The sequence below is a fragment of the Ictidomys tridecemlineatus genome, chromosome 4, assembly GCF_052094955.1.
Source record: "Ictidomys tridecemlineatus isolate mIctTri1 chromosome 4, mIctTri1.hap1, whole genome shotgun sequence".
NCBI classification, from domain to species: Eukaryota; Metazoa; Chordata; class Mammalia; order Rodentia; family Sciuridae; genus Ictidomys; species Ictidomys tridecemlineatus.
This window is the reverse complement of record NC_135480.1, coordinates 13,150,719-13,275,362: the sequence shown is the minus strand read 5'-3', so window position 1 is coordinate 13,275,362 and position 124,644 is coordinate 13,150,719. Positions and strand designations below refer to the sequence as shown.

Here is a 124,644-nt window from a genome sequence, read left to right as displayed (position 1 = left end):
ATCAGATTTAATATCATTTTTGCATATTGTTAGATTCAGTTTCCTTAAATTTTGTTTGGAATTATTGCATCTATGCAAAGAATGATCAACTCAATTCAATTCCAATAAAAACCATAGCAAGCGTTTATTGTAAGTTGATCCTAAAATTCATTTGGCTATGCAAAAGTTGCCAAAAAAAAATTTGAAAAAGAACAAATCTGAAGGATTAATATGTAATTTTAGAACCTGTTATAAAGCTCCAATAATCAAGATGTGATTGATGGTAAGACCCACAAATCAGTAGCACAGGATAGAGTTTGGTAATAGAACTGCATATACATTAAAAACTGATTTTTATTTTTATGATCATTAACATGTATTAATTATGCAAATTAATGAGTTTCACTGACATTTGCATATGTGTTTATGTGATGCCTTGATCATGTCCTCCTATGCCCTCTCTTGTCCTCCCCCTTCTACCCTCTCCTCCAGTTCCCTTTCCCTTCTCTAAAAGTCCCTACTACTTTCAGCTCTTTTTTCTTTTTTAAGTTTCCACATAGGAGAGAAAACATGCATATTTGTATGCATATGTTGTATTTTTGTGTCTGGTTTATTTCACATAATATGATGCCCTACAGTTCTATCTGTTTTCTTGAAAATGACAGGATTTCATTCTTCTTTATGGATAAATAATACACTGTGTGTGCGTGTGTGTGTGTGTGTGTGTGTGTGTGTGTGTGTGTGTGTGTGTGTTCCTTGCCATTCACCTGTTCATGGCACCCAGGCTGATTCAATATGTTAGCCAGTGTGAATAGTGCTGCAATAAACATGAGTATACAGGTATGTCTTTATTTGACTTTATTTCCTTCAGATACACACCCAGGAATGGAACAGCTGGAACATATGGTAGTTCTAGTTTTATTTTTTTGAAAAATCACACACCAGGCTCCATAGTGCACACCAGTAATCCCAGCAGCTTGAGAGGGTGAGGCAAGAAGATTGCAAATTGAAAGCCAGCCTCAACAATTTAACTAGACCTGTCTCAAAATAAAAAATAAAAAGGGCTCGGGATGTGGATTAGTAGTTAAGCAGCCCTGGGTTTAATCACCAGGAAAAAAAAAAAAAAAAGAAAGAAAGAAAGAAAGAAGGGCTAGGTTGTGGCTCAGTGGTAGAGCGCTTGCTTAGCACATGTAAGGCACTGGATTTGATTCTCAGTAGCATATATAAATAAATGAATAATATAAAGTTTCATCAACATCTAAAAAAATATTTAAAAAAGAAAGAAAGAAAGAAATCACATTACTGTTTTCCATAGTGTTTGTACTAATTTGTATTCCCACCAATAGTAAATAAATAACTGATTTTTGACAAAGGCACAAAATCAATTTATCATTTTCAACAATAATTCTGGAAAAGTTAAATATCTATATGCAATAAAATGAACTTTTACTCCCTCCATGCCTTAAATCATATACAAAAATTATATAAAATTATAAAAAAATAGGAATAGAGCTAAATGTAAAATCTAAAAATATAAAATTTTTAGAAGACTGGACTGAAATCTGTGACAATAGTTAAAGTTTTCTTGGATTAAAAAACCAGAAGTATGATCCATAGAAGAAATATTTATAAATTGGACTTGGTCAAAATGAAGAACTTCTGCTTTTCAAAAGACTGTTAAGAATGGCAGTCATCATCCCGGTGTGGCAGCTGGCCTGTATCCCAGCGGCTTGAGACACAGGAGTAGGAAAGGTGTTCAGGGAGGGGTGGGAGGTACAACTCATAATTATGTAAGAGGAGATGCTTGAGGATGACGGGCATTGTTAATAGGAGTTGAAGTAAAATTGATGAACTATAATTAACATTCTTCCTATATGAATTTTGGTGAAATATACAAAAATGTGTGGAGCCAAAGGATCAACACTCTATGAAGCAGGTGGATTAGGACATTGTTTTTTTCCTAGTAGGATGGCAAATTCAAGTCCCATATATAATAAAGGAAGCCACCAATAAACACCCCTTCCCTAACACATTTATCCTCCTTTCTCAGGGTCTTGTGTTTTTTTGGTGGGGGGAGGCTTACCAGGGATTTAACCCAGAGGTGCTTAACCACTGAGCCACATCCCCAGCCCTATTTTGTGTTCTATTTAGAGACAGGGTCTCAGTGAGTTGCTTAGCACTTCACTTTTGCTGAGGCTGGCTTTGAATCTAAGATCCTCCTGCCTCAGCCTCCTGAGTCGCTGAGATTATAGGCACGCGCCCCAGCTCCTGGCTCTTTCTGAGGTTCTTACCACTCAACCAGTTGTGAGTTTGAGGTGAATGCTTAGAATAGCATTTACTCCTTTTTACCAGACAGATTCTTACTCTTCCAATTGCTTCATGCAGTGAGGTGTTCATGCAAATCCTCAGGCATTAGGTCTGGGTTTCCTTTGTAAATAACTCCACTGGAACACTCTTAATTCTTCATTGAATTAGCTCTTTATATGGCTAGACTCCCCCTGAGTCTGCTGGGATCCCAAAGAGTATCATATCACTTTTGTGTCTTCTAGGTCAAACACTCTCTGGGCATAAGTTAAGAATCAAGACTTAATTTGTTGAATGAATAGAAATATGGATGGATAAATTCACTATGCTTCTGAAGACTGATGTGGTCAAGAGTCCATCACCCATCATGGCCACTAAGAAAGAATTCTAGCAATGATGGGGATAGGGAAATTTGCTTATTGAAATACCTATTTTAAGCTGGGCATGGTGGTACATGCCTGTAATCCCAGCAGCTCAGGAAGTTGAGACAGGAGGATCTCAAGTTCAAAGCCAGTCTCAGCAAAAGTGAGGCACCAAGCAATCCAGTAAGATCCTGTCTCTTAAAAAAAATACAAAATATGGCTGGGGATGTGGCTCAGTGATCAAGTGCCCCTTAGTTCAATCCCTGCCCCTCCAATACCTATTATAACAACAATATCCTCAATGGCTTTTGAACGTCTTCTTTCTATATGCTAGAAACTCTGCATATCATATCTCATTTGATCATGGCATTCTTATAAATTGGCATCATTATTCCATTCTACAGATGAGGAGACTCAGCTGAAGTATCCTATCACAAGTCACGTAGCTTGCAAGAGCAAGAACTGAGACTTGAACCTAGTCTCTGAGTTCTGAGTCTTCATCTCTTTATCATTAACATGTCACATCCTGAGAGTGAAATATAACATGGTCTCTCTTGAAAGGCCTCTGTTCAGGCCTTTACTATGTCTATCTTGTCTATCCCTTGTGGAAATTGCAGGTAGGTTAGGAAAGTTTCCGTGCAAAGTGATGATTGTATAAACCCCCTATCAAAGCTCTTCCCCTGGACCTCACCCAACCACCCACAGCCCAAGGCTTTCTAGATCCTCCCACGTGGGCTGCTTCAAAACTCTCCCCACCTTAGAGGAAAATTCTAAACGATTAAGAAAAAGAAGCATCAAATGTTGCAAACGACAAAGGTGAGGAGATTCTGCATCTTCTTTTCCCTCTAAGAGCAAAGTACCCAAAGTAGAAAGGCTGAGGCCTAAACGTTCAGTTAGTGCCCAGCCATCAGAAAACCAACCATGAAGCAAGTGCAGCTGACCTGCTGCTTTCTGGGTAAGAGGCATTCCACTTCTCCTGATGACAGTTTGCAGAATTTTACCGAATGTTGCATAGTTGTTGTGTTTAGGGGTTTCATTCCCATCCAAGTAGAAAATAAAGAAAAATTTTACTATTTTTTTTTTTTGGCATTTCTACATCAAAATACTTCTCTAACTTCTTTCCTGTACTCCTTTCTCTGCTCTGACAGAGACCCCAGACGGGAATGATGTGGTATCATCTTCCAGGTCTACAAATTGCCGTAACTGACCGGTTCATAAGTAGGCACCACAGCTGGCCATTTAGAAACTACCCTGACGGATTTGGACTTGTGACCAGGAGATTTCGGTTCTCCCCACTGGTCTCTTGAGTAATAAAAATGTAAAAATTTAAAGCCATTTTTCAAAATGAGCAATGAGTTGGGGGCAGGTGGCACATGCCTGTAATCCGAGCAGCTCAGGAGACTCAGGCTGGAGGATTTCAGGTTCCAAGCCAGCCTCAGTAACTTAGTGAGTCTGTAAGCAACCTAGAGAGATCGTGTCTCTAAATACATAAATAAATAAAAACAAAAAGGACATGAAAAGGTTCTCAATACCATCCTTAATTAGGGAAATACAAATCAAAACCACAATTAAATACTATTCCGCACAAATACACACACACACACACACACACACACACACACACACACACACACACACACACATATATATATATATATTTAAAGGAATAAAATAAGAACTGTCTATAAGGATATGAAGAAATGGAACACTTGTTCTTTGCTAATGGAAATGTAGAATTGTACAATCACTATGGAAAAATAGTTTGGCAGTTTCAAGAATTCAAACATAAAAGTACCACGTGGCTCAGAATTTTTGCTGTTAAGAGATAAAAACCAAAGAACCAAACACGAAAACTCAAACAGATATTTATATACCCCTATTCATAGCAGCATCATTCACAACTGCCAAAAGGTGCAAAACCCCGATAGGTCCATCAACAGGTGACTGGATAAACAGAAAGTACTAAGTACATTTCATGGAATGTTATTTAACCATGAAGGATGGAAACTTTTATAAATGCTACAACATGGGTGAACCTTGACAACAGTATGTTAAATGAAATAAACCAGACATGTGGAAGGACGTTATGGGTATTATATGATTCCACTTATTTGAGATACCTAGAGTAGGTAAATTCATACAGACAGAAAATAGAATAGAGGTTCCCAAGAGCTGGATAGGGGGGTGAGGAGTGAAAGTTTAATCTGTACAGAATTTGTGTCCAGGAAGGTGTAAAAGTTTGGGATGTAGATACTGGGAACAGTGACCCAATATGGTGAATATATGTAATATCACTGAATTGTATACTTATGGTAGTTAAAATGACAAATATATCATATATATATTTTACCACTGCATACATTTGTTTCTATTTTTTTGTTTTGAAGCTTGTCTGTACGGGGAAAACAAAGTCATAGAAAGAGCAGCCTTCCATTTCCGGGGCCCGTCCTTTTATTGGGGACTCAATCTACATTCCTATCTGAAAATCTTTAATTTTTTATTGATTCTTATGTAAATAAAACATTTTGCTTTTTTTCTCAAAGTGGCACAAGTTAAACTCTGTCACTTGAACCTAAATACTGTTAACTATAACCAACTTAGGTAGCTTTTTAGCAAGTTTGTGGTTTGGGAGACGGCTCATCTTCTCTTGGTAAGTGTTAGCAAGGGGCCCCAAACCAAGGGCACCTCAGAGCAGTTCCACACTTCACTTAACCTGGGTTCCTAGAGGAGTGAAGTTGGAATCATTTGCTAGTTTTGTTTTTGCAGAGGACTAAGGACACTCTCAGAATCCCACTGAAGCACAAACACTGAATCATCAATATCTCTGGGTACAACATTTGTGGTATTTGATACCCTTTAGGGGAAGCCACCCAATTAATGATAATCTAGCAAGTTACTTGAGAAATTGCTTGAGTGTCTGAGATTTGTGCAAGAGTTTCTAGAGCTAATTTTATCTCTGGGATTATATGGAATTGACTGGCTAAAGGGGTATGATCCAACTTCGCTGACTATCTGGCGTTTTTCTAAAGAATGGGGAGAATTCTTGTACAGAATTACATAATGGATCATAGTCAGTAAGAGAACATCAGGCAGAGTCTGATAACATTGTAAGGTGATTATTACCAATCCAAACATAAAATATGTTTAAGAGATAATCTTCCAAACTATACAATAAACACCTTAGTTAGGATATTTCCTTTAATCCTGACATAATCATGCAAAATAGAATAATGTTATTGCTATGATTTATATCTGAAAATGTCTCTCCAAAAGTCTGTGTGTTAGGCAACGTGGCAATGTTCAGAGTTAAAAATAGAGGATAATGAGAGCTGTATCCTCATCAGTAGGTTAATCTAGTTGATAGATAAATGATCTGAATGGACTACATTGGTAATGGTAACAGAAAACAGATGGGGAGGAAGTGAATGTGTGGCCTCAGATTATATCTGTCCCTGGTCCCTAACCTCTTCCTGCTTCCCGAACACCACAGCCTTCTGTCATGCTCTGCATCATCTCAGGCCCAGAGAACTGGACTCAGTCAACCATGGAATGAACCTCGGAAACTCTGAGCCCAAAATAAACATTTCCTCATCTCAGTTGTTCTTATCATGTATTTTGGTTACAGTAATGAAAAGCTGACTAACACAATTATTATTCTTTCCAATTACAGAAGAGGAAACTGAGCCAGTAGTCAGAAACTCATGCTGTAGCTCATTAGTTAATATTTGTTAATCTGTCATCTATTCGCAGATCAACAGTGACTTGGGAGCTATTTTGAGTTCAGTTCCTGGACTGGCTTTTGCTGGTTGAATAGCCTGGGTATATGGGCATAAATGGTTTTCTCCTCTATAATAACTATTCCTACCTGGAAAGGGTGTGGAGAAAAGGGAACTTTTGTACACAGTTGATAGGAAATTAGGTGAATTCAGCCTTCATGGAGAACAATATGGAGCTTCTTAAAGAAATTAAAAATAGAAACACCATAAGACTGTAGGCATTCTGAACATGGAAATATACAGGGTCGTGCTGGGATTCTGATCATGAAAATACACAGGGCAACGTTCCTCTAGTGAGCAAACTCCCTGCGGGTAACAGGCAATCTGTTTCCCATGCTTGGAATGCTCGACAGTTTCTCCTAGAGGCTATTAAGATAACTAATACAGGTGCAGTCTTTAGTTGCTATGGTAATATTCTTCATGAAGAGGCTCTGTGCTAGAGCCTTATCAGCCTGGACCTTGATTTCACACATTCGGCTCCTGGGAAAAAAGGAATACTAAATAATAATGTAGTTATGGCCCTAATGACCTATGTAGCCTATTGATACAGCAGTTGGGCCTCTCTGCCACTCTGCCATCTTTCTTTCCTGCCTCTGCATCTTGTCTCTGTGTCTCTTTTTATTTTCCTTACATAAGACCTAAAAACCTTCCTTTGGATCTGAAATGTAAAAGAACCAAAGTAACGCCATTTTGTTCTGACCTGACTCCATATTGCGCTTGCTTAAAATGTTCTCTTTTCAGCATCCTGAAAAGCTTTATCTACGTTGACGGTGCATTTGGACCTTCCTGTGGCCCTGATGAAGGCCCCGATGTATAACAAAATGACTCTGAAGTGTCTCATTAAAGCCATTCTCTCATGGAATCAAAATATGTCTCAACAAGGTCTTTCTGAAGTGCATCCTTGTGTTTTTTTGTGAGTTTTGCCTTAATAAACTCTGTACTTCCAAAATTCAAGCGCTGGGAGTTCTTTGAGTCACTAGCCTGCTCCCAGTCGCTTGCCTGGCTTGCTCATTAAGGACCTTTTACCCCTTTCAATTTGACTCAATAAGCGTGGTGGTCCGTGACACTTGTGCACTCCGTAACAAAGCATATGGCCAAAAGAAATGAGGTCACCACCTCATGAAGACATCTGCATTCCCATATTCATTGAAGCAATGGTCAAGAGATAAACAACTTAAGTGATTACTGATGAACAAATGGAGTAAGTGATACAGATAGAGAGATGATAAATGATAGATAAATGTCACTCCCTGTAGAGAGAGATATATCTACAGATTTGTATACACATATATGTACATATATGCAACTGAATATTATCGAACCCTAAAAAAGAACAAGATCCTGCCACATGTAGTTGAACCTAGAAGACTTGATGCTGAGTAAAATAAGACACAGAAAAAAATATTGTATGATGTCACTCATATGTGGAATCTTTAAGATGATAAATATGCAAAGATAGAGAACAAAACTGAGGGGGAAATAGGAGATATAAATCAAAGGACAGAAACTAATACATATGTAGTATGAACAGTCTAGAGATGTAACGTAAAACCTGAGGACAGCATGTTTTTTAAACATGAGTAATAAAATTTTACTAGATTTGGAATCATGCTCAATGAGTAGATTTTAACTATTTTGCCGTAGAACAAAGAGTGGTCAACTTTGTAACACGGTGGATCTGTTCTTTCCTTGCTATAATACATATACATATATATGTATACATATATTCCACAATATGTATACATATATTCCACAAAATCAAGTTGTGTAGGTTAAATACAAATAATTAAATTTATTTTAAAAAATAAGTCTCTCAGGTATAGTAGCCACTTACCGCCATATATTTGCACAGGGAGTATAGCAACACGGTTACTAAAAAGACCTGACAGCATCAGTGAAAGGATCACTAAAAGCTATGTATGTCAAAGACAGGTCATAACTGACCACTAAATAGAGGGGTCCTAGGAAAAGAGAGGGAAAAATACCATCTACCAGGTAAAGCCACATCTTGACATAACTATTGGTATCTGCTATTGGTAATAATCAGTGTGTGAGGCCAGAGTTCCAGGAGAAGCAGTAGGGAATCACACAGGTAAACAGAAAAAGTGTCACTGGAATCCAGAAGGGTAGGAAATTGAACGAGGCCAGGGACCACTACAGAGAGGTCTGGCCATGCCAGGTCTGCTGGATCCGTAGGGTAATTTGAGTGCAGGGACCACGGTGGTCTCATTAACCATTCACACTGCTTCCTCAGAGCCCAAGGATGCCCATTCCTGTAGCGCTGGTTATGATTTGTTCTCTCCTGTCTACTCATCCACGCTTCCAGCCACGTCACAGCCCATCCAATGCTAACTTGCGTTCAGGGCCAGCTTCACAGAGGCACACAGTGCCACTGGTTCCAGTCACAGGGCATGGGGACATGATGTAGATTGTGACTCATTTTCTGGATGATTTTGTTGGCTCTGTCCGTATGGTTATACACAGGGAAGCCAAGCTTCTCCTGAGCCTGGACGTGGACGTGAGTGACGTAGGAGATGAGGCCTTGGCCCCGGTACTCAGGCACAGTGCCTCCCATTCGCATCTCCCCCGTCTGGTCCATCAGGCCCCATGACACAGGCGTCCCTTCAGGACCCAAAAGACAGGTGCTGGGAAAGGTCCAGATACAGCGCTCAATGAATCTCTGGCTTCTTTCATTGCCACCAAAATGCCAGAATTTATTCACCACGCCAGCGTGGGTCACATCCAGTGATGAGAGTTTAAACATCTCTTGGTTACTGTTGAGAAAAGGGGGAAGAGAACAGTCCATAATATTGCACACTGTGAGGCATTAAATTTGTTTCCCAAAAATTATATTGAGAGGCATACAGGAACAGAGTGAAGGCACAGTCTCAGCAGCCAGACTGGGTTAGTAATCTGACTAGCTATGCAATCTCATGCAGGGAACAATGTCTCTCTGTCTTCATTTCTTCTAACATAAAATGAAGATATTAATAACATGCTGTCAAAAAGCAAAATACACATTACAAGAGCTATTGCATGGCAAGTACCTAGGATAGGGCCACACACAATAAAAATTCCACAAAAGTTTATTATTATTCCTCTCAACATTGCTGTGACTCTCCACATAGGATGGAGTGGATGATATCATCCCTATTTTACAGATCAGAAAAGTGGATAAAAGAAAATAAATGAGAGCCCCAAAGCACCTGCTAGCAAAAGTAAAGACAGAGCCATGAAATCTTAGCCATCAGGGTCCTTGGCCACCATGTCGAATACATGGAAAAATTGACGTCCAGAGAGGGGCAAAAATATGAGGTCCAGATAGATCCTGTTGGGGAATACTGAAGTCTGAAGACTCCTACAATGGTTTAAAGAGGCTTCAGGAGACATCCTGGAAACAGCCTGGTGAGGCTAGAAGATCTAGAAGATCCAAGCTTCAGTTACACCCAAACATGTGGTGAGTAAGGCACTTAAACATCGGAGTCCGCTCTCTCAGGAAGTAGGAATAACATCTCCTACTCTTACTACGTTGCGAGGTAGACAGAAGGACCCAATGCAGTGCTAGTTTCTACACTTTACCATGTGAATAAGGCTCTTCCAGGCATATAGACACACACAGAGCCATGGGATGGGTGATCTTCAGATTAAATTCTCATCATCAGTTACCTTTGCAACGGATGGAAGAACATATGTAATGTGTTTAGTTTCTCGTTATCTGGAAACACTTTCTGCTTGAAAGTGGATTCATTAAATAAATATTTAATAAGAATCCAGTATGTGCCATATGATATTCTGGCTATTGAGAATCCATCAGTGAACAATATAGAGAAGATCCCTGTTCTAAATACCATGAGGAAGCAACAAACAGGGAGCTAGATACACCAGTAAGCTGCTTTCAGGTAATAGCAAGTCCAATAATGAAAATGAACATTGGGTTTTATCCTAAAGAATTACCATGGGGCAAGAGTTTTATATGAGGTGCTCATAAGAAACTGTCAAAGGAAATAAAATTTGAGAGTTTGAGCAGCAAAAATAAAAAAACATGGAGATCTGAAGGAAGGATGTTTGAGGCAGGCAAAGAGCAAGTTCAGTGATGCAGAGGCAGGAGCAAGAGCATGAGGTCAAGTGGCAGAAGGAAGGCCAGGACTGCTGAGTAAGCAGCAGGGTCAAGGTCACATCCAGGGGGTGAGGGTGCAGGTCTTATGGGGTCTATAAAGTGTTTGCATTTTGTTCAAGGTGAGGTGAGAAATGGTGGCTTTTAAGCAGGTGATCATCCAAGAGAGGGACTCTGGGAGGTGAGAGCGAACACAGGAAGGGAGGTTGGGAAGATCTCTAGCGACATGTGAGCAGTGCAGAGAGAGCATCTTTAACCACACTCACATGGCCTTGGGTTCCCCAGATTCAGGACATAAGTTCTTTGTATCCACCAGGAAAGGCACCAGTTTCCTTGCTGTCTGAGGCATCATGTACAGAATGCACTGTGTTCTCTTGACCTGGACGGAGTTAGCAGCAGCAAGACTTTGTATCACCTCATCCAAGCTGGACTGTGAACCTAGGAGGGACAAAGGAAGGAGAGAAGTAACTGTGTGCAAGGTACAAGAAGGGGCCCAGAGGAACTATGCAGGATTTAGAGTGAGTCACTCTTGCTTCTGGTAATGACACCAACAGTGTGACGTGACCAAGTCACTCCCTGGAGCAGATTTTCTCTTATATAAATAAAAATAGAACACCAGAAATACTGGCTGTTACTCTGAAATCAAAGGAAAAGGGGTACATAATTCATAGTAGACTATTTTGACTGTGCATTTGCTATATGCCCAGGAATTGGTCTTCTAGTTCATTTAATCCTTACACCGACCCCATGTTTTAGGTTCTTCATTTTCACTTATGAGGAAACTGAGCAATAGTTACATTGTATCACTTTAAAGATCACAAAGCAGGAGGCAGAGCAAGGATGCACCCTTTGGAGTCTGACTCTAGAGGGCATGATCATAACCACAGCCAGTGTCCTTTGTGACCTGGGTGCTTCTCTATGGCACTAGGAGCTTCATTTTTATTCCAGGAGTGGAAGACCAGAGGGCAACCTCTGCTCTCACACCCAACTCCTGAGGGCTGCTGAATATGTTGCAAAATGTATCTTGAATCTTCAGCTTACAAAAAATTACCTTACTCAGAGTTACTAGTAACAACCACATAGTGCACAATATGTGAATTCTGCTCCCCTACAGAGGTGGTGACAGTCAATACAAGCAGCGGACACTAGGCATGGGGGAAGGAAGGACGGGCTATATGGGAATGTTCTCAGGGTGGAAAGTGGCCCAGAGGTAGACACGGGGGTCTAGCCGCCAGCACACACCCCAGCCCCCTTACTTTGGATTTGTAAATGTTGTTTCCAGTTAATGACATTTGATGAGACAAGCGATTCTTGACAGCTCTTGAGCTCCTTAGAATAGATTTGGTAGGTGTTGGTGTAGTGATCAAGGTCATCTGTCATGTCCTGTTTGGTTGGGCAACAGAGAATAAACCAGATTGCTTATACCAAGAGATCTCAATATTTGTGTCTAAAATTCCCCCATATTGTTATATTATAAATTTAATACAGACATTGTTTTGCACATATTATCACTACTTTTCTCAATCATGTACATCACAATACCAAGTCAAGGATTCTATTCAAATTCATGTTTAAAAATTTCTGCTAAGCCAAAAATGTTCCATTACAATTTCAACCAACCAAAGCTGCCCTAGTTCAAGAAACATTTTTTTCCTATAATTTTGCATTCTTCGAGGAGAAAGACAAAAGTGATTATTGTCAAAGGCAAGTTTCATTTACAAGAGTAAATCTTACTCTATTTTAAACAGCCTCAGAACAGACATTTTGAATTCGATAGTATTTAAATTGCACAGGTAACCTTGTATTAGAATTTTAACTCTATGTTATAAAACTATACAAAATGAACACGCATTGTTCCCAAAAATATAAATCACAAAGCACCATTGTTATAAACAGTTTACCTTCCTAACAAAATGAAAACATAACATTTATCTAAAAAGACCTTCTCAAAGTTAGCAAAGGAGAATTGGGATTATCTGAAGGTGAAGGAAGGACCAGAGAACAAATCCCTGGTGCATGCAGAGCAGGTAGAAAACTTTAAGCAGAAGCGACCATTTGATAAAAAAAAAAAAAAAAAAAAAAAACAACTATTGACGTTCACAGTTTCTAACACAAAATTTAAAAAGCAAATATTATTCCATTGTTAGGTATTAATAATTTAAATTTCTTGGTTTTTGTTTGTTTGTTTTCTGTGTCATTTGGTGGTGTTTTTATAAAAATTCTGTGTTTCTAAGGTTTACAACATGATCTGATAGATAATATAGTTAGCAAAATGCTTATTATGTTGAAACAAGTTAGCAGATCCATCATCCCACAGAGTTACCATTTTTCTTTGTTTCTGAGGGCATAGCAGCTCAAATTTACTAAGTTAACAGAAAGTACAGTAAATTTTATTGCCTTCATTCTTCTAGTTGCACATGAGGTTATCTAGTTGACATTCTACATGCCAGCTACATTGAATCTTTTGGCCTGTTTCCTCCCACCCCCATCACCACTTAGGACCTGGCTAACCACTGTTGTCTTCTCTGGGTCTGAATTTTTTAAAAGATTCACATATAAGTGAGATTATGCATTTTTATTCTTTTGATTGGTGTATTTAACTTAGTATAATGTCCCCCAGAGTCACCCACATTATGGAAAATGCAAGGATCTCTTTTTAAGAGATCTGAATAACATTTTTTATAAATATTATAGTTATAATGATGGGACTATATACATAAGAGGAAATTTTATTTAATAGAAATATATATATATATGCACATATAGACATATAGGTGTCCACAGATTCCTGATTTTTCCATGTCTTGTCTATTTTGAATGGTTCTATGATAAATATTAAAGTGCAGACATATTTACAAGGTAGTGATTCTTTTTCTTGTAATACATGCCCAGAAGAAGGATTGCTGGGTTAAATTTTTATATTGAGGTGCTTTTCTTGTATGCCTGAGTTGTTGAGAGTTTTTGTCAAAAAAAGGATGCTGGAATTTGTCAAAATTTTTTCCTGATCAATTGCAATAGTCACATGGTATTTAACTTTTTATCTTTTTATTATAGAATATCATATTGATTGTATGTATTAAAGCGGCCTTGCATATCAGGGATCAAACTGACTGTCACAGTGTATAATCTCTTGGATATATTATTGAATTTCATTTACTAATATTTCACTGAGAATTTTTGCATCAGTATTCAGCAGAGAAAATGGCCTTTCATTTTCTTGGGATGTATTTTTCCAGCTTAGGTATCAAAGTGATGGCGGCTTCATCTAAGTATACTCCTGAAAAAATTGTTGCAGTTTTAGTTACATTTTATTGTTTTGAATTTTTAACCTTCATATTAGAGATCAGTAAGATTCAGTATTTCAGTATCGGAATATTGATGTTTTCACTCTGTATTTATCTTTAAGAGTGAGTTTTAATTTCCATATGTGCTCTTTTTAGTAGTTATTGTCTACTCATGTGTGCTTAAAAACTACTACAATTTACATTTTATATGTTATAATTTATATAAAAATAATACTATATGATTAACCTTTATATTTTTGAATGCAGGGTCTTTATAAAGGTACTTAAATCCGCATCCTTCTTTTTTAATTTTTTACATATTTTTGTTGGTGCATCATAATTGTACATATGGATGGGATTTGTTGTTACATATTCATACATGCACAAAATATAGCAATATAAGTCAGTCAGTATCACTCCCCAGTCCTTCCCCCTCCCTCCCTGTTTTCCACTCCTGGGTCCCTTTCCTCTACTGATCTCCCTTTAGTTTTTAGAAGATCCACCGTCACCTTTGTTTTCCTTTTTCCTCTCTATCTTCCACATATGAGAGAAACACAGGACCCTTACCTTCTGTGTTTGACTTGTTTCACTTAACACAATGATCTCTATCTAGTTCCATCCATTTTCCTGCAAATGCCATAATTTCATTTATCTTTATAGATGAATAAAGCTCCATTATGTGTATATAGCACATTTTCTTTATCTGTTCATTAATTGATGGACATCTAGGTTGGTTTCATAGTTGGCTATTAAATGTGCTGCTATAAACATGGGTCTGCATGTATTACTGCAGTAACATGACTTTAATTCTTCAGGGTAAATGCCAAGGAGTGGTATAGCTGGTCATATGGTGGTTCTATGCCTAGTCTTTTGAGGAGCCTCCATACTGATTTCCATAGAGGTTGTACTAACTTACAGTTTCACCAACAGTGTAAAACATTCCCTTTTCTCCACATCATCTCCATCATTTTTATTGTTTGCATTCCTGATGACTGCCATTCTCACTGGTGTAAGATGAAATCTTAGTGTAGTAAAACCTAATCCTTCTTAATGTGCTTAAAATATATTTGCATTTGAAGTATGTTCATCATTGGGGTAATTTTGAAAGATCTGGTATTGATGATTTAATACCCATGTATAGATATTGTAAACTTATATTCCCATATCATTCTTCATAGTTAACCTCACATATTTTCATCAGATTAGAATGTGCTCTTAAAACCTATTGAACATCAAAATCCAGTTTTGGTAAAATAGCTACCTGGAAGCCTCCCCACCTCCCAGGACTGAGGATTAAACCCAGGGCCTTGCACATACTAAGCAAGTGCTATGAGTCAAATCCCCAGATTTTCTGGAAGTCTTTTTGACCCTCTCCTTACTACCTCTGAAATCACTGGTTTTAATCAAATTTCACTCAGTGCTACTTCTGTTATCTAAAGTATAATTTTAACACAAAAACAACTCCCTACAACATAAGTGCTCTTGCGTGCTCTTGCACATTTTCACACCACGTTGCAATTCTTCTGCTTTTCTGTTTTCTCCAGGCTGTGAGCTCCTTGAGGATAAGACTGTTTCCTGGGGTCCACCATACTTCCTTCCAGGTTCATGTCACACACACAGCAAATACAAACACAGAGTCATTTTCTTTCCACCCCAGACAACTTACCTGCTCCTGAGGGCGCACAACTACTGTGTTAAAATCTGGCCATTTGTCCACCAAGGCCTTTAGCTTGAATGGGTTCCCCTGGTTTATGTGGAAGACAGTTCCATAGACCTACAACATTTCAACAAAGCGAGAGTCAGCACATTACAAAGGAACAGCCAAGTGCCTTGTTTAACCACAACAAGCCTTATTCCTAGGAATCAGTGTTTGTAACTAACAGAGCATGGACTTCAGTCTTCAAGTTGTGTTTTATTTCTAAAGAGAACCAAATATGTTTTTGCATGAAATGCTGAGAATATTGTACTTCAGTGTGTGTATATATGTACATATAGCCAAATATACAGATAAAATAAATTAACAATCACTCATTCATTGCAGAACTTATTCTTATATTCTTTCTATTTTCATCCAAACATTTAAATATGTTTATAATTTTATGTGATGAAATCACTTAAAATATATTAATTTAACATATATTTTCCCCACATACACTATATATAGTGTATATATTTCCATGTCAATATGCAGAAATCTCCATGATCATGCTTCATGAGTACATGTTTATTACACGGAAGGACCGTAATTCAATTTTCTTACCTCTTATGACTGGTCATTTCAGTTTTCTCTGACAATTTAGGTTAGTTCTTTGAGGAAGATTTTTGCTTAAATCTTTGAAAATATGCCTATTGTTACACATTTCAGATGAGGAAATTTCTATGTCAAAGGTCACATGCCACTTAAAGATTTAAGAGAGGTTAACTGGGCTTCTATCTATTTAATCCTGTGACAGCATGGTGCTCAAATCATGAGCTTTGGTGACTAATAACGTCCAGGAACATCACACATTGGACAATCGGTTTAACCTTTTCTAGAATCATCTGTTTAAGCATCAGTGCCCTCAATAAAAGAAATTGAGAAAGACATCCCCAAAATGGAAGAAGTTACAGCAGAGAGGTCCTCAGGACTTAAGTTCAGCTGGGACATGGTACCTCAGAAGGTGAGGTGGAAAGTCACCAAGATCAAAGACCATGGAATGATGAACCTTTCAATATCCAAACCTAATCCTGAGATTCCCTAACCTTCCCTTAAAATGTTTATATGTTCTCAGTTCATACCAGATTATGAAATTCCCTGTCAACGGTAGAAGCTCAATATAAATTTAGATATAGTTTGGGGGAAAATAAAGAGGTTATCTTTTTTTTTTAACATTGGAATTTGGAATGATTGATGTTCATATACACCACAAATTACAGATATAAGGGCAATTACTTCTCCTTTCTTTCCCTATAGCAACCCCCAAATTGAATAACTTAGAGTTGGCAAGTTAGATAAACCTATTCGGTGTCCACCATTTAGGAAATAGGCCACAATATTAGTTTTCCTTTTACCAGAGGATTTAGTGGATGTAGAGTGGGAATATCTACCAAAAATATTGATTTTCTGGTTTTAATTATTTTACATGCAAGAACGCAGAGACTCAGAGAGGTTTAACTTTTCCAATGTTGCCCAGCAAATAGTGAATTTGCTGGATCAAAGGAGTCTGACTCTGGACCTTGCCCTCTTGTCAGCTGCTCTATAGTACCTCCCTCAGATCAGTGACTTGGGGTTACCCGAAGCTCCTGTGGCATAATCCATAAGTGACGCCTATACAGGGTATCAGAGCACCAGGAAAAGGTAACAAAGAACATTATATTGTTCCTACCAGGTTTCCCATCAGGAAGATCAGTATGTAACTAACTAAACACATCATCCTTATTTTATCCAGAAGATTCCAGATATGTGAGTCACTAACAAAATAAATTTAAGCTAACAAGGATCTATACTCAATTCTCTTAGATCTTAGGGTTGGTTTTTTGTGTGTGTGTGTGTGTGTGTGTTATACATATAGTAGTGAATATGCTATTATAAATTGTAATTGTTTTTAATTCCAGTTGTTCATTGCTAGAATATATAACTGATATCTGTTGTTTTGTTTACTTGAATTCTGTTAAACTAAACTGAATTATAGCTAGAAAATTGTATTGCATATTTCTTAATATTTTGTACATTAGCCAATCATGACCTCTGTGAATAGACTATTTTATTGGCAAGGACAATAGTGTCACACTGAATAGAAGAATGAGGGTGGACATTTGTGCCTTGCTAACACCTTAAGGGAAATACTCAGTCTTGACTACTTAGTAGGATATCAGTGGTGACTTTTGCCCAAATGCTTTTTAATCAGCCTGAAGGAATTCCCTTTTATTCCTAGTTCACTGAGAATTCTGTGTTTATCAGAAATATTACATATTATCAAACACCTTTTTTGTACCTTTAAAAAAAGATCCTATGTTTTTTCTTCTTTAGTATATTGATATGTTGATATAGTAGCCTACATTGATTGATGATGGATTTTCTTTAATGGTACTGTGGATGAAAGCTAGGGGTGCTTTACCACTGAATTACACCCCCAGTCCTTTTTTGAGACAAGCTTATTAATTTGGCAAGGCGGGTTTCCAACTTGCCCTCTGCCCACCTCAGCCTCCTGAGCCACTTTTATAACAGGCATGAGTGAACACACCTGACTTCATTGATTGATTTTTGAAGGTTGAACTAGTCTTGAATTTTTAAAAATAAATTCCTTTGGGTTACAATGTTACTTTTTTAGCCCTGCTGTATTTGACTTAGTAGTATCTTGTTGAGAATTTCTGCATCTGTATTAATGATGGATGTAGTTCTGTGATTTTCTTATAATATCTATTTCCATAGACATAAAATGAACTTGGAGGTGTTCTCCCTACTCTGCTTTATCCTGAAGGGTTTAGTGTAGAATTAGCATTATTTCTTCCTTGTATGTGTGGTAGAGTTTGCCAGTGAAGTCACCTTGATGAGGAAATTTCATTGTTATAATGTTCTCATTTATAGATATGAAGCAATTTAGGTTGGTGATTTATGCTTTTTACAGAATAAATTGCAAAATGTCTGAGTACAGTGTTCATAATAGTACATCTTTATCATGATGATAATATCTATTCAGTTTGTAGTAATGTCCCCTATTTTCTTCCTGACATTGATAACTATGTCTTCTCTATTTCTTGGTCAGTTTGATCTTAATATTATCAACTATATGAAACTTTCCTAAGAACAAGATTTTGGATGTACTGATTTTTTTTCCTGTTTTTCTCCTCCATTCACAATCATTAACTTTTGAATTTTTTCAATTTCCTTCATCCTGCTTTCTAAGGGGTTAATTTCCACCTACTTGTTTCAAATTTCTAAGGTGGAAACTTGAACCATTGAGATGAGAGGATTAATTTTTTATTTAAGTAGGTAATGCTACATATTTCCCACTTGTCCATGCTTTAGTTGCACTCACAAATTGTTATATCTTGCATTTTCATTTTCATTCAGTTATTACACTCTAATTTTCTTTGTGAGTTTGAAGCATGGCTTTGTTAGAGGTGTGTTTGAATCATTTGAAGAAAATTAAAGAATTTCCAGAAATATTTACTTTTTAAAGTTTCTTATTGTAATTATTCCATTATTATATTGGGAGATACTTCATGTGATTTTAATTATTTAAAAAATGTGATCTATCTTAGTAAATATTCCATGAGCACTTGACCAGAATATGTATCCTGCTGTTGTTGAAGAAAATATTCTTTCAGTGTCAATTAGTTCAGTATTACTCATGTCTTCAATACACTTACGGTTTTCCACCTGTTTTGTAACTTACTGAGAGAAGAGTTGTAGGTTTATCTGTATTTTCTTACATGTCTATCAGTGATTATCTCATGCATCTAGAGTCTCTGTTAGTAGGTGTATAGATTTCACTCATTTTCCTGTCTTTGTGGTGAATTAACATCCTTATCATAATATAAAGGCACTTTTTAACCCTGATAATATTCCAGTCCCTTGGCAATATATGTTACTGCAGAAAAACTTCTATGTGCAAGATCACTGATTCGTTTTTCTTGCTCACTGCATATAATCATCAGGGATTTGACAAAACAGGAATTAATTTCTTATTAACATTAAAGAAGAATCATGGGGTTGATGTCTTACCAGACACATGATTTTTTAGGGAAACAAATTAAACATTAATGTGTTCATTTCAGTCAACTTTGCAACTCTGGAAAACTTCCAGTGTTATATAACACAATTCTTGCAAGAGTACACAGAAATGACTTTGAGTCATCACATAGCAAAGATCATACGAGATTCATGTCACAATATTGCCACTCAGTATTGGTGGGGTCTCCGTCAAGACATATGCCTGAGTCTCATTTCCTCTTCAGCTCCATGGATTTAATAGTCCTGCCTTGCTTCAGGGTGATGGGAACTAAATCAGTGGCCACAGAGCAAGTGGCTGGCACATCACAGATGCTCAGTGAAGGCCCCTTTTTTCCCCACCTCATTCTTAGGCTGTAGATGGTCTTACATTCCCCCCCCCAGACAATGTTCCACCCTCACCTTTAAGGACTCAGGGAGACTCTTCCTTAAGGACTTCTCTAGCATCTGCAGCATCTGTGGACTTTGCAAAGGAAACATCTCGGCAGGTGCTTTAGGCTAAAGAGAAGATTGAGAAACATCAAGGAATGAGAAGAGCTGGAAGACCCGGACACAACAGGCAGTTCTAGTTAATGTCATGAGCTACATTCCTGCTGTCCCGATGATGCCTATTCACTAACTCCAAGAAAGAATAGGGCTGGTAGAAAGTATAGATGCCACTTTCTGAATTACTGTGACCGTCTAAGCTTATAAAAGTATTTATGAACATTGTTTTCATTTTTATACCACCTCAATTCCAACAATTAAGAATGTACTGAGATAAACAGATCTATTCTCTAAGCACACATGAGCATCCTTTGAGATTTACCATCCACCAGTGATAAGCCTGACTCTGCCATTTAGAAACATATGATACTGAAAGTTGCTTTACTCTTCACTGGCTTCTTGATTTATGCATCTATAAACAAATGGTCATGACTATAGAATTTATTTCACAGAGCAGGTGAGACAATTAAATAATTCAATATACATAAGGAGTTTGGAACTACATCTGGAACACAATAGATGTTCAATAATTACAATTATTAATACACTTTTTATTAATTATTATTTCAATTTCATGAATCAATGTGGTACAGTGTACACAGCTGATATGCAAGTATGGTGTATAACGATCAAATCAGGGGGTGAACATCTCCATCTGTCTTCAGCAGAAGCCACAGTCAATCCACAGTGCATCCAAATACACTCTACAGAGTAACATTTCTTCTGTATAACTACTTGCTGCAGATTTGAATCAAATCAGAAAGGATGGAATGAGATTAAATCCATGTAAAATGGCACACAGTAAATGGGATGATGTCTTAGTGTAAAGTGACTGGCTTGAGGGTGACTCAATATGTATCAGTTATTTTAATTAATACTAGCATTATTCCCTAAATAAAGCATGTCTTTTTTGATATTAGAAACAAAAATAAAAGAAAGACAAAAAGGCTTCTCCTCTGAGACCCTACACAGGGGACCCAGTGGAGCTGCCCTCTGGTGGGTTGCCAGAGCAGCAATGAGCAAAGTCCTATCGGAGGCACTTGGAACCTTTGACACGGTCACTCCAGTGCTTGGAACTCATCCAAAGAAAACAATGCCAATGAGCAAAAATACTTTGGGGAAAACTGAATGAAGATACAAATATCACTTTTGTGTATGTTTAGACATAACATCTACAAAGATAAGAGCTTAGAAGGAAAAATTAAATAACACTGTAGGTGAAGGGTTTTTTCATTACATTTATTTTTTATGGTTTTAAATTAACAACTCATCTCCTCTGTATTCCAGTCCCCATGTGAGAATCCACCTAGTCTCTTTACGACTAAACAGGGCACTTAAATTCCCTATACATCGATAACCACCCTAGGTAAAGCCAACTGCCTTAGAATGCTACAGAGGATTATATAAGATAATGTTTGCATGGCATGTATACACTTTGTGGCAAATAAATGTCACCTGAGCCAGCAAGCTCCTTTCAGGTGCCATTATAGTCTCTGGCTCCCACCCACTGATAGCAAGCTCCCAAATCTCTTCATATTTATTCATTAATACAGACTCAGACCTGGCTTCATCCAGTCAAGAATTTCTGATCTAACATACTACCCTTCAAATAGCAGTTATCTGAAAGTGTATGTTCCAATAAAGAATTTCTTTTACCCCTGGAAAAATCCTCAACCCAAATGAGCCCAGAAATTCTTATCCACATCCAACAGGAGTATTTTGTTCATCCTGCCTCAATAAGGAGATAAAAGGAGATGAGGGGTCTCAGATCATCAATTCTCCTTTGTTCTCACCTGAAAGCTGTCTTCTCATTCAGGCTCTGCAAAGGTCTGTAGGGAAAGACAAGAGTCAGAGGACTGTTCCAGATCACGAAATATATCCTCTGAAGATGCCGGTTTAGAAAGGTACTTTGGTCTTTTTCTCCAGAAATGCAGTGCTGAGGTTCCTGATAGAAACTGGCACCAAGCTGTGCACACATCTGAGATCTGAGCGTGAGGTCAAGCCCATCCCTCCAGGTCCCAGGCTCAGGGAGGTGGTTCTGTACTTGGCTGGTTAGCATTGTGCATTCTGAAAACTCTATTCCAGGAATTGAACTGTGCCCTGCTCCCGAAGTTCCAGCCACTACTTAGCAACTCAGCAGTTAAACCATCTGACCAACAGCTGGGAGCTGGGTGGGTCTCCGTTTGCACCTCTCACAGACACCTGCAGCAGAAGCAAAAGCTGGATACTATTTATAGCTAATGTTTAGAATTACAGTTCTTTTCCCAACCATCTGTAAAGAAAATTATCTATTTTATTTATTTTTAATTATTTTTTATTTATATATGACAATGGAATGCATTACAATTCTTATTATACATATAGAGCACAATTTTTCATATCTCTGGCTGTATATGAAGTATAAGAAAATTACCTATTTTAGAGAGACAAGGGGGTAAAGATTCTTTACTTCTTTAATGGGTTCAATGAATTCCAGGCAGGATAAACGCAAAGAAAAACCCCAGACATATAATTAAACTACTGAAAATTGAATATAAAGAGAAAATTTAAAAAATAAATGAGTCATTACACAGTGGACTAATTGTACAAATAATGACCAACATTCAGCAGATATACAATAAGGTCCAGAAGACAATAGAATGATGTTTTTTTTAAACACTGAAGAATATAATGCTTTACCTAAAATTCCATGTCAAGAAAATATCTGTTTATATTTTGGAGGCAAAAACGTAAACATTTTCAGATAAATGAAGCAGTCTGTCCTGCAAAGAAGAAAAACTGCAGGCCAAAGAGAAATGTCACTTGATGGAATTTTAAAACTACATCTGGGAAGGGAGAGCATTGAAATATGTGTTTAAATGTTTTCCTTTTGTTTCTTAAAGTTCTTTTAAAAATTGATTGTTTAATTCAAGCATAATAACTGTATTCTTTAGAGTTCTGGCATCTGTAAAGAAAACTTGTTTAAGAATAGCACAAGAGGGGAAATGAAATTATTTTTATATGACTTAACATTAATTCAAGGTAAAGTGAGGTAAGGGTAACCTTGGATATTGTAATTATTAGACTGACTATTAAAAACAGATAAGAGAAATAACCTTCAAGACTCTAAAAGTGATATAAAGCACTAACTGCTCCAAAAGGTGACAGGAAAAGAGGAACAGAGAACAAATGGAAAACCGAGAAATCATTTGCTAAAACCCAACCATAATAATAATTTTATTGAATTTAAAAGGGTGTAATCTGAGTATCACATAAGCTAGATATTTGAACGATGTATTCGTTTCCCCACATTGTAGGGCCATAGAGTGAATGATCTCACAATTCTGTGCCCAGAATGTAGAGTTAGCAAATTCACCATTCTTTTCATAATTTTGTAAGATGGGGAACATCCTTAGGGAAATTTTGATGAGGTGGCTAAAGCAAAATTTGGCCCATGGCCTCTTCAAGGGTTGGTTACTAATTTAACTAGATTATAATTGCTAGTCCTCAGTCCCGATGACAGATGTATTGGTTCTCAGTTTCCCTGAGGAATTCTCCTGCCACCAGGCACAAGACAATCAGGCACATCACACTAACAAACACATAATGAAAACTAATATTTTGTACTGTAGACAAAAAGGAAAAATAAGAATAAAGGTCAAAGAATAAGCAGATTAATATTTGCCAAAAACACCATCCCTCAAACAATGGGCCTAATTATATTGTGTGAGTACCTATTTGCTTATAATACCTAACATAAAAAATAATTCGGCAATGAAAATTCAAGGGAACGAGTCATTTTTTTAAAAATTAATTACCTATAGTTACAATTGTAATGTCACAATAAAAAGGAAAAATAAATAAATTTAAAAAAATAAAATACCTAGTAATAAGTATAACCAAACTATGAAAGACCTCTACAATGAAAAGTTAAAAAAAAAACTGAAGAAAGAAATTGAAGAAGACATTAGAAGATGGAAAGACCTCCTGTGTTGGATAGAAAATAATATTGTCAAAATGGCCATTTTTCCAAAAATGATCTACCGATTTAATGGGATCCTCATCAAAATATCAATGGCATTTCTGAAAGAATTAGGAAAAAATCACAAGGAAGAATTAAAGATCCAGAACAGCACAGCAATTCTGAACAGTAAGAATAAGGCTGAAGGCATCACAGTCCCCATTTTCAAATTATGCCATAGAATTATAGTAACAAGACACCACGGTGGTCCTCATTTCTAGTACAATCTGAAGAAGTTTCTTAGTCTCTCTGAGCTTTGGTGTCTTCACAATGAGGATGATTCTAACAGTGTCTGCCTCAGGAGTACTGCTTAAATATATATGTATAAAATGCATTTTAAGTTCCTTTGCTCCCTTAAAACTCTCCCTTGACTTATCTTTTCAGAGTTTCTTTTTGAAGGGCACAAGGACCGAAGCACCCCACGAAATGTTGCTGCTTCAGTGTTCCCAGGAGCTGCTGCCCCTCTGCAAATCCTTGGCTGGGAGCATCCCTGAATCCCTGAAGGTGAGTGAGCAGCAGCAGGTCAAGGACATGGGTGTAGGGTGTTGAGGGTGAGAAAACAGTAGACTCATAATTCTTTTCCTCCCTCCCTGACTTTCTGCAGAAGGTTTTCTGCAAATCAGGATGGAGTTGGGGTGAAGGAGGGCGATCTAGAGCAGCTGCTCTAGAGAATGGAGTTAACGGCATAGGTTTGGGAGCCAAGCTACATGGGTATGCATGCCAAGTCTGCCACTTTCTAGTTGGGCAACTTTAAGAAGATTTCTTTACTTTGTGTGCCTTGGTTTCTTCATCTGTGAACCAGGAATATATTTACTGTGTGTATGTATGTATGTGACTGTCTGACCAATGTGATTCTACAGTATGTATACCCAGAAAAATGAGAAATTATATCCCATCTACGTATATCAAAGTATGTAAGTGCATTCTACTGTTATGTATAACTAACTAAAACAAATAACTTTTTTAAACATCAGAAATGTATTAGTTGCTCAAAACATTACATTGATCTTGACATATCATATATCATACATTTGTTTCAAATGGGGTATGAATTCTTATTATTCCCCCGTGTACAGATTGCAGAATCACGTTCATCATACAGCCACATTTATACATACTGCCAAACTAGTGTCTGTTGTATTCTGCTGCCCTTCGTATCCCCTTCCTCTACCTCTCCCCTCCCTTTTCCTCCCTCCCCTCCCCTCCCCTCCCCTCCCCTCCCCTCCCTCTACCCCATCTACCATAACTCATTTCTCTCACTCTCTCTTATTTTTTTTTCCTCCCCTTCGCCTCACATCCTCTTATATGTATTTTGGTATAACAATTCGGGTCTGCTTCCCTCTTCCGTGCAATTCCCCCTCTCTCTCCCATTCCCTCCCATCTCTCATCCCTGTTTGATGGTAATCTTCTTCTCATGCTCTTCCTCCCTGCTCTGTTTTGAGTCCCCCCCCCTTATATCAAAGAAGACATTCAGCATTTGTTTTTAAGGGATTGGCTGACTTCACTTAGCATAATCTACTCTACTGCCATCCATTTCCCTGAAAATGCCATGATTTTGTTGTTTTTCAGTGCTGAGTAATACTCCATTGTGTATAAATGCCACATTTTTTTAATCCATTCATCTATTGAAGGCCATCTAGATTGGTTCCACAGTCTAGCTATTGTGAATTGTGCTGCTATGAACATTGATGTGGCTGTGTCCCTGTAGTATGCTCTTTTTAGGTCTTTTGGGAATAGTCCGAGAAGGGGAATAGCTGGGTCAAATGGTGATTCCATTCCCAGCTTTCCCAGGAATCTCCATACTGCTTTCCAAATTGGTCACACCAGTTTGCAGTTCCACCAGCAATGTATGAGTGTACACTTTTCCCCACATCCTCGCCAGCACTTGTTGTTTGACTTCATACTTGCTGCCTTTCTTACTGGGGTGAGATGGTACCTTAGAGTGGTTTTGATTTGCATTTCTCTGACTGCTAGAGATGGTGAGCATTTTTTCATGTATTTGTTGATTGATTGTATGTCCTCCTCTGAGAAGTTTCTGTTCAGATCCTTGGCCCATTTGTTGATTGGGTTATTTGTTTTCTTCTTGTTTAATTTTTTTAGTTCTTTGTATATTCTGAATATTAGGGCTCTATCTGAAGTGTGAGGGGTAAAAATTTGTTCCCAGAATGTAGGCTCCCTATTTACCTCTCTTATTGTTTCTCTTGCTGAGAAAAAAATCTTTTTAGTTTGAGTAAGTCCCATTTGGTGATTCTTGATTTTAACTCTTGTGCTATGGGTGTCCTATTAAGGAATTTGGAGCCCGACCCCATGAGGTGGAGATTAGGGCCAAATTTTTCTTCTATTAGATGCAGAGTTTCTGGTTTGATTCCTAGCTCCTTAATCCATTTTGAGTTAACTTTTGTGCATGGTGAGAGACAGGGATTCAATTTCGTTTTGTTGCTATGGCTTTCCAGTTCTCCCAGCACCATTTGTTGAAAATGCTATCCTTTCTCCATTGCATGCTTTTATCACCTTTGTCTAGTTGTAATTTTGTGGATTGGTTTCTGTGTCCTCCATTCTGTAACATTGGTCTACTCACCTGTTTTGGTACCAGTACCATACTGTTTTGTTACTATTGCTCTGTAGTATAGTTTAAAATCTAGTATTGCTATACCGCCTGTTTACTCTTCCTGCTTAGGATTTTTTTTCCTAAATTTTTCCTAAATTGCTTTTGCTATTCTGGGTCTCCTATTTTTCCAGATGAATTTCATGATTGCTTTTTCTATTTCTGTGAAAAATACCATTGGGATTTTGATTGGCATTTTATTAAACCTGTAGAGTACTTTTGGTAATATTGCCATTTTAATGATGTTAGTTCTGCCTATCCATGAACAAGGTATATCTTTCCATATTCTAAGGTCTTCTTCTATTTCTCTCTTTCAGGTTCTGTAGTTTTCATTGTATAGGTCCTTCACCTCTTTTGTTAGGTTGATTCCTAAGTATTTCATTTTTTTTTGATGATATTGTGAATGGGGTGGTTGTCCTCATTTCCATTTCAGTGGATTTGTCGCTGATATACAGGAATGCCTTTGATTTATGTGTGTTGATTTTATATCCTGCCACCTTGCTGAATTCATTTACTAGCTCTAGAAGTTTCTGGGTAGAACCTTTTGGGTCTTCTAGGTATAGGATCATGTTATCTGCAAACAGTGCTAATTTAAGTTCCTCTTTTCCTATCTTTATGCCTTTAATTTCTTTTGTCTGTCTAATTTCTCCAGCAAGTGTTTTGAGAACTATGTTGAATAGAAGTGGTGATAGAGGGCATCCCTGTATTGTTCCAGATTTTAGAGGGAATGCCTTCAGTTTTTCTCCATTTCGAATGATGTTTGCCTGAGGCTTAGCATAGATAGCTTTTACAATGTTGAGGTAAGTTCCTGTTTTCCCTAATTTTTCTAGTGTTTTGAACATAAAGGGATGCTGTACTTTGTCGAATGCTTCTCTGCGTCTATGGAGATGATCATATGGTTCTTATCTTTAAGTCTATTGATGTGGTGAATTACATTTATTGATTTCCATATATTGAACCAGCCTTGCATCCCAGGGATGAATCCTACTTGATCATGGTGCACAATCTTTTTGACATGTTTTTGTATCTGATTTGTCAGAATTTTATTGAGGATTTTTGCATCTAGGTTCATTAGAGATATTGGTCTGAAGTTTTCTTTCTTTGAAGTGTCTTTGTCTGATTTTGGAATCAGGGTGATGTTGGCCTCATAGAATGAATTCAGAAGAGCTCCCTCTTTTTCTATTTTCTGAAATAGTTTGAAAAGTATTGGTATTCATTCTTCCTTAAAGGTTTTGTAAAACTCTGCTGTGTACCCATCCGGACCTGGGCTTTTCTTGGTTGGTAGTCTTTTGATGGCTTCTTCTATTTCTTCCTTTGATATTGGTCTGTTTAAGTTGTGTGTATCCTCTTGACTCAATCTGGGTAAATCATATGACTTAAGAAATTTATCGATGTCTTCACTATCCTCTATTTTATTGGAATATAGGTTTTCAAAATAATTTCTGATTATCTTCTGTATTTCTGTGGTGTCTGTTGTGATATTGCCTTTTACATCCCGTATGCTGGTAATTTGATTTCTCTCTCTTGTTCTCTTCATTAGCCTGGCTAACGGTCTGTCTATCTTATTTATTTTTTCAAAGAACCAACTTTTAGTTTTGTCAATTTTTTCAATTGTTTCTTTTGTTTCAATTTCATTGATTTCAGCTCTGATTTTAATTATTTCTTATCTTCTACTATATTTGCTGTTGTTTTGCTCTTCTTTTTCCAGGGTTTTGATATGAAGTGTGAGATCATTTATTTGTTGGTTTTTTCTTTTTTTTATGGAACGAACTCCAAGCAATAAATTTTCCTCTTAAAACTGCTTTCATTGTGTCCCATAGATTCTGATATGCTGTGTCTGTGTTTTCATTTATCTCTGAGAATTTTTTGATTTCTTCTTTTATGTCTTCTGTAACCCATTGATCATTCAGTAACATATTGTTAATTCTCCAAGTGATGCAGGATTTTTACTTCCTTCTTTTATTGTTGATTTCGAGTTTCATTCCATTATGATCAGATAGGCTGCATGATATTATCTCCATTCCTTTATAATTTCTAAGAGTTGCCCTATGGCATAATATATGGTCTATTTTTGAGAAGGATCCATGTGCTACTGAGAAAAAAGTATATTCGCTTGATGATGGTTGATATATTCTATATATGTCGGTTAAGTCTAGGTTATTGATTGTGTTATTGAGTTCTATGGTTTCTTTATTCAACTTTTGTTTGGAAGATCTGTCCAATGGAGAGAGAGGTGTGTTGAAGTCCCCATAATTATTGTGTTGTGGTCTATTTGTCTCTTGAACTTGAGGAGAGTTTGTTTTATGAACATAGCTGCCCCATTGTTTGGTGCATAAATATTGATAATTGTTATGTCTTGTTGGTGAATGGTTCCCTTTAACAGTATATAGTGTCCTTCTTTATCCCTTTTGATTAACTTAGGTTTGAAGTTAATTTTATTCGATGAGAGTATGGCCACTCCTGCTTGCTTCTGATGACCATGTGAGTGGTATGATTTTTCCCAACCTTTTACCTTCAGCCTGTGTATGTATTTTTCTATCATATGAGTCTCCTGAAGACAGCATATTGTTGGATCTGTTTTTTTTTTAATCCAGGTTACTAGCCTATGTTGCTTAATTGGTGAGTTTAAGCCATTAACGTTTAGGGTTACTACTGATATATGATTTGAACTTCCAGATATGTTTATTTATTTATTTATTTGAATTTGGCTTGTTTTTCCTCTTTGATTATTTTTCCCCCTTTACTGAGGTACTTCCCACTGTTGGCTTTGGATGTTGTTTTTCATTTCCTCTTCTTGTAGTGTTTTGCCCAAAATGCTTTGCAGTGCTAGTTTTCTGGCTGCAAATTCTTTTAACTTTTGTTTATCATGAAATATTTTAATCTCATTGTCAAACCTAAAGCTTAATTTTGCTGGATACCATATTCTTGGTTGGAATCCATTATTTTTCAGTGTTTGACATACATTGTTCCAGGATCTTCTCCCTTTCAGCGTTTGTGATAAAAAATTCAGCCGTTAACCTAATTGGTTAACCCCTGAATGTAATCTGCCTCCTTTCTCTTGTAGCTTTTAATATTCTCTTCTTGTTCTGTATGTTGGATATCTTCATAATAATGTGTCTTGGAAATGGTCTATTTCGGTTTTGTATGTTTGGGTCTTGTAGGCTTCCAGGATTTGGCAATCCATTCCATTTTTCATGTCTGGAAAGTTTTCTAAAATTATTTCATTCAACAGATTGCTCACTCCTTTGGATTGGACCTCCATACCTTCCTCTATCCCAATGACGCTTAAGTTTGGTTTTTTTATGATATTCCATATCTCTTGGATGTTTTGCTTGTGGTTTCTTTCCAGTCTTTCTGTGTTGACTAGACTTTTTTCAAGTTGATATAATTTTTCTTCATTATCTGATGTTCTGACTTCTATTTGATCTAGCCTACTTGTAATACTCTCATTTGAGTTTTTGATTTGGTTTATGGTTTACTGCATTTCTAGAATTATTGTTTGATTTTTTTTAAATCTCTATCTCCTGCTAGAGTTGATTTTTTGCTTATTGAATCTGTTTATGTAATTCATTTTCAAAGTATTCTTTCATTGTTTGGATTTGCTGTCTGATGACTTCTTTAAGATTCCATTCCATCTGAGTCAGGTATGCCTTGAGTTCTTTATCTGACCATTTTTCTGATGCCTCTAGGTTCTCCTGTAAATTGAAGCTGTTCTGCATTGTTTGTAATCCTTTTTTCCCTTGTTTTTTCATGGTACTCATGTTACTTTCCAGCTCTGTTTGACTGCTGTGTTTCTGTTTGCTCCTATAAATTTGTTTTGGTTTTGTATATCATTGGGATCTCTCCTTGTGATGGGAGACCATATCTAGAGATGTTGGGCTTTATTGTAATTTAAAGCAAATTCATTCATTTCATAAAAGGCATATGGATTCTGAAGGCATATATCGATCTGCAGTTTGGTCTTAAGACTTTATGTTTAGGTCGGGTGCTGAGATGGTATGGAGGTTGGTATGTCTTAGCTACCTTGGAAGATTGCTCTACTGAAGGGATATTAACGGGCAAATGGACCAGGGTATTTGGTGGTGGCTAGGGACTTAGGAGCACTATATACAGCACTATATACAGCCTCACCTATTTGCATTTAGAAAATTACAAGTAATGAAAGTCGTAATGCTTGGGATGAAAGGTAGGGGAAGGGGAAGGGGAAGGAAGAAGTCCTTAAGGAGAAAGAGGGAGGAAAAAAATAGGTAGAATAAAAATGGTAAGAAAAATAAAAATTGAAAAGAGAAAATAAGAAAAGTTAAAAAAATTTTTTTTTAAAAAAAGGATAAATGCAGTCTTAGAGTTCTATTTTCTTCTCTTCCAGTAGGTGGAGCTGTGCCTTCCCAGCCGAGCTTCTGCCTTCAATATGCAGGAAACAATCCCTGTGCGGTGGCTCTTCTTCCCCTACTAGGCGCTCTCCAATCTTGGTGGCCCAGGGCTGTTTCCGGTCTCCAGCCCCTTCCCCCCCTTCTCCTGCCAGCCAGGCCCCACTCACCCGTGGGGTTCTCCACAGATCTAGTTACACTTGCAGCCCCCTGGGAACGGCTGAGCACTCTCTCTGTTTGCCATTCACCCAGACCCCAAGGTGGTGAAGCCGCTGGTGGTAGGGGCCCAGCTGTATGTATCTGGTGGGGTGGGAGTCACACACCTGTTGAAGCTGATATCGCTGTGAAGGGATCCCGACTGCTGAACTCTGGTGACGTCCACTCTCTGCTATGGTGGACTCCCTTGCCAGAGTATCCGATGGGAGGGGTGGGTCTGCTCTGTCTCTGGTCTGTCCTGGCCTCAGTTCTCGGTCCACAGTCTCATGGAGGCTTGGTTATCAACCTCTTCCAAGGGTCCAACTCTTTGTTTCTCTGCCACTTGGGGTCTTGGCAGTGCCAAGCACCTCCATCTGTCTCTTGGCCACTCTCCATCTCCGGCAATGCTGAAACACCTCGGTCTGCGTCCAGCTGCCAGACAGTCAGCAAGCACCACCAAGCGGCTTGGGGTGGCCAAGGAGCCCAAACTCCCTGCCTAGGTCTCACTTCAGCCGAATTTTGCTGGGAGTTTCTCAGCAGGCAGAATCCAAATGTTCTGAGGTCTCTCTCTGTCCCCTCGGCTGAGGAGGTGAAGAGAGCCCTGCCTCCCCAACCGCCGCCATGTTTTCACAAATAAATTTTTTAAAAAATAGGATTATATTAGCACCTACCTCTTGAAGTCTGTGTGAGCACTAAATAAATCCATGCACTGTCAATGATAAGAGCAGAGTAAGTGCCCAGAGAGGTTAGTGCACAGAGGTATTCATGCCACAAGGACACCTGCAAGTCCTTCCTGTTTGCTGGTAGCTTCACTCTCATCCATATGGTCCTGAAGAGACCACTCATCTAATGACCACCTGAACTCTTCCTGCTACCCTCTCTGGGCCTTCGTTTCTCTCTTCTTTATCACATTCACGGCCCCATCTCTGGGGATGCCAGGGCAACCTTCCCAACCTCTCCTAGTCCCTTCTGCTCCTCCTTCAGGTGTCTGGCTCCTTGTATTACATCAACCACGGAAATCCCTTCAACATGGAGGTACTGGTAGAGTCCTGGCCAGAGAGTATCAGACAGTCATTATCAGACCTCAGACACAGATGGGCACACAGACCAGGTGGGTGGAACCAATCAGCTCCAAATGGCATGAGGAGCTTCCTCCGTCCAGACTCACAAGGCATGCATGTATAGCCAAAGAAAACTCAGGCTACTTGGAAGACACTCCTTCAGAACTTGGTACCTCAGATGGGCTCTGCATCCCCTAAGCAAGAATGAAAGAGGAGGAGAAGGAGGAGAAGGCTGGCACTGGCAGATTAAAGGGCACATTGAGAGGGCAGGGGAGCTGTGAAGGTTAAAAGGAGGCTATTCTAGGGTGATAACAGAACAGTGACTTAGAACCAAAAACCAGGGCTGATATCTATTAATAAAAATTGCCTCTCAGGAGAGAAGGGGCTAATGATAACTTTTCATCAACTTTGTGGAAGCATTTTCCTTGTTAGTGAATGTCATCCTCAGAGAAACTTCAGGAGGTGAGCATTAAGACCTCAAATTTAGAAAGGATAAAACTGCACTGATGCAGTCTGCAGCTTTGGAAGACCACACTTTAAAGTACTGTCTGACCTGAATTCAAATTAGGTGGACTCTGCCCGTTTTATTAGCTATGTGGCCATAGACACTTCTCTGAGCCTAAGTTATCACCTGTAAAGTGGGAATAATTCTCACTCTCTTTCTATGGGATTATTTAAGTGTTCAATTAGATACTTTATATCAAAGATTTAGAACATGGCATATAATTGTAAATATTACTTGCCATCGTTATTGGCTGAAGTCACACGAAGGTGTGACTAAGCTAAAATGCAAACTGACATCTCTTTTGGCCCTAAAGTCTATGAACTTCCCTAAATCCATGGACATCTAATGGTGAGCTAAAGCTTCAGGGCCAGCCCTGCTTCATTGCAGGTGCAGAAGCCAAGTCCCCAAATAGGAATAACCTACTCCAGGTCAAGACTATTTGCAAGGGTGAAGACTGTGGTGCAGAAAGTAATAAAGTGGTCCTAACTTGAGGAATTCAGGGGTGTAGAGGTCAGCAACCAGGCCAGCCCAGACCCGTCATGTCTTCCTTCTAGACATTTGCCCTAAAGACGTTCATTTGATCCTGGCTTCCTGACAATTTAAGTTTGATTAACACATAGTTCATTAAGTTCCAGGTCTAATTTCTTCAAAGTTTGGTATATTAAATAATTATAGATGATCAAATATTTTTCTACTTCTGTAATTTTATAATTATTATGTGTATTTAAGCAATGTAATTATAGTATCAAACTCATGAATTCATATTCTAATTGCATTAAACAAGACTAGATTATTAAATCAATAAATAAAAATATAAAGAGGCCATTGTGTGTGTGTGTATATATATATGTATATATATATACACACATATATATATACATACACATATATGACAAGAATATGGAAAGATTCTGAAATAATGCAACTTACTATGAAATTCATTTACCTCACCTATTTCCATAGTATATCATGACCCTTGTAGTATTAAAAGTCAATTCTTTTTTTATTTTGATGTTTTATTTTTCATTGGAGCATATTCATCACGCATGATGTTGAGTTTCATTGTGGTATATTTGCACATAGATAAAAACATAATTTAATCACTTTCACTCCCTCAATACCTCCTGCATACTCTTTTCCTCTGCCCTGGATCAACTTCCTCTAGTCTACTGATCTCCCTTCTAATTTCATGAAGTCCTTCTATTTTTTCCTCATTTTTCCTTGTAGCTACTACATATGAGAAAAAAAATCTGTTATTGTTCTAAGTCTGATTTATTTCACTGAAAATTATGACTTATTTTATTTGACATTATGTTCCCCAGTTCCACTCCATTTTCCTGTAAATGACATAATTTCATTCTTCTTAATGGCTGAATAAAATTCCACCATGTACATATGCCACATTTTCTTTATGCATTCATCCATTGATGGTCAACTAGGTTGATTCCCAAACTTGGCTGTTGTGCATCGTGCTGCAATAAGTATGGGTATACATGTATCTCTAAAATATGCTGACTTTAATTCTTTTGGATAAATACTTAGGAGTGGTATAGCTAGATCGTATGATAGTTCTAGTTACAGCTTTGTAGGAACTTCCACACTGATTTTCCTAGTGGCTGTACTAATTTACATTCCATACATGCATGTATAACATGGTGTGAGAGTTCCTTCCCCCCCCAACATCCTCACCAACATTTCTTGTTATTTATATTATTGATGCTTGCCATTCTGATTAAATGAAAATAGAAATAAATAAATAAATAAACAAATATCCATTCAATTTTGAATAAAAACTTTTAAGAGTGCAATGCAGGAAAATTTAACTAGAAAATGTTTAATTTTTTCTTTATGAAGTTTTAGTCTCAAAAGTAATATGCACTAATAATGCAACTGAAAAATCCAGCTTTGTTCTAAAAGTTAATAACCTTTTGTCTCCTTTCCCACATCCTTGAAGTGTTTTTGCTCATAATAATGCACATGAGGGTATTTGCTACTTCTTCTTTTATAACTTATTTTGCCTTTTACCCACTATAGACATAACTACTGGCCCATCAATGAAGCACTAATGGATTCTTTTTAAAACTATATAGTATTGCAGTAAATGCACTGTAATGATGGGAACCAGTCTCCCATGGTTGGTTTCGAAACACTCACAGCTCTTGCCTCTACAAGCAATGTTTCAATGAACACCCTATATACAAGTCTTCACACCTGGAAAATTTTCTCACCTGATTGATTTCCTTAAGGGGCATTATCAAAATAAAGAACACTTTTTTTCCAAAGTTCTAGTAATCACTGTCAGATTAATTTCCCAAAATACTGCTGTACATTTTATTTCCATTAGAAGTAAATGGAAGAACCTTCCCCCCAATCCCCATCATCCTCAGCACTGAATGTTAACTTACACTAAACTCATGGATGACAAATGGTGTCTTATTGTACAACTCTTTATTTATATCCTTTGACAATTTTTATACTGGGTTTTTGTGCCATTCTGTTGTGGTGGTGGTTCTTTCAGATATACATGACAGTTATATAGAGAAGGTATTTTGACATATTATACATACATACATGGAGTATAGCTTATGCTAATTAGGATCCCATTCTTGTGTTCTACATGATTTGTGTCAACTTAAAATTATGTAACAGTGTTTTAGCTATTAGGGATACTAGCATGAATGAGACACAGTACAATTTTTTCCCAATTTATCATTATTTTATTTTATTAATGGAGATTTTGACATGCATAATTTTTATATTTTCTTTTCTTTTTCATGCTAGAGATTGAACCCAGGGGTGTTTTACCACTGAACTTCATCCCCAGCCCTTTTTATTTTTTTACTTTAATACAGGGTCCTGCTAAGTTGCTGAATCTAGCCCCAGACTTGTGATCCTCCTGCCTCAGTCTCCTGAATCATTAAGGAGACTTAATTTTCATACAATTTAATTTTTCCAGCTACCCACCAACTACCTGTGGCAATTGGATTTGAATTGGATTAGCTTTCTTAAACAGTTGTGGAAGGACTGATATTTGTGGGGTACTAAATCTTTTCATGTAGAAACATGGTATGTATCTAAATTTTCTCAGTTCCTGTTATATGCTGTTTAGTAAAATTTTAGTGTTCTCCTTGGGCCATCCACGTGGCTCTCCATTCAATTACCCATAGGTATTTTATGCTATTTGCTAATACTATTAAATTAGCTTTCTCTTTCAGAGTATTATTATTTTGCTCTTGACTTCTATTTGTAGTTTTTGTTTCCAAATATGCCACCCGACTCTTTCAAATCCTGCTTGTGTGGGTTGCTTTTGTTTGTTGGGACCTCCTGGATTTTCTGAACACATAATACTATAATTTATAAACAAAGATAATTTGTTACTTTTTTCCTAATATCTGTTTCATCTGTTCAGTTTCTTGCCGTATTGCACAATGTACAATCAAAAAAATAAGAATACCAAGTAACAATAGTAATGGCTTTATCGTCCTCTCATTCTTGATTTGAATGAAATAGACATAATAACTTATATTTGAAAATATGCTTATTTCTTCCAAATGTTTCTTTTCTCACTACCCCCATTTTCTTGGGGCTCACATTTAAAATAAATACTGAATTTTACATTATTTGATTTTTTTTCTTTTTGGCAATGTGTAGACTTATGTAACTTTTCCCTCTTGAATTTATTATACTGAGAGATCTTTTAATCTAAAGCATTCTTGCCTTCCTAAAATAAACTTTAGGTGTTCACAGTTATTATTCTTTTAACACACTATTAGACATTTTATTCATAATTTGTACATTGAAAATGATCAATAAATATTTTTGTTGTTTCTTTACCAGATTTGGGGTTAGGGATTTTTCCATCTGTTACCATGGTCTAGAACAAAAATTATGTGTTTATTTTTGGTATAGGTATAATTTAAAGAAGAATTAGTTTGATTCTGGCCACATTTTAAATGATAAGACTTTTAATTTCATTTCTAATCTTTTCTGCTGGGGTTTTCTATTTCTTTGAAAGTCAAAGCAAAGGGTAGCATCTTTCCTAACAATCACGTAACCTCTCTTATAATTCTTGTATTCCTTCCTCTGTCTCCTGTCTTATGGGCTGTACCATATGCTTTTCATGGCTGATGTTGTTTTTAATTTTCCTCCTGTTTTGTTCTTTTTAAATTATCTTTTAAAATATCTATTATATTGAATATGAACTTTTGGTTGGGCCACCTTCAGGAAACTGTATTTACACAAGAATTCTCATTTTCTTGACGGTTTCTTCGATATTAGTTACACAATTTTTTTTTTTTGGTACCAGGGATTGAACCCAGGGGTGCTTAACTACCAAGCCACATCCCCAGCCCTCAGCCTTTAGCCTTTTTAAAATATTTTATTAGAGACAGGGTCTCACTGAGTTTCCCAGGACCTCACTAAGTTGCTGAGGCTGGGTTTGAACTCACGATCCTCCTGCCTCAGCCTGGTTAGTCTCTGGGATTTCAGGCCTGAGCCACCACGCCCAGCCTAGTTACAGTTTTATGTCTCACTCTTTAACAATGTAATTTACAATAGAATATGTTCACTGCTAAAACTCATACCTATGGTTATTTCTCCTTAGGAACAGATACTCATCTTTCCATGAAATTTTGGGTTACTGGAATGAGATTACAAGTGTTTTTTTTCCCCCAGTCCATAAAAATAACACCACACCAAACTTCTCAGAGTGCTACAAAATAGTTCCAATTATTTTATTCCATTTTGCAGGCTTTGGGCTCTGAATTAACTAGTACTATTCTAACAGGCTGATGTTCTGTAGCTTTGGGGAAGTGCAGTGTCTCATTAATGCTTGTGTCCATTAAAGCATCTTGCTTAAGCTCTGTGCTGATTCTGGGCATCTAGATTTCAATAAGAGAGAGAAGAAGAAAAAGCACAAGGAATGATATGCTGTAACCTACTGCCATCCCATGCAGGAGATGACTGAGATGACACAGATCCATATACCAATGTGTACAGTATATTCTCCAAAGAGCCTCAAGAATTACAGGAAGTCCTGAAACATTGTGGGGTCATTAAGTGGAAACAGATGCCCCAGATCCAAGGTACCAAGTCAGAGGCAGTGACAGTGGTTCTCAAAGTTGGTCCCCAATCAGCCACTGCCAGCTTTCCCTGGGAGCTTATTAGAAATGCAAATTCTCAGAAACCCTGAGGGCTGGGCAGCGAAAAGCAATTTGTGGTGTAGTAAGGGTTCCAGCTAAACTCAGCCCAAGCCCAAGAAGAACCAAAAATTGCACTGAGTTGTGAGTCAGGCAGGAGCAGCAGAAACGGAGAGCAGCGACCATCAATGGCCATGCTGCTCTTTCATCTTTCTTCCCAGGACGACAAGAAAGCTTGGGGGAGGGGATAAAAGCCATTGCATTTTCAAAGTCAGTGAAAGGTGAGCTACTCTAACTTACTCCTTCTATTTTAAGACATCTGGAGCTCAATGCCTCCACCAAGAGCAAGCCTGGAGGCTGCTGTGAGGGCAGCCACCCAGAGGATGAGTCAGAGAGGCACAAAAACATGTTTTCTTTAGTGACTTTTAAAAAATTGATCCTTTTAGTTACAGGTAACAGTAGGATTTATTTTGACGTAGTTATAAAAGCACCGACTCTACTTAGGTCTGATTCAGTACCCAGCATTTCCTTTCTCTCCCCTCTTCCCTCCCCACCACTCCATTCCTTTTTCTCTACTTTCTGCTATTGTTTTCCAATTTGCCTGTTTGTTTGTTTGTTTTAGTGCCTTGTGGATGTACCTGATGGTGAGATTCATTGTGGTAAATGCATTTCTTTCTTTTTGGTCCTAGGGATTGAACCTAGGAACGCTTAACCATTGAGCCGCATCCCCAGCCCTTTTTTTATATTTATTTAGAGACAGGGTCTCACTTAGTTGCTTAGGGCCTCACTAAGTGCCTGAGGCTGTCTTTGAACTCATAATCCTCTTGCCTCAGCCTCTTGAGCTGTTGGGTTTATAGGCAGGTGCCATGGCACCCCACTTCCCTTTACTTTAGACTAGCTTCCACATATTCGAGCATTTGACCTTTGACCTTTGGTTTTCTGAGTTGAGATTTTTTCACTTAGCATAATAGTTCTCCAATTCCATCCATTTACTGGCAAATGTCATTATGTCATTCTTCTCTATGGCTTAGTAATACTCCATTTGTGTGTGTGTGTGTGTGTGTGTGTGTGTGTGTGTATGTGTGACATTTTCTTAACCCATTCATCATTTGAAGGGCATCTTTGATGGCTGTTGTGAATGTGCTATTATAAACACTGATATGACTGTGTCCCTGTAGTATGCTAATTTTAGATCCATATTTTGAATATATTCTGAGGAGTGAGATAGCTAGATAACATGGTGGTTCCGGTCCTAGTTTTTAAAGAAATCTCTTTACTACTTTCCTGAGTGGTTGCATTTGTTTCCAGTCCCAACAACAATGTGTGAGTGTACCTTTTCCCTCAAATTCTTGCCAATGCTTATCTTGCCAATTCTTGATCATTACCATTCTGATGGGAGTGAGATGCAACCTCAATGTAGTTTTAATTTGCATTTCCCTGAATACTAGAGATGTTGAATATTTTTTTCACATATTTGTTGTCCTTTTGTGTTTCTTCTTTTGAGAAGGTCTTAGTTCTTTTGCCCATTTATTAATTGGGTTATTTGGAGGGCTTTGTGCCTTTTTTTAGTTCTTTATTAAGATCGTTCTTCCTTGTATATTTTTGTAATTCATGTGAATCCCTTTTGGAGTGAGAAGAGGTCTGGGAGTTCTGGAACATGTTGGTATCCGTAAATTATAGGAATGGAAATGAAAGTCAGGGTTTTGGTTTTGTTTCCACTGACAGGATCCCGACTTTAAGTTTTCCCAACTGGATGTCTCTTATTCTACACTGGTAAATGACAGCTGGGACATCGGACAGAATGAGAAGAGCCTACGTTGCATCCAGCCCTGCATACAGACCTTGATAGCATGCTGTCTGCAAGGCCCAGAAGGGGGCCCAGTCACATGGGTCACCATGGACCACAGTTGTGAAGTGGGAATGGCCTACACCCTGGATAAATAGAGAAGCAAGGGCAAACTGAGACCGCTGTTGGGATATTTCACAAAATATCTATGTCAGAGATCAGACCGGAGGAGGAAGCCCAGCACCAAGCTAGACCAGACCTGAGGCACCCAGCCAGACTGGAGAAGGAAGCCCAGCCCCGCCCCTCGAGCTAGTCCTGAGGAAGCCCATCAACCCTTAAATCCCATCAAAGGGGGCGTGGCTACCAGCACAGTTCTGCAGCTGATCCAGCTACCCGGTTTCTAACTCCCCCACCCTTAGCTTCGATAACTCAAAATATTTCCCACAAGCTTTTGGGGGGTGTAGCTATCACCACAAAACAACAACTGTTCAGGCACCTGGTTTCCACCTCAGAGACTAGAGTAGGGAGGATACAGGTGGAAGCTCAAGTCCTTTCACACTTGCTACATCCACCACCCTGAACACAGAGGCTCAAGCTAGGAATAGACAACGCCACCTACTGGAAGGAAGGAAAACAGAGTTCTGAGAGCCATATTTTTCTCTCTTTTCTTCTCTCTCTTTCACAACCTCCACATATGTGAAGCCAAGAACTGTGCATGAACAACCGAATCACCAAAATAATATAATATAGAGGAATTGCATATGCCCCGCCTTCCCCCCATTTTTTTTCCTTATTTCTTTCTTACTTTCTTTTTCCTTCTCTCTTTTTTCTCTTTTCTTCCTTGTTATTTTTTTCTTCATTCTTACTCCCTCTATCCCACTTTCAACCCCCTAAATTTTACTATCTATACATAGGGTAACTATCTAAATACAGATAGGAGGTTGAGTCTATACAGTCTTCCATAAATTACTAGTCTATTGGTTAGAGTTCTCCAAAGTTGCTAAGTTAGTTTAACCTCATACCCTCACTCCTTTCCCTCTAAGTATAACATCCTTCGTCTGAAATTCAGTTTTCTATATGCCACCAGATATGGTATGCCTTTTATGAAACTAATGACTATATTTTTAAATAATAATTGAAACCAATATCTGTAGACTTAGATTCTAACTATAAATGTATTAATAATGAAAACTTGTGCTTAGATGACATACTGTTGATATTGGGAACTGTAACACTGTGTTTCTCCGCAAAAGAGGGATTTTGGAGCTATACAAGCAAAATATAAATATATAAGGGGAAAACCATTAACACAACAGTTTCACAGAGTTAGAAAGAAAGATGAGCAATATGAAAACACAAGGAAATAAAGGACCACAAACAATGCAGGTCAATTCAACATTAGAAGAAGTAATATCTGCAGCAGATGGAATGTCAGATAAAGAGTTCAGGATATACATGCTTCAGATGATCTGGAGTCTCAAGGAAGACATTAGACAGCAAATTCAGACAATAAAAGATCACTTTGACAATGAATTACATAAACAAATCCAAGAAGCAAAAGATCAACTATACAGGGAGACAGAGGATATAAAAAAAACAGAAATCCTAGAAATGCAGGGAGCAATAAATCAAATTAAAAACTCAAATGAGAGTACTACCAGCAGAGTAGAACACTTAGAAGATAGATCATCAGACAACAAAGACAAAGTTTTTTGACTTGAAAAGAACATAGACAGCTCAGCAAGAATGTTAAGAAACCATGAGCAGAACATCCAAGAGATATGGGATAACATAAAGAGACCAAACTTAAGAGTTATTGGGATACAAGAGGGTATAGAGGTTCGAACCAAAGGAATGAGCAATCTGTTCAATGAAATAATACTAGAAAACTTCCCAGACTTAAAGATTGAAAAAGAAACCCAAATACTAGAAGCTTACAGGATGCCAAATGTACAAAATCATAAGAGATCCACACCAAGACACATAATAATGATGATGCCCAACATACAAAATAAGAAGAGAATCCTAAAAGCCACAAGAGAGAGGAAGCAGATTACATTTAGGGGTAAACCAATCAGGATAATGGCTGATCTTTCAACACAGACTCTGAAAGCTAGAAGATCCTGGAACAACATATTTCAAATGCTGAAAGAAAATGGGTTCCAACCAAAAATCGTGTATCCAGTGAAATTAAGCTTCAGGATTGAAGATGAAATAAAAATCTTCCACGATAAACAAAAGTTAAAAGAATTTGCAGCTAGAAAACCAGCTCTTCAAAACATCCTTGGCAAAACATTACAGGAAGAGGAAATGAAAAATAACAATGAAAACCAAGAGTGGGAGGTAGTACAGTAAAGGAAAAACTAATCAAAGAGGAAAAATAAATCATGTTAAGTAACATAAATAACCAAATATGGCTGGAAGAACAAACCATATTTCAATAGTAACCCTAAATGTTAATGGCTTAAATGCACCAATCAAAAGACATAGGCTAGTAGACTGGATTTAAAAAACAAAGATCCATCAATATGCTGCCTACAGGAGACTCATCTGATAGGAAAAGACATACACAGACTGAAGGTGAAAGGTTGGGAAAAATCATACCACTCATATGGACCTCAGAAGCAAGCAGGGGTGTCCATACTTGTATCAAATAAAATAGACTTCAAGCCAAAGTTAATCAAAAGGAATAAAGAGGGACACTACATACTGCTCAAGGGAACCATACACCAACAAGACTTAACGATCATTAATATATATGCCCCAAACAATGGTGCAGCTACGTTCATCAAACAAACTCTTCTCAAGTTCAAGAGTCAAATAGACCACAACACAATAATCATGGGAGATTTTAACACACCTCTCTCACCACTGGACAGATCTTCCAAACAAAAGTTGAATAAAGAAACCATAGAGCTCAATAATACAATTAAAACTTAGACTTAATTGACATATACAGAATATACCACCCAACATCAAGCGGATACACTTTCTTCTCACGGATCCTTCTCAAAAATAGACCATATATTATGTCACAGGGCAAATCTTAGCAAATACAAAGGAGTAGAGATACTACCCTGCATTTTATCTGATCATAATGGAATGAAATAGGAACTCAATAATAAAATAAGAAAGAAAAAAATCCTACATCACATAGTGAATAAACAATATGCTACTGAATGAACAAAGGGTTACAGAAGACATCAAAGAGGAAATTTAAAAATTCTTAGAGGAAAAAGTTTTTTTTCTCAGCAAGAGAAATAATATGTGAGGTGAATAGGGAGCCTACATCCTGGGAACAAATTTTTACCCCTCAAACATAAGATAGAGCTCTAATCTCTAGAGTATACAAAGAACTCAAAAAGTTAAACAACAAAAAAGCAAATAACCCAATCAACAAATGGGCCAAGGACCTGAGCAGAAACTTCTCAGAGGAGGATATACAATCAATCAACAAATACATGGGAAAATGCTCACCATCTCTTGCAGTCAGAGAAATGCAAATTTAAACTACTCTAAGATACCATGTTATTCCAATAAGTTTGGCAGCCATTATGAAGTCAAACAACAATAAGTGCTGGCGAGGATTTGGGGAAAAAGGTACACTCATACATTGCTGGTGGGACTGCAAATTGGTGCAGCCAATTTGGAAAGCAGTATGGAGATTCCTTGGAAAGCTGGGAATGGAACCACCATTTGACCCAGCTATTCCCCTTCCCGGACTATACCCAAAAGACCTAAAAAGAGCATAGTACAGGGACAGAGCCACATCAATGTTTATAGCAGCACAATTCACAATAGCTAGACTGTGGAGCCAACCTAGATGCCCTTCAATAGATGAATGGATTTTTTTAAATGTGGCATTTATACACAATGGAATATTACTCAGCACTAAAAAATAACAAGATCATGGCATTTGCAGGCAAAGGGATGGCATTAGAGCAGATTATGCTAAGTGATGTTAGCCAATCCCTAAAAAACAAACGCTGAATGTCTTCTCTGATATAAGAGGGGTGACACAAAATGGGATAGGGAGGAAGAGCATGAGAAGAAGACTACCACTAAATAGGGAAAGAGAGGTGGGAGGGAATAAGAGGGAGAAGGGGAGTTGCACAGAAGATGGAAGGAGACCCTCATTGTTATACAGAATACATGTATGATGTTGTGAGGAGAAAAAGAAAAAAAGAAGTGTGTCACATTCGATTGGATAGAGAGAAAGGATGGGAGAGGAGGGGAGGAGTAGGGGGGATAGGAAGGGCAGTGGAATAGAATAGACAATATGATTGATGTATGTGCATTCCATGTATGTATTATATGTCACCAATGGATCTGCTCCCCAGGGAAATAAGTTCCGTTTGTTTAGACAATGATGCTGCTTAGCCATCACGGCCAAACTCTCCCTTCTAGCTGAAGCACCTAACAGCTTTCTTCCCTCACAAGTGTTCACTGAACACTGAAGATGCGGTAGGAGCCCTCTAACATGGAGGCAATGTTGAAAGACATAACCGTGCTCTTGGAGTACTTAGAGTCTGAGGCGGGGGTCAGTCTTTCACAGTTCTTGATAAGCGTGTTCCGAGAATAAAGGGGGTCACCAGTAAAACACGTAGCCAGAAATCCAGGCCAGGTCTCACCTCTGGGAACCAGAATGGTTTGTGAAACCTGACTGAACCTGTGACCTGGAAGGTGAATGGAGGAATTCAATAAAAACATCCGTAGAACACACCTCCTCTGTGCGGCCTGTCTGCCCTAAGTACACCTTGTGTCTATGGATGTAGGACTCACAGGTACACCAGAGAAGGGAGTCAGTCGGGTAGTTCAGGGACTAGCCGTGTGCGAAAGGTGAAACCCCACGCTGTCCTAGGCCAGCTTCCATCAGTGCAGGGCAGAAAGGGGATCCAAGGGACTGAGTCCCAGGGACCAGGGGCCACCGCTGTGGAAATGGCGTTTGCTGGGCTGCTTGTCTCACGCTCCCTGGTGTTGGGGAAGGTGTTTCCTGGGAGTCTGCTCATGAGTCCAGGCCTGTGAGTTTGTACCACTGCTGTCTTAGGGTCAGACCACGAATCAGGAGGGTTCCTGGGAGAAGGAGCCATGGCAGAGAGGACTGGAGAGTGAGCAGGGGTGACCCTGACAAAGAAGCCACAGGGAGTCTCAGATGAAGGAAAGGACACACGCCACGCACTGTTTATTATAAGAACTTCATAATCAGAAATTGCATCACCGTATCAGAATCCCTGGTCTAAAAAAAAAATACACCTCAGTGTGAAGAGCAGATGAGCCCTGGGTGGTAGGCTGCTCCTGCAGTGTCAGCCTGGTCATTCCTGTACAATGGGCTTCCTGGGCGCAGCAGGATAGTTGAAAACCTGTTTCTAGCTCTGTTAACGTTTTAGTTCACAAAGAAACCTCTTGATAGCGCACAAGCCTTGAACAATTTACAGTCCCCCCAGTCTAACTCCCTGATAATGAGACCCTGTGTAATAAACTTGCAGAGCTAGTTCTGGGTCACTGTTTCCCCATCACTGTGCAGCGTCCCACCTCATCCCAGCTTTGCTTTAAAATGTCTCTGTGTTTTCTTTGTCTCTGGTGTTTTTCTCCATCTTTCGTTGCCCCTACTCAAGATCCTTTGTTGAAGCTGCACGGGTCACAGCGTCTCAGGAACAGCTCAGACCTAATAATGGACTCTTTTGGCCCTGCCCTGCCCCTCTGCCCTCTATGTAGCTGGACTGCTGTGGATACTACAGTTTAAAGAAAAAAATTTTTTCAAAATTTACATTATTTCTAAAAGTCCAGACAGATGTGGATAAAATTTTTTAAAATAAAAAAATGCTGTCAGAATTTGACCAGTGGTTAACCAACACCCACCCTCATCTCTCCATTAAAAAAAAAAAAACTCCACAACATTTAATGTTTATATTGGATATGATTTTAAAATAAATAATTTCAGCAACTGGATAATTATGTAAGTTAGTGAGTTTGTTTTTAATACAAATGCATCATAGAAGGCTGAAGTAGATCTGTGACTCATACCTTGCTATGGCTTAGTCCAGTCAGATTGTTAAACTCCCCAAACCTGGCAGATTGACTTATAATTGAAAGCCAGGTCTGAGGCAGAGAGGAAACATCACTTTGGTTTCTGAAGGGTGAGTAAGACTTAGGGGTGAAATGTGGAATGGTGTTATGTGAAAATAGCTTAAATGCTGTATTTCAACTTTTTTAATGCAAGAGCAAACACAGATTTTGAAAAGAGAACACAAATAAAATTTGCCTATTTCAAAATGGGTCTTCAAGCAGGTCCAGTACCAGAAGAGGACGGTCATCCAGGGTTTGGGGCTCCGCACAGTCCAGCTGGCAGCTCCCCCCTGGTCTATTGCCTAAGTACAGGATGGATTCCCCTGTCTAACCCTGGGCAGCCCCATCAAGACATGATTCTCAAACCTAATAATGTACCTGGACTGAAAAAACAATAGCAATACTTGGAGAAAAGTGGGGATATTTTTTTAAAATACAGTAAAAATAAATCAAAATTGTCAAGAATTACAATAAAAATGAATACAATGATTTTTCTATTAAAATGTCTACCTTTTATTTTTTATTAAAAACAAAGTCCAAATAGCTAGATAGGAGAATAGAACTAAGAATAATTTTCCTTCTCTACATTTCAAGTTTTCTGTAATAAGGTCATAATTACATTAACAACCAAGGAAAAATGTTTAAAGAAGAAATCACTGTAAAACTGATGAAATCCAAATAATGTCTGTGAATTGGGAAAAACAAAAAATCTAAGAAGCATGTATTAGCCTGCTCTGGCCTCCATGGAAAACCATCTTAGACTGAATAACTTAAACAACAGAAATTTATTTCTCATTTTTCTGGAGCCTAGCAGGTCCAATGTCAAGGTGGTAGGCAGCAAGGTAAGTTTCTTTTTTTAATATTTTTTATTTCTTCTTTTTAGTTATTCATGACTGCATACTGATGGAGAAACATAGCATACGTACATGGAATATGACTTCCCATTATTGTGGTTGTACATGATGTGGAGTCACACTGGTCATGTAGTCCTATGTGAACATAGGAAATTCATGTCCAACTTATTCTACTGTCTTTCCCATGTCCATCCTCTCCTTCCTTCCCCTTATTCCCCCTGTCCAATCTGGTGACTCTCCCCTCCATGAGTCATCATTTGCATATCAAAGAGAACATTCTGCCTTTGATTTGGCTCATTTCACTCAGCAGGATACCCTCCAGTTCCATCCATTTACCTGCAAATGTCATAATTACATTCTTCTTTATGGCTGAATAATATTTCTCTGTACATTCTACCACATTTTCTTTACCCATTCATCTTTCGAAGGACACCTAGATTGGTTCCATAGCTTAGCTATTGTGAATTGAGCTGCTATGAACATTGATGTGGCCACGTCACTATGGTATGTTGATTTTAAGTCTTTTAGGTATAAGCCAAGGAGTGGGATAATTGGGTCAAATGGTGGTTCCATTCCAGGTGTTCTTAGGAATCTTCATATTGCTTTCCAGAGTGGTTGCACCAATTTGCAGTCCCACCAGCAATGTATGAGTGTACCTTTTTCCCCATATCCAACATTTATTGCTACTCGTATTCTTGATAATTGCCATTCTGAGAGGAATGAGATGAAATCTCAGTGTGGTTTTAATTTGCATTTCTCCAATTATAAGTTGAACATTTTTTCATTTATTTGTTGACCATTCATGTTCTTCTTCTGTAAAGTGCCTGTTCATTTCTTTTGCCTATTTATTGATTGAGTTATTTGTTTTTCTTTGGTGTTAAGTTTTTTGAGTTGTTTATATATCCTGGAGATTTTTTTAAATTTTTTTTCTTTAGCTGTAGATAGACACAATGCCTTTATTTTATTTTTTGTTTGTTTGTTTGTTTGTTTTTTATGTGGCACTGGGGATGGAACCCAGTGCCTCACACATGCTAGGTAAGCATTCTACCACTGAGCCACAACCCTGGCCTGTGTATATCGTAGAGATTAATGCCTTAGCTGAGGTGCAGGTGGCAAAGATTTTCTCCCATTTTGTAGGCTCTCTCTTCATGTGCTTGATTGTTTCCTTTGCTGTGAAGAAGATTTTTAGTTTGATAAAATTAATTGACTCTTGATTTTACTTATTGTGCTATAGGAGTCTTGTTGAGGAATTTGTTTCCTAAGCTGACAAAATGGAGATTTTGACCTACTTTTTCTTCTAGTAAGAAGACAGTCTCTGGTCTAATGCCTAAGTCTTGATCCACTTAGAATTGAGTTTTTTGCAGGGAGAGACATAGGGGTCTAATTTCATTTTTCTGCATATGGATTTCAGTTTTCCCAGCACCATTTGTTTAAGCGGTTATCTTTTCTCCAATGTATGTTTATGGCATCTTTGTCTAGTATGAGATAACTGTATTTATATGGGCTTGTCTCTGTGTCTTCTATAATGTACCATTGGTCTTCATGTCTGTTCTGGTGCCAATATCATGTCATTTTTGTTACTATAGTTCTCTGGTATAATTTAAGGTCTGGTATTGTGATGCCTCCTGCTTCATTTTTCTTGCTGAAGATTGCTTTGGCTATTCTAGACCTCTTATTTTTCCAAATGAATTTCATGAGTGCTTTCTATGAAGAAGGTCATCAGAACCTTAATAAAAAATTTCATTATCTGCCTAGCGCTTTGGGTAGTATGGCCATTTTGACAATATTAATTCTGCCTACCCAAGAACATGGGAGATTGTTCCATCTTCTAAGGTACAAGGTAGGTTTCTTTCTGAGATCTCTTCTCCCTGCTTGTATGTGTATGTTACTTTGCTGTGTTCTCACATAGTGAAAGAGAGAGGGGGGAGGGAGGGAGGGAGAGAGAGAGAGGAGAGGAGAGAAGAGAAGAGAGAAGAGGAGAGGAGAGGAGAGGAATACTACCTCCCTTCCTTTTCTTAGAAGAACACTAGTTTCATCAGTGGAGCTTCATCCTGATGACTCAATCTAAGCTTAATTACTTCCCAAATGCCTCACTTCCAAATACCATCACATTGGAAATTAGGGATTTAACCCATGAATTCGAGGGAGACATAAATATTCAGTGCATAACAAGGCATTTTTGAAATAACACAAAGTTTAAAAGGATGAAAACAAGTTATATTAGGAACTCTTAAACTGAAATCAAAGTAATTACATCATACCAAGCCAAGTAGGACTTAAAGTGAACACATGATAAAATACGGAACCTTCCCACAAAATGTGTGACAAGTCTTCTTAACAACAGAGCACAAGAAGACAAATTATATATATATCAAAAGCTGATAGATATACAAAGAGAGGTCATCAGACCCATAATCACAGAGGGCACTTGCCTTAAGAAGGGAAGCCAATAAACAATAAAGACAATCTGGATTTACACAATACCACTATAACTGGATTTATTTATTTATTCAGTGATTTTTTTATTATCTGCTTATTCTTTTCATCCTCTTGTCCATCTGTTTGTTTCCCATTGCTGCCAATAGGAATAATGAGATGGGAACCCGTCCATAGGAGAGAGCTGGCTCAATGAGCTGGGAGAAGTGACTCACAGGACCTGCCTGCTTTGAAATGCAGAAAAGGCAATTTGGGGCACAGTAAAAGACCTAGAGTTTTGGCTTTTAACATGAGTTAAAATTATCCAAAGACAATCCTTGGGCAATGTTGTTCACTTGGTTCCTAATCTGTGAAATAAAAAGATGATGAAGTCAGACAACCCTATGGAAAATGCCAAAGCAGAATGCCTGCCTTTGAGTGGAGGCTACTACCTGTTGCATCTCACCCAGATCTCTGCCCCAGGGCAGCCACTTCGCCTTGACAGAGCCATAAATGCTGCGTTGCTAGGACAATGAAAAGCACAGCGCTGGTTTTCCACGAAACTTCTAATATTTAGAGTGATGGTGAGACAAAGAGGTCTTAGTTAACTGAAAGATAAGTTGACAAAAAAAAAAAAGTCTGAGTCAATAAGAGCTTTAGCAACCTCAGAAGAACAAGTTACCCTAGTGGAGCTTGCGACTCGGGCATCTCCCACTCCATCCCTCCTGCCACCTAAAGGGACTGGAAGCTCTTGCGGTTGTCAATCAATATTGGCCCTGCTTTTCCCTACCTCTATGTCCTGGCCCTGCTTTTCCCTACCTCTATGTCCCTCCCTTTTGCTGCAAGCCTATCTTCTGACAACATCTAAAGACAGAGTGCACACGACTAGCAGCACCAGGAAGTGCCTTGACCTGTGGCGAGCACCTGCCGCACCTGCCTTGAGCGCGGTGCTCCTGGAAGGGCGCCCCAGGAAGGACAGGAGGGAGCCACCAATCAGCAACTGGCATCATCTCTTGAGAAATGCAGCTCCAGGATGGAGCTGGAATGGGCGTTTTGACGAGTTCTCCAGAGGATTCTGCTACGCAAGATTTCTGAGCATTCTCCTCCTAAGCAAAGAAGCGCTCTGCTGGGTTTAGGCAGTTCTGTGCCCAGCCAGACTGCAGCAGTTCTGTGGATGCCCTCACTTGATAAAAGATGCACTTAAACTGGGCCTCACCCTAGATCTACGGAGCTTAGGCATTGAAATGGATTCCCAGGATCCGCACTTGTAAAATCACACAAGTGATAAGTTTGAACATTAATGTACGATCATAAACTGGCACATCTCTAACTCACAAGTAGGGGAATGGGACCCCCAAGACAGCAGGGAACTTGCTCAAGGTCACCCAGGAAATCCAAGCTTTAAGTTAAACCGCACCTGGAGCAGAGTCCCTCTCCCGCCTTAATCCTATGGCCTTGGAAAAACTATCCTGTATATTGATATGTGACATGGGGTAGCAGGACGCAGTGGCTCAACCTTGTACTCCCAGAGTCTTGGGAGGCTGAGGGCAGAAGAATGGCAAGTTCATGGCTAGATTGAGCATTTTAGGGGCACCTTGTCTCAAATCTCAAGATGAGAAATAAAAGGAGCTGAGTATGTAGCTGAGCAGTAAAGGGCCTTGAGTTCAATCAAACCCCAGTACCAAATACACACACACACACACACACATATGTATATATGTCCAAATATATATGCATGTATGTATGTAAATATGTGTGTGTGTGTATAATTATACTGGAATGTCAAATGAGACCAAAAAAAATGAATCCCAACTACCAAGCACTGCCCCACCAGGAATAGATGTTGAATTAAAATGTGACATTCCCACCCCCCACCACACACACACACACACACACACACTGGGGCCCCATCCATCTGGGAGCTCCACTGGCTGGAAAGGGAACCCTTGCAGCCCACTTGGTGGCGCTGTAGGAATTTCTCTTCCTGAAGACAGAAAATTCCCAGCTGGAAGGTGGCCTCCTCCAGGGAGACTGGGGAGTCTCCATGGAGGGCTCTGGGGGTCTACATAGAAAGGTTTAGCTGTGGGAGCTTCTGGCCAGGAACTTAGAGACAGACCCCATCCCAGTGCTCTCCCAAATGGAGAAGGATTCTCAGCAGGGGTGAGACTAGTCCTCAATGAATTCACTATCCCTTCAAGCTTTTGAAAATCCATGCCAGCTCTGGAATAGGATGACCAGACCCTCATCTCAAATTCATCCCCAGAAGCTAATTCTCCTTAACCCTTCCTTCACCTTTGCCTTTGTTCACAGTCCATTCTGTTTCTGTCTTCTCCTTCAGACCATTCATCCTGTACATACCAAGTCCAACTCTAAATCTCTTTCTCTGCAATAGACTTCCCAGGTACAGGCAGAGGTGCCTTCCCTTGTATCCTCAGAACAAGGTTGATTGTAACTGCAAATATAGAAGTGAGCCTGCTCAGTTAGAAGTGAGGAGCATCTCAGGGGCTCATGAAAGAGTCTCTATTCAAAAGCATTGGCCTTATCCCCTAACTCCTCCAGATGCATTTTCACTTGAGAGATGCTCAAGTCAGAAGTCCAAGAATCAATCCTCACTGAGCTCTCTTTTTCTCCCAATTATGGAACACCCAATCCATAGCAAATTTTGTGGGTTTACCCTCCAAAATAAATATAGAATCCAATCACTTCTAATCCCCTACCACCACTATCACCAAGACCTCTGACATCTCTGGAATCCTTAGACTCCTAGTCACCCTCTCTTCCACTCTACTTTTGCACACAACCCCGCCCCAGAGTTTGTTGTACACACAGCTGCCAGGGTAATTTTTAGCAATATGGATTAGATTACATTGCTCCCCCAGCTTCAACGTCCCAATTTAGAATAAATTTCACATATCTATTTAAAAAATCCAGACTCTACTGTGGCCTGCAAGGTGCTTAGTGTAGATATGTGCAAATACTCCCTCTGTGTGGTTCTTCCCAAGGCAAGCTCTCTGTCCTCAGAGATGTCAGTCCATTTCATCTCTGTTCTGTACCATCTTTTTTGCTTTTCACGGCTTTCTGGTTCCTCCAGATTGTACAATGAAAAGAAAATAAGCAAGTCCCAGTGAGTAATGATTTATTCTCCACCAATGTAGTGGGTGCTAATCATGTGTGCAGCTTGCAGATGATTTAAGGAATAATATTGATTAGCAAAAGCTATCATTTCCCCTTATTTTTCTTTTAACCTTTCAATATCATTTTTACAGTTCTACTTCCACAGTTTTCTCTCTCCAGACACCACAAAGCACCTGGAATTTGGGCAGTGATTGTAGCTAATCTGTTAGTTTTTGTGATCATCCAACACCATCAACTTTTACATAAACATCTGTTCTATGAATTACAAAAGAGTTACCGTCATCACCTTGATCAAATGCTCATATTTTCCCAGCTTCTCCAAAGCAGCATCTGAAAATGAAGACATGTTCTGCTATTCAAATTCTTGAACAATAAGATGTTTCTCAAGCCAGGTGTGAAGCACTTCTTTGACCCTCAGTTTGGGGCCTGCTTACTCCGAAGTCCTCCATCTGTAAAGTTCTACACTTTGTAATGCTCACCCTGGGAACCAGGGATTGCAGGTGTTGGCTTCTTCCTCCTGATGGGCAAAGCCTGCTCCTCAGTTCCTTCCTCGTTTAACCCAGGCGCCAAGCCCCACTAGACCCCACGGCAGGAGCGGGGAGCAGCCCGCTGTGGGCGGTTTTGTCCTCTGAAGGCTGGGGAACTTGCAGCGCCCTGTCCCACGGGTTCTGAGCCAAGGCTTCCGCGAGGTCTAGGTGGAGCTCTGCAGAGGCAACTTGGTCTTGCCTGGATGCTCAACCCTCGCCACCCGCCCACGCCAGCAGCAGAAGGGCAGCGACCGCCACGCGTGAAGCCACACAGGACTATGAGTCCCGCAGCTTCAGAACCCCGCGCGCTGCTCCTGTTCCTCCCCATCGCCGGAGTCACAGCCGGGAAGAGCGCACCTCCCACCGCACCTCCCACTCCTGGTGCTACCTCGGTTCCTCTCCAGGCCTGTACTGTCCCCACCCGGAGACAGAGGGCGCCAAGGACCCGGGAAGGGACAGAGGGAAGTGACTGCTCAAAGTTTATCCATCTGGCTATGGACTGATTGTGCGGGTAGTGGGACGCTAGGACAGGGCAGGGTCATCTGGACAAACAGGGTAAGGGGGCCCACAATCCTCCTGCCCTGAGCCCGGTCTCTCTACACATCTGAGTGTGCGATGAGGTCCAGCGTTCTTGCTGCTCTACTTGGTGTCTGGAGCGTCGCCAAGAACTGTCCAGTGAAGACAGAAAGTCTCCGGAACCTCTTCATCCATTGGCCAGAGAAAGTATCAATTCCGGGTCAGTTTCCCAGAGCGCGGGCTTGCCTTTGCAAGGCGCGGGAAAATTCCCCAGAGAGCGCGTTGCGCACCTTCTGCACCGCGGGTTGCGGCAGACTCTCTCCTTCTGTGATTGGTTCTTCTGGTCCGGGAGGCACTAGGAGTTCTTAGGAGGGTGACTGGCAAGAGCACGAAGCACAAGGACCACAGCCTCCCGGTCAAGGAAGTTTGGGATGGTGGACAGACACTTGGAGAATAGTCTAGGCAGCTGTTGGATCCCACGTGGTTCTCATTTGGGGAGCAAGGAAGCGAACTAAAAGTGCACATTCCATAACTGCACCCCAGAGGTACTGAATCAGAATCATTGAGGGTGGGATCTGGAATTTTCTTTTTTAAGAAACAAGTTTAGAGGGCTGGGGCTGGGGCTCAGTGGAAGAGCGCTTTGACTGGCATGTGTGAGGCACTGGGTTGAATCCTCAGCACCACAAATAAGTAAAATAAAGGTCCATCAACAACTAAAAAATATTTTTTAAAACCAAGTTTAGAAAGAATAATACACAGCAATAAGAATGAGATCTGAGGGAAAAAAAACCCTTAATTTATAAATAAGGAAGAAGCTCCCTAAGAGAGATGGAGAGAAGTTACCCTCTCATCTACCCTGCACTGGTTTTGGGGTGGCTCTTTCCTGGCCTCAGGAAGCTTCCTGGATTTTGCTCGGATTGTTAGGCAGTTGAACACCTCAGAGGAACCTTGTCATAGATACAGAGTTCTTTCTGCTCAATTTTCCTGCTCTGTGTCCCCTGACCCCTCACCACCCTGGTCTCAGTTCTCAGGAATTGCAACAAGCTATTTGCCTTGCTGCCCTTCATGCATCCTGGCCAGGAATCTCAAAGCAACCAACTGGACTGCTTTGTAGGATGCCTTACTTGTTTTAGAACCTAACTTTACTAAACATAATGGAGGTGTCCTTTAATGGTGCCTAATGAGAATGAAAAAATAAAGTTATAAACTCAGAAAATATGTCTAACATATGATACATAAACAATTTGTGTTCAGAATATATAAAATACTTCATTATGCATTCAGTATCATCAGTGATATAAAAGGAAAATAATCTACTAGAACAGTAGACAAAAAGCATAAAAAGGTAAACCATGAAAAGGGGTTTCAACCCCCATTCTATTTAGAAACAACTGATTAAACAATCAATAAAGTACCATTTCACACCCACCATTATTAGCTAGCATTAAAAGTTGAGCAATATAATGATGTTAAGTAGTGAGAACTGTCATTTCCCACTGGTGGAAGTGCAAACTGGTACCACCATTTAGATACCACTTTGGTGGTATCTAATAAAGGTGAGTATGCATTTGTCCTTAAGTTGAGTGATTCTACTTCTATGCTCATGCCTGGCAGACACGTGTTATCAGGAAGTATGTTCTAGGATATTCCTAGCAGAACTGCACCACTGTTTTTAGTAACAGAAACTCAGAAACAACTGAAGCATGCATAAAATGTGAAGTTTCTTTAATGGATTCTGTTAAAGTGAAAATAGGATTCCATCATCAAAATGAACCTCAAAAAACTAGTGAAGTAAATCACAGAAAATATGTTACACAGGATGCATTTATATAAAATTGAAAACAGGCAAAACTAAACAATATGCTACCTATACTTTTTGCTGTATAGGTCCCTAAAGAAATATAAGGCAACAATAATTTTAAGACAATTCAAGATGAAGGAGGGGCACATTGGAGGCTTCTAGTGATTTTGATAAATTAGATCTTAAGCCAAAGGCTACAGACATGATGTTTATTATTGTTATAACATATACTGCTTTTTCATGTATAATGTTTCATAATTTAAAAAACCAGTTGAGTAAGTGAAGACACCATTATCACACAGGGAACACATGACGGGGTACAAGAGCAGAAGTCAGTTAATGACTTTGGTTTTGAAAGTTTTGAGGGTGAAATAATGCCACTAAGGACTCTCAGAGTTGGTGTCAAACAGGCTACAAAGTATTATTATCTAGAGCTCAGAAGTGAGGACAACACTGCAAATTAGATTTGGGCAATGATATTTGAAAACAGGAGGGAATTGGGAAGTGCCAAGAGAAGAAGAAACTCAGCATTAAGTGATTGTACATGTAAATGATGTATGAATATGTATATCCGGTTTTGAATGTATCCAGTCTTGTGCTTTATCAGTAATTTGAGTATATTTTCTTAGTGCTATACAGACCAAGTACAGGATAGAAATAAACAAATGTTTAAATCACCTTTTTAAAAGATGATTATTTGATTTCCCTTTCTTCTCTCCCTCCTCTTTCTTTCTCTCTTTCTCTCTCTGAACTAGGGATTGAACCCAGGGTCATTTTACCACTGAGCTACACTCCAAGTCTTTTTAACTTTTTTCTTTTTTAAATTTTGAGACAGGGTCTTGCTACGTTTCTGAAGGTCTCACTAAATTGCTGACGCTGGCCTCAAACCTGAGATCCTCCTGTCTCAGCCTCCTGACTAGGTTTTTATAGGCATGTGCCACCAGGGCCCATGTGATTCTTTAAATATCCAAAAGATATATAAGAAGTCCAGCTTCACTGGGAAGTAAATAAACACAAATTTTCAAATAGTGAAGTTAAATGGCATTTCATCTATGAATTTTCAAACATTTAAAATAATAAGGCCGAAATAGTTTTAAGGAGTCAACCACATGTTTGGTCTCCTTGGACAACAGGAACAGGGTGAGTTGTTACAATTTTCCTGGAAAGTCATACATTGTGAGATGTATCTTTATCTTAGCAGTCGTATTTCAACTGCTTGAAATATGCTCTAGGGAACTATTAAGATGAGTAGAAAAAGCATGTTTGGAGTAGTTTTAAAAACAAGCAGGGCTGGGGATGTAGAAGTGGCTTGTTCATATGTGAGATCCTGGTTCAATCCCCAGAACCACAAAAACAGACCAACAAAAACTGGAAACAGGGCTGGGGTTGTGGCTCAGTGGTAAAGGGCTTGCCTCGAATGTGGAAGGCACTGGGACCAATTCTCAGCACCACATATAAATAAATAAAATAAAGGTCCATTGGCAACTAAAAAAATATTTAAATAACTGTAAACAATCTAAATATTCAGAAATAGAAGAATGGATTAAAATTATTTATTACAGTGAAATAGTATATGTATTTCCAAAGTCTGGCAAATGACATGTGAAAACAATGATGTATTGCTTAGTGGAAAAGAAACTTATATGCATCACAGTATTTAAGTAACATAAGACTGGATCATACAGATCCAGATAAGATAATAGAAGCAAATAAAGCATAGAATTATTATCTCTGGTGCTAGAAAAGTGGTGGTTGTTGTTTTTTTTTTTTTTTCTCCATTGCTCAGTAGCCATTATATTATCCTATTTGTACTCAAGAAAATCTATTATTTTTATCATTAGAAAGCATGGAACATGTTACTGAAAGTGATTCTTACTAAGTAATCTTTTGTTTTCTTTATAAGGATACTGTCACGAAGCAGAAATGTCCAGGCACACCTGTGGGTCAATGTCTGTGGACATAAGAGCATGTAGCAGCACCTCCAAGCTTAGAAGCAAGGTCAACAAGCATGAGAGAGCCCAGAATCCAAATCTGAACACCAATGAAGAATATTACTTCACCTTCATTTTGAGTAAAAGCTCAGGAAATTGGGCCATGGTGGTTTACAACCTATAAACCCAGTGGGAGTGTCCATTGGGCTCTGAGATGATTGACAATTTCAATGAAGGTATTGAGAATCATTTTAATAAGGACAGTATTGTTTATGAAGAAAATGCATCAGATGGACATATATATTTAGGAATGCCTTTAAAGTGGCTACCTAGAGGTTCTTATTTAAAAATAGCATTTGGTCAAAGAAAGAGGAAGATGGTAAGATACCATGCCAGTATGGAAATACAAATATCAAGGGCATTCATTCTTCTTCACATTGCTGCTGTGGCAAGAGCACAGATTCTTGAACTCAATTACCCTCACTAAAGAAGAAGCACACTTGCACCTATGCCTCCCTGGTAATGCTAATTAAACCACCTCACTGGTGAGATGACAGAAGGATCTATATTGTGCCATTAGAGCAGACCAGATCTGGGGACACCTCTCTGGGTGAAGAAATGCTCTTCCCAGACTCGGTTCTTGGGTCTTGCACTCTGGTGTCCAGATAGGCCTGCAGGGGTGCTGACCTCATGACTGGGAGCTGCCAGTCAAGGAACACTGAGGACAGTGGGCGGGTAGGTGTTGAGGCCAGAAAGTTCATGAGGCTGAGCTAACAATGGAGACAAAGTAAAGCCTAGGTTTAGTAAAGTGAAGCACAGGTGCCAAACTCCTTCGCTGCAATATGAGGTTAAGAATTGCCCTACTTATTCTTTTCCAGTATGTCAATCAATGGAAGGGTAACTGATGGGGTACAGCAATCTGTATACGGGGTAAAGTTGGGAGTTCATAACCCGCTTGAATCAAACTGTGAAATATGATGTATTAAGAACTATGTAATGTTTTGAACGACCAACAATAAAAAAAAAAAAAGAAGACATCTTGGAAAAAGTGCATCAGGGGAAGAGTTTCAAGCATAACAACTCAAGTAAAGACAAGGAACAGAGAGTTAAAAAAAAAAAAAGAATTGCCCTACTGCAATTAAATTATTTAATATTTGTAAAATGCTTGCAACAGTGCATAAAAAGGACTTTATGTTTGTTAAAGTTAACAATTGGCTTTACTGGTGGTCTAAATAGAGTTTTTCACCAGCGTCATTGGTGTGGGGGGGTATGGAGTGGGGGAATTGAACTCTGAGACACTTTGCCACGGAGCTATACCACTAGCCTTTTCTTTAATTATTTTTATTTTTTTATTATTACTAGGAGATAGTGTCTCGCTAAGTTGTTAAGGCTGGCCTCAAACCTGTGATCCTCTGTCCTCAGCTTCCCCAGTTTCTGGGGTAACAGGTGTGCCATCACAGTGCCCAGAGTTTGGGTCATTTTTGAAAGTTGCAGTTTCCTGGACCTTGCCCTGGACCTGTAGAACCATATGACAGAATAGGTTGGCTTCAAGAAAAAGCATTTTTTTTAAAATGACTACCCTGTGTACATCTTAAGGACCCTAAAATGGGGAAAAACTTAGATCTGGGTCAATCTCTTTGATTTGCAAATGAAGGAATTGAGACTTGCCAAAAGTCTCCCTGCAGGATCCTAAGAGAATGTTAACACTCCAAGGTTAAAATCCTCCCCAACAATCCCTTTCCCTTTTCAGCTATTTCCGTGTCCTCCAGCAAATTAATCTGTTATATAACTTGTGAAAGGGGTCAAAGTCACACATACTTCAAAGAAGTGGGTGTGAGGATCAAATAAGACCAAGGCCAGTTAAACACACAAAGGATGAATACGCAAAGGGCCACCACCCCTTCCTGGGACAATTCTCTCAGGCGCAAGACGGAATTTTTCTTGACTGGGAGCAAATTGCGCTGTGAGGTTTTGCAAACTGCAGTACCAGGAATTGCAGAAGCCACTCCAGCCCGCGTGTCCCCTACTGATTGATACCTCTGCTGCTGCTACTTGTGGCCACAACTACCCAGAGCGCTGCTGACATGGCCTTTCCTACAAAGGAAGGTCCCAGCTTGCTGTCACCCTGCTGCTCAGAGCCCCCCCCCCGCCCCCCCCCCAATACCAGTGGGTACTGCCCCTCAGAGGTCTAAGCCACGCCCCTTATCCTGGACAGAACTCCAGCTGGTGAGCTCCAGCTCCTGGAACTTATATCTCCCAATGCCTTTGAACTCTAATTGAAATGAATACCACCTCTTCCTGGTGTCAGAAGAGTGATTGGTTACATCCCTCTTGTGGAATTAAGATATAAGGATCACAAAGAACCCATGCTAAAGTAAGATTTCATCCCTAGAAAAAAGCCATTCCCCTATTACCTAAAGCCATGATATAGTTTATTGCAAATATATAAGGTTTCAGAATTATCTGTTCATTTTATAACCTGTCCCCCATAAACCAACCCATAATTTACAAAGCCAGAAATGCTTTAAAATAAATTGTTCCAAAATATACAAAATTATGTAAAGATTTTGGAAACAATGTGATAGATATTTTGCTACGTAAGTTTAGTTACACAGGTGTTAGAACACATTTTATGTTTTCTGTAAACCTCCTATTATCTTTTCATGAACTAACATTTTTATCTATCAAAATGATTTGAATAAGATTTCCAGTGAATTTTAATTTTGTGGATTGAGAATTTTATGAACATGTTGAATTCTTAACATCCATGTTCTAGAAAGTGGTGTTAAGCTTATTGTCTATTAAATCACTCCTTTGCTTACGCAGTGAAACGTAAAAATGGCAGAAAGAGAGGAATAAATTTAAAAGCCACCAGAGAAAACACTTCCAGTGGCAGGAACACATTCTTAGTGCTTTAACCACTTGTTATTCTACCCTCATAAGTCTTACTCTAATGTCTACAATCACAGGCTTCGACAATAGTGTTTGTTTCAAAAAAGACAACTTCACTTCATTTCAGAGTGTTCTGAGTCTCTTAACTTCTTGCCAATATCTCAAAAGCACATGAAATACTAGCAATTTAGCTCAAATGGTAGGAAGTTCTTTAGTGTTTGAGACTACCAGGATAGCTCTTGAAAAGCGTCTTCAGATTGATGGATAAATACAACTTCAGTATTCTTTACCATCTCTTAATGGGCATTGAAGTTGTCACTGTCCCAGAACCCAGAACCCGTGACAGGAAAAACACACACACACACACACACACACACACACACACACACACAAACCAAATTCTTATTATTTGGTAATCATGGCTTGCCTTACTCACAGGAGTGTGAAAATTGCTGAAGATTCAAAGAATGAAAGTGAGTGAAGAAACTTTTATATAATTGGGGGATTTTTTTTTTCTTTGATAGAGCAATCTTTCTTAAACCCCAGACTCACAGAAGACAAAACAGTCATTTTATCTACCCTGGGTGCTTGTGTATACCTTTGGGTCAGTTTTCTAAAACTCTCACAGTATTGCAGTTAACTAAACACACCTTTTAAAACTGTTACTTTATATGCATCACATATCTTTCTGTCAATTGCATAAAAAGTTGTCACTATTGTGACCTTTATTCTCTTCTCCAAAACATCATCGAATACTTACTTGCACCTTTGAATGCAGGTCCGGCATACAGGCTGCCATGAAAGTTTTACCCAATCTTCTTTGGTCATCAGTTTTGATGCATATTTCGGAAGTCCATACTATCTTCTTGTTCAGGATTGTAGATGTCTGAACACGTTCGGAAAATCAGTTTAGGACAAGGGTATTTACTCTGTCTTCATCTGTAGCTTCTTCTTGGTTTTCATATTCCTGGGACCTGTCTCTTAAACTGAGGATGTTGACTCCTGGGAAGGGCCCAAATAGCTCACATTTCCTGCTTCCCACCTACCCACCCAGCCAAGTGCCTCCTGAGTGTTGGAGCAGATGATTCTGCTGTTACCCAATCCTCCTGCCTAGACATGGCTGCGGGCACTTTGGAGCCACTTTCCCGCCGCCTACTAACCCAGCTGCTTTCCTCAAGTTGCTGCAATTGCTGGTCCACGACAGTCCCAATCCGCTCTGCTGGCTGCGTCTGGCGACCCACGCCCTCTAAGCCCCGCCCAACCCAACTTCCCTCTAACCCCATTGGGGTCCTGGGAGAAAAGAAACAGGTGCAGTAGGTAATAAAGTTATGGGGCGTGGTCATTCTGGCCGGAAAAAGTAGCGCTTAAGGAGAGAAAGGGGGAGCGCTCCCCCGCCTGACCTTGCCATCCACTCTCACCCGCCAATTACGCGGAAGACGTGGAACAGCTCCACGTCTTGGCCAGAGCGCAGCCAATTGGCTTCCAAGGAGGCTAGTTGCTGTCTGAAAGAGAAGAGGAGCTCAGGATCTCTCTGTTCATTGGCCAGGCACGTCATTTCTACCTGGAGAGCGCGATTCCAGTGCTGGCGGGAAAAGTCCCTTGCAGTGGTGCTGGCGAGTTCACCGCTGGACTTGGAACGGACTCTTTCTCTTAGGTAAGTTACCCCTTTGGTTCTAGGCTAGCTGGGAGAATTCATTGGCAGAAAAATCTCGGGCTGGTAGAGAGCAGGAGGAAAAATCCTCTATTCTTGGATGCTTGCTATCTTTTCTAGAGAGGGTACCGCGTGCAGTCCCTGGAAACGTAAAAAGAACAGAGATAGGTGAAAGGATGCATTTCTTTTGCAGTGCTTAACATGATATGCTTGTCTTGCTTTCATCAACGTAAATTTACTGTTCCAGGCATATTCTGCCAGGAAATTAAAAAGTTGCAAGTGTTTTTATTATTTATTACAGTAACGTCCTCAGAGACCCAACCAGTCTTCATTAGAAGGCATCAAAGAACAGGTTGCAACTCAAGAATTCTTGAACCTTCTCCTCAAAATCCTAACTTTGGTATATCCAACAACCCTAAATTGTTACCCAATCCTATCTAATCCCCCACCCCCCAAACACACACACACTAAAGACCAGGTTTAAACCAGACTTCATAATCTCAATATTAGCCCAGCTTTGCTTTACCCTCCCCAGGAAACTACCAGAATGCTGTCAAGCTATTAGTCTCCATTACCTCACAAGCAATAAGCTTGGCTTTGTCTTATCAGCAGGTCGCTTTGATGACATTTCTGAAAGCAGGCATTTGCCATTCTTGAAGACCCCTGCAAGACCGAATCAGCCTCTTCCACAGCCTTAACCAACACCCCTCAACCCAGAATCAGTGTTCCCTGCTGAGGTCCCTTTAAACCCCCTTCCAAGAGCCCTCTGCCCCCAAAGCTGGGTAAAGTAGCTGTTTCATTAAGTTGAAATCCAGTTCCTTTTTGTTGTGTTTCCCAAGTGCAAATCTATTTTGTTCCTAGGAGTAAGGAAACCTTTTAAGTAATCCTTTTGAATTATCTGCTCAGATTAAAAAAAAAAAACAAACAACTCTTATGGTTGGCGAAAATCTACCTTATTTTTAGCAACAATGCAGTTTGTCTCTGTTATTGTAAATAATAATAATAATAATAATAATTATTATTATTATTATTAAGAGAACAGGCATGGGCTCTGATAAATGTGTTTCCGGGGCTCGCCCTGACGACCCAGACATTCAGAAGGTTTTGTTTTAGACTGGCGGCGCTGTCTGAAATAAATACAAAATCAGATGCTTCCCTGGAGAGCCACCTGAGGCCAGGAACAGCCAATCTCCCCCATCTTCCCAGAGGTCCAAAAAAGCAAGGAACTGAGGGGGATGGAGGTGGGAGATGGGGTAGTTTAGGAGAGAAGAGGCCTGACAGGCAGAGAAGGCAAAGAAAGTAACTAAATGGCAGGGGCAACAGCCACTCACAGAAAGGTGGGCGGTCCTTTCAAGTCCTTAGTCCCACCTCCATCCTGTCTTGTCCAATCCGAGTTTAAGTGGGCGTACTCTCATTGGCCAGACTAGCTGCCTCTCTGTAGAACCCGGGCTGCTGACGTGAATTGGCGCGGGATTTGAATGCCAGCCCTTTGCGGGTGCCATCAGCGCAGCAGCCAGGGAGCCCGCGGAATTGGTGAGCCATCCCGGTGGGCGAGCGCTCGGGGTGGGTGAGCCCACCGGTTGCTCCGCAGGGTGGGCGCGGGCGCGCTGGAGCCTCTGGGTCTGGAAGGGGATGAGGCTGGAGGCCCAGCAACCTGGGCCAGAAGCGTCGTCCCCCTGGAGGGTCCGGAGGGCTCTGGATTTTCTTAGAAACTCATTACCAGTGTTTTTTGTCCCACTCTGTGCTGGAGAGAGGAGCGACGTGGAGGAAAAGGACGAGGCTCAGATCGGCCGCGATCTCAGTTTCTGGAAAGCGTGGCTGAGCCAGAGAGAAAGTGAAAGCAGTTGAGCGCGCGCAGGAGCGAGCCGGGTGCAAGACTGTAAGAGAGGGAAGCGGGGGGCCAGGAGGGGGGGGGGAGGTCAGGGTGGGGAGAAGGACGGGAAATAAGAAGACGCTAGAAGTATCCAAGGAAGGCAAAGGAAAGGGGAACGGGGAGAAGGGAAAGGAGAGGGGAGAAGAAAAGAGAATATGAGAATGAGAAATTCCAGGAGAGCTGTCAGGTGGAGATGGGATCCAGGACAGGCTGTATTACTTCTATCCCTTTAGTGTAGGAAGTAAAGCAAGTCCTTTAGGTGAGTAGAACCTGGACATATCCCACTATAACACGGGGTTGGAATAGCAGAGCGGTAAGTCCTTCACATTTTGATATAACACAGTTAAGTCTAGATACTGGAACCGATGTGTGGGGCGAGGGCGGTATTGGGGTGTATTCTTAACTTCTTGGCCTTTTCCACTGCAGCTGCTCATATACAAGCCAGTAATCCTAAAATTCATATTTCTTTCTACTTGATTTGTTTTCCTTTTGTAGTGGGTGTGAAAATTACTTCTGAAGCAGTTTCTTTCTCAGACATCATTAGATGAGTCATCATCATCAACAGTGACACCCCACCCAAATTTTCTGCCTTCAAAGATCTTACAGCTTGGCTCAGTTCCTCAATTGTTTGTCTATTTTTACCACCTCCACCCCTTCTTTGATGTTTAAAAAGTATACCTTTGGTTAAGTGTTTTGACACCGATGCTAGTACTGGCAGTAATGTTTACTGGGCAGCCTATTAAACGGCATTCACTGTTTTAAAGGACACTTTTTAATCTTCACAACACCAGAAGTTAATTCTAATACTGCCCTCATTTTAGATAAGGAAAATGAGACAGGAAGTATTTAATTGTTATTTCACAGGTCATGAAACTGGGAAGTGGCAATCTTATAGTTGAGCCCAGATGTTCTTATAAATACTGTCATTGATATAGTACATTTTCATATTCATATCTTGTTTAAAATAATTGTCTCTTTTTACAAACAGGAAACTAAGGTTCACATAGGCTAACTGGATTTCCTTAGAAACTCATTACCAGTAATTGAGAAGTTCCTGCACCATAGTGAAGTGGTTACAAGAATAAGCACAGTCTTTAGATGACTTCCACTTGCCAAAGAGTGCAGAGGAGAGTACATATGTAAAATGACAAGGGAAAGAAGCAATCCAAGAAGTGAACATTCCACAGCTTTTCTGTCCACTTTGACAGATCAATGCTTTTTCTAGAATGAAAGAGACTTAAAAGCCATAATTAAAGGCAACTTTCATACCTCATCTGGATTTGGGGTTTAAAAAATTAGTGTTGTGATTATAAAAGAAAATGTCCTTCATTTTAGAAATAGAATATATTTTTTTACAAATAGCCAAGTAATAGAGATGGTCTAGGTGTCCATCAGCACATGGATAAAGAAAATGTGGTATATAAACACAATGGAGTTTCACCCATCCATAAAGAAGGATGTGATTATGTCATGTGTTGGTACATGGATGTAACTGGGGAACATCATACTAAGTGAAATAAGCCAGACTCAGGAAGTCAAGGGTTGAATGTTTCCTCTCATGGAAAAGCTAGAGAGAAAATAGGAATTAAAAAGGCAGTTGAGGGGAGGGTCTTATGAAAACAGAAGGGAGAAGAGTTGAGTGGAAGCTTATGTAAACTTTTCAGATTACTTTATGAAATCACATTCCAAATTTCTTTTATCTTCAGGGTATTAACCAGTTCCTTTCCTACCCTTTTCCTTAAATTTTACCATCTCTTGCATCTCTATCTTAAATAGAGATCAAATTTTAACTCAAAGTAAGTAGAAGAACACACTTTTGAATTCTCCAACTACAGATTTTTCTATGGGTTTTAATATTTGCACTTGGACAGATCTCTCTTTTTTAAGCTATCCTTTCCCCCAAGTTTAAAAAAAAATCTAGATATAACCTCTTTCCCACTGTAGTTGGGATTCGCAGTTAGAGATAATTTTCATAAAGTGTCAAGTGTAGTGACTGACACATAATGCTCTATAAAAGAAAGCTTTTATTGTTGGGGTGATAATACTTGGTGGATAAATTATTTGCTAGGTTAATATCTCTGGGGAGGGCAAGACCAGAGCTGAAGAAGGAAGTTCATCTCTTCCTCTACATAATTAATGACAGCTATGAAGATACTGTTGTAACTTGAACCTTTTTTAAATTAGTGTTTCAGCTGAACTACCTATTTCATCTTCAAGTCATCATGAGCTGTAAGAAACGCAGGTCACAGAAGAACTTGTTTGATGTGAAAAAAAACATGAAAATAGAGAACTATTTTTCTCAGGTATGTTTGTAAATACTATTTATATAATGAATATGCTAATGTTAGATTTAGCCATCCTTGAGTTTGTATTGCATAAATCTTCCTGCCAAGAAATCATATCATTATATATTGGAAATATTTATATAAGACCTTTCTCATCCACTTTGTATATATATATATATATATATATATATATATATATAAAAAATTTTGGTCATATCACACTAGCCCTTAAAAAAAAACTGGTAGTAATTCCTGGACAACCATAAAAACCAAATAACTATATTAAACTTTGGATAAAACAAAACCAAAATTAATCTATTTCACAGCACAGAAATACCATGCCAAGTGTGACTGATATACTGAATCATAATAACCTACATCTGTATAGTGCTTTATAGTTTTTGAAACAAATTATTTGCTTGTTTATTCTTACCATAACCATGTTAGTTAGGTAAAAGAGTTTACCTCTAATGTGTTTCCTTCAAAAGTTCCTATATGTGCCCAAGAATACTTTGACAAGTTGGAATTCTGTTACAGTGCTCCCATGGGGTACATGAGCAAGATGTTTCTGACAGCATTAGGCTTTAGAGATGCCTTTTGAAGATTTGAACACATAGCACAAGTAAATTTACATTAACTTGTGTTCTTTTTATCTCATTGACCCAGATTACTAGTATTTAACAAATCTACCCTATTACATGCCAGTCATGTTGCTAGGCTGTGCTACACAATGATGTTAGGCCTAGTCTTTATGACAATCCTGGCTTTGTTATTCCCATTACCAGAATGTAGCCTTGCTAGCATATGACCCCATGCCTTTTCATACCCTCACCGTAATGAGTAGGACTTCAGGAAAATGTACCTTTTAGACATAGGTACATTTTCCTGAAGTCCTATTCATAAGCAGTTGCTCTTAATTTTTCATTAATTTTTTTGTGCTGTTTGACTAATCCTCTTTAATTCCTTCCCCTTCCCCAACTCCTGGTTCTTAAGATGATACCCTATAAAAATCTGTATTATGCATGCTTGTAATCCCAGTGGTTTGGGAGGCTGAGACAGGAGGATCATAAATTCAAAGCCAGCCTCAGCAAAAGTGAGGCACTAATCAACTCAGCGAGACCCTGTCTCTAAATAGAATATAAAATAGGGCTGGGGATGTGGCTTATGGGGCAAGTGCCACTGATTTCAATTCCTGGTATCCTGCCCCCCCCCAAAAAAAAATGAGTGTCATGAATGCAAATTTTACCAAGAAAAAATGTTTGGTGTCATGGAAAGGAATATTAGACTTAAGTGTTGGTACTCTGGCACTCACTTCATTTAGTGGTTATTACATGATGCTAGGAAAGGCACTAACAAGAAAAACTTTCTATACCTAAGTTTCTCCATCAAAAAGACAAAGAGAGGCCATATTTGTTTCTTCTCAATTCATAGAATTTGGGGATTAATTGATGTCGTAGAGGAAATAAGTTTTTTGCATGATAGGTTCTGAGTGAATGAAGGTATTCATTATTGGAAATAACTATTTGTATGACCAGATAATTAGTTAGCTAATGAGGATTTTGTTTAAAATGTAATGACTAATAATAAATCATGGTGACTTATTTTTGCTGAACTTGGTATTTTTTTAAAATTTTGGTTTTAATTTTTAGTTGTTGATGGACCTTTATTTTATTTACTTATTTTTATGTGGGTGCTGAGAATCGAACCCCGTGCCTCACTCATGTGAAGCAAATGCTCTACCAATGAGCTACAACTCCAGCCCATGAACTTGGTATTTTAAGAACAAAATTTTTGGTGCAGTTTATCACTGTGTTTGAGAAAAGTAAAAATTTTACAGCTGAGAATAGTAAACAAGACATGAAGTGACACTTTAAGGAAGCTGGTAGCTTTTTAAGCATGTGTCTCAGAAAAATGACCAGTGTATCATATTAGGAGCTTATCTGACTGATGTGACAGTCTGCTCAGCTTATATTCTAGAGCTGAAGTTAAACTCAGATCTAATTATATTCACTGGTTTTTTTGAGTATGAGTTTCCCATAGAAATTCTGTGAATTGCATATTTAGAAAGGAAACAAGCAACAACAACAACAAACTAGGATTCTATTCAGAGTCTCAAGATTTTTCTTCTAACATACATTTTTAGGACCCCAAAGAACAGCAGAATAATTCTGGTATTATTCAAATGAAGATGCAATCTAGAAAAAGGCCAAGAGATATAACTAACACCCAGGATCAAAATTCCCACTCACCCAGGAAAACTCCAAAAGTCCAGACCACTTCTCCAAACAAGATCATTACTATTACCTTGGATGTAAACCTTGGAGAAATGGAGAAGAGGAAACACATACTCATACACAGCGAGGGGGACAGCTTGCTGGCGGGGCTCAAAACCCTTGATGCTGTCAGAAAAGCTATGGAGACTCGGCCAGGTAAGGAAATGCTGGTGCGTGGCACAGAAGGAATTGAAGGCTTCTTAAACCTGGGAATGCCACTCAGTTGTTTTCCTGAAAACAGCCACGTGGTAATTACATTTTCCAAAAGTAAAAGCAAGCAGAAAGAAGATGGCCAAGTATTTGGCCGGCTCAACCAGGAATCTACTGACGTGGTCAAATTTTACATTCATGCAATTGGGAAGACCAGAAAACGAATTGTGAAGCATGGGGAACTTCACAAAGAAGGAAACAAACTCTGTGTCTATGGTTTCAAAGGAGAAACCATTAAGGACACCATGTGCAAGGATGGAAGGTTTCTTCCCTTTTTGGAGACTGACAGTTGGAAGCTCATTGGTAACCTGGACTCCATTCTAGAAAACTCACAGCTGATAGATGAGTTAGAAGGTAAGCTCTTTCAAGTTGAGGCTAAGAAAGTAATGAACCCTAAGGCAGAAGCTGCTCAAAACAATGAGTTAGAAGAAAGAAACACCCGTGTGTTGAAAGAGTACATTGTGGAAGAGTATCCCTGTTTGAAAAGAGAAAGTGAAAAAATCAGGGAAAACTTGAAGGAAAAAATGAAAAAAAGACAGAAGAATACTTCTCTATTTGAATTGCATAAAACAAATTTTGGGAAACGCACAAAAAACTCAACTCCAGTGAAAGTGATCAAACATCTTTCACAACTCAGTGACTCAGTGGGGTACATATTCTGGAACAATAATGGAAATGAAGGCTGTGCCACCTGCTTTGTTTTTAAGGGATTGTTCATTTTCACTTGTCGGCATGTAATAAACGATATCGTGGGAGAAGGAATAGAGCCAAGCCAGTGGGCAGATATAATCAGTCAATGTGTAATGGTGAAATTCGATTATGAAGATACCCCAGTCACAAAAGACAACTGCTTTCTCGTTGAACCTTGGTTTGAGATATCTGACACAACTCTTGACTACGCCGTCCTGAAACTGAAAGAAAACGGACAAGAAGTACCTGCGGGACTGTATAATGGGATTGGTCCTATACCGTCTAGTGGTTTGATATATATTATTGGCCATCCAGAAGGAGAAAAGAAGCATACTGATGCTTGTGTTGTGATTCCTCAGGGTAAACGAGAAGAGAAATGTAAGGAAAAGATTCAGATGAGAACAGCAGCAGGTTACGATAAATCTGAGTTTGTCCACATGTACACTCCAAGAAGCTTCCAGGAAATGCTTCAAAATCCTGATGTGATTACCTATGACACCACCTTTTTTTTTGGGTCTTCTGGCTCTCCGGTGTTTGATTCCAAAGGTTCCTTGGTGGCCATGCATGCTGCTGGCACCACATTTCCGATACTGAGAGAGAAGGCTCATATCATTGAGTTTGGTCCGGCTATGAACAGTATCGTCTCAAATATTAAGCAAAACCATGAAAGATGGTATAATGATGTATTTCTAAACCAACAGGATGTAGAAATGCCAAGTCAAGAGTACTGAGGACTGGTGAGAATTTAGTCCACTTACCAACTTTAAGGGGATTGCCTATTTTATTCCATATTCCATGGTCAATTTCATAAAACATATGAATAATCAATATTGTAGGCCACTTTCCATGAGCCAAGCATTTTTCTATCCCCTAGAGAAATAAGTTCTAAGAACCCTATGAGGAGGAGAGCTACCCCTATTTTAAAGTCAAGCAAAATGAAGACTTGATATGATTTAGCAACATTTATGATGACAATCTCCAGTAACTTGATGTTTTTTTTTTTTTCATTTCTTCCCCTAAATTCACTTGCTTCACAGCAGAAGCTTAAACTTGTTTACCAATTATCCTCTATATCTGACACATGGAAAGGAAATGCTTAGAAAAATGTGTGGGTCAATCAGGAGCAAAATATGGCACTGTAGTTAATGTTAACTGTTGGTTAGAAATGATTACAAACGAAAAACTTTTACAATTTCTGAGATTCTCATATTACTAAATGTCAGAATACACTTGTCCTGGAAAGTCAGAAGTAATATCCACTCTTTGGTGAAGGCGTTCCTGTAGCCACTGTCTGACAGGGTCACCGTGTGGGGGATGCTGCAGCCGGGCCGCACCATCTAGAAACTGGAACCATTAGAAATGTTAAGTGTTTTGTTTATGATCCTCATGATATGGATAACAGGGCATACGTCAATCAATAATAAAAGTACGTATTGCCTGAGATTGCAGGAAAATTCCCAGAATGAGACTAAGTTTACAATTGAGACATGCCATGAGGTGCATTTCAATCTCTCTCAGGATACAAACAATGTTATTCCTCAAGCCTGAGCAACAAGAAATATTTATCCCATGGTTAACAATTTACATTAGCCCCCCCAACCCCATCCTAAAGCCACAACCTGTACAATAGCCTAGCTACAGAAAAACAATTGCTGTGCCAACAGTTACACGGACTACCGTATGTAGCTTATGGTATCCCCCTCCAGGACAAGAGGCTAATAAAAATACATTTCCCCTACCAATAGACCCTCCTTGGCCTTACACAGAAACTAATGATAAAAATGGAAAACACATAGTTAGCATAAATGACAAATGGGTTGAGGGATAAAGCCTGCCCTTTAGTTAAAGCTTACAAAGACATAAAAATTGATGTGCTTTGACCAAGGATCAAGGAAGTTCTTTAAGAAAGCAGTTGAATAGATCATATGAAAAAAAGAAATTACCTTGGAAATTAAAAATAGAATAATGTAAAATTAACATAGATATATTTTAGAGGTATTTCAGAGTAGTAGGCTTTTAAATAACAGACTTTCACTACTTTAAGTGTGTTTTACTGAGCTTTTAGTTTAGAAGTAAGAAAGCTTACCAATAATAAGTGTGCTTTAAAGTTAAAGATTAATGAAATAATTATAGGTATGCTTTAAAATCAGAAGTGAATAATAGATCAGTAGTCATATAGTCTAGTTGCGTCGCCTAGCACCTAGTGATTGAGGTGAAAACGTAAAAGTTTAATCATGATTGACTAAGGTTACAGAAAAATATTTTGAACAATGTACTCAATATCTTAGGTAATCAATGTATGTTAGAAAAGATTGTAATTCTTGAAAATTATGTAAATCAAAAAAATTTCAGACTTTGAAGCTATCCATTAACTACCTGAAAAAAACACCTGTAAAAAAAAGGTATAAAAATAAAGGTCCCTCCAGGGGTAGCAGAGATGTCTTCTGGAGGTTGCTCGGAATTTGTAACCTGTCGTCCCGACTCTTCTTTCGACGATGCCACTCCTCCTTCAGGACCCCTGGAACCCCACTCCCCCTGGCCAGGGCTGGACCTCGGCAACTCTTCCCATATGAACAGGCTACGAGCACAAGGACATCTAGAAGGTCATATTCCTTTATTCTGATTTCCTTTGTTTTAACCTAATGTCCTTTTTTCTGTTCCAAGATCCCACCCAGTGTAGGCATCACATTTAACTTTCATGTCCGTGGGCTCCTCTTGATTGTGACAGTTTCTCAGACTTCTTGGTTTTAAGGCTGCCCGTCTATTAGAATTTGACAGATGCTTTTCTGATGGGACTGGGTTGTGGACTGGGGAGGAAGTTTATGGAATGAAGTATCATTCTCACCCTACCAAGGGATCATACTGTCAACATGATCCATCATTGGTGCTGGCCTTTGTCCCCCGGCTAAAAAGGTGTTTTATCATTCACGTATTACCCTACGTGGTACTCTTTGGAAGGAAGTTACTATGCACAACCCATGTTTGTGAAGTAGAGACTTAGGTTCTCCTTCCTTAGGTAGGGGACTCCTGGAGAATCTACATAATTTATTTGGGATCATTTCGCATGGAGATTTGTCTCTTTTCCCCATTCATGAATTCCATCATCAGTATAGACTCGCAATACCCTTAACCCCATGTGGATCCATAACCACATGGATCGTTTTCACTCCCTCCCTTTGCCTACCTATAAATTCTCTACTCCACCCACAGAAAATAGAATTTTTATCATACCTCAGTCATTTATTTAACTGTTTGATTCTGGTATGCAGTTGGCACAGTGGTGCACACCTGTAATCCCAGGGAATTGAGACACTGAGGCAGTGCAAACTCAAGGCCAGCCTGAGCAACTTAGCAGGACCCTCAGCAACTTAATGAGACCCTGGCTCAAAATAAAATATAAAAAGTGCTGGGATGTAGCTCAGTGGTAAAGCACAGAAGCAAAATGTATCCAGAAGAGAAATATATCAACAAAAATGTAGTGTTTGTGTGCAATTTCTTTTGCTTTTAATCTTCATACTCCATTCCTTCCCAAAGTTACGTAAGTCAGGACCTTTTCCCTCAGCTCTTTGGAGTTATTTCATTCATTTATAATGCAGTTGTAATACAATACCTTTAGACTGGTCACAGCCTGCATACATTCTTCCCTTTGATCTTTTGAACTCCTAAATGAATTTTTAAAGTTGTGTATACTAATGATTTGCTTTTCTGTGCTCTCAAATTCTATAGGTTTTAGCAAGTACATGATATCATGTATTCACCATTGCAACGTCATACAGAGTAGTTTCGCCTCCCTAAAAATTTCCCTGTGCTTTACCTGCCTGTCCCTTCCCTCCCTCCTGCACCCCTGGCAATCACTGATCTTTTTTATTGCCTTTATAGTTTTACTCTTTCCAGAATGTCATGTAACTATAGTTTCACAGTATATAGCATTTTCAGTTTGGCTGTTTCATTTAGAAGGTTTCTCTCTGTGTATTTTATGGCTTGATAGCCCACTTCTTTTTATCACTGAGTAATATTCCACTGTATGGATCTACCACGATTTGTTTATTTGCTCACCTTTCAAAAGATGTCTTAGTTGCTTCTAGTTTTCGGTGATTTTATGAATAAAGCTTCTCCAAACATTTGTGTATGCTTTTGGTATGAATGTAAGTTTTCAATTCATCTGGGAAAATACTGAGTGCAATTGATGGGTCGTATAGTAAGAGAATGTTTGGCTTTGTAAGAATTTGCCAAACAGTCTACTAAAGGAACTCTGTCATTCTGCATTCCCACTAACAGTGAATGAGAGATCCTGTTTCCCCATCCTCACCAGCACTTGGAATGGTCAGTTTTTCTTTTCTTATTTTTTAATATTTTATTTGTTCTCTTTAGTTATACATTACAGTAGGATGTATTTGGACATATTATACATACACAGTAGTCAGTTTTTCTTGTCTTTTTTTAAAAGGCATATTAATACTGCCTGGGATTCTTCAGGGGATACAAGGTTTATTAATGAAGTTGGGAATGTCTTGGATGATCTAGGACATGGCTACAGAGTTATAATATCAGCCCAAGTTCAGTCAGGAAAATGGGACTGCTATAGTTTAAGAATAAGGTATTTAATAAAGAATTAGGGTATTGCCTAGTACAATGATGAACACTTATAATCCCAGCAACCTGGGAAACTGACTTAGAAGGTTTAAGGCCAGCCTCAGCAACTAAGTGAGACCCTGTCTCAAGATAAAAAGAGCTGGGGATTAGCTCCAAGGCAAAGCCTCCCTGGGTTCAATCCCCAGGATCCCCCCTCCAAAAAAATAGGAAATAGAGAATTAAGGTTTCTGTGAGTAGTAGGGGCAGGAAAAGAAGTTCTGTACTGTCAGTATATGTCAACCTAAAGCATCAGAAGGAGGAGAAAAGTTTCAGATCAAAGTGGAAATGTCTGAGGGGATGCCATGTCCGGTCATGATGACACTAAGGAATTTACAAAGAGATTGCAAAGTGTATACTAATGTTTTGCTTTTTGTGCTGTCAAATTATATAGGCTGCACCAGACCCAATACAGGTGAGCTGGTGGAGATACCACAGGGTCCTTTCTGACTGCTATGTTCTCCCAAGAAATATCGACTAGCACTTTTTTTCCTTACACATTTTTCCCATTTGCAAATGCTCATCCAGAACCCTACAGGAATTCTGGGGGAAATAGCCGTCTGCTTTATAAGGCAGTAGCGGTGCTGCCTGGCAACAGATAACTACCCCCACACCCCCAAATGCAACCCATGCACATGTATATCATAGTTTATCTTCTCATCTCTAATCCCTTCATATCCTCACTCTCCACTTGGCCATTGTAGCTGTTGTGCCAGCATCCCTCTTACCCCTCTGGATTATTCCACAATCATTACTTCTAACCCTCTGTCTCACATGAGCATATTTCTACAAGTCCAACCACTAGACACAGCACCCTCCGACCCAGCTTGTTGAAGCTCAAGTTGTGCCGACTGACCCCCAACCCCAACCCAGTTCTACCTCTCTCCTGATCACAACCCCATCATCCAGACCAAAAAAAAAAAAATTCAGACTAGAGTCCCCGGAGGCACTTTTAAAATACTTTCCCTCATCTTCCAAGTATACATGGTCTCCAAGTCTTGTGGAATCTGTGGTTTTCCTCAAATGCGAGCCGTCTTTCCAATTCTTCACTTCTTTCCGTCTCTTCCATCAAAAACATTACCGTGGTAGCCAACTTTTACCGTAAGTCTTAATTTTTAGGGCTTTGCTAAAAGTTTACGTAAAATATCATGATTGACCTCTGACATAATCTGAGGAGGTGAGTATTGTAGTCTTCTCAATGCTACAGATGTAAGATCATCCCCAGCCAGGGAGCAGGTTTGGGGACCACAGGGGTCTGGTTTTCAAAGCCTGGAACCACAGAGCTCACTGAGTGTCATCTAGAACCTGAAAGTCTGTCCTAGATTGCCAGAAGCTCTAAGCTGAATTCTTTCTTCTGGCTTCCCTGAGGACAAAGTGTCAGAAGATGCAAATATCTGGAAACCCCTGAGAAGAAGCTGGGGTGGCAGGCCAAAGGGTGAGGAGAAAGAAGCTCATCCGTTCTCCCAATGGGGAGGGAGCCCATTTCAAGGAGAGTGCCTCATTTGACCCACCTCTCTCTCCCTCCCTTCTTTGCTGGAGGCAAACTCACCCAGGCCTTTGGGCCACTTGTTTTCCAGTGCCTCGGTCTCCGAAGGCCCTGCCTGTGCTCCACTAAACGTCTGGCCTCCCGTCTCAGGACTTGGGACTGGAGTGCTTGCTGCAAGGACAGACACAAGAACCATGAGCCGAGAAGGAGACCAGGTCTCGCTGCATGGTGTGGGCCCCTGGGAGTCCCTGGACTTGAAGTGTCATGAAGACCAAGCAGGGAAGGGGACTGTTCTACTCAGGGGGATATAGGGTGAAGTGGGGGGTGGTAGTTGGAAAGCCAAGAGCAAGTCTCAGCAGCCATGACACCCAGCTTCCTTGGAGAGAAGGGAAGGATGTGATGAGGAAGCAACCACACGGTGGTCATCAGACTGGGTCAGGGAGAAAGACTGCACTGGGTGTCAGCCAGAGCCAGGTGGCCAGAGGAACTGAGCGAAAGGAGAGGGAGTGGATGAGATGCTCCGGGCAGGTGGAGAGCAGGGACAGGACCCACCTGCCGCTATGTTGATGCCTTTAGTCCACCAATACTGATTTATGTGCTGGGTGTGTCTTTACCCATGGCAGTAGAGAAAAGCTGGCATAGTCCTTTCCCACAATTCCCTGTCTTCTTCAGACATCTCCTAGGGTTACTGTATGATTACACCTTTTCCCTACTCTGTGTATCATTCCCTAAAGGTTTATTCCTGGACCAAAATTCAGTGTGATCATTTGAATATCTTATGAAGGATGAAACAGGGAAAAAAAGGAATACCACCTCTCAGCCTGAATATCCTCATTATTTTCAGATTATTCCATGTTTGCAAATTTGCCCACACCATAAAATTAATCTGTAACCCCTCAAAATTAAACACCTGTGGTGCTTTCCCTGGCTTGCAAAAATGCACAAGTGGTGGAAACTTCAAGTTGCCTGTGGCACACATTCCCAGCTGAGGTGAAACAAGACCATATGAGAGCTAAAAGAAGTTCAGACTTCTTTTAGCTCTCATACTATACACAGCTGTCCTTGCCAGTGTAGATTTTACCCTACATTCTTTGCAGTTTTTGATTGTTTGGTGATTTTGCTGTTTAAATGGCCCCCAGGCATAATGTTAAAATTCTGCCTAGAGTTTTAAGCAAAAGAAAGTTTTGATATGCCTTATAGAGAACATATATGTGTGGGTAAGGTGGGTTCAGACGTGAGTTACAGCTCAGTTGGCAGTGAGTTCAATGTTAATGAATCATACCACAAATTAAATAAGTTGTCTTTTCACAGGAACACATGTAAAATTGTTACATATTGTCTGATTGATAAAAATGATGTGACCAGAGATTAACAAATTTAACCCTGTGTTACCCCAAAGAACTGTGGCCCAAATATTCTCTTCTAATTTAGTATTGACAGCAACTTCATACAACATAACCAATACAAATAATGAGAATGGAGTGTATATCATTTCAAATATAGTTGCAAGTGTCTGATCATCATAGGGACTTAAATTTATGTGGCTTTACTGTTTGTTGAACAATTCCTGATATATTATTTCAACACCTGCTAAATAGGCAGAGCAGATGTTGCTATGTGTGCTTTTTGTGTGAGAAGGAAGGATAACTGAGTTGTTGCCCAAATTGCTGGTACCTAGGAAAAGATCAGGACTTAGTCATGAAGTATAGTTCACTGCTCTTTCTGCTAATTGAGCTGTTTCATCAAACCAAGATACGGCTGTGTCCATTACTGCATCCAAAGTAAATCCACCCCTTGCCCTCTTAAGAAACATTGTAACCTTTCTAAAATAATTAATACCTTTATCTGATTTTCTTTTTCCTATCTCTAAAAACAAGGTTACTTGGAAAATCCAATGTCAGCCAACACTTACTACCACCCACTCTGCTCTAATTCCCAGTTATTAGAGCAGTATCCCTAGTCCACTATTGCATTCTACTCCAAAGCTCTTCTTGGCAATGAGACAAGGCTGAAGGGATGTTATTGCATTAATTCGGGGCCTCCCCAAAACACGTTCAAGTCCTCATCCTGGGTATGCATGTATGTGACCTTATTTGGATAAAAAGGGTTTGCAGATATATTAAATTAAGGATCTTTAGATGAGAATATCTTGGATTAACCAGGTGGCTCTAAATTCAACAGTGTTCTTGTAAGAGGAGAAGTGCAGAGGAGAGAAACCACCATATAAAGATGGAGGCAGACATTACAGTGCTAAACCTACAGACAGCCCTCAACTTACAGAGGGGTGACATCCTGAGAAGCTGGGTGTCATGCCTGCTGAGACTTGCTGTTAGCTTCTCCAACTACACTTCCCACAGTACGCTTGAAATACTGTCAGTCAAAACTGCATTTCATATACCTAAATTACCAAACATCCAGGCTTAGCTGGCCTGCCTTAAATGTGCTCAGAACACTTACTTTAGCCTATGGTTGGGCAAAATCATCTAACACTGTCTATATTATAAATAAGTTTTGAATGTCTTGTGTAATTTCTTGACTTCAAATCTCTATAGAGTGCAGTATTTTCTCTTCACATTCATGATTGTGCAGCTGACTGGGAGCTGCAGATCCAGCAACTCCCCAGCATGGAGAGAAAGTATCATACCCCATGTTGCTACCGAGGGTAAAAATAAAAATTCAAAATTTGGAGTGCCATACTGAATGCACATTGCTTTCAGACTACCACAAAGTCAAAACCCCATAAGTCAAATCATCATTAAGTTAAGGACCCTTTGTACAAGCCAAGGGATGCCAAGGATTGTCAGAGTCAAGAAGAGATGCATGGAGCAGGACCCCCTCAAAGTTTCTGTAAGGAACCAACCCTGCTGACACCTCAATTTCAGACTTCTGGATTACAGTCTGTGTGTAAAGGGAATAGATTTCTCTTGGAAGCCACTAAGTTTGTGGTACATTGTTGCAAGCTTGGTGGCTTAAAAAAAAAAAAAAGGTTTAAATCTATTCTCTCACAGTCCTGAGACTACAGAGATCTGAAATCTGAAGTCAAGGTGTTGGCAGAACTGTGCATCCTCCAGAAGCTCCAGCAGTGTATCTGATCCTGATTTCTGGTATCTGCCCACATTTCTTGGCTTGTGGTCACACCATTCCAATCTCTGTTCCCATATCTACATTGACCTCCTCTTCTGACTGTATCAAATCTCTCTCTGCATATTTCAAAAGAATGTTTGGGCCCCCCAGCTCATAGATCACCTATTCTTAAAATTCTTAATTTAATCATATCAGCAGAGTTTTTGCCCTGTAAGGCAACATTTGTATGTTCTTGAGATTGGGACATAGATATATATTTGGGGGCCACTACTTATCTTAAAACATGTGCCAAGTGCTGAGGATGACTTGGGAAAATATACCTCCAAGAGTCAGGGATGGATGTCTATTTTTAGTCTCTATAGTTTATGCTTGCTCTTCTCATTCATTTTTTTTCTAAGTTCAATCTCTTACAAATGGGAATGAAATTACACAATCTGATGGGAAAAGTCATACACAGGGCATTTGATTTTGATTCTCACCTTCCTCGTTCATAGTAAGTGACTTCAAATATTTTTTTTTCTGTGCATCAGTTTATTTTTCAACCATTGGAGGCATATTTGCCTCTCATTTTTCACTGCACTCTTGGAATGACAAGTGCTAGGTAAAGTTGTTTGCTGTTAGCGATAGCATTGCTATGGTCTGAGCCTTTGTGCTACCCTCACCCCCACCAAACTCAGATGTTGAAGAGTAATCCCCTGTGTCAGCATTAAGAGGCAGGACTTTTAGAAGACAATGTTTTCAGGGTTAGTGCCCTTGTAGAGGAGGTCCAGAGAACTTATTTGACACAGTCACTACATGATTGTACATCTAGAAGGTTCCATCTATGAAGAATGGGCCTCACCAGATAGTAAATCTTCTGATGCTTTGATCTTGGATGTCCCAGAACAGTCATAAATATCTGTTGTACATAAGCAACCCACTTTATGGTCTTTTTATAGCAGATTATAAATGAATATAATATGCATAGCTGGATAGCTAACTAATTTCTCAAAAGAACAAGGAGAAAGAGGAGGAGAGGATTTCTATGAGACAGGTTCAGGAATATAAGAAGATTCCCTGGGATCTGGTAGCAAATTCTGTCACCCAAATGATGGGGGCAGCAGACATAGGGAGGAAGGATAAAGTTCCCTACATTTGAGAGGTGAGATTGAAATAAGTCTTCCAATGGTTCATGTTACTCACTCTCCTCTGGGCAGGAGAAGAAGAGATGTCATGACAACGGGCAGCACATCCCATGGCCCAGCAGCAAAGCAACATGGCTCTGACTACTGAGTGAAGTAATTCCTGAAGCAGAAATAAGTGGTGCCAGCAAAAAAGACCTTATATCTGATATGTAAAGCTCTCTGACATCTTGGAGTGAACTAGAACATTTTAGAAATCCATTTAGTGAATTCCTGCTAAAGCAGTCATTCAAAACTGAAATTAAGTCCATGTAGCCCATTTCTTTGCACACCTTGAACTCCCCCTTCCTCTCTACCTCAACTTCAGCAGCTTTAGGAAGAAGATAATTAAATGTAAGACTAAGATCTCCCTTCCCCAAAGAAGACTGAAATCCACACACACCTATGCCCTACGCTGAGGAGGGAGGAGGTTCAGGGATGGAGGGACTTAAATTTATGGCTCTGTGAGATTCAGGAACTCAGGTTGCCATCCTACCCTCTCCTATGTGAGAACAAGATACAGGGTACAGGAGTGGCCAAGCCACCCAGGACTGAAGGATAGAGCTGAGGTGAGATAATGTTCATGGAGGCAAAAAAAAAAAAAAAAAAAAAAAAAGTGTCTCTCTTGCTCACTGACACTGAGAGTTACATGGAGAGGCACAGACACTGGTGCTGGGGTGCCAAGCCCGGACCAGGGGCTAAGGGAGTGAAAGAGGTCAAGGATCCTCTGTCCCCAACCTATCTACCCTTCCCTTGCCTCTCTGAATTCCTTCGGTTCTTGACAGCAGCAATTGTTGCAGCCTCTGGTTTCCATCTTGCTCCTACAGCAGGCAAAAATCAATGAATAGGGGTTAGGTGAGCTCTGCAGTGGAAAACAAAAGTGAAAGTAATCTTGTAGATGGGGTCTTTTGTTTGGGTTCAAAGTGCTGCTGTGGAGAGATCTGTGCCTGCACCTCCCGATCTCAGAGGGGATCCTCCTGTTCAGCATCTGTCTCATGTGGGTATGTAGGTTGTCCCCCAAACACATTTTCCTGCCCTGCCTGGGTAGACTAGCAATAAAAGCACAGAATCTGGAAGAAAGGGAAAGACCAGCTGTCAATAAAGACCAAGGCGACTTGAGAATTCAGGGAGGCCTTTTCTTATTAAAACGTCGCCACCTGCCTGATGCAGCTGCCAAGTACAATCCTAAAGGGGCAGCCTGTGGTCAAACCAGTTGAAACTGACCACTAGACCCAAGGAGCCTCTTCTATTTGGCATCTTCTTTGGGGGATGGTTCAACTGAGACTGTTGGCTAAACAAAGGAGGATCCAGAAGGCCTTGGCAGTTAGATGATATGTTCAAGAGCTCAACAGGAATTACCAAGAATACAAATAGTAGCCTGCCATGGCAGGGGTGGGGGGCACACTTCTGTAATCCCAGAGGCTCAGGAGGCTAAGGCAGGATGATTGCAAGTTCAAAGTCAGCCTCAGCAACTTAGCTAGTCCCTAAACAACTTAGTAAGACCCTGTCTCAAAATAAGAAATCCTTTAAAAGGGGGTTGGAGATGTGGTTTAGTAGTTAAGCACCCCGGGTTCAATGCCTGGAATAATAACAATAACAATAACAATAATAAAATAAATGCTGCCAGGATGCAGGGTAGTGTTAGCACAAAGGGAGGAAGTTCACTGCTTGATACATTTCTTTGGGTTCTGAAGACAGCATATTCCACATCTGGGCATACCCTCCCACCTATTTACAGGTGAACACAGTAGGTCGTCCACTTTGAGTGGGGCCTAAATTAGGAAAGGGTTCCACATAAGACCCAAGCAAGGTGAAAAGAGAATTACTATTTGGACTACACAATCTGACTGACCCTTTGGTATGAGAAGGACTTGACATGGAAAAAGAGGCTCTATGGGTCTTACAGTAAGCACAAGTAGGAAAATCACAGGGCGGACTCCTGGGGTTTCAAATCAAGGCCAAATGACTTTTTCAGTGGAGAATAATAAACCTCCTGAATGTTCCCTCCTATATACTACTGGGTCCTGGTATGGGTCACCTAACCATGAGATAGCAAGTGACTAAACATGCAGAGCTTCTCCCGGTATGGTAAATTTTATGAGATCTACCAAGTCATGATGTTAGGTGTGGCCCAAACCCAATTTCTTAGAAGATGGAAGTAGAACACTGAGCATGAGCAGCACAAGAGATCAGACATGACTTGCCTGAGGAAGAGGGGAGCAGACCCCATCCAAAGGCATCCATTGCTCTAACCCATGCAGCCTGTGAAAATGTTAGCTTACTAATCAGCTGACTTTAAGATAGAAAAGTTATCTTGGATTCCTGGGTGGACACAATAGAATCACAAAGATCCTTAAGAGTAAGAAAAATGAGAATGAGATATGAAAGAAGGAAAGAGATGTGGATTGTATATCAATCAACATTGTATGCTATTAGTAGAGGGATAGACCCATAGATCAATGGAACAGAACCTAGAAATTAGAAATAGATCCAAGTGATTTTTGTTGTTGTTTTACTGAGGATTGAATCCAGGGGCATTTAATCACTGAACCACATCCCCAGTCCGTCCTCCCTCCCTCCCTCCTTCCCTCCCTCCCTCCCTCCCTCCCTCCCTCCCTTCTTTCTTTCTTTCTTTCTTTCTTTCTTTCTTTCTTTTCTTTCCTCTTTCTTTCTTTCTTTCTTTCTTTCTTTTTCTTTTTTTGAAAGGGTCTTGCTAAATTGCTGAGGCTGACCCTGAATTTGCAATCCTTAGCCTCCTGAGTTTCTGCGATTTCAGCCATGCACCATCTTACCCCATCAGATACTTTTGTTTTAGAAAGCTCTCTAACTTCCACAGTATAAAGAAAAATAGTAGAAGGCACAAACAGACATTTGTCAAAGTGTATATACAGATGACAAAGAATCACATGGACAGATATTCAACATCGTTAGCCTTTAAAAAGAAACAAAAGTTAAAAGCGCAATGAATTATCACTACACACCTAACATAATGGTGAAAATAAAATGTACTGACAACATCAAATGCTCATGATTCCATTCGCATAGCCTTTTTAAAATGACAAAATCATAGATATGGAGAACATGGTAGCAGGGATAGAGGAGAGAATGGGGAGGAAAGAGTGAGTGTGGCTATCGAAGTGCAATATGAGGGTCCTTGTGGTGATGAAAATGTACATTGTGTACAAAATGTATATTGCACATGTATAAAACAATGATATTGTATCAATAAAGGAGCCACAATGTAACTATTCTGTTTCTTGACCCTGTCAGTATCAGTAGTAATAGTTTTATAAGATGTTACCATTGCATAACAAGGGGAAAGAAGGTAAATGAGATCTGTCTTATTTCTTAAAATTGTAGGTGAATCTATTATTATTTTCAAATAAAAATATAATTTTAAAAGGCAAAGAAACTTCTTCCCAACTCTTTATCTTGGGTCATAGTTTTTGGAAACCAACCTTTTTGTTGTGAAGATGCCATTCTACAACATGGATAGGCCACCTGTGGGGACGTGAACTGATAGCCCTGTTGAGTTACCTGATGGCATCCAGCATTGAGCGTGAGAGTGTATATGAGCAAATCTACAGAAGATTCCAGCCATCCTTTCAGTTGCTTTGAGCTAATGCTGTGTGCAAGCAGACACTAGCTGTCCTCAGATGCTCTCCTCAAATTGCAGATTCATATGCAAAAATAAATGCTTGCTGCTGTTTTTGGCCACTGGTTTTTGAGTGGTTTATTACATAGTAATGGGTAACTGGAAAAAAAGGGACTTTTTGTCTATGAACATTCCACAGAAAAAGAAAAGAATCCCTTTTTCATTTAAACTTTATGTTAAGATAGCATTTTTTGAAGTCTCATCAAATTATACCTTTGAACAGTTCAAAATTGGCTTCATTCCAGTTAGTCTCAATTAGCGAGGTTTTATTATAGCTACCATATGTCCAAATTACAAATTGGCATGTCATTTAGTTAACAACTCTTATGCTACTTATGGGTATAGAAGGCAATTTGGAAGACAATATTTCGATATTAAAATACAATTTCTGCCAGGCAGGGTGGCACACACCTGTATCCTAGCGCCTCGAGACTGAAGCAATAGTCACCGAGTTCAAAGCCAGCCTCGGCAACCTAGTACGGCTCTACACAAGCTAGTGCAGATGAGATAATACTTGGCAGAGCTACGAGGGTGTGGGTGTGTGTAAGACCCTATCTCAAAAATAAAAAATAAAACAAAATAACAAGGACTGGAAATGTGGTACAGTACTTAAGCACTCCTGGTCTCAATCACCAATACCAAAAAAAAAAAAAAATTCTTTTTTAGGAGTTTGTGGCATAGAATATTTGAAATTAGGATTGTCTTATGAAATCCAAGAAATGTATACACATAATTATTGTTGACATATAAAATATTTCCAAATGAGTTGTTATGAACTATAAATACATATATTCTACAATTGATGTGAAGTCATCTATATATTTGCTTCCTCTTGTAAATTGATCTGGCTACATATAAATACTCTCATGTGTCATCAGGTATTTTAGTTCTGTTATATAGTACACTGCCATATTTAGCATGACAGATACAAGAAGACCAGATACAAAATCAGCCTGTACATAGAAAGGTAGGAGTCAGTCTCTTTCTGCTTCTCATTCTCTTTCAAATAACCAGTTCAACATTTGTTAATAGCCCTGTTAACTGCCTCAGGTTTGTTTTACCTGGGAATTCCTGATTTTGCTGACCAGGTACTATTTTCTTTCTGTCTTCTAAAAATATAAAAAGATCATAGGACATCATGAAAAAAAAATGAATGTTTAAAAAAATTATTTTGCTCCCTAACATAATTTATTTTTGTTTTTCCATACCCTCTTAGATTGTAACAAAATGAATTCATATTTTAATGGCTGCAGCCTCAGCGAAACAAAATTCGTGTTCTCAGACAAGATTGTGTAATCATGACTTCCATCCATGAGCTTAAATTAAAATAACCAGCTCATGAATTAAAATAACCAGGTCTGGCTTGTGTTCGTCCTAGTGCCTCATGATTTTGGTCAGAAATACTGCAGGATAAAGTCCATTTAACCTGTGTCTTCTTGACTCTAGCAATGTTGAAATGAGCCCCCTAAAACACATTTGCTCTACACGTGGATGGTGTAAATCCATCAGTCACCAAAATTTCGCATCCCTTTGGACAGGTTCTTGGAGGAGTTTGAAGTTCAGCAGTGCCAACCGTTGTGGCTTTTGGCCGGCACGCGACGCTTGGAACCAGCAGGGGGCGTGAGAGCTCCAAACACCCGTCGGAGTAGCCAGGGGGTGTGGCTTCTGCATCCTTGATGGACAGCTAGGGATGCTAGCGAAAATGAGGTAATTCTCGCCAGAGCTAGGAGGGCGTGGGGGTGTGCGTGCGCTTGTGTGCAAGCATGAGTGTGTGAGTGCGTGCGCAAGCCGGAGACTGCTTGCCTCAGATTTCGCGCTGCGGAAATTGATCGTGCTGCATATTAAAAAAAAGAAAGAAAAGAAGGAAGATTCTATCCTATCTTTTTTGGAACAAGGCTGCAAAGTTGCTACCGGGAGACGGCGGTGTCATGGCGGGTAGCTTCTCGGCGTCAAGGAACTGGGGAAACCCCTGCAGGCGCGGGTTTGCCTTAGTGCCCAGTTTGGGAGGGGCGATTCATTCTGGAAGCGACTGAGCAGAGCCACAGGGAGGGGGAGCTCTCCCCGCGGCTGTGACTGCATTTCGTGCGGCGAAAGGGTGGGGAGGGAGGGGAGGAGTACAGAGCGTGCCAGAGCGAGCGCGATCGTGAGACTAGATCCCACCCCGGCGTCTGCAGAGCCTGAGGCGCAACTGGTGCGAGGGCTCTGTCCTCGCGTCCCGGTCAGCCCCCGCTCGCGGCCGCCGGGGCTCGGGCCGCGCGCTCGCGGGGTGGCTTTGCCAGGCGGGGGCTGGTTTGCAGAGAGCCGGGCATTTGCATGAAGCCACTCAACCCCACGGAGCAGCGGCAGCAGCAGCGGACCCCGGCGGCGGCAGCGGCGGCGCGCGGTCCGAGCCAGGCGGCCCTGGTCTCCGGGCCCCGGTGGATGCGCGGCCGGGGAGGAGCCCATGGGCCGGAGCTGAGACTGCCCGCGGCGTTGGGGCGCGGGGCTGGGGGCGCGGTCGAGGCCCGGAGGCGGCGGCGCAGGAGGAAGCGGAGGAGGTCGGGCGCGCCGGGCCCGGGAGGCAGGCAGCGCAGCGCCGCCGCCGCCGCCGCCGAAGCCCCGGGCTCGCCATGCTCCTGGCCTCGGCAGTGGTGGTCTGGGAATGGCTGAACGAGCACGGCCGCTGGCGTCCCTACAGCCCGGCGGTGAGCCACCACATCGAGGCGGTGGTCCGTGCCGGTCCCCGCGCCGGGGGCAGCGTGGTGCTGGGCCAGGTGGACAGCCGTCTAGCGCCCTACATCATCGATCTGCAGTCCATGAACCAGTTCCGCCAAGACACGGGTGAGCCGCCCACCACCCTTTGGGACCCACCCGGGAACTCCCGCCTTGTGCACCCACCTTCGTCCACACAGTGGCACTTTCGTGCAGTAGTGTCACCAAGAGGTGTTGGTGCTTTATTCCTCTTGATCCTCTTAGTATCCCACCATCATCACCAAATACACATCCATGCAAGTAATTTTAACTACTGGTTATGCAAACCTTGCTTCAGCCTAGCCCGTAAGAACCCTCCTCCTTCACGCCCCCTTTTCAGCCCTTAGTCTCCCTGAGTCCTTCCTTGTAGAAATTCTGAGGCCTTCTCAGCCCATAAGCTATCCCAGCCACTTGCACCTCTTGGCTGACCCGGCTTTGCCCTCAGCACTCTAGGGCCTGCCACATATTCCCCCGCCCCCAACTTTAGTGTCTCTTCTGTCCTGGGTGGGGACGCTGGGGAAGAAGAAGAAGGGATCCCCCAGGTGGGTCCTGGGTGTGGGCGCTGGGGGAGGAAGAAGGGATCCACTAGAAGAAGGGATCCCCTGGAGGTTGCAGCTGCGGGAAAGCCTGTGGGCCCTCTCTGGGAGGAGAGAAAGGAATTGGGGGGATCCCGGGGATGGAACCCCCTGGATGCTGTGGCATTCCGGAATACCTCTGCTGGTGCACTCCAAGCACCGAAGCAACAGGCCAGAGCAGATGGAGAGGAGGGGGAGGGATGGGGCTACGGAATGCCTGGCAGGGAAGCCTCTCTCTTTGTCCCTGGAGGAGGAGGAGGAGGAGGAGGAGGAGGAGGCCCATTCCTAAGAAAAAACTGTCCTTAGGCTTCTGACTGAACTGTACCCTGGGTATCCTATGATGGACACCCTGGCCTCCCAGAGTACAAACTCCTATCTTTCCATGAGAGTCAAGTTGCCATTAAGGCCACCACAACCCTACTGACCATCCTTGCCCTCTGGGAGCCAGGAAGGGTTCCTGGAAATGGAGGTTAGGGGGAGGGTGGGGAACACCATAGGGAAGCAGAGATCCTGGCTAAGCCTCTTCACTTGGTCCAGTGCAACCAGCCCGAATTGATGACCTGGAACAAGTCTCTGTGTGTCTCCACAGTAATCTCTTCAGGGACAAGGGTGGGGGAGGGGATGTTTCTGGAATTCTGGCTGGGCTTTCCCAAGAGTGTAACCAAGGAGCCTGGAGAAACAGGTGTGGTGGGGAGGGAGCAGAGAAAATCACCAGGGAGGGCTCTGCCGGCTCAGAGAACAGCTGCTGGAGCAGGGCATCTCTGCTTCCTTGGAAAGCCCCCACATCCTGTGTGCTAATTAGGATTGTCATGGGAAAGGGGTGTCTTCCCTCCCTGTGTCCCCATCTTTCGTCATAACTCCCAACGATCTCTTTGCCAAGACTCTGCAAACACTGGCCCTATTGAGGAAAGTTTTCTGGGGAAAGGATTCCAGAAGTTTTAGCATCTGGCTGGCCTAAATCTTGGTGGGGAAGGGAGGGAGGTGGAGCTGGGAGAGACTGGGAGGAGGGGAGAATAGGAGGAATGTGGGGAGATGGAGAAAGAGGATTAAATGTGTGAGAGGGAGGAAGAGCCGGGTCATTGTGCTACTCTGTGTGCAGGGGCCCTGGAGGTGAGGGTGAAGGCCTCCGATTGAGGAGAGGAGAGGGATTCTAGCTGTCAAGTGGAGAGCTGAGCCCTGGAGGTGGGAGCATGGACCACCCGATGGGATTCCAGACCTGCTCAAAAATAAATAAAAGCAGGGATTAGTTTTTTTTTCAATTTCAGACTCAATCTCTGAAGTGTATAGAGAACCACCCTGGTGACATACAGGTATCCGCCCCTCTCCCATTTTTGGTAAGAGAGGTTTAATGTGTGTTTGCGGATACCTAGGAGGGGTCATGACCTAAAGGATGCTTTTGACACCAATGAAGTTGTACAGAAACCTGGGCTGATAAAAAGCTACTTCCCAGGGACTCATTCCTCTGTCTGAGGACAGGTTGACTGCTGCCTGGTGACCGGCAGTTTAGGTAGAGTCTGGGAGCTCTTGAATGTTAGATCTGAGGCAGAGAACTGGCCCTGGACCATTTTAAAGCCTGCCTCCGTGTGCATTTTATATTCAGACTGCTTTTTTTTTCTCCCACTCAGTCAGATGGTCAACCTTCCTGAACACCTCTCTGTGCCAAGCCCTGTGCTGGGTGCTGAAGGCCCTGGGCTGGATTCCCAGGAATGTTGGGTCTGTCGGGGGGAGCTTGTCAAAGTTAGAATAGAATCTCTGGGCTCCGAACCCCCCTTCTTCTCCCTTCCCCAACACACACATAATTCCTTTCAATATCTCACATGGATGAGACCATGATATGGTAGGAGCTCTAAGCCACCAGCTCCCAGGCAACCTCAGCCAAGCCCTGGCAATGTTCAATTAAATCACCCACCATCCCCAAGCCACAATGTAAAGCTGGGAACCGGAAATATCCCTATAAACAAAAGACCTGGAAGTTCCCTGCCTAGAGGCAATTCCTCTTTTTTCTCTTTCTTTCTTTGGTTGCCTTCTCTACCGAGGGACCTTTCCTGACTGAGAACATTGTCTTTTTAGCAGTTGCTTGCCTGGCTCCTCAGCAAGTCTCTCCACTCTGCTGGGCTCCTCACCTCATCCAGCGGAGTCTCCAAGGAGATGGCTGGGAGGTTGCAGACACCGTCTGCCCGCCTCTGTTTGCCCTGGGCCCTTCGCCTTCCCCAGACCTCCTGAGGGTTTGAGCTCATTTGCATTCTAGGCAGGTCTCCTCTAGTCACTTTGCGCTGAAGTATCTAGAAGAAGGGAAGAGATTCAGTTAGATAGAGGGACTGTTCTTGGCTGCTTCTGAAAGCCTTTGTGGAGTCCTCTCCACCACAAGTAATTTACCTTGACTGGGCTGCCATTTTTCCCTTGTAGGGTGGTGACCAGAGTGACCGGAGAGCTTGACTTCACCGTCACTTAACCTCTCTGCCCTAACACACCTAGTTGTCCTCTCCAGGGTTCCAGCAGCAGGATGAGAAAAACCCAGGCTGGGAGTGAGAAGGCATGACTCAGGCTCATTCCAGACTCACTGCCTACTGTGTGACCTTGAGCAAGTCTCCTGACTGCTCCCCTCTCCTTTTCCCCTGTAGAGTGAAGAGTAGCCTTAAGATCCTTCCTTCCTCCCTACATGCAGATTGGAAGGAGGATGGGGCTAATGGGATGTGGCGTGGTGCAAGGGAGGATTCGTAACAGTTTGGAGTTTTCTGTGCATTTTTGTCTTCTTTATGTCTTTAATGTGGCAGGAATGGTCAGGCAGAGCAGGTGGGTTTGACTACAGGATTTGACAGATGCTGATTTTTTTAGACTCCCTGCCCCATACTCCCTCCCTGGTGTGAGCACTGCAGTGAAGGAGGCAGTCATTATGGTGACCCATGGTCACTACAGTAGAGAGGATGCACGCTGTGTCGACATCGTGCCAGGCATGCTGCCCACGTCACCTCTTCTGATCCTTACAACAGTCTTTTAAACACTGCTCTTCCCAATGTAGAGGAAAGGAAACAGGTTGAAACAGTTTCAGTTTCTCAAGGGTTTAGGCAGTGGCAGAGCTTAGATTCTGAATCAAGTGCCCCATGCCCCACTCCTTTCTCCTGTGAACAGTTATGGATCAATTACTTTGTATTAGCACTGTTCCAGGTGTGCAAGATACAGCAATAATGGGACATCCAAGACTTCATCCTCATGGAACATTCTGGAGAGGGTGGGGCAGTGCTGGTAAGAAACACCTGAAGTGCCTGCTCTATCAGCAGTGAATCACTTCCATACATGTGTGTGACATGCCCTAGACATGTCAGCTCATGCCTGGAAGGCATTGCCTCCTATTTCCCCAGAGCCGAAACATCTCGGATGCTTTGAGATGCTGGTGTCTGAGTAGTGAGGGAGGGCTGGTTTTCTTTGTCTTTCTTCTTCCTTAGTTTCTGAACATTCTCTATTCCTATCTGCTTAGAGGTCTTTTACTTGGTTGACTGTACCTAGAACAAGGTAGAACTTCTTTAGACTATCTAGTTTAAAACCTCATTTCTAGAAAAACTCAAGGTTAGTATATTTCAAATGGGGCAGTCTCTGAAAATAATCAGAGAGTGAAATTCCACCATCTCTCTTGTCTCAAGTCTTTGGTTCAGAGGTTGTTTACTATCTCTTTTTTTAAAAAAAAAAAAATTTACTTTAGTTGGACACAGTACCTTTATTTTATTTTTATGTGGTGCTGAGGATCGAACCCAGGGCCTTGTCCATGCTAGACGATCACTGTGCCGCCGAGCCACAACTCCAGCCCCAGTTGCTTACTATCTCTAACTACCCTCTAAGGAGCAACTGAACTCTGTAACTTTCTGTCCAGAAACAAGCTCTTCTTCTCTTTGATTTTTTTAATATATTTTTTTTTTGGTAATTGTACACAATAACTTTATTTATTTTTATGTGGTGCTGAGGATTGAACCCAGGTCCTTACACATGCAAGGTGCATGCTCTACCGCTGAGCCATAACCCCAGCCCCAGAAACCAGCTCTTCTTGACACTCCTCTGCCTGTTAATGGCACCACCATTTTGCTACTTTGCCACCGTCAGAACCCCAGGATTCTTTGGCTCATTCTACCATTCAGAGCTTCTTAGGTACCTAAGCTTTGCAAACACGTGACCTAACAGTTGAAACTTTAGTGTGCATGATGAAAGCTCAGGTGCCCAGGTCCAGGCACAGGTGATATTGCCCTTTAGTCTTGAGGGTATTGCTTAACTGGATACCTGGCAATTACGAAGTAGCGGTCCTGGATCCTCACTTGGAAAGCTTTCAGCTACTCATGGTCAGTTCCTACCCATTTCTCTTTGTAGGGTCTTTTTTCGTCTGTCATCTCTTCTTCATTTCCCCACCACGCCTCTACTCACTTGGAACTAATTAATAGAGCAGCTCTGGTCTTTCCACTTCTGTTTAACGAACTTGACTCCTCATTGCCTCCAAATTAAATCCATTGCAGTTTGATGATCCAGACTTCCTGTGCCCTGGCTCTGACATCCTGTCCAGGATTATCTTCTTCTATGTCTTATATTTTCTCAAGAGTTCTCCATCCTTTTCCCCTCCCCACAACTATTCGTAAGGTCCTGTCTACTGAAATGCTGTCCCTTAGCATTTTTGCCCATTGAAATTCTCCGTATCACTCAAGTCCTATGCCACTTTTCATCCATTTCTTCAAATATTTTCCATTCCAACATTACCTCATTTATCCACGCAATATTTATTGAACCCCTGGGACATGCAAGGCATGTGAGATAGACGTAGGAGTGAACACCATGATGCCCACCATCACAGGATTGGGACTTGAGGGAGGGAGAGAGGTACTCATCAAACTAGCAACAAATAAATGTGTAACTGCACATTGAGATAAGACTTTGAAAAAAAAAAATAGGAACAGTAACTTGATCTGGTCAGGGCAGCCCAGAATGAATTCCTGGGAAATGATCTTTAATCTGAAGGATGAGCAATAAAGAAAATATTTTTAGGAGGGAAAACCCAGCATTGTGAAGAGGCAGAATCAGAGAAGCATAACAGTGGGAGAGTTTGAAGGCCAGTGCAAGGAAAAGTGAACAGAAGAGGTTAGGGTGTGAGGTGGCTGCAGAGGCTGGGGGGTGGGGGTGGGGATTTGGTCTCTACCTAAGGAGACATTACAGAGAGATTTAAGCAGGGAGGAGATGTGGCTAGATTCACCATGCATTTTGTTGGCATTCTTCATGTGGTATATTTTGTACTTTGTCTTCTAATGCTGTCTTAGGCTGTGCACTGCTTGAAGAATACTTGAATCTTTGCATTCTCCATAGAAACGAATGGGGGATGCTCAGCAATATGTGATCAATGATTAAATGTCACTGCAGATCAGGGGTCTTCAATCAGCCACAGCACAGTGTGTGGAGCCCTTGTAACTCAGACACTGCCTCAGGCACTGGAATGCAGACAGCTGCGCAGGATGTCCCTTCCTTGACTCTGGACACCTATGCAAAGTGTGAAGACACCTGTGCTCAGCAGGCCCAGTCAAGATATGCGGCTTCAGACTTCCTGGGGTGGGGGGGCCCAGGGTGGGAGAACATCTCAAGAATTGGGTGGCAAGTGACAGAGGACCTGAAGGATAAGGAAGATTTCAGTAGATTAAAAAGGGCAAAAGAGGACGTTTCTGGTAGAAGGGCCCTGTGAACGATGCGGTAGGGAGTCAGAGAACCCCGAGGGAATGCGAGAGGATAGAGGCAGCCTCTATTTGACAGGAGTAGAGGACAATACAGGGATAGAAGAAGATGAACTTGGAAAACAGAGCCCTGGCATGGTCTTCAGAAGTCCTGGTATAAATCTCAGGCATCTCCAGGTCAACAGTATTGTCAAGAAAAAAAAAAAAAAACAGCCCACATTCGTGAGAATTGCTCAAGTGCATTGTTCTTACTACCCTGCAGAGACTATAAAAGAGTGCTGTGTAAACTCCAAAAACTTAATTTCCTCATCTGCAAAAGGTGTTTTATAGGATTGCCACGAGAATTTTATGGGCTGGCATATATGAGGTGCTTTCTAAGTAATAAAGTTTGTGCAGATATGAGCCAAATAGAAAATTCTGGTCCCTTTCTCTCTTTCCCTCTCTCTCTCTCTTTAACACACACACACACACACACACACACACACACACACACACACACACACTCGCTGACTGCATCCCTGAACTAAGGATTCCCCATAACTTCCATCCTGCTTGGACATACAATAGAAAGTCAATTCCAATGATAATCCCTGTTTTATGGAGTTCTTGCTGCTTGATATTCGTTCCTTCGTTTAATCTTCACATCCACCTGTTGAAGTAGCTGCCCAGGACCCAGATGAGGAAGCCGAGGTTTATCACACAGCTGGAAGAATCTCTCCTGCTCTACCTAAAGCCACATTCTTTGTTCTTCAGCAAGTTGGTTATTAGGAAGGAAATGGAGGCTAACTAGGGAACTCCTGCCGCCCCCACACCCCATCCTGATGTCCCTACGTCCCCCAGCAGAGGCCCTGGTGCTGAATAGGGGATTGTTCTGCTTCTCCCTTGTGCCTCTGAATGTTGATGTTTTGGGTCATTAAGGGGCTTGGGGATGGGGTGGGGGGCAGGTTATGACCCTGGCAAAGTCCTGAATGGTCATTGTTCCTTTTCTTCCCCCCTTGAATGGGATTCTGTCCCCATTCTTGGTGTCTCCCTCTGGGTTGGAGGAGGGAGTGGGTCAGAGGCCAACGAGGGGAGCCTTTTCCCACCACTTTGATGGATAGAGCTTAAGCTGACAGATGCAGACATTCCAGCATCTTTGGAGCACTCCCCAGCCTCCTCGTCCTGCCTAGAGACAGGCGTCTTTACCCTTGATGTTGATACCATGAAATGAGCCCTGGTTGGAATGGATCTGGATTTAGGATTGGGGTGGGTAGTGGGGAAAAGGACAATAGTTCCCTTCCAAGCCTTGTTCCCTTCCAATCCTGCCGATTTGTTTCTGTTTATACCTTTACCCTGTAATAACCCTGACCTCTTCCCTGCCCCCACTATGAGACTGTCAACATTAAAATGCTATCTTTAGAAGGGTTGGATGTTTCTGAAGGAAAGACATTAGATAATTGTAAAATTATCCTTCAGGCCCATGGAGAATGTTTTTGTTGTTGATATAAGATTTAGTGTTGGGAAATACTTAAGAGTTCTCTCACAGGTTACTGTAGGCTTCAGCTACGTCATTGACTTCAGCACTATTTCGTGTTTTAACTGCACCTATAAAGAGCTACTGCAAGCTCCATCACCTCTGCCTCTGAATAGTCCTTGAGTGGAAGCAAAATTGTTCCTCCATCCTGTAGGTGTCCTGGGTTGGTTTTCTGCATAGTCTTTGGCATAGGGCAACAGAGAAGAAAGAATATGATAGTCAAGATACGAGAGTTAAAAGGACCGACTATGTTTCAAGGACATTATATCCCTACCTGCAATATGAAATCCAGTATCTGGCATGCACAAACATACACTTACCCAATGAATAAATGAGTCACGTCTAATTTTTACAAAAAGCAGATGAAGGGGTTATATCGTCTCAGGAGAGAAGGGTTGGTTGAAGAGTTCCATATTAGCTAGTAAGTGAATTTTTTTAAAAAAAAATTCCTTTAAATTTTATTTATTTATTTATTAACACTGGGGATTAAACTCAAGTCCTTGCCACATGCTACCACGGAGCCCCATCCCAGCCCTAAATTGTTTGGGTGCTATCCCATCCAGGAGGCCCCCTTTCTGCCATTGCGCTCTGCCCCGGGTCTCCTTGCTGTTCCTTCTTGCTTCTGCCCGGCTTTGACAGCAGACGCCTCAAAGGCAGGAATGGATGCTCTCCTTCAGAGCTGCCACCTCCGAGTACCGCAGAGCACACGGGGCTCCTCTGACGTTTGCATGTTAACGGGATGCAGTTCCGTGCAGTCCACGCTGACCCTGAGCTCTCCTCTGTCCTCCTCTGGCAGGGACCCTCCGCCCAGTTCGCCGCCACTACTACGACCCATCCTCAGCCCCCGGGAAGGGCGTGGTGTGGGAGTGGGAGAATGACAACGGTTCCTGGACGCCCTATGACATGGAGGTGGGCATCACCATCCAGCACGCCTACGAGAAGCAGCACCCCTGGATCGACCTCACGTCCATCGGCTTCAGCTACGTCATTGACTTCAGCACCATGGGCCAGATCAACCGGCAGACCCAGCGCCAGCGCCGGGTCCGCCGACGTCTCGACCTCATCTACCCTATGGTCACCGGCACCCTGCCGAAGACTCAGTCCTGGCCGGCCAGCCCTGGGACGGCCACCTCGCCCCCGGCACCACCCTGCTCCTGTCCGCAGTGTGTCTTGGTGATGAGCGTCAAGGCGGCCGTGGTCAACGGGAGCCACGGGCCCCTGCAGCCCACAGCCACCCGCAAGAATGTGCCCCCCTCTGGAATGGTCAAGCTGCCCCCACCACCAGGCCCTGGGGCCAAGCCACTGGACAGTACCGGCACCATTCGAGGCCCAGTGAAGACCGCCCCATCGCAGACCATCCGGCGACAAGCCTCTGGCACACCAGCTGGGGCAACTGCAGGCTCTCCTGCCAGCCCCCCAGGAGCCAACAGCAAGACCGGGAGGGTGGCCCTGGCTACCTTGAATCGAACCAACCTGCAGCGACTGGCCATCGCCCAGTCCCGGGTGCTGATCGCCTCCGGGTAGGTGCTTCCAAGGCTGCTCAGGGCATTTATTCATCTCAGGCAGAACCCATGACTGGCCTTGTGGGTCAGTGTTAAGAGGGACTGCCGAGACCTTGGCTCTGCTCATCTTGTGCTGACCCAGGCTGCAGGTGAAGGCCACATAGTATGGGGGAGGGAGGCTTAGCAGTTTGTGGTCCAACAAATCTGGATCCTAGGTGGGACTTTGCCTTTCCCTTGTGTGTGCTTTGGGGCAAGATCTCTAACTTAGAGCCCTAATTTCCTCATTTGTAAATTCTGGCAATCCTATTCACATTAAAGTCACTGTGAGGATTAAAGAAGTTTATATCAAGTCATAATGAGCAGCAGGAACTGAGCTCCCACCATGTTCCGGTTTGGGGGTTTTCTCCTCTCATTTAATCCTTACAACAACTCTATGAGATAGGCATTATTTTCCCTTTGTACAGATGAAGAAAATCAAAGAAATCAGAAAATTCACTTGCTCAAGCGCACATAGCTAGGTTGGTAGGTTCTGAGATTCAGACTTTAGAAACCTTGACGCTGGAGCCAGATTCTGACTCCATAGTGCTGCCACCCTGCCAAGCATGTACCATGGTGCTGGCATGCAGTAGGTGCCAAATGCATGTTTTTTCTTGCTGTTTATTGTCTCAGGTATTCCAGCAGCAATGTGGTAATGCTGTGGGTTCTGTTAAGATGGCCTTTTATATTCTTGATCTTCTTGATCATAAAATGGGAGTAACCCAAGTCCATGAGCAACATCTGCAGCCTGAGCCTGCCAGCCCCTGGTTTCTGGTCAGCCTCCTACACCCAACCAATCTTCCCTTTCTCCAGAGAGACCTGGCTCTGCCAGCAGGCCCCGTGCACCAGATGGTCAGGATGGTTTTAGGATTGCATTGGATGCCCGAGTCTGAAAGTCCAGGTTGCCCTGAGGAGGCACCATCAACACTGTGCTGTTTCTCTGCACACAGTGGCTTAGCACTGGGAGGAGAAAGGGAGGGAGCATACACTGCAGTGTGCCAGGAGGATCAGGCTGGGATTTGGAGGCCTGGCCTCTACTCCTGCCTCTGCCATTTGGATTAAGCCACAGAATTTTGCAAGGTCCAATATCATTGTTTGACACTGAATTTGCCTTACCTACCACGGAGTCATTGTGAAAACCTCCACAGGAGTTCACCAGATGCGCTCTTCAGCAGTATCTCCTTCTTTTACTCAATACAAGTGTTAGGCACAGGTAGAATGAACTCTCCAGGAGGTTCTCACAGCTCAGCTCGTGTGTTAAAAGGAAGGTTTGGAACCCAGGATTCAGTGTCCTGGTCCACTTTTGTTTTGGCTAAAGCCCAGCTCCTCATTGAAGGCAAAGCAATTCTTAACTGGCAACATGCAAGCCAGATACAGGAGATTTTCATGACATACTCTTAACTGGTGGAATATTTGGAGAGGGAAATAGGCACCGAAACCATGCCGAGTTTGGCTTCTCCACGCTGTCCTGCAGCAGCATTCTGGGGTCCTCTAACAGAGCTCCAGGGTGATCGCTGGCTTTCAAGGGAGGTTCCTGCACTAGATAAGAACATGGCCTCCAAAACCTCACGACTGGGATTTGAGAGCAGTTTCCTAGTTGTGCCACCTGGGGCAAGTTCTTCATCCTTTGTCTTGAGTGTTCTTATCTGTCAAATGGAGTGGTAATGTTACCTTCCCTTCAGAGTTCTCATGAGGGTCTATTGAGACGTTCATTGTGTAGACTTAGCGGAATGTTTGACACATGCTCAGTTGAGTCACCGTGAGCTGCTATCGTGATTACTAGCAGGTATCTACTGAATATATACTGTGGAGTTGCTGAAATCAAGTCAAAGCTGAGCAGGTCTATCCTGCCTCCTCCTCTCTGGCACTGTTGACAAGGGCCAAGTGACCTCATGCCATCATTGAGGGAGAGGCCCCCCCAGTTGCTTTGAATCTTGATGAGGGAGTCGGTAGCACTTTATCTCCAGTCTTTATTCCCTCTGCCTGTCACTAGTATCCGACCTGGAGAATGGGGTGGAGGTCCGCACGGTGCAGTTTCCACAGGGCTATAGAAATGAGCTGTTTCTCATTCTGTTCTATTCTCCTGCCTACCCCTGTCTATATTCCAGCACTTTCCTTTTCACCTCCTACCACCTCTCTCACCCCACTGCCATCCTCTGCTCCTGCCTTTCTTGGTCATTTAATGAGCGTGTTTATTCCCTTTGTCTGAGATTGCCATCCACCTTCTGTCGTGTGGCCCCGCCCCCTCCTCTTTCTGCCCATGACCTCTTCGAGCAACTTTCCCACGGAAAAAAGGGAAGACGAGGGAGGGCGGGAGAAGTGGGATGAAGACAGGGGTTGGGTGGGGTGGGGGGGACAAAAGATTCTGTGAATTATTCAGAGACACAAGCAGGGGGTTTCTAAAGGGTGGGGGGGCTGTGTGGTGGCAGGCAGGGCCGTCCCTCTGGCCCTCTCCTCCTCTGTCTGGGCTGCTCTCTCCAGCTAGGCTACAGTTGCCTTAGAGACAAGACCATTGTCCTGCCTGAGGATTCCTGGGTTGGTGCATAACTCAGAAAAACACTGCCTTTCACCATGGTATCTGCAGGAGAGTTTCCCTGCCTCAGCCTCTCCTCCTCCCTCATCTTGTCAAACCCTTGTCCTTTCTTGGTTTTATATTTTATCAATGGAAATTAAAACTTGGACCCTCCATAACTGGGAACTGGCCCAACAGACTGGGAGGGGGTAGTCAGCCCAGAGGCCTTTGGCTGAGCGGAGTTGCCTGGAGGATGTGACAGGCATGCCTACTGTGGGGTGGCAGTTTGATAGAAGGAGGGCCCAGGCGAATATTGCTGGGGCCCCAACAGAGTGGACCACATGGGCTGTTCTCCAGAGTTTTCCTTTCAATCAGGAACCGTGGGGGTGGGGAGATCAGGTGTTGCCAACTGAACAACCCCCAGAACTGCTCAGGGTTCAACTCTGCACCTTTACACTAGAGTCTCCCGTCCTCAAGAATCTTGGAAAGTGGGTCATTCAAGCAGGAAATGGCAGTAACTAAGCCCAATATGGTCCTTTGACAGTTGGACATAAAAGTGTAAACAGCCACCCAAATTTGCATAGGGCTCAGCTGTTTGCAAAGTATTTGACCTAGATCCTGAATCCTCACAGGGACCCCCAGGGCGGGATGGGGCGGGGGAGTGGGGGCAGGCATTTGGGGTGCCCTATTTACAGCTGGGGTAACTCAAATGTGTTCAGGGAAACTGCAGGAAAGCGAGGCAGCTCTACTGCAGGCACAAGCAAATCAGAGCTGAGCTGGGTTAAGATGGACATTCGTGCAGGGCTCCTTTATATCCTGCTCTGCTCCCTAAACAAATATCCCCCACCCTACCCTGGGCCCCATTGCTACCCACAGCCTGTAACAAGCCCTCCCGCCACGTTGCCCCATTCCTAACAAGCAAGGACAGGCTCCTCTCCCACCTGTTGGCCCCCCAGTGTCCTGTGTGTCTCTCACGTCCCACCTTCAGGCCCTCTCCCCTTCCTCTTTCCAGACCTTCTCCCCCACCCCCACAGTTCTTAGGCTGCTGGGGGGCGGGGGTTGGAGTATTTCCTGGTTGACCAGATTGGGTGTGGAAACCTGCCAGTCCAGTTTGTGGGAACAAAGGTGGCTTTTGTCACCCAGATCCCAGCTACTTATCAGCTGGAGTGGGGGACTTGGAGATGGCAAGAGGAAAAGGGGCAGGTGCAGGTTTGGGTGGCAAGTGCTGCCCTCTGGTGGGGAGCAGAGGTACAGGCCACAGGAAGTGGCTTCTTTGCCCTGGGAGGGCACCCAGGGCTAAGGAGGCCACCTTCTCCGGTCCCAGGGTGGGGAGCTGTCAAGAAGGTATCCTCTAAACAAAGACCTTGGCTGTTCTACAAGACAAGGACATCAGGACAGCCACATTGACTGTGAGGAACTGTTGGCAGGGTTGGGACTGGAGTCCAGCTTTCTTGACTGTGTGTCCATCATAACACCCCTGGCCTTGCAGGGCAGGCCCCAGAGCCCAGCTGTTCTTGGCCTGTTGGCACCTGTTTTAAATGCAGCTTTCTCCTCTCTACATCCAGGTTTGCTTTATTCAGGGGAGTTTCCAAAGAAAGTGTCTTCTGGTGGCCTGTTGAGACCCACCCACTCTCCCATCTTCCCATCTTTGCTGCATGTGTCTTCATTCCTGGGAGGGAACAGCAGCCCAGGCAGGCTCTGAGTAGCTGGGGAGGCCTTATCTGCACTCCCATTTCTGCTCCCCACCTTCCCACCCAGTACTGGGTTTCCTTGTTACCCTACAGCATGGGGTGCTTGGGTGTTGGGGATGATGTAAGAGCTCAGAGTAGTGAATGTCCCCGGATCCCGATTCTGGGGTGCGATTGGTTTGTTTAGCCGAGTGACTCTGGTCATGTTTGCTTACCTGTGCACCTCAGCTTCCTTGCCTGTAAGACAGGGTTAACAACCGTCCTCTTCCACAGGTTGTGGTAAGGACCGATGGGTTTGTATGTTGTGAGCAGTTAGAACCGTTTCTGGAAGAAGGAGGCTCTGTGCATGTCAGGGATCATAATACAAAGATGAAGCCATGGGCTGTCCTGTTCCCTGCTGTGTCCCCCAGCCTGGAGCACAGTATCCGACACAAAGTAGGGTGCAATCAGTACTTTTCAAATACATAAATAAACATACTCTTTTCTCCTTCCCATTGCCCAGAATCGCTCTACCCTGTAGCAGAGCTGCTGGCTTCTCAGACTGTGCTACTCCTGGAAGCAACTGACGGGGTCCACTGTCCTCGGCAAGCCAGCTGTGGAGTGTGGGTGGCAGAGGGGATGGCGTAAGCCCCAGCCCACGTGTCCCATATTTTCCTAGTCAGCACTGTGGGCGGCCGGGCCTTTCCCAGGCAGCTGTGCCTCTCTTCTCCAGCCTGGCTTGCGCTGCTGGAGAGAAGGACAGAGAGGGGAGGAGGTTGTGCCTGATGTTTATGTCTCAGGGAGAAGGAGAAGTGACAGCTGTTCAAACAGTGGTTTCCAAAAGCTGGGCCTGGGGTTGGCGACATCTGCATCCTCTCAAGGAGCTTTGGAAAAAAGGCGGCTCCGTGTGCTCCACAGGTGGAGATTGGGATCTGGGCCCAGGGCTCTCCGTCTTTTTGAAAGCATCTCAGGGTGGCTCTTATATCAACCGAGATCTGAACTGGCTTCTTTATCTTTTCATCCCTTCAACACATATTGATTGAAGGCCTACGGGTGCCAGTCACTGAACAAAAACAAAGACTCACTGAACAAAACAAAGATATTTGCTTACATTCTAGAAAGGAGCTGAGGAGCAACAACTTATTTTGAAAGATCATAAGTTCCATGGGGAGTGGGGGGCAGGGAATAAAAGGCTGGTCTCAAACTTGCCAGTAGGATAAGAAGGTTTGGAAGTGCCAGGATGGGGTGGAGGGGTAGGAAACAGTATTCAATAAGACGGGTTCAGGAACTTCACTAAGGAGGTAAAATGTGAGCCGAGACTGCGGGCGTGGAGGAGGAAGCTATGGCTGGTGGAAGAGCACTTCCGTCAAGTGGAACAGCATGTGCAGAGGCTCGGAGGCATATGCTGTTTCCTCTGGCATGTAGGAGAAGCAGCAAGGGCAGAGTAAGGGGCATGTGATGAGAGGAAGCCAGAGAGGAACAGAATGGAGGGTGCTAGCAAATCATGCAGGGCGGTGTAAGCCTTGCTAGGACTTTGACTTTGACCCTGAGTAAAAACTGAGCTATTCTGTGTTTCAGGGTTCTGAGTGGTGGAGTGGCCCAGCACCTCCACTGCTGTGTGAAGAACCTCCAGCACCTTCAGTAGGGTTAGCACTGGTCCATTTTGTCCTGCTTGTCAAAACCAAAATGTATCTACTTTTTCCTTCCACAGGGTCCCCACTGTCCCAGTGAAAAACTTAAATGGTTCCAGTCCCGTCAACCCTGCCTTGGCTGGTAAGAGCTGCCCGGGGCTGGACTTGCTGGGGTCGAAAAATCGGAGCCATGAAACAGGTGGTGGGCATCTGCGTAGAGGAGAGGATTGGGATGTTCTCAGAAGCAAACAGGGATTTTAGGAACTGTCCTGGGAGGGCAGGGAGAGTTTGGGAGAGGTTGCTAAAGGCCAAGCACACTAGAGAATCCAGGAGTCATGGGAACTCCCTGCTGGGGAGCAGGAGTCAGCTGATGGGGAGAGAGGAATTCGGGGAGTGCTGGGAGCTCATTCTTCAGCCCTTCCTCACCGTGCCCTGCCCCTTCCAGGAATCACAGGGATCCTCATGAGCGCAGCTGGATTGCCTGTATGTCTCACCAGGCCGCCAAAGCTGGTCCTGCACCCACCTCCCGTCAGCAAGAGCGAAATCAAGTCCATTCCTGGGGTTTCCAACACGAGCCGCAAGACCACCAAAAAACAAGCCAGGAAAGGTACCAGCCGCTCGATCCAAGGGGATACCCACCGCGAAGCCCTGGCTCCCTCCCCGACCAGGGGCACAGCTAAGGCTGTGTGCCTGGCTTTCTGTATCTAGGTGGGCCTCGCTGGCAGACTCTGATGGTTACACTAAAGTACATTATGTACGAAGCAGATGGAAAAACGTTGGGAAATAGAAAATATGCGGTGCAAACATACAGGAACTAAAATATTAGGTATGGCGCAGAGAAGATATGGTAGAAGAGAAAGGTCACTTTAGTGTTAGAACAAAAATGGATTCACAGCCTAACTAGTTGTATGATCATGTGGAACCTGTTTTCTCCGCTTCATCATGGGGCAAAAATGTCCACAGCCAATTTTCAGCACGTATGTCCTGGAAAGTAGCCATGAGGGTTGGGACAAAGCCAGGGACTTGTATCCACCTAGATTCTCCAGACCTTCTGGCCACTTGAATCTCCTTCAGGATCCCCTTCCTACCTGCCCACAACCCAGCTACCAAGGGGTTCATATTACTACCTTCCTGGCACCAAAAGAACCTGGCATAGCTTTTTAGTCCTTTTGGTCTATAAATCCCAGCAACCTGAGAAGCTGAGACAGGAGGATCACAAGTTCAAGGCCAGCCTCAGCCACTTAGCAGGACCCTCCGGGAACTCAGTGAGACCTTGTCTCAAAAAATAAAAACGGCTGGGGATGTAGCTCAGGGTGAAACACCCTGGATTCAATCCCAGGGTGGAAAAAAAAAAATTAATTCTTACCAGAGAAGCAGGACAGTGGAGGGAAGGGCTGGCACCTCAGCTTTGGGCTGTTACACGATCCATTTCCTCAAACTCTTGTCCTACTTTTCCAGTCTATTAAAATTTCCCTGCCTAAATGAACTCAATTGCCTTGCTCGTGGTCTGATCAGGAGTGACAGGATTTTACACTTTCCCACTCTTCCTGCTATTATTAATAGCACACACTGCATCCTTATCTGGCAACGTGATGAAGGGCTGTTCACCCTGGAGCCTATTAATTGTCAAAGCAACCCTTTGAGGTGGGTGCTATCAATCTTCCCCATTTTTATAGGAAAAAAAAAAAAGCAGCTCAAAAAAGTGAAGCAAGTAGCCCAGAGTGGCACTGATCTTGCTTCCTCTGTGGCTCCTTGTAAGCCTGGGTCATTCTGGCCACCTCCTTCGGGTTGGATGATCTCCTAAGGCTCCAGGGGAAAAGGAATCCCCGGATCATGGCAGCCTGTCAGGATGCTTCCCAGAGTCTCCCTCTACCCTGCTGCTGGGCTGTGTCTGCTGGCCATGACAGCATCATCCAAAACCAAGGAGGACTGTCCTAAAGCTGGGGGCCTTGCTAAATTGCTGAAACTGGCTTTGAACTTGCCATCCTCCTGCCTCAGCCTCCCGGGCCACTGGCATTACAGGCGTGCACCAGCGTGCCTGGCTCCTTTAGAATTCTTAAAGCCAATTGCAGAATAAATTGCTCCCTTTTCTGCTTTTGAACTTGACTATAACTTTCCTCTCTGGCACACTTAGGATGGCAAGGCTTGGTGGATCCCTTACCCTCTGCCTTGTTAACCCAAGGGATCCCTTTGTCCTCCCAGGTAAAACGCCAGAGGAAGTGCTGAAGAAGTATCTGCAGAAGGTCCGGCACCCGCCAGAGGAGGTGAGTGCAGGGGAAGTAGGGCACGGTTCGCCTTCCCCATCACCCACAGTCATTTCCTCTGTAGTAGTTTTCTGCAGGATGTGGAGGAGCCCCTCGCTAATCCCTGACTGGTACAGAGCTAATCAAGCTGGAGCTCAGGCTCCCAAGTTCACGGTCAGAGCTGCAGCTGTAGCTTAACCTTTCCCCTTTAGCGGAGTGCTGATGGAGTCTAAGCTACTTTACATGACAGTTGGAATTTAGGAAAAACAGCATGCTAAGCCACGTGCACTCACTTTGGAATGGAATTGACATAGACCCGTGGTTCTCAACTGAGAAGATTTTGCCCCTGAGGGGACATCCGCTTGGGTGTTTCCTGGTATCTAGGGGATAGAGACCTGGGACGCTGCTAAGCCCTCTACCAAGCCCAGGTCAGTAGCCACAGCAGACAGTAGCCACAGTAACATTCCATCAAATGTTAACACCGCTGAAGTTGAGAAATCAGCCATAAATTTATTTAAATAACAGCCTCTCTGGAATATGGGAAACATGATTCCTTTACCCAAGTTCAGCGTAAGCGAAGCTTGTCAGTGTGTCCGTTCGCAAGCCATTGGAGGACAGGGCTTGGTCAGGGGTTGTAATGTGATTGACAAGCCCAAGTTCACATATTAACCACTACCAGGAATTACTTCAGGAATTTCTCTGTCGTGTCAAGCAAGATTTCTAAAAGCACATCTTCCACCCCTGATTTGTCAACTTTCTAGAAGAGGAGGGGTGACAGCTCACCCAGCCTCTGCCATCCCACGGGAACCCCCACGGAGGGGCCCCGGCTGCCCAGGCTGGTGAGAACTGATGTGCTCTCTGCTCTTCCCCTCTCATCCCCCACCACAGGACTGCACCATCTGCATGGAGCGCCTCACCGCTCCCTCGGGCTACAAGGGCCCACAGCCCACGGTCAAGCCTGACCTGGTAGGAAAGCTGTCCAGGTGTGGCCACATCTACCACATCTACTGCCTGGTCGCCATGTACAACAATGGGAACAAGGTCAGTGTCCCCGGGGGCCTGCTGCCCTGCCCCTGGTAGGCTGTGGAGGACCAAGAACATGAGGGCCCTCCACATCCTTCCCCTGGCTGGCCTGAGGAGTCTTACATCTCCCCACTTCTTACTCATCCAAAACCTACCTGCATTTCAGAAGCTGCTCTGTGCACTCTTGCTAGGGGAAGAGCAGAGGCAGTAAAAGGATATGGACCTGTGCATGGATGGGTCCTGGTTAGCAACTGAATGACCTCAGGCAAGATTTTGTTTTTCAGGCTCTCTGAGATTTCCTTTTCCATCTGGAAAATGCAGATATAACTAACAATAACCACTTTGTAAGGTGCTATTACTATGATTATCCAAAAGGATTCCTCTCGTGTACTATGGCTAAAGTATTCCCCCTTCACCTTTACACAGCTTATTGTGTTGATGTTCCCAAAGTGCCAACCTTGAGACTTTTCTCAGCGTCCCAGACAGACAAGGTGTGGGATGCAGTCAGTTCACTATCCTGACCCTGGCCTGACAGCTTCCATTGGAGCCTCACATTTTAAGAGGTTACTCTGTGTTTAAAGGGCTTTCTTAGCACTTTCTTTCCTTTGGGGTTGACCGACCGTACCCAAGAATGTCTAGTAACTATTCGCTTTTTTTTTTTTTTTTTTCAGTAGTTTCAAAAATGTCTCTTGAGGCGCTCTCCTTTGTTCTCTTTTGCACTTAACACTCGGAAGCATGTGTTTTCATTTTATCGGACGCATGAGGGGAAAGGGCCTGAATAGGATGGAGCCATGCCCCCCCACCCCCACCCCCACCCCGAGGCCATGAAACAAGCTAAGGCCTCGGCGGGGAGTGGGACCCCAGCTTTAGAGAGGAGCTGACTCCAATGTGAGCTGTCCCTCTAAATGAGTAGAACTTACATGGAGATGTCCCCAAATAGCTCTTCAGAGGATCGGCCTCTTCCCAAAGAGTTGGGGGAGGGACATCTGAAGAGAGCTTTGGTCCCAGCTGTGGGAAAGTCCTCTGTCAGCACAAGCGTCGTTCTCCCTTCCTTTTGGGAGCCTGGAAATAGGATTTGCTGTGGGGGCTCCCGCAGGGTTCCCCACCCTCCCTGCCACAGCAGGTGGCACCTCACCAGGTTCTCCTGTGAAACCACACCCCTTCATGTCTGTCTGGAAACCCCTGTGCCACCAGCAGAGCCACTGGGGGGCAGTGCAGTGCCGTGGGGTGAGGTGGGGGTGATTTAGATGCACTCGCAGGGGTTTTGACCCTCGCTGCTGATGAGCCCCTCAATCTTACCGTGCCTCAGCTCCTTTGTCTGTGAAAGGGGTTTATAATTCCTCCCCAGCTAATGTCAGAAGGTGAGGCTGAGGTGAAACAAGCATTGTAGATTCTGTTGTAAGATTTTAAAGTCTGACAATTACGGCATCATTTTCTCCTCTGGTTGTTTATGCAGAACTTATCCTCCGTCTTTCTGAGCCTATTTATTCTTCAAGGGTCATTTGTTTAAAGTTGTCTTTATTTTCTCCAACACAGTGCTCAATTTATCTTTTCCTAGCAGTGGTTTCCAAACCTGAGTTTATTAGTCATGAATAGACTGATAACACGTAGATATGCCACTTGCAAAACACGTCCTATGGATGATCTCATATAGTATTCTAACAACCCAGTGAGACAGATACTGTTATTTTTCTGGCCCTCTAAAGAAACTGAGACTCCTCCGAGAGGATAATTGATTTGTCCAAGGTCACACAGCAGGTAGAAGGCAGAGTAGATCCAGGCAGTCTGACTTGCGAGCTCCCATTCCATACCACTACACTTTGCAGTCGCCCAATTCTGATACTGTGGGCCTGGTGTGGGGTCCAAGCATCTTTATGTTTAAGAAGCTTTCAAATGATCCTGGTGGTCATCAATTGGGAAGCCGCTGCTCTTGAGAGCTTGCTATCTGTTCTATCCATGTGAGGCTGAGATATTAGATGATGATTCCCTTTGTGGGCTCCCTGCCCTAGTTGCCTGGCCTCTTCATCAATGACAGGGGCGGCCTTTCCATGTTCCTTAGCATGGAGCCTGAAGCTATTTGTAGAATTTTCTTTCTGTTACTTTGGAGATAGCAGCTGTGGCTTATGTAGCTAGTCAGGATTTCAGGTCTAGTGTGGGGTCGGAGGTTGGATCAAGTTTTTCCCCCTTTGCCCTTGATCTCTGGTACCTTTGAGGTTGGGTGGGAAGGTCATTAGCAAAACGGTTTCCCAGGTTGGCTCTTTTGACCTTGTCTCCTCAGGACGGGAGTCTGCAGTGCCCAACCTGTAAGACCATTTATGGGGTGAAGACAGGCACCCAGCCTCCAGGGAAGATGGAGTACCACCTCATCCCCCACTCCTTGCCTGGCCACCCAGACTGCAAAACCATCCGGATTATCTACAGCATCCCCCCGGGCATTCAGGTGAGCCCACCCTCAGCAGTTACCTTTTATAGTTTTAAGTTTAAATGTTTGCATTCGAAGTGTTTTATGCTATGAAAAGTCTCCTTCCCACCCTTGTTCCCCCTCTACAGATCTAATCCCCCCTCCTCTCCCCCTCCACTACCATTGTTCTTACTTTCTCATGTACGCTTCCAGGATTCTCTGTGCCCAGGCCACAGAAATTGTATCCGCCCCTCCCATTTTTACACAATGATTGACATTTAGGGACATTGTTTCATACTCTGCATTTTTTTTCAATGAACAATATAGTCTGTAGGTTTTTCAGTACAGAGAGAACTTCCTCTTTCTTTCTTATGTCTGCACAATAATCCACCATGTAAATAATTTAATTCAACAGTCTCAATCAGATGAGAATCCATACGGATTATTTCCAATCTTTGGCTACAACGAATAACGTGGGGATGAATAAACTTGTACACATATGAACCTTGCCCAGTGTGCAGCCCTGTACCTGTTTATGTGTCGAATAATTTTCTAGAAGTGGAATTTCTTTGTCAAACAGTAACTTGCCTTTCTAATTCCATAGCTACATGATCACACTATTCGATAGCTACACCACTGGCTCTGAGTTTAATGGGCATTTCTTTCCTCTTTGTTTCTTTTAAATACAGTTCCAAGGAACAAATCTGAACAACATTCCTGATGGCAGATGTAAATGTTGTGGCCCTTCTTCCCACAATGAAGCTTTATCAAATGTTCTAGGATGCAGACTGGATCCACTTTTAGCAAATGTTGATTAGTTTACCTCTTTTACTCCCTCCTATTTGTCTTTTTACATTTAATAAATATCTGCATGTGAATTCGGGATCACGAATACCCTTGGCAGTAGAGAAGGCAGGTGCAGCCCTGATAGGATCCTTTCTCCCTGAAGTCCCCATTCTGCTGAGGCCAGGAAAACCATAAAGCAAACAGACAAACGGGTGCTTCCAAATAGTGATAAGTCGCGGGGAAATAACCAGGCCCATGTGATAGCCTATAAAAGAATTAAGTAAAACATGGTTCTTCCTTGGGGGATTTACCAACCCATCAGGAAAAGATAAGTGAACACCACCAATTAATTTAGAGAGCAAAATTGGGTGTGCACCATTGACAGAAGTTGTGCGAGGCAGAGTGAACAAAGAACTGCAAGTCCTTCAAAGTCTGATCAGCCTGGTTCTTGCCTCCGTTGCACATGTGTGTTTGGGTGGGGAGTGCTGAGGATTTAACCCAGCATCTCCTACACGCTAGGCCAGCACACTACCATTGAGCTACATCCATAGCCCTTTGGGTTTGTTTGTTTTGTTGTTTTGGTTTTGGTTTTCCTGTGTTTGTTTTTGAGACAAGGTCTCCGTAACTTGTCCAGGTTGGCCTGGAACTTGGCAATCCTCCTGCCTCAGCCTCCCCAGTAGCTGGGATTATAGGTGTGCACCCTGGTGGGAGTGTTTACTTGCTGGTGACTCTGGGCCAGCCACCTGATCTTTCCAAGCTTAGCTTCTTCAGCAGTGCAGCCGGGCACCTAACAGGCAGAGGTGTTGTGCAGGTGAGAGACGTCTGTGTGTGCACCTGGGGCAAGGGCACAATACTAAGGTGCTCAATACCTGGTGCCATTATTATTGAGTATCCTACTCATCCTGGAAAGGACAAGGGCTTGTGTGTGTGTGTGTGTGTGTGTGTGTGTCTGCAGCTCAGAGGGGACTTTCGGGTGCCGGTTACTCTCTAGGGGAGCCTGGGAAATGTGAAGAAATGGAGGAGAGCATTTTTAGTTGGAGGGTATAACAGTTGTGGAGGAGAGAAAGTAGGGGGTGTTGAAGGCAATAAGGAAGAGTTGAATGGGGGCCTGAGACTTGCAAAACGGGAGGGAGCATGACAGAGATGTTGAAGACCAGGCATTGTTGGAGACCGGCACCAGGCCACAGAAGGCCTGAGCACTAGGGCCGAGGGTGAGGACCTTCCTTCTTAGGCTGCAGGGAGCCCCTGAAGATTGCTGGTTTGTGATTAGATTTTGGACTATCACGGGGTTGAGTCTGTGCTTCAGGAAGGACAGTCTGACGTAAGCGCAGAGGACAACCAGAGCAAAGACCCGTCAGGAGACTACTGCAGTAGTCCAGGCTCTGTAATGGGGCCTCAGCAAGGGAAAGGCCAGAGCAAGAGAGAAACAGCTGGGTGTTGCTCGGGGCTGACTCCTGGGATGATTCTGAGCCGGCCAGTCGGGGTGGTAAGGACATGCATGAAAATATGGGGGTCAGGAGGAACAGCAGGCAGCCTGGGTTAGGACTAGGGTCAAGGTCAGGATTAGGGCTAGGGCTAGGAGGAGCTTGCACTGTGGTTTTAGAGGTATCCACATGCTGCTCTGCAGAGCCCCAGCTCCTTCAGGAACACACCCCAGCTCATCTCGAGAGAAATACATGTCTTGGTGGCCATCCTGTAGTCTCAGAGTCTCAGGATGCTCAGTGCCGTCTCTTCAGACTTCAGGGGCCACATCGGTGTGGGCCTCGGTGAGGACTCAAGACTTTCAAGCATTACCTTCACTGCAGAGAAAAATTCCCCATGGGAGAAACTCTGGGCCGGGCTGAGGCTGAGTCGTGACTGCTCTGCTTGGCGACAGGCCCAGAGCACACAGGCTTGCTGGGTCAGTGCCAGGTGGACTCTGCATTGGACACACAAGCAGCAGCCCCAGGAAGGGGAGGAGCAGTCACAGCCCGGTGCTTGGACTTGGCCCCTCAGTCAGGCGGCCAGGCTTAGCGAGGTAGTCATGTCTTTTAAGTGTGGAATTGGAACCATCAGGTCCTGCATCTTCAAGAAGACATTGTTGGGGCTGGGGATATAGCTCAGTTGGTGGAGTGCTTGCCTTGCATGCACAAGGTCCTAGGTTCAGTCTCCAGCACCAAAAAAAAAAAAAAAAAAAAAAAACAATTTAGCCCAGGGAAGTGTACCTTTCCCCAGACCCCAGTACAGTCCTCACACCCTGCAGATGGCAAAATCAGAAGTGATCTTGTACTGTGCTTTCAGAAAAATTAAAGCAACAGAATTTTTTATCACTGTGCATAAAGAGACAAAATGAAAAATCTGTATGCTCATTTGTTCCTTCACTCACTCATTTATGCAGCTGATCATCTGTGGGAGAGCTGTTGTTAACAACAGCACAGAATTATCAATTTTTGGGGGGAGGGGGGTACTGGGGATTGAACTCAGGGGCACTCGACCACTGAGCCACATCCCCTGCCCTATTTTGTATTTTCTTTACAGACAAGGTCTCATTGAGTTGCTGAGCACCTTGCTTTTGCTGAGGCTGGCTTTGAACTCACGATCCTCCTGCCTCAGCCTCCTGAGACCCTGGGATGACAAGCGTGCACCACCACGCCCAGCTACTGATATTTAATTGGTTGTATCTGGAAGGGGTTTTTAAATAGGGTTCCATCCCTGCAAGGTTTAGGGTTGCTCCGAAATTATGCACAAACATTTGTGTGAGTGGAAAATATATGCATTGCTACTGAGAAAAAGTGCCTTGCTTCTCGTGAGTTGCACAAAGGGGTCAATGAACCCATCTGGCCTCTGATGAAGAAGGCCGGTGTCTTAGTCCGTTTTCTGTTACAGAGTACTGAGCATTTATAGATCACAGAGATTCATGTGGCTCACAGTTCTGGAGGCTGGCCAGTCCGAGATTGTTGTTTGCATCTGGTGAGGGGCTGTTTCTACTCAAGGCAGAAGCAGAAGGACTGCTGGACATGTGGAAGTGGGAGACCATAAGGAGCAACCTCGCTTTAGAGCAACAGGCTTTCACAGTACTAATCCAGACCCTCTAGAGAGAAAGGAGAAGTTCTTTTAGAAAGGCATTAATTCCTCTCCCTAGTCACCCAACAGCCTCTCAAAAGCCCCATCTGCCAACACAGCTGCAATGACTGTGCAATTTCATCATGAGTTTCAGAGGGGACAAACCACAGCCACAATTGTAGCACCTGGATCTGATTCAATCCTGCTTCAGTTTTTTTTTTTTTTTTTCCCCACCCAGTAGCCTGAGACTGGGCTTTAAATAGGATATTGGGCAACCACGGCTAAAATATCGTTAGAAGATTTTTAGTCCCGAGTCTCCTGATCCGTATGCTAAACAAGAAAACCAACATAAATTCATGATGACAAAGGAGAATCCATGGGAATCATTCAGGCAATTCTGCTTGCAGGGTTCATAGCTCAAGACACTTTGATGGTTCTGAGTAGTTCAGAGCTAAAACGTGTAGACCACAGACCTCGGAAAAACTGGGCTTCATTTTCAGCAAAGCCGCTAACATTATGGAAGAATTCAACTTTTCTGGGCCGCAGTAAAACAGTAGATGATGAAGACAGGGATGATGTTTTAGGTTTACTGGGCTCCTACCATGCACCAGGCACCCAATGTGTGTAACATGCGAAACAGCCTCACAAGGTGAGTATCCCATGTCATTGCTATCAAATCGATGGGGATCAAAGGCCCCAGAATTGGGCTCCAGCACATCCAGCTGGGAGGTAGCAGCTCAGTCCAAACCCAGGATGCCCAGTCTGTGTGTTTAATGATTCCTCATACTGCTTTGGGGGTCTGTTCTGTCTAGACTCTATGGCCATTAAGATCTTCATCACTATTTAAGGAGTACCAGCCTGCACTCTTTTCTCACCAGAATTATGTTGAAAAATCCTCTTTGTTTTCTTTCTTTCTGCTTGCAGGGGCCAGAACACCCAAACCCTGGCAAGAGTTTCAGCGCCCGTGGCTTCCCACGACACTGTTACCTTCCAGACAGCGAGAAAGGGAGAAAAGTAAGAGTGGAAATTTCAGAGTCGTTCTGGGGACTTTATTTTCTCAGGGCCTGAGGTTTTGCTTCCTACAATGCAAAGACCAAAGAGAACTGGTTTTGTTTGTTTTTGTTTTTTCCTCTTGACATATAGAGTACCAAGGTCCTATCTGAGTCAACCATAAGTAAAATTGGATATGATTAGAAATTTTTCCCTTTTTTTTTTTTTTTTGCAGGTGAATGAGGTGAGGGCTTTTAATTTGTTCCTCTCCAGGATATTATTGGCAATGATTCATCTATTTTGGTATTTTTTGTTTAAGCGATGCTGCCTAAAGGCAGGTCCTGGGAATAGCACCAGTGGTAATAGGCAGGAACTTGATAGAAACGCAGAACTAGAACCTATTTCAATTTAGCAAGATCCCAGCACATGCTAAAGTGTGAGAAGCACTGATCTGGGGCATGGATCTTAATCGGTGGGAGATGATTTTATTCTTACATATTCTTAGACCTGTCTCCAAAAGGGCAGTGGGAACAATCTTTGGGTTCCTGGACTCCTTAGTAATTCATGATCAGTTCTCCCATGCTTCTATGAACTCTCATTAGAATTTTTAAAAATCTACCTTTGTTTTTCTGTGAATGAGGCCATAAAAATCACTGGGCTTTCAGAATCTTTCCTGGTCTCAAGAGCGTTAGGAACCACTGGTCTAAGGGAGTGCTGGAAAAACACAGGCCAGAGGTGTGTTTTAGTGGGTTTTCTCTCCAAATCTCAGCAGCCTCCTTCCACAGGATGTCAGTGGCTGTGTGGTTGCTGTGGGTCAATGTCTCCGTCTATCTGGGTGGTTATGAAAAAAAATCCCACACACTGGGTGGCTCAGAAACAACAGAAATTGAATTTCTCTCCATTCTGGGGGCTGGGAATCCAAGATCAAGGCTCTGGCAGAATCTGCGTCTGGCAAGACCCACTTCCTGCTCATAGACAAAGCCTTCTCTCTGCGTCCTCACATGGGGAAAGGGGCAGGGGGCTCTCTCCCAGGACTCTTTTGTAAGAGCATTAATCCCATTCACTGAAATGCATTTCTATGCCTTAATCACCTCCCCATGCTCTGTCACCTTGTGGGTGAGTGGCCATCATTTGAATTTAGGTGGTAAATAAACACTCAGCTCCAGGGCGCTCCATTTGTCTCCCTGCTCTGAAACCCAGGTTGAAGGAACAGCCCTTCTGTGGTCCATGCTCTTCCTTCCAAGGGTGGGAAACTGGAGAGAGAGAAGAGAAAGAGGACTAAAGAGAGAACCCGAGAGAGGAAGTGTGGAATCCATTTAGACCTCCTGGCACCTTTTTTTTCCTTCTCTCGCTTTCCATAGGCCCTATCAAGTTATGGCCAGGCCAGGTGAAGGATGGGGTGGTGAAATGCCCCTAGGGAGAGCCCTCAGGTCCTCATGGCTCATGGTATGGATATGTCCTCATCCAGGGAGGAAGGAGACAGTTTGGAACAATGAAAGAACCAGCTATATCACAAGATGTGCCGGTCAAGTGTTCCCAGATTAAGAATCAGGACTAGGCCTGATGCCTGTTTTTCTTGAGGATCCAAATTTTTGTGCCTGAGCCTGAGATCTGCGTCTCAACGGCTGGCTCAATGTCTCTACCTGTAAAGTCCTGCTGTTCAAACTAGAACCATGTTCCCCAAAGCTGCTCTGCCTGCAGGACTCTCTTATGTTGACGACACGCCCTGAACTCCCAGGAGCCAGACTGGACACACTGGTCTTCTTGGGCCCTCCCTCTTATCCACTGCATCCACTTAGCTCCCTGAACTGCCTTCTAAACCACTCGATTCCTTTTATAAACCTGCTACCACCAACCTGGTTAATGCTTCTTCATCTTGCAACGCCACCAGTTTAGTCATCCCAAAACATAATTCCCAGCACCAAACACCTTTGTTTAAAAAGAAATAAGATTCAAACTGGGTACAGTGGTACCTACCTGTAATCCCAGTGTTCCAGAAGCTGAGGCAGAAGTGGGGTGCAGGGGCACATGCCTGTAATCCCAGCAGCTCTAGAGGCTGAGGCAGGAGGATCTCGAGTTCAAAGCTAGCCTCAGCTTAGTGAGGCCCTAAGTAACTCAGCAAGCCCCTGTCTCTAAGTAAAATATTTTAAAAGAGCTGGGGATGTGGCTCAGTGGTTAAATGCTCCTGGCTTTAATCCCCAATACCAGGAAACACCAGGAAAAAAAAAAAAATAGAAGATGAAGGATTGCAGGTTCAAGGCCAGCCTGGGCAACTCGTAGAAACCTTGTCTCAAAATAGAAATTTTTAAAAGGGGCCAGGGATGTAGCTTAGTGGTAAAACACCACTGGGTTCAATCCCCAGTACCCTCCCCCCTCCAAGAAAAGAAAAAAGAAATAAGATTCAAACAGTTGTTTCTTCTTCACGAAGAATACTCCTCTCCGCGTGACATAAAAAGCCTGCTGTAGTGTGGTTTTACACCTTCCTATCTCTCCAGTCGCCCACCCTTGTCCTTCACGTGGGTCTCATTGGAGACTGAGGCACAGTAAGAGCTCAGGCTTTGGAACTAGACCGGCCTGGGTTCCAGTCCTAGTTCTCACGCTCATAGCTGCAGAAACTGGTATCAAAAGCTTCACGTCCGAATGACTTGTTTCCTCATCTGCCCAGCAGTGGTAATAATCTCTGCGTGGACAGGATGTTGTAGGAATTCAGTGAAAGCAGCCATAGTAAAATGTGATGGCAGCTGTTGTTGTAATCATCCATGCCTGGGGCTCCTATTTACTTACAGCAGCGTCTGCACATCCTCTCTGTTAACGTGTACCTCCCATCCTCCCTTCCACTGAGACTCAGAAGCAGCCTCCTCCTTGAAATATATACGGATCCCTATCTAAAGTATACTTTGGTCCCTGGGCCATGGAGTCAGGCAGCCCTGAGGTCCACCTCCAATACCCACCCTGCTGCCTGCCACTAGCTATAAGACCAAGGCAAGTTTTGATTTTTTTTTTTTTAATCTTCTGAGCCTGTTTTTCTCGTTTGTTTTTTTTAAAAAAGAAAAGGTGGCGGGGGTGGGGGGTGTGTGATGATGAGAGTATCTGAATCCCAGTTATTGTGATCACTGTATAACTCAACGCCTGGCGCCGGGTAAGTAACCTCTCGGGAAAGGGTAGCTCCTGTTTTCGAGTTTACTATGGTGGTTCCTTGGCTTCGCTTCACTGTGACAGAATACCTCAGAGCAATCAGCTGAAAGGGGGAAAGATTTGTTTTGAGTCATGGTTTCAGTCCCTTGTCACTTGCTCCTGTCACTTTGGGCCTTGGGTGAGGCGGAACCTCATGGCTGGGAGCATGTGGTGGAAGGAAACTGCTGACCTCCTGGTGACCAGGAGGCACAGAGAGAAAGAGAGAGGGGGGAGAGGAGGGACTGGGGACAAAATAAACCTTCCCAGGGAGCACACCTCCGGGGACCTACTCCGTCCCACGGGACCCCAGGGACGAAGGTTTCTCCCATCTCCCAACAGCACCATCAGTGGGGGACCAAGCTTTTGGCACACAGCCTTTAGGGGACATTTAAGATTCCGACTGCAGCAACGACTGTCATTGCTGTTACGATTCCCCGCCGTCAGCCTGTGCCACGTTTGGGAGAGTTCATCTTTCCGGGTGTCTTCCTCATGTGGACAGGGCTCCGACCGAGACTGGGAATAAGGATGTTAGTCTCGCTCAACCAAGATTTTGTTGAATTTGGATGAATCGGAACATTCTGCAAACCCCAGCACAGGCCACAGCTTCCTCATCTATAAAATGGGGATGATGATAGCACTTGCCGTGGACCTGGCTCCACGTGTGGTGTGAGGACCAGGTGGGAGATAAATATGAGAGAGCCTGGAAGAAGTCAGAGGGCTTTTTAAGATGTCACTGGACAAATATGTCACAGTCTTAGTTGTTGGTAAATTAAAAGGGTAGAAGTCCTCAGATCATAAGCACTGCGACTCCTAGACCCAAAGTTTTAAAATGTGACTATTATGCTGATAGCTGACCCTTTTTTTTTTTTTTTAAAGTCTTATACTCCAGGCACTAGTATGAAAATGCTTTTCTCGTAGTGTTCCATAAGATGTCCACAACCTTTGAGACGGGTTATACCATTGCCACTTTATAAATAAGGATCTTAAGCATCAGAGAGGAACTCTAATTTGTCCGTGGTCACAGTGATTCATTGACAGAGCCAAGATTCAACCGATAGCTCCCTGACTCCAAGTCCAAGTCTCCTTCTCTTTCGTTGAATTGCTTGGGACTTCCTGGCGCAGGGAGATTGGGACCCTGAAGGGGATCCTACCACCCAGGGGACAGGGTCTGACCGACACTGAAGTCCGCCCTCTGTCTCTTTCCTTTGCTCCCCAGGTTCTCAAGTTGCTCCTCGTGGCCTGGGATCGCCGTCTCATCTTTGCCATCGGTACCTCCAGCACCACGGGCGAGTCTGACACGGTCATCTGGAATGAGGTGCACCACAAGACAGAGTTTGGCTCTAATCTCACCGGCCATGGCTACCCGGATGCCAATTACCTGGATAACGTGCTGGCCGAACTGGCTGCCCAGGGCATCTCTGAGGACAGCACTGCCCAGGAGAAAGACTGAGGCTGGAGAGGCGTGGGGGTGGGAGGGGCTGTGGGGCCACAGGGCAGGAACAGGGAGAGTCCGGGTGGAAGTTGATGCCAGGCCCTCCCTACTCCCTCATCCTCCCTCACCCTGCCTCTATCCGCCATCCCACCGCGACTGGGAGGGGAGGCAGATTGCATAAGGTGACATGATTCATAAACCTCATCCGACAAAAGGGGACATGGGGTGATGGCCATCCTGGGTCTGTTCCTGTGGAGTTTTCGGTGCTGGGTAGGCAAGAATCCCCACCCCCTCCATCCCTCAAGTGGGGGGCACGGTCAGCACACTCGGGTGTGGACAGTGCGTGGCGCTGCACACCCTGCCTTGTGAAGCTGAGGTCTCTGGCCTCCGCTGGCTTCTAGCTGCTTCCACTCTGCTTTGAGAGCGGAGTTTCCGCTTTTCTCTCCTCCACTGAGGCAGAGAGCTCTCACTGTGCAAGGTGGGTGGGGGGCACCAAGGGGTGGACCGCGAAACTGCTGTGACATCAGATCCTGGATGCCTTGGTGTGGGGCGAGCAAGTGCTTCTTGCTGACAGGGTCAGGGAGGCAGACGCCCCTGGGAGCGGGTTCAGCTCTCTCCATCGTCCTCTGGGCTTCTCTGGGCCCTCTCTTCCCCCTCACACCTGTGACCTGTCCAAAGAGGCATCGGGTTCTTTTGCATGGATGGATGGACTCTGGGATTCTTCTCTGGGCTGGCATCCTGTGATGCCGTTTCCAGCCCCTCTCTGATCAAACCAGAGCCTGCGTCCCACTGGGCATCTGCACTGTCCTCAGGGAGAGGAGCCCACAGCCTTCTGCCCAACTCATTCCAGACCAGCTCAAAGATTCCACGAGTTTCATGGATTCACTGTGAGTGGGGCCCATGCTGGGCCCTGTGCCGTCTGTGTACGAGCCTATGTGTGTGTGGGTGTGTGCGTGTCATGGGCCGCGTTGGTGGACAGTCCATCCCATCATGACCCTGAAATCTATTTTGCAAGACGCCAAACCCCAGTTCTGAGGGATGAAACTGCCAGGGTGTGGTCCCTGGACTTTCCTCTTCTTGCCAATCCATCTCATGATAAACGTGCAACCTGATGGAGGTAGAATTGTGCTTAGGGGGATGTGTGGAGGTGAGACCTGGACCCACACCTTTTTCTATTTCTGTTCAAGACGGAATCAGAGCCAACCTCCGTCCAATCTTGTTTTTATGAGGGTTTCAATCTGTACCCGTGCAAATTTGCTAGGTAAGCCTAGAGATGGTGCTGGGCCCCTCATCTGTCCCACAGATGGACCTCCAACATGGTAAAAGCCTCTAGTTCATTCCTAACAGGGTTGGGACCACATTATGTTCTGGTCCGAAGTGCATCTGGGTTGTATCCCAAGACCCTGTCTCTCTCCCCTCAACATCCTCTTGCCTTTGGCTCCAATAATGGATTGAGGATCGGGGAGAACAGGGCTTCTCAAGAAGGGAAACCCAATTCTCCCTTTTGAAAGTGGGTTCTTTGAACTATGTGTTTGGGGGAAGTTCCTCTGGATACTAATTTGAATTTATATACCTCATGTTTTGGGGGTTTGACGTATACATATATATGCATATATATATTTCATAAAATTAGGAAGGTTTTTGATGCTGGAAAAAAAAATGAAACAAAAGAACCTTCCACAGTGGTACTTAAGTTAGAACTGGAGGCCAAGGTTTCATAACAGCAGCTCTGCAGCTGCTTGCTGTTAGTCCTGCAGCCACTTTGACATAAGTGTGACGAGTGGATTCACCTGTCACCAGTTCCTTGGGACTTACTGGTGCTGAGTCTTTCTTTACTCCCATTTGGCTACAGGGACCATAATTGGCCACATCAGAGGGAGCTCTGAGAGGAGGAATTATTCCTGCCACCCTTAATCCAGTCTCCCCCAGCAGTGGGAAGCTATATTGCAGATGAAAAGACTGGTCCTGAGTTCACTGCCCCTGGGGCATAAGTTCCTACCACAGTCAGGAAGGAAACATTAGAACCAAATGACAGAGATGTCCCTGCAGAGTGTAATGTCACACTGCCAAGTCATCACATGCCAGAGATCATCCTCTGGGCTTCTCTGGGCCCTCTCTTCCCCCTCACACCTGTGACCTGTCCAAAGAGGCATCGGGTTCTTTTGCATGGATGGATGGAACTCGGGGATTCTTCTCTGGGGTAGCGTCCTGTGATGCTGTTTCCAGCCCCCGTAAGCGTCCTACCATTGCCCTTGTCCAGTATCTTCTGGGCTTCTAGGCCACAGGGATGAGGAACAAGACCCAGGGCCTGTGTGTAGGAAAATTCAGGAAGCTCGAGTGGAAAAGAAACGCAGACCTGCTCCGACAACTGGAAATGGGCAGCGGGGCGACCCTTCATCAGGCAGAAGGACAAGGACTGGAGATGATATATAAGGGAGTCAGGAGGCAGTGGCAATACCGATTGGAGAGGGGGTCTTCATGCCTTCAAGCCCCCCACCCCCACCCCACCCCACCCCAGGTCTTGGATGTGTTTGTGCCCCATTTCTCGTCCTCTCTGAGGATGCTCGGTAGGGGCTACCTCACCCTCAAGCTGCTCTTCTTGTGGAGCTTTCTGGGCAGAAAGGATCTTGGATTTCCTTTCTAACACTGTGCTAGGCAAGGCGGTGGGGGGTGGGCACTCCCTTGCCCCTTATCTTGTGCCAACGTGGGAAGGCAGAGTCTTGGTTTCCAAGAGAAGCCTGCCAGCAGAGCCCTGTGTGCCCACTACTGGGAAGCAGGGTGTTTCCCGCTAGAATCCCGACTGTGCGCTCTGGGCCCAAGCAGGGGCTCTCGGGCTGTTCTTTTCATGGGCTTAGCACCAGCCCCAGAGTCTCCAGGGATGACCCACGGGATCAGAGACAGACCTTCTCAGATGCTCATCCTTTAAAAGGTTATGTGGTGTGTACGTGGTGGCGTGTGCCTTTGTGTTTTCATTCCCTTCCCCCTTTTTGTAAAAACTGAACATGTCTGTGGTTTTATACTTGGTCAAAAGTGCTCGTCCTGGTATGGCACTATTGTGTGCATGAGAGGACCGGGGGAAGGCCTCTGCGGTGCAAGAAAGGCCCCCGGCCCCGTTTCCTTGTCTGTGATCCCTGGCATTTGAGTGGGGGGGTTCTGGAAGAGACAGGTGAATGTCCAAATGTGATTGTCGCGTGTGTACACTGCTGTGTTTTGAAGTTCTTTGGTATTACTCTGAGAGGACATCGCCACCTGGTGCTCATGAGGTGTATGTGCAGAAGAATAAATGGCAAATGAACAACCACAAACAGTTGTTCCTGGGAGCCTTCTGCTTTTTGCCAGACTAGTGCACCTGGGAGGCATCTGGGTTACTTCCTCGGTCTGTAACCAACCACAAACCCTTCCACAAGATAAGGGGAAAGTCTCTTTTCTCTAATTTTCTTTGTCCACTTCTTTTCTTTTCTCTAATTTTCTTTGTCCACTTCTTTTCTACCCACACATTTGACCTGACTTGACTCCTTGCTCCCCCAGAGAAACAGACCACATGGCAAGGGAAATGGGAAGGTGAACCGTGTGGGAGAAAGGTCATCTTTGAAATCATGAATGTTGACTTCTTAAATGTCCCTCCACCTGACTACAATACAGTGTGTGTTTTAATCATTTCTAGACTGCCGTTTTTCAAATAAATGTGTACTATTAATCATTCCACTATTGATAAGAACACAAAAATAAAATGCAAATGCAGAACCACCAATGTCACCAAAATCTGTCTCCATCTCTGATAGTCCATGGGGGTGTGGTGTTCTTGGAAGTCAGGACTGGTCTTTCTCCAGACTTCAGACTAAGATCATCTGTTAGGAAGCTAAAACACAGCAGGAGCCTGTGGGTGTGAGCCCTGCACCCAGAATCTGACGTTGTAAAGCGATTTGATGGATGTGAACAGCACAATCCCACGTTCTGATTTCATATGGATGAACAGTGTTGGACAGTGTTCCTTAGTACCTGCTTAAATGCACATCTCTGTGTAGTTTTGTTCATAGAAATAGAAGTTTGTAAAGAACTTTGATTTCAATGGGCAGTTAATGCATTTAAAGTCTGGCAACCTTTGGCTGTACTTTGCCATTCTGATGGATAATTGTTAAAGATTTCATAAAGTCAATATTTTCAGAAAAGAAGTTAGGTTAGCTGAAACATACAAACACCCAGGTATTTAGAAACATTTTAATGCTTAAGGGGCAGGGTAAAGGGAAGAGGTTATAGAGATTGGTGTCCTTGAATGGACAGTCAGGTAAGAGGGGCTCAAAAATCTGTTCTCTATCTCAGTTGGAAACGAATGAGTTTTCTTACTCCCACCTTCCCACAGTCTGAGACAACATGCTCTTCAGAAAAAAAAGCCTGCTGTCAGCTCAAACCCTTGATTGTGAACATCAACAAGGAGAGAACAAAGTATCCTTCATAGAAGATAACTCACTGGCAACATTTGATATGGCAAATGTATGTGTAATTTTTTTTTTTTAATGTGGAGGAGCATTGATGTTGTGGAGGTGACTGCAATTAGACAATACTGGCGTTCAAGTTGAGCAAAGCCCCACACACTTCCAGGTGGCAGTCCTGCGTCCTGCTAGATGCCCCAGGAAACTCAGTCTGAAGCTGCTCTAAATGTCACAAGTGGCTCTGGATGCCTTTTTCAGCTCATGTAAAGACAAAGATTGGATCACCTCTGTCCCTTTTCTACCAGGTAAAGCAGTTGGTGCTTTCTACAGTGTTTTGGTTAGGGAGGAAATGATACTTGGAGTGGATTCTCACTTACTGTTGGAATGTGGTGTGTCTGTGCACATGAGCCCCTGCACCCAGGCTTGTGATGGAAAGACAGGAAGGGTGCAGGCCATCCACAGAAGAGGAAGGGGGTATATTTTGGTAGCACAGAACACAAAGTCATAATGTTTGATCTATGAAATCGACATCTCCCCTCAGTGCCTCATCTAGGACGATCTCGAGGAGGACAGCAGTTAGCTGGTTGGGAATAAGAATCCCAATTTTCCCTGAGCACCAGAGTCTTTTGCAGTTTTTTTTTTTTTTTAACTACATGTGTCCCTGTAATCTCTTCACCCATGGCCTCCTAGTAGAAGTCTATAAGTTGAAATATATTCATAGGACTTGTGGACACTGGTCAGAAGTCCAAGAGTGCTCTGGTCTCAGGAAGTCCTAATCCTAAGGCAGCTGGAAGAAGGGGAATTAGTTTAGGCAACATCTTTCCTTTCAGATGAGCTGGGGGGAGATAGTAGCCCATTGACCCAGAGCCCTCAAAGCTGAAATCAGGGGCCAAGCGGGGTTTCCTGTGTCTCTAGGGCTCTGTCTCTAGGATCATAAAAAAATCAAGACAGCTTTTTAGAACACAAAATAGAGATGGTGCTTTACAGGAACTCTGACAGCTCCCAGATTGGAAACCACTGCAGACTTCAGACGAAATGCATAGATTCCAAATTCAGACATCTATTTTCTCCCTCCTGTCTTGTGACACATGCACAAATATAGGAAAAGACACTTCCTCTCCATTTTAATCCCCCGGGGTAGCTTTTGCTTAGTGAGAGTCAAGATTGCTCCCTCTCCCCACCTCCAATCCCGTTCGTGTAGCTCATTGCATTTTCTGGCTCAGAGACCTAATTAAGAAGTCACAAAGTGATACCTGCTTTTTGTTCCATTGACACCTCAATACTTAGGAAGGCAAAAGTGGAGAGGGAAGACATGACAGACGTGCCTGAAGCTGTGGTCAGAGGTGACAGCACTGTTTCCCCAGGAAGATTTAAGCTGGGCTTTGCTGCAGCTCTGAGGCGGGGAAGTCTTCGGGGGGTAGAATCTCTGAAGTCAAATTCCTCCTCTCCTCCTCGAATAACTGGTATTCCCTTCTCTTGTATTTCCGGGTGCCATAGATAGCCAAGGCAATGACAGCTGCCAGGACGGTGGTGACTCCCACTGTGATCCCAGCTGTTGCCCCTCCCGACAGGCCTTCGCTGTTCCCACGGATGACTTTTATGACTCTGCGCAGCTCCAGAGGTTCCCCCAGCCTCCATCGGTGGGTCTTGGAGTCTCTAATCCAGGATCTGGAAATCTCTCTGTTTGTCACTAAGACAGTGTTGGTGCTCTGACTTAGGAGGGGTGGCCTGGTGAAAGGTGGGAGCCTGGCGGGGGGCAGGGACCCACCTGTGAAGACCCCAGCCTTGATGCAGTAGGACACTTGGCATCCATCGCTGATGATAGCTAGGTGTTGGCTAAAGCCCTCGGGACACTTTTTCAGAGAGGGTACCCCATCTGTGGATATAGAAGACTTTAACAAGGGGTTCCCAACTGCACAACTGAAGAACCCACCAAAGGGGACAGAAAACTTGTGTCCCATCTCATAGTCCAGAGAAACACATACGCTGAGGCTTGTAAAGAGGGTCACTGGGATGTAGCCAACTGGGCAGGATTGTGCATTTGTCATCGGGTTCACGCTCTTACTGCTGAAGAGGCCCCCAAAAAGAAGTCCTGAGTTTGCAGGGACTTGGTCCTTGACCATGCACCAAAAAACCCTAAATTGAACCTTTGACTTCTGGAATACATCTTCACACACCGTACTGCAGAAAATGACCAAGTAGCAATTCTCCTTACACTCCAACTGACTATAGCCCTCCTCATAGACCTGAGTCAGCAGATGGACTGCAGAGTAGCCAGCAGGGCAGGAGAAATCGCCAGTGAGTGGATTCTTCTGCTGCAACTTTTGGCAAAGGAAAGCACTCTTGCTCCCTGTGAGTGGAGTGCATTCTTGATAAATCCCACCAAAGGAGAAGTTGGTCATTTTCCCCTCACAGGAGCCATCATCTGTATTGGCATGAAAATTGAAGTTGGGTGAGTTGATATCCGTACACCCGGGGTAGGTGTTGAAGTTGTAATACTGTCTCACAGCAGTCTCCACCGTTTGTGACAGCTTATTCACCAAGGGACCAGGCAATTGAGGCAGCGTGTTCGGCTTAATGAAGAAATGCAGGGGCAGGCCAGCACGATCGATTGCCACCAGGTGGTTGGTGGTACTCTGCTGCCAGGTTTGGAGGGTGATGCCTGGGTAAAAGGGAACCCCTCCAATGCTCTGAACCCTGGAGTTGGTTCGGTTTGCGAGGTAGCTCTTGGTCAAGTCATCCTGGTAGGTGACGTTCACCGATGCTTCGAAGTTCACGGTGTTTAAGAAGGAAACTCCGGCAGACGCGGTCACACCTACATGGTTGCTCTGGCTGTCCCGGAGGAAGGAGGACTTGATATGGTCCTCCTGCATGAGAATAGCTCCAGCTTCCAGACTAGTGATGACATGGGTGCCATAGTTGAGGACCAGGAGCTCTGCTAGGTAGGTGGCCATTCTTGTCTGATTGTTGGCTAGAAAGTCAGAGATGTCCATGAGGTCCTTCATAAATCCTGAGCTGAGTCTGGATGCTGGGTCGATTTTGACTGTGTAGATCAGGTTTCTTACCTGAACACGAGTCGTCGCAGCTTTGTCCCTCACTTGAAGGGTCTTCAGCCTCTGGAATTCAGTGGAGAACTTGCCATTGACCTTGGAAAAAACAGAGATCTCCATGTTGATGGAAGAAGAGATGCTGCTCTTGTAATTCATCCAGGATTCCAGGATTTCTGAGTTCAAGTCCAGGTTGCTCTGTTTCTGAGGAATGGTGAAGACTTCATCGGGGATGATGTACTGTCCATCCTCTGTGGTTCTGCAGTGGGTGTAGTTCAACTCTATCACCCGTCCCATGTCCACGTTGCGCAGATTATCCCAGCCCCCTCCGGGGAGGACCTCCAGCACAGGGATTTTCAAGGCATTCTTGCATCTTTGAACTCCAGTCTCCTCTTTCTCTTCCAGAGGCGGGTCTGTTCTAGCGCAGGCCACCACAGCCCAGAAGACGAAGGCAGCCCTCAAGCTGCTCATGGTGCTGACAGCCCCGGCCCCACACCAGCTTGAAGCAGCAGCCAGCGAGCACACTGAAAGATGGAAAAGAAAGCAGTGGCTGAAACAGAAATTTCAACTCTTCTCCTCAAGTCAACGGTTCCTCTTTAGTTTAACGCCACTGCAAAACGGGGAAATGAAAGTTGGTTGGAATATCGAGGTCTATTAAAACCTCACAAAACTTATGCTCTTCTAGTATGCAAACAGAGTCCTGTGCTTCAAAGTTCACTGCCCTGTGTTCCCTATCTGCAGCTGGTTACTCTGCCGCAGTAGTGGGCACCCCAAAATCGTGCCTCCGTGGCTTACCACTTCCCCACCCAAAGGCTCTGGATTGGGTTGTTTGTTCACTTTCTTGGACGTGATGTTTTAGATTTTGCTTGACTTCTCTCTCCTGGGACTCCAGGGACAGTTTCCTTTTACTGGAAATGCAGAGGGTACTGGACATATCACCCTTACTGAGATACCCCGCCTCCACCCTACCCACTCGGACTATAGGGAAAGCAACTGAGGAATGGTGAAAATTTCATCAGGGAAATTAATTCCACCATTCACCTGATGGTGGAAGTCCATAGATAAACACATTTATCGTTGTAAGTGCTGATAGTCCTGGCTTTGGAGATGGAGTTATCTGAACCAGAGCTTAATGTGCCCACCAGGATTCTGTTTGCTGTCTGCTGGGAAAACCTCAGTCTGCATTGTTCTAAGCATTCAGAGTGAGGGTAGGGAACCCCCACACTGTGTTGTTGTTTCCTTTCAGTTAGAAATGCTCAAGCAAAGACAAATACATGCTATAATCTAGATTTTTGATGTTTTAAAATTTTGCTTGACTGATTTACCCAAAGATTCTGATTTACAAAACACACAGTGGACAAGGATTATATGTATGTGTGTACATGCACTTACATAATCTTCCATGTGCA

The 124,644-nt window shown here is 42.7% G+C and overlaps 4 protein-coding genes, 1 long non-coding RNA gene and 1 pseudogene across 9 annotated transcripts; 3 read left to right on the top strand and 3 right to left on the bottom strand.

Moving 5' to 3' along the window:
- Window positions 1-4,494: 4,494 nt before the first annotated feature.
- On the bottom strand, window positions 4,495-22,110 carry LOC101959928 (glycine N-phenylacetyltransferase). Its single transcript, XM_005331557.5, has 6 exons — window positions 21,812-22,110; window positions 19,935-20,030; window positions 15,486-15,593; window positions 11,792-11,918; window positions 10,802-10,973; window positions 4,495-9,195 (listed from the first exon to the last, which is right to left on the bottom strand). The coding sequence occupies exons 2-6, from the start codon at window positions 20,010-20,012 to the stop codon at window positions 8,793-8,795; spliced, it is 888 nt and encodes a 295-aa protein (XP_005331614.3). The 5' UTR covers window positions 20,013-20,030; window positions 21,812-22,110; the 3' UTR covers window positions 4,495-8,792.
- Window positions 17,050-43,710, top strand: LOC144377025 (glycine N-acyltransferase-like protein 1; annotated as a pseudogene). Its single transcript, XR_013437555.1, has 6 exons — window positions 17,050-17,156; window positions 24,403-24,522; window positions 32,170-32,283; window positions 37,719-37,835; window positions 38,111-38,307; window positions 39,615-43,710. The product of XR_013437555.1 is annotated as a glycine N-acyltransferase-like protein 1 (transcript).
- Window positions 43,711-55,696: 11,986 nt separating this feature from the next.
- Window positions 55,697-86,527, bottom strand: LOC144377024 (uncharacterized). The gene is made up of 3 exons (XR_013437554.1): window positions 85,686-86,527; window positions 60,573-61,604; window positions 55,697-58,436 (listed from the first exon to the last, which is right to left on the bottom strand). It is a non-coding gene; the product is annotated as an uncharacterized LOC144377024 (long non-coding RNA).
- Window positions 61,340-71,262, top strand: Fam111a (FAM111 trypsin like peptidase A). 2 transcript variants are annotated; one of them, XM_040284292.2, is made up of 4 exons: window positions 61,340-61,466; window positions 63,214-63,342; window positions 65,521-65,639; window positions 67,765-71,262. In XM_040284292.2, the coding sequence occupies exons 3-4, from the start codon at window positions 65,559-65,561 to the stop codon at window positions 69,523-69,525; spliced, it is 1,842 nt and encodes a 613-aa protein (XP_040140226.2). In that variant the 5' UTR covers window positions 61,340-61,466; window positions 63,214-63,342; window positions 65,521-65,558; the 3' UTR covers window positions 69,526-71,262. The 2 variants fall into 2 exon arrangements, with proteins under 2 accessions (XP_040140226.2, XP_077902097.1); XM_078045971.1 differs by lacking the exon at window positions 61,340-61,466 and adding an exon at window positions 62,888-62,996.
- Window positions 84,972-119,520, top strand: Dtx4 (deltex E3 ubiquitin ligase 4). 3 transcript variants are annotated; one of them, XM_078045970.1, is made up of 11 exons: window positions 84,973-85,628; window positions 94,116-94,741; window positions 95,637-95,697; window positions 98,146-98,149; window positions 100,748-100,809; window positions 101,113-101,274; window positions 102,870-102,931; window positions 103,799-103,951; window positions 106,212-106,373; window positions 111,087-111,176; window positions 115,543-119,520. In XM_078045970.1, the coding sequence occupies exons 1-11, from the start codon at window positions 85,418-85,420 to the stop codon at window positions 115,774-115,776; spliced, it is 1,827 nt and encodes a 608-aa protein (XP_077902096.1). In that variant the 5' UTR covers window positions 84,973-85,417; the 3' UTR covers window positions 115,777-119,520. The 3 variants fall into 3 exon arrangements, with proteins under 3 accessions (XP_021586295.2, XP_077902096.1, XP_005331612.2); XM_005331555.5 differs by lacking the exons at window positions 95,637-95,697; window positions 98,146-98,149 and having other exon boundaries at window positions 84,975-85,628; window positions 94,116-94,839; XM_021730620.3 differs by lacking the exons at window positions 95,637-95,697; window positions 98,146-98,149; window positions 111,087-111,176; window positions 115,543-119,520 and adding an exon at window positions 107,024-107,212 and having other exon boundaries at window positions 84,972-85,628; window positions 94,116-94,839.
- A 442-nt stretch (window positions 119,521-119,962) lies between these two features.
- Window positions 119,963-123,960, bottom strand: Mpeg1 (macrophage expressed 1). Its single transcript, XM_040284289.2, has one exon. It carries the CDS (start codon window positions 123,704-123,706, stop codon window positions 121,559-121,561), a length of 2,148 nt encoding a protein of 715 aa, XP_040140223.2. The 5' UTR covers window positions 123,707-123,960; the 3' UTR covers window positions 119,963-121,558.
- Between the last annotated feature and the right edge of the window lie 684 nt (window positions 123,961-124,644).

Bases quoted from the DNA above. Each gene is read 5' to 3' on its own strand.
- Fam111a (XM_040284292.2), top strand. From the start codon at position 65,559: ATGAGCTGTAAGAAACGCAGGTCACAGAAGAACTTGTTTGATGTGAAA. The intron at 65,640-67,764 runs GTATGTTTGTAA...ATACATTTTTAG, and splicing joins TAGAGAACTATTTTTCTCAG to GACCCCAAAGAACAGCAGAA.
- Mpeg1 (XM_040284289.2), bottom strand. From the start codon at position 123,706: ATGAGCAGCTTGAGGGCTGCCTTCGTCTTCTGGGCTGTGGTGGCCTGC.
- Dtx4 (XM_005331555.5), top strand. From the start codon at position 85,418: ATGCTCCTGGCCTCGGCAGTGGTGGTCTGGGAATGGCTGAACGAGCAC. The intron at 100,810-101,112 runs GTAAGAGCTGCC...TGCCCCTTCCAG, and splicing joins CGTCAACCCTGCCTTGGCTG to GAATCACAGGGATCCTCATG. The intron at 101,275-102,869 runs GTACCAGCCGCT...TTGTCCTCCCAG, and splicing joins CAAAAAACAAGCCAGGAAAG to GTAAAACGCCAGAGGAAGTG.
- LOC101959928 (XM_005331557.5), bottom strand. From the start codon at position 20,012: ATGTTTCCTTTGCAAAGTCCACAGATGCTGCAGATGCTAGAGAAGTCC. The intron at 15,594-19,934 runs GTGAGGGTGGAA...GAAATGTTGTAG, and splicing joins GTCTCCCTGAGTCCTTAAAG to GTCTATGGAACTGTCTTCCA. The intron at 10,974-11,791 runs GTAAGGGGGCTG...TGTCCCTCCTAG, and splicing joins ACAACATTTACAAATCCAAA to GTTCACAGTCCAGCTTGGAT.